At 38.7% G+C, this 144,179-nt stretch overlaps 7 protein-coding genes across 9 annotated transcripts; 6 read left to right on the forward strand and 1 right to left on the reverse strand.

Annotated features, from left to right (window-relative positions):
* Window positions 1–615: 615 nt before the first annotated feature.
* LOC306887684 (histone-lysine N-methyltransferase SETD2-like) lies at window positions 616–27,014 on the reverse strand. The gene is made up of 22 exons (XM_079445628.1): window positions 26,662–27,014; window positions 24,640–24,762; window positions 23,397–23,418; window positions 19,306–23,276; window positions 19,021–19,152; window positions 17,966–18,094; window positions 17,754–17,877; window positions 17,565–17,642; window positions 17,065–17,162; window positions 16,810–16,954; window positions 16,095–16,229; window positions 15,865–15,993; window positions 14,458–15,621; window positions 13,561–13,609; window positions 13,207–13,459; window positions 11,095–11,839; window positions 6,680–6,805; window positions 5,967–6,103; window positions 5,668–5,779; window positions 3,440–3,514; window positions 3,235–3,336; window positions 616–2,049 (listed from the first exon to the last, which is right to left on the reverse strand). The coding sequence occupies exons 2-22, from the start codon at window positions 24,666–24,668 to the stop codon at window positions 1,888–1,890; spliced, it is 7,917 nt and encodes a 2,638-aa protein (XP_079301754.1). The 5' UTR covers window positions 24,669–24,762; window positions 26,662–27,014; the 3' UTR covers window positions 616–1,887.
* Window positions 27,015–30,031: 3,017 nt separating this feature from the next.
* On the forward strand, window positions 30,032–34,640 carry LOC306887445 (RNA-binding protein 12B-like). The gene is made up of 2 exons (XM_079445167.1): window positions 30,032–30,222; window positions 31,922–34,640. The coding sequence occupies exon 2, from the start codon at window positions 31,944–31,946 to the stop codon at window positions 33,849–33,851; it is 1,908 nt and encodes a 635-aa protein (XP_079301293.1). The 5' UTR covers window positions 30,032–30,222; window positions 31,922–31,943; the 3' UTR covers window positions 33,852–34,640.
* On the forward strand, window positions 30,048–38,859 carry gra (granulito). Of its 2 annotated transcripts, none has more exons than XM_079445168.1 (8): window positions 30,048–30,222; window positions 35,491–35,607; window positions 36,689–36,765; window positions 36,892–36,932; window positions 37,064–37,139; window positions 37,286–37,395; window positions 37,532–37,596; window positions 37,728–38,859. In XM_079445168.1, exons 2-8 carry the CDS (start codon window positions 35,552–35,554, stop codon window positions 37,735–37,737), a joined length of 435 nt encoding a protein of 144 aa, XP_079301294.1. In that variant the 5' UTR covers window positions 30,048–30,222; window positions 35,491–35,551; the 3' UTR covers window positions 37,738–38,859. The 2 variants fall into 2 exon arrangements, with proteins under 2 accessions (XP_079301294.1, XP_079301295.1); XM_079445169.1 differs by lacking the exon at window positions 30,048–30,222 and adding an exon at window positions 34,653–34,709.
* Window positions 38,860–39,132: 273 nt separating this feature from the next.
* On the forward strand, window positions 39,133–43,973 carry upp1 (uridine phosphorylase 1). Its single transcript, XM_079445148.1, has 8 exons — window positions 39,133–40,369; window positions 40,522–40,572; window positions 40,949–41,060; window positions 41,151–41,309; window positions 42,044–42,158; window positions 42,324–42,533; window positions 42,645–42,791; window positions 43,038–43,973. Exons 2-8 carry the CDS (start codon window positions 40,535–40,537, stop codon window positions 43,184–43,186), a joined length of 930 nt encoding a protein of 309 aa, XP_079301274.1. The 5' UTR covers window positions 39,133–40,369; window positions 40,522–40,534; the 3' UTR covers window positions 43,187–43,973.
* A 3,520-nt stretch (window positions 43,974–47,493) lies between these two features.
* stmn2a (stathmin 2a) lies at window positions 47,494–54,157 on the forward strand. The gene is made up of 5 exons (XM_079445149.1): window positions 47,494–47,651; window positions 49,727–49,822; window positions 50,878–51,053; window positions 51,247–51,438; window positions 52,710–54,157. Exons 1-5 carry the CDS (start codon window positions 47,633–47,635, stop codon window positions 52,767–52,769), a joined length of 543 nt encoding a protein of 180 aa, XP_079301275.1. The 5' UTR covers window positions 47,494–47,632; the 3' UTR covers window positions 52,770–54,157.
* Window positions 54,158–56,545: 2,388 nt separating this feature from the next.
* LOC306887665 (fatty acid-binding protein, adipocyte-like) lies at window positions 56,546–58,332 on the forward strand. The gene is made up of 4 exons (XM_079445599.1): window positions 56,546–56,714; window positions 56,873–57,048; window positions 57,161–57,262; window positions 57,422–58,332. The coding sequence occupies exons 1-4, from the start codon at window positions 56,642–56,644 to the stop codon at window positions 57,473–57,475; spliced, it is 405 nt and encodes a 134-aa protein (XP_079301725.1). The 5' UTR covers window positions 56,546–56,641; the 3' UTR covers window positions 57,476–58,332.
* Window positions 58,333–60,548: 2,216 nt separating this feature from the next.
* ankib1b (ankyrin repeat and IBR domain containing 1b) lies at window positions 60,549–93,393 on the forward strand. 2 transcript variants are annotated; one of them, XM_079445215.1, is made up of 20 exons: window positions 60,549–60,716; window positions 64,720–64,984; window positions 66,319–66,619; window positions 67,582–67,764; window positions 67,956–68,073; window positions 70,451–70,659; window positions 73,030–73,118; window positions 73,227–73,371; window positions 74,530–74,696; window positions 75,568–75,656; window positions 75,780–75,910; window positions 76,935–77,069; window positions 77,203–77,289; window positions 77,585–77,651; window positions 77,898–78,043; window positions 78,132–78,310; window positions 79,371–79,422; window positions 86,639–86,750; window positions 90,153–90,196; window positions 90,289–93,393. In XM_079445215.1, exons 2-20 carry the CDS (start codon window positions 64,797–64,799, stop codon window positions 91,057–91,059), a joined length of 3,213 nt encoding a protein of 1,070 aa, XP_079301341.1. In that variant the 5' UTR covers window positions 60,549–60,716; window positions 64,720–64,796; the 3' UTR covers window positions 91,060–93,393. The 2 variants fall into 2 exon arrangements, with proteins under 2 accessions (XP_079301341.1, XP_079301342.1); XM_079445216.1 differs by having other exon boundaries at window positions 77,901–78,043.
* Window positions 93,394–144,179: the final 50,786 nt, after the last annotated feature.

The following is a 144,179-nucleotide window of genomic DNA, read 5'->3' on the forward strand; positions in this document are numbered from 1 at the left end:
TTTTTTGATCCACTTCAAATGTTGACTACTATATATAGTTCTTTTGAGCTTTTTATTCATCAGTACCACAGATCAGAATGAATTCTGAAGGATCACTGAAGTCTGGAGTAATGGCTGATGAAAATTCAGCTTTGCATGAGAGGAATAAATTATATTTTGAAGCAAAATAGAAAATAGAAAACTGTTGTTTTAAATTGTAATACTATTTCACAATATTACTATTTTTTATCAAATAAATGCAGTTGATGAGCCAAAGTAAAAAAAAAAATAAATAAATAAAAAAATAAAATAAAATCTTGCTGATACCAGCGGATACCAAACTTTTGAATAGCAGTATTTCCAATCAACAACCAATGGATAGAACTAAAATGTTACATCTTACATGTTTTTTTTTTTTTGTGCATCACAATTGCTACTGCATATTTATCACAACTTAATTTTTCATTTTAATCAGCTTTTTTTTTTTTACTGTTTTTACTTCCACAGACCCCCTTTGTGGACCCCAGTTTAAAGTTTAGGCTACTGTAGCACATTTACTCCCAGTCATCCAGGATTAAACACTGTATATTATGCCACACACAGGCATTAGGCAACAAGACAACCAAGACTTATTTTAAGAAAACAGTTTATTTTATCTTAAAATGTTTTTACACTCAGTATGACAATGTGCTTGCACAGTACTTACAGTGGAGTGGGGCGAGACTCCTATTTTTACATAAAAAAGATCCAAAGTCTTTCCACAGAGAAAGCAAAAGAAAAAGAAACAACACCCCCACCTTTAAAACCCAACCCAACATACGGAGCCGTGGGAGAGTACGGAATTCTGCTTGATGTAGGGACACCAAAATCACGCAGACGGGACGGAGGACTCGGATTTAGTCGTATCCTTCTAATCACGGTTAACCAGTCTGCCATAATTAGACATATTTACACAAGACATCGTGGACCCCCACAGTCATTTTACAAAGTCTCTTCTAATGGTCTCAAAAACTAACTCTCAATATATTCACATATAAAGCAATATAATACATGTTTGGATACAGATTTAATGCAGGTTAATAAGGTGGGGCGAGTTAATTAATGGCCAGAGCTTATGGGATGGTAAACCTGATCAATCCTTACGTGACGGCCACAAAACAAAGACGCTATAAACTGCCAGGAGGGCTTCACATTTGCCTTTGCCACATGAATAAAAAATGTCAATGTAAAAACAGTGTGAAAGACCTTGATAAAATATCATTGCTACATAACCTTCCACCCAGTCGAGAGGAGAAACAAGACCAGGGCAAATGGGGTTAGATCACACACCTGCACACTTCTATTTGAAAGTCTAAAATCCATAAAAACAATGCTGAGCTGGGCAACCCACGTTCTGTGGGTATTTTATCTGAGATATAATCCTTTGCGTCTGTCTTTCTCGACTACTATCAGTGAGGGATTGGACCTTTAGCAGAGCAGGCAAGCTAACAAAAGCCCTTGGTAACAACTACAGTAATGGAGTGGGGTGGCAAGGGAAAAGGATTTTAATGGTCCACTTATTCTCTCTCTCCCCCCCCATCCCCAATCTAGAACAGAGTTTAAGATGATCCTCTTCTCCCAAGTGATGAGGAGTGATGATCTTGGAAAGAGTCTGTGTAGCACCCTTGGTTTGCGTCCTCCACGCTTCTTTACCGCAGTTTATCTCGTCACAAAACCGTCCCCTGTGTGGGACCGCTCAGGCAACGGCCCCTCCCAGAGCAGCATTTAGGACATGGTTAGAAGGTCAGTGGAACAAAACAACAGGACTCGAGCTTGAGCTGCCCTGTTCTGACGCACCAAAACTGTTCAGACCAGAGGTGTTCGGTTGGAAAAAGCTGCAAGGAGGTTCCTGGGTTTGCTTCAGGCTAGTTAGTCCAGCTCTGTGTCTTCCTTGGGCCGGTACACAGCACCAAACTTCTGCATGTACTTCTTGATGTACTCCTTGGTCTTGTGTTTGACGTTCTCATTGCATTCAAGGTCTTCGGGGTTCTTGCAAGACTTCAGTTCCTTGTTCATCACCCCATGAGTCAGCTGTGGAGCGATAGTCAGACACACAAACCAAAGGTTTAGAGATGCAGCAATGACATCATAACGAAAGACTTCAGTAACCACACTGTATTTCAAAAACAAAGATTTCTCCAGTTTAAAGGGATAGAGATTAGTGTTATTTAATGAAAAATATGACAAAAAACGATAACTGTGACTGTATCAACATGCAGCATCGTTGACGATAAAAGATACAAAAATGTATAAAAAAAAAAAACAATACCAAAATCTTGTTTAATTTGTCAAAAAAAAAAAAAAAAAAATATTGCGGCCTGCTGTACACGCTGTGCTCTACTTTGCCAGCTTGTGTGTGGTTGCCAGATATCAAGAGTTCAAATCCCCAAATCAGAGCTTCTCTGTTAAAAGGATACATCTGCTTGCTGTTTTGATTAATTTTTGCAATCTGGCAACCATGTGCACACGCTCACTTTTCATTGCTGAAAAACCTACAATAATCTGAAAACACCGACAAACAAGTAAGATGACGTTTAGCGATCTTCATGTGAGATGTTCGGCTTAAATGAAAGTGTCATTCAGCCAGTTCTGTCATGAGATCTCGACTTGTTCGTTTGCGATTGTGGTTGCTGAATAAATGCACTTAAATAACCGCTGTTCTTTTAACAGAGAAACGTTATTGCAATTCGTAATTATTGGAAATACTATTAGGAATTTAACCGTTTAATATTTTTGAAATGTAAACATTAGTGCTGTCAAAAGATTAATCGTGATAAATCGAATCCAAAATAAAAGTTTTTGTTTACATGTGTGTACTGTGTATATTTATTATGTATATAGTCTTATGCTTAGTCTAAGCCCTGTCTGTGAAACCAAGCCTAAGACTAAAACAATATTAAAAATGGCTGACAAAATTAACACATACATATAATGCAAAGTGGATTAAACCAAGATCAATGGATTGAACCAAGACCATTTCACTTGAATGTACATCACAATACAGAAGAAAAGATCTGCCTCTGCTCCCGTTATATAGTTTTAAAAGACAAGGGGGAAAAAAACAAACAAACTGCGTGATCCAAAGCAGTCATGGTTGCATATGATTGCAGGCGCTTTAATGGCCTTATCTATATAGCTGAGCATTCAACAAGATTATATAAAACAATAACATAGAAATACTCTTTGTCCATTTTTAAAAAGCATACAACACGTTACCTTTCTAGCAAGATGTTTAAAGTCTTCTGTGTTACTGATACGGCCCAGATTGCAGTCTGGCTTGCGGTACGGATTAAGGCATTGCACAATAAACTGTGACATCTGAAAAGATAAGCAGGAGAAATTGAAAAGTTAGACAAATCGGACACACTTGAGCTACCGCTATAATTATTTGGTAAAAAACCCAAGAGAATCTAAAGCTCACCTCCTTGCGGAAGGCTTCTTTGCTTTTTTTGGCCAACTCACTGGACGTGTCTGCCTCGGCGGTCTTTGTAGAGAACTGTGCAAAGAGGTCAAACAAAAACAAAACTCATGAAATTATATACTGAGAATACTGACAGTTTATTTGACGTATTACACATGTAAGAGTATCTAATCTAGACATTGCTTAAATATTATTTTTCAAAACATACTTGGGAGTCTAAACTCTACAACGAATAACATTAAACACTGCAGCTCCCAGAGTCCCCTTATATAGCCGATATGACATGAATGAGACTTTGTTGAATCAATGCCAAGACTGTCAATACTCATCGTCAAAAGGTCCCAGAAAGAAACCCAAAGGCCAAACCAGTGCACATCAGAGGAAATGTAACATACTGACAACAGACAATAAAACCCTTAAAAATCTGTTAAAAGTTTAATAGTTAAGATATTTTGAAGTCTAAAACGAAAGGGCGATTGTTGAAAAGACAAAAGAGATTCTGCACCGTTCGACTTCCAAACGAGAAACCACATATAAATTAATACGGTTTCAACAGCTGGGCTTGATTAGCATCAAAGAGAGCCAGAGAAAACACCAGCTAAACCCTGAGAGAGAGAATGAGGCAGAGAAAGAAAGGTGGAGTGGGTGATGGGGGAGGGAGGACAGCAGTGAACGACAGATCAAGATGGTTATGACCTGTGAAATGACATGACTTTAAAACAATGTTTGTGACTTGCTCTTGACTTCATGTTTCAGTTTGGACTGGCCCAGTCAGACCTCTTATGTATTTGCATCATATGATGCGTCTTAAAAGCCGATGCCTTTTAAACACCAAGGCAAATTTAAAAAGTGTTTTCCTCCGAACTCCAAATAGCTTTTCTCTATGTGGATGAGCACCAGCTGTGAACCATTCCATCCTAGATGGCTGGAACAACATCTTCAATTGAGGGACAGTCTCAGGCCCTACATGTGTGTACCAAAGTGAACTCTAGAATAGGGATTGTTAAAATTACCAGTGCTTTGATACTTATTCAATATTAAATCAAATCAAAAACATAAAAATACCAGGTTTTCCACATTATTTGGTACTCAATATGGTACTAACACTGTCTGAAAGGCTGCTTCAAACGCTCACACGTGGGTATGTTCATATGCTGCAAAGGTCACTTGTGCCTCACGGTCATTTTGCTGCATGCAAGAATGATTAAATGCATGTCTTGGTCAAAATATCCGTCTTGGTAAGGTATTAATGTAAATACAGCTGGGTTTTGTAATAGGAAAGTAAACAGGAATGTGTCTATAACAGCATTATTGTCAAAAAAAAAAAAACTATCCCATCTATCCCCCTAAAAAACCACATTGCTTTTTTAAAAATCTAATTTATTCCTTTGTTTCTTACTACTGACTTTTTGTTTTCTTTATTTGCCTTTTTCATATGAATATAATATATATTTGAACTTAAGAAGAGCATTCATTCCACACATTAGTATTATTTAACATTGTGAACGTTAGGGGGGAAAAGGAGTGATATTTCATATCTTAAAAACATTCAGAAATCCTTTTGTGAGACCTTTTTTGTTACTGTACCTTTAAGATATTTATATTCAAATGATCTCTGTTCTTAAAGGTATAGTTCACCCAAAAATGAAAATTCTGTCATTAATTACCCTCAAGTCATTCCAAACTCTTAACACCTTCATTCATCTTCGGAACACAAATTAAGATATTTTTGATGAAATCCAAGAGATTTCTGACCCTGCACAGACAGCAACGCAACTACCACATTCAAGGCCCATAAAGGTAGTAAAGACATTGTTAAAATAGTCCATGTGACATAAGTGGTTCAACCTTTATTTTATGAAACTACGAGAATACTTTTTGCGCTAAGAAAACCAAAATAACGACTTTATTCTTACAGTCTTTGAATGACATGAGGGTGAGTAATTAATGACAGAATTTTTATTTTTGGGTGAACTACCCCTTTAACTTCTTTGCTTGTAAAATTAGTAACAAATGTCCCAAAATGTAATTGTGGGCAGGCATACTTAAGATGCTTAAGATGGTGCCAATTTCTGAATTACACGTTTTTTTCTTTGATTTTCATAAATGGGCTGGGTGGACCAGGGTTGAAGTGGTGTTTTATTTAAGAAGTACTTCTACAATACTTCAAAGTTAAGGTTGATGAAAATCCTATGATATTCCCCTAACCATAAGGAATTGTTTAATACCTTTGAAGGATTTTCATCATATGTGGGCGTCCCGAGGTCCATCTCAGCCTCGTGTTCTACACTGGCTTCCTCTGTAGTCCCATCCCAGCTGGGAGGATCCCACTGTGTTTGCCTGAAAGAGAAATTGCATTTCATCATGTACTCATAGTGAAGCCATTACAATAGGCCAAAGACAGACGTGGTCTGGCGGCAATGTCTTCATTAGATCAAGCTTAATTGATTAAAATAAGGTTTCATTCTGGCCCCCCCTTCTGTTTTAATGATATACAGATTGCTTGTTTAATAAGGACCATTCATACCTGGTGATGATGTGGTAGTAATAGATTCTGCCCTCTGGGTCTCGCGCCACTTTCCAACTGGGAGGCAGGACAATGGTTTTAGGTTTGGGAGGGGAAGGGGGCGGCAGATCAATGATGCTGTTGGGTACGATCATTTCCTGTGGTGAATCACAGTTCAGGAGAGGTTAGTCAGCATGTTAAGGGGTTACTGGAACCCTGTTGTCTATAAAATACTAATTGCAAGCAGTCTAGCAAGAACTTGATACTACAGTATAGGCCATGTGACCATATTAACTATGCCAATTAATAACGTATAGCTGCTGCATCAGATTTATGTGCATTACACTGAAAGTGCATCAAACCTGAAACAGTTTACAACCTTATTAAATTTAGTTTTTGTCTTTCTACTAGGTTTGTGCACAAGCAAAGGCCCAATCACACCGATGCACGATAAGTGTGGTTGTGTGTGCAGTAGTCATCTGCCACTTTAAATGCCTGCACTCTTTAAAGAAGGATCAATTCTGATTCTGATTGTTAAAAAAATTTAATAAAATCACCTGATAGTGATTCCAAAGTATGTATACACTATTTAACTATGAAATTACTTAAATGCTGGGATTTAGTATTTGAATTTTTCTTTATGAACAATTACTAAGCAGAAGGAATGCTTAACAAAAGATGGTGAGAGAGAGAGTAACAGTACCCTCATCTGGTGAAAGGCCTGACTTACATACCTGTTGAACTGTCTGAGATGTGACAATGGTGGTGACCGTGCCTCCCTGCTGCACAACCACACCCTGCTGATGACCCGTGTACACCTGCTGCCCATGCAGGTAACTGGCAGCTGGCTCAGTGTATGTCTGCACACAAATACAAGCGTAATGCTTAGCAGCCATTATTATACTACATCAGGAATGTTTCATGTGCTTTATCAGTATCAGTTTCGTCATACTTTTTTTTTCAGTTTTGTTTTAGTAAGTCACTCCTAAATTAATTTGATTCCACTGTTCTAACTCTAATTAATTCCATTAACATCTTTTTTTTTTTACTTCACATGATCACCAGCACACATCATAAAAACTAGTAAATGGTCACTTATATCATTAAGTAGTAATCCACTTTTTATGTTGTTATCCATTCTGTTTGTCATTAAAAAGTGTTACTTTTTTTCAGTGAAGCCAATGTTTTGAGAACTTTTAGGATATTACCCTGCCTGGTTTGTGGTTCTAAATCAGCATGTTTAAGGTCACAATGAAGCAGATGTAGCAACAGATCTTTTCTTCCGTTTTTAGATGCATATGTGAGTAAAGTAGTTTTTTTTTTTTTTTTTTTTTTTTTTTTTTTTTAAGTATGTAGGATGGGAACATAGTTTTATCCATCAGTTGTTGATTGGATTTTGAGATGTGGGCATTGCACTTGGAAATTAAGGCTGAATAAGAGTCTACTGTTAGAAAGGGGCAGGAATGACTAAATGATTGGAGAATCCCAGGCAAAAAGACACTGGAGAGAAATGTTAATTCACCAGAAGATCGGGTTTTTTTGGGGGGAAAAAAGGTCAGCATGTTTTTTTTTAAGAAACATGATTGAATGAATTTTTCACAGTAAGATCAACAACATGGATTTAGAAAACAGATGGACTTTTGCAGAACTAGTTTTTCCAACTGCCTTTTCTTTGGTGGAAACGCACTGTAATTCCAGATTGCACTGTGGTAGAAAATGTTTGAATTACAAATGGAAACACTGACTGGCTAACAATGATAAACTGATTATTTTCATATTATGGCTATTAACTGTTTAATGGCTTATATGTGACCCTGGACCACAAAACTAGTCAAGTCGCTGGGGTATATTTGTTGCAATAACCTGTAAGAGTTTCTGGGGGAAATTTTTACTAAATATGACCACATTATACTGTTGGGTGATTTCAATATTCATGTCTTTTGTGCTGCTAATGCTTTAGCCAAGGACTTTTTAAATCTTATGTCCTCATTGAATTTTGTACAATTGGTAAAAGGCCCCACTCATTGTCTTGGTCACATACTTGATTTGATATTGACCTATGGCTTATCTGTTGCTGACGTTGAGCTCTGTGATACTTCTTTTTCTGATCATATACTGGTGTTGTTTACTACTCTTCTTCCTTCATTACCTAGCATTGCATCAAATCAGGTATGTTGGTCTCGTATGTTGACTGCTCAATCAGGTACTGACTTCTCAAATATGTATCTGGAGGCTCATCAACCTTTTATTTTTGATCCTATCATTTCACATTTGAGTGTTGATGAACAGGTGAAGAATTTTAATAATAGGTGCTCAAATATTTTAGACCTTATTGCACCACGCAAGCGAATTAATTTAAAACGCAAGACTCAGCCATGGATAAATAGTGACATTCGGGAGCTCAGACAGCAATGTCGCCAATGCGAACATAAATGGAAGAAAGACAGGCTTCAAGTGTCCTATGAAATGCTGAAAGACTCTTTGTACAATTTTCAAAAGGGTGCGAAGGCTGCAAAGGCAAAATATTTATCAGAAAGGATTGCCAAAAACTCTCATTGCTCCAAAACACTTTTCTCAACAATTGATTCCATCTTAAACCCCTCAGTGCAGATTTTTCCAAAGATCTCACCTTTACTTTGTGAAAATTTTCTTACGCATGTTGTAGACAAAGTTAACAATGCTAAGGCTCGGTTAGCTATTATGGCAAATCCTGTTTTAGACCCCATTTTATCTGCTACTCAATGGAGTGAATTTGAATTGGTTACGATACATACATGCAGAGAAATCACTTTAAAATTAAAATCCACTTTTTCTTCCTTTGATATTATTCCATCACGATTTGTGAAACAAATTTGTTCTACTATTGGTTCAAATCTAATGACTATTATTAACAACTGCCTCAAGACAGGGACTGTACCTGAATGTTTTAAAGTAGCTTCTGTGACGCCAATTTGTAAGAAGCCCTCACTTGATACTGCAGATTATTCAAACTTTAGACCGATCTCTAATCTGCCGTTTGTATCTAAAATTAAAGAAAAAAAAAAAAAAAAAATTGTACTTATGTAATTGCAAAGCTATTTGAGTACTAACTGCATCTCCAATATTTTTCAGTCTGGTTTTTAAAAGCTTAGACAGCAGAGTCTGCCCTTTTGAAGGTTTTTAATGATGTTCTAACATCTACTGATTCTGGCAATACTATGGCCTTAGTTCTTTTAGATCTCAGTTCAGCGTTTGATTTTGTTGACCATGGTATTCTGCTATCTCGCTTGGAGCACTGCATTGGTATTAGAGGTACTGTACTTGATTGGTTTCGGTCCTTTTTATCTAATAGAAGATTATTAGTCAGTATTGGGTAATATTCCTCTTCGGTAGCACATTCTTCATGTGGTGTTCCTCAAGGATCAACTTTGGCGCCGTTATTATTCTCGCTGTACATGTTACCCATTGGTTCAATCTTTAGGAAATTTGATGAGTCATATCATTGCTATGCCGATGATACTCAGCTTTACATACCATTTAAGCGCAATGACAAGTCTGCTTTACACCAACTTACAGCCTGTCTCCAAGAATTGAAAGCATGGCTCACCAATAATTTTCTGCATTTGAATGACGATAAAACTCAAATTATTCTGTTTAGGCCTAATGAGAAAACCGATCTGAGCACTGTTGATCTAGGTTCACTCTCCCCGTATTATTCTTCTGAGGTCAAGGATCTGGGATTCATACTGGACAGCGACCTACAGCTGAATAAACTAATTAATTCTACTGTGAGTGCCAGCTTTTACCATCTGCGAAGATTAGCAAAAGTCAAAGCCTTCCTAAGTAGGAAGAGTTTTGAGATTATAATTCATGCTTTCATATCTTCGCGACTAGATTACTGTAACTCAATATATTATGGGCTGCCTGTTGCAGCTATTCATCGTTTAAAACTGGTTCAAAATGCGGCTGCTCGTTTGTCGCAGAAGTAATCACATCACACCTATCTTGTGTTCATTGCACTGGTTACCGGTTAGCTATCGTATTCAATTTAAAATTCTGCTATTTGTGTACAAAGCTCTGAACAAACTTGCTCCTTCATATCTCTCGGAGTTGATTGTTGTAAACAATCCAGCTAGATCCCTTAGGTCACAGACTAAGCAACTGCTTTTGATTCCTAGAACTAGATTGAAATGTAGGGGTGATAGAGCCTTCGCTGTTGCTGGCCCCAAGCTATGGAACAACTTGTCTTTGTCTATCAGAACAGCTTCTTCAGTGACGGAGTTTAAACATCTCTTAAAGACCTATCTTTTTTCACATGCTTTTAATATTTTGTGACTGTGTTTTTCTGATGATGTGTTTATCTATTGTGTAATTGGGTCACAATGTAACTGTGTACAGCACTTTGGTAAACTAAGGTTGTTTTAAAGTGCTTTATAAATAAATTTGAAATTGAATTGAAATAACCAAAAATACATTGTCTGGGTCAAAATGACTGATTTTTTTTATGCCAAAAAGCATTAGGATATTAAGTAAAGATCATGTTCCATGAAGATATTTAGTAAATTTCTTACCGTAAATATATAAAAGCTTCACTTTTGATTAGTAATATGCATGGCTAAGAACTTCATTTGGACAACTTTAAAGGCGATTTTCTCAATATTTAGATTTTTTTTTGCACCCTCAGATTCCAGATTTTCAAGTAGTTGTATCTCAGCCAAATATTGTTCCATCCTAACAAACAATACATCTATGGAAAGCTTATTTATTCAGCTTTCAGATGATGTATACATCTCAATTTAAAAAAATTTACGATTAAGACTGGTTTTGTGGTCCAGGGTCACATATTAACATTCTATGCTATTTTGCCGCCCCCCCACCCCCCAAAAAAACTAAAATCACTTTAAATGTTACGAATGAATTTATGCACCAAAATGTATGTATAAAAATGGATAGCCACTGTAATATTTGCTAAATATTACTTTTAACTGTAAATAGGGAAATTAACAAACAACTTATGTTACTTATGTTTTGTTATTTGTAAGCGTCTCATTTGCTATCGTTTTATGATTTACATATACCATTCTGCTCTCTACATATCTGCACTCAAAAACTTTCATCAGTTGACCACTATGTGAGAATGAGGAGTGAAAGGAAAGTATTGGTGTCCAACCTGTATGACAGGAGTGCTGGTTTGTGGGTAGCCTGCAGGAATGCTATAGATGGTCTGGCAGGGCTGGCCCTGATAGTAGATGGCAGTCTGAGGTTGTGCTGTGGTGGAGTACTGCTGGGTTGGCTGCGTCTGCACCGTGACCGCTTGCTGTGTGTTGGGGTCCCAGAGCGTGGTGTAACCCTGCTGACCCTGGACCTGTGGGCTGGCTGTTTGTGCAGGCACCGACAGGACGGCCACGTTCGGATCCTGTGCTGACACAGCAGGCTGGACAAACTGCTGAGTCTGTGTGCCAGAGGAAAGCTCCAGAGATGCAGGGATATGTGCCAAGCTGGAGGCAGGTCCAGCCTGTGTGGTGGTGGAAGAGGGTGAAGCTAGATTGAGATCTGATATGATAGGCTGAGTAGGTGTTTGTTCGAATGTACCAGGAGCTGGGGTGACACAAAGAGGCTCTACAGCAGGTGTGGGCAAAAGCACTTTTCCTGCATTGGGATTGGTGGGATCCACGTAGGTCTGAATAGGGTATCCAGGTGGATAGGCCAGGTAGTTTGGACTGGAGGTGTAGGCCAGTGGGTTAAATGCAAGAGTCTGTAATTGCTGCTGCTGCTGCTGTTGTTGTTGTTGCTGCTGTTTCTGTGCCTCCCGCTGAGCCACTTCCAGCTCAAAGAGCTTTCGTCGTTCCTCAGTAGACAGCTTGTTACGAGACTCTTTGGTGTGGAGTTTCTTCTTGCTGCTGGACTGCTCATAACTACAGAAAATAACGCAGGAAGATCTAGGTGTCAGTAACCGCACTTTGAACATGGAAATCTATGTGACCCGTGCTGGCAAAATGAGTTGGAATGCGCACAGGCTAATTTTGAGCTACAGACAAAAAAACTGTGAAATGTTGATTTTGGTCGAATTTCAGGTTCACACAAAAATGAGTTCATTAATTCCTCGTCTAACAATCCCAATGCTCCAAATAGTGATTAAACATCTAAAATGATCTTTATTTGTATGTTTTCTAAGAGGAGTACCTTTTTCTCTGCTCCCTTCTTGCGCTGCCGCTAACTGAATATGAATCGTGCACCTGAAGGCGCTTCCACTAACGAGTGGTCTCGATAAATACACATTTTGTATACACAGAATTACAGTATTTAAGTAGGTTATTCACACAAACATAATCAGTTATGTCTTAAATAAACATTTAGGGAACTGTTGGGGAAAAACATCTGCTGTGCAACATTATATTAGATCCCTGCAGTACAGGAAAACAGGTTTACCAAACAAGCCAGGCTTATTTCAGTTAGTCTGACTTATTTTGAACCAAATCAACTGATAATAAGTCAGACTAACTGAAATTAATATGGCTTATGTGGTAAACTTGTTTTATGAAACAGGCCCCAGGATTTACTATATAGCCCGTATGTCTCAATGTTAAACAATACAAGAAAAGATCACTGGTCTTGATTGCTTTCGTAGTTTTAATAATTTATAATGAACACACTGAAGTGATTTTTACATTTGATTATTTGTTTTTCTTATTTGAATGCTTTTGTTTAGATGTAAAATGAAAAAAAAAAAAGTAGTGCACTAGGCCTATTTGTTCAACAGCTTTTTCGCATCTGTTCTTATTTTTAATAACAAAGATAAATTAAAAACATGGCTATATTGTGATTATTAATATAGTAATTGATATTAAGAAAGGAAGGGGAGAAAACAATGTAAAGTGGTTCGGTGATTTTGCTTTGGAAACTAAAACTTGATTTTTCTCAGAACTGACTTTGCTGACTAAAAATAACTAAATTTTGAAAATTTGATCATTGTGACTCATTTTCGTCAGCACAGGTCACCTATGAATGAAAACTGGTTTGTGCTTTTCCAAACACTTTCTCTAGTTTTGAGCTCATATGATTAAACTTGTATGATTTTAGAACAACATGAGCGATTAAATAATTACAGAATTGTATGTATTCAAATTGTTGTGCTACGGGCAGCCCGAGTTCAAATCCTGGCTCGAGGACCTTTCCCGATCCCGCCCTCTCTCTCTCTCCCACTTCACTTCCAGTCTCCTCTACATTGTCCTATCACAAAGGCGGCAAAAATAAAATAAAAATATTGCATCTTAAATCTTACCGGTCATCATTTCTGCGGCCCCTCTCATAGGCTGAAGGAGGTAGAGGGGAGGTAGAGCCTCGTCGTCTTTTTCTATCTGCACTGCGAAGAGAAGATCTCTCTCCATCCCTCTCCCGGTCCCGCTCACGGTCCCAGTCTCTGTCCCGGTCTCGGTCTCGATCCCGATCGCGCTCCTTCTCTCTTTCTCGCTCTCTCTCTCGACTGCTCGAAGGTGTGCGAGGGGTCATCGGGGCTTCTCGATCACGACTGCGATCTATTAGAGGAAAACAAAGGATGGATTAGAGGTTATTACAAAAAAACGTATGAAGTGGTTCAAATTAAACTAGGTCGAAGTATGATGCGTTCTTGACATACCACTTGACTCTTTTTCAACCTGGCTCTTCTTTGGTATCCTGTAAACTTCCTGAGAGGGAAAAAAAACCCACCTTGTTTATTTGTGATCCAACATGATCAAGTACACAGTTGACTACACAATTATTTTTAAAAAGTGATAAACCGATCTAGTTAAGCCTAAAGTATACTCTGTTTTTATGTGTATGCTTAGCATTGAACACATAGACTTTCAAGTATACTCCATTTGATAAACTGTGCAAAAACAGGTGGTCGACATATGCATTAGAGAGTTTCAGTGTATGAGGTATTTCTATTCTGAAATTATGATGTTCAGAAAGATTGAAGTTATGTACGCATACCCTAACATACACAAAAACAAAGTTTTTTTGGGCTTAGCATAAACTCTAGATTAAACACGCTATCTCAAATGTGAGACTGGAACACAAAACCAGTCATAAGTAGCACAGGTATATTTGTAGCAATAGATTGTATGGGTCAAAATTATCGATCGTAAATATATCAAAACCTAATATTTGATTAGTAATATGCATGGCTAAGAAATTAATTTAGACAAATTTAAAGGTGATTTTCTCAGTATTTAGATTTTTTTGCACCCTCAAATTCCAGCTTTTCAAATAGTTGTATCTCAGCCAAATATTGTCAGATCCTAACAAACCATACAACAATGGAAAGCTTATTTATTCAGCTTTCAGAGATGATGTATAAATCTCAATTTCAAAAATATGACTTATGACTGGTTTTGTGGTCCATGGTCACAAATGATGGTCCCACTGTACTGTACTTGAAAATTAGAGCAATAATAAAAACACATGTATCTGGGAGAACCACAAAGTATCAGTACTTGGCCTCTAAAAATGGTATTGGTGCATCCCTACTTTTAACAAATCTTAGTCTTGCCTTTAAGTCTTTCCAACTGTCCAGCAGCCGGGTGGCCATGTCACTGATATCAGAAGCCCGAACTTGTGGCTCCTGACTGCGCTCGCTCTCGACATCAGAAACGCCTTCCTCCTCATCTTGGGAGGGCGTCCCCACTGCAGCGCCCTCTGCTGGAACAGCCACAATAGCCAGGGCTGATGCATCAGCAGAACCGGCAGCTAGGGCAGCCTCTGATGATGCGTTTTCAGTAGAAACAGCAGCAGATTCAGGTTGAGTGGTTTCCACAGAGGCAGATGGAGATTCTGTGGGTGAGGTCTCTACGGCAACAGCTGTAGAATCAGAGGATACGCTCTCCATTATAGTTTCCGACGGTTGCGTGGGTGTGATTTCTGCAGTGCTGCAACTTTCATTCCCTTCGGAGCTGCATTGTTCAGAAGATGCGTTTTCCACCTGTGTCTCAGTCATGGGAGTTTTCACTTCAGCAACTACATCATTACTTATGTCTGCTGCAGATGTGGTGTCCGTGATTGAAGGGCCATCTTCAACTGTTGCTGACTCCGTCTGGGACTCTGATGGCTCGTCGCTCTTGGTCTCCTCCACGATCTTCTCATCCTCCAGTTGTTCTTCAGGCTTAACGATGGGTTTTTCTTCAGGTTCTTGTGTTTCAAGTGTCTCTCCCTCACTGCTAGTGGCCTCTGGCGTTGAATGTGTGACTTCTTCGGTTTCTGGGGGCTCCTGTTTCAATTCGGGCTCAAGCTCAGCTTGACTCTCAGAAGGTGCTTCACTGTTTTCTACTTTTACCTCCCTTTCAATTGTGGCTTCCAACTGTGAAGACTCATCCTCCATTTCTTCCTCTTCCTCATCCTCCTCTTCTTTCCCATCTGAAGCTTTACTAACATCGGACATGGCACTGTCCAGACTGTTTTCACTGATGATCTTCAACCTACGGTAGACTGCTCGCTTGGGAGTGTCCCCATCCAGCTCAGAAGCTAGCTTGGCTGGTGGACCATCAGGGGTGTTGAGGGGCGTTTGGGCACGTGAGGTGCTCTCACTGGAGTAGCCGTCCTGTTCTGCTGGTTGGCTGAGTGGCCGGCTTTGAGCCCAGCGCTGGATAAACTGCAGCACTCTGCTCTCCTCCAGCATGTTCTTCGTTGAGATGGGAAGCACTGCCAGAGCCTTCATTATCTAAGAATTTTGCCAAAAAACCAAACCAAAAAAAAGTTTAGCTTAAGGAGACAGCACCCTAAATTGTAGCTAAAAACTACATACAGCCTTACCATAATTAAGCTACATTTACTAAAATATCAGACTACTATGAATTTCTGGATTTTGCTTGAGGAAAATGGCAGAAATAGCTAGCAGCCCACTAATTTGCTTGGGGATCTGCTCTTAAATTCCCCCCAAGATGTGAGTGTTTTGATCTCTTACCTCCAGCTGTAGTTTAATGTTGTTTACAGAGTTGCTCTTAGCCTCAGAAAGTTCAACCATAAATATCCACAGCAGCGAGAGGCCGTGGTGATCCAAAAACTGCTTCAGGCACAAGGGATTCTGGGTGTTCTGCAAAGACATGCAAAAAACTCAGTAAGACCAGTTGTCAGTCATTTTTAAATGACTAACGCAAAACTATGCTGTGCACTAAATCAAACACATATGTATACCTGAATGAGTTTAAGGCAGGTGAGTCGCTGCTCCATTGTCTCCACTCGCACCATAAGCCTGCAGAGTGAGATCACATCTTTCTCTCCGCACAAGCCTTCTCCATTCTCCTGCAGAGCCTCCAGCTCTTCATCCAACTGCAGAACAATTTCAACCAGTTAGACCGTAGCAGCAACACAGGGGAAATCTTTCTTTGATCTTGATCAATCTGTGACCATGGCAAGAGCTCACTTCCAATTTCAAGTCACTCAATTTTATTTATCAGGAGGATGTTTCTAAATTTTGTTTGCTTTTGAGTGCCAGTTCAAAAAAGCCATAAAAACCTCAAAATGCAATTAGCTTGAATGCATGCAGAATATATCAGCCATGTTATTTGTAGACTGAAACAAGCCCTGAAAGTCTCAGAGCAATTAACATGCAAGCAAGAACAAAGCTGACCCAATTCAGCCACAAGATCATTGCTTTGGTACTGCTGGTTTAAGATAACATTTTGCTACAACAGTTTGGAAATCTGGCAGGCCATGTGTTATTTGTGTCTAGCATTAACACACAAATGTTCGAGCGCAAATGTTGGCTAAATTTAATCACTGAAATATGATATCAGAGTCATGGCCTTGACATGTCAAACACTTCCCGTCACTGCATGGGTTTATTCTGCCTTTCTCTTGTCATTTCCAATAGCTGGATGCAACACAATAATTAAGTCCTCTTGCTCACCGTGGTAAGTGCACTGTCAGTGTCTTTCTTCCGTGAGCGGTCTCTCTGTTTCTTTCCACCTGCCGCTCGGACACTAACTCGAGTCTCTCCACCAATTAAACCTCGACAGCTAGGAGCTCCACAAAAACACTTCTGGGCCTCTTTACTGGTGGACAAAAGAAGCAAGATATGATATTATTATCATCAACATGTATGTGGAGTATCATTTTAAGAAAAACAAAACTATACATGAAAGGAAATGACTGGATCTTTTACCCGTATCTTTGGAACTGATAATCAAAAGTGAGTTCTGAACCAGTCGTCACAGCTTTGGTGGTGAAGAAGCCAACTCGGAGCTGGCCATTTACAGTCCACTGTAAAGGGTGTGATTAGAAATGCAAAACAAAGACTTTACATGGAAATCAAAGGCTCTGAGTTCCAGAAGCACCTATTCCTACACAGACAACAAATGTATAGAGATGTGGCTAAATAACCTTTTACTGCATAAATAGTTGACCTCAGTAATTGACTGTTTGGTTGTCAGACAGTTTGCCATTTTGACCCACTGTCCTTGATAGTATCACACTAACAATCACATTTACATTTTCTATCGATATCCTGCTTCTCATCCTTTCTGAAAAACATACTGGAACTGGAAGAACTATGCAGATATACAGTATAACAATCCAGATCTAGCTCTTATGATAATAAGGAGCAGCAGGATTTGTGTGGGGGTACAAAAATCTGAGACCACAATGAAAATCGAACGCACTTACTTTCTGAGTTTCACAATTGGGTTCACAGCTGTGATTCATGAAACGGGAACAGTTTCCTTTCAAAGTCGCATCAATAATCTGCAGACAAAAGAGAGACATAGGCTCATGTGTCTTTTTTAAACCTAACTTAATTCATGAAAGTCAGAAACGATTCAAATTCAGATTTTTGCACTAATTCCACAGACTCACCTCATTATTTTTCAAAGCCATGAAATAATAATGAATGTTCTTGTTTCGTGCATACTCCTTCACCCGTGACTTAAATTCCCGATGATCCAAAACTTCTCCACAGTACTCTAAAACAAAGGTGTTCCTGCAAAAAAAGAAAAAGGTAACTTAACATAAAAGACATAAAGAATATATCTAATCAGCACTTGTTAGCTGAAGCAAATAGTACTTACGGCTGTAGGTCTTTGGCTGCTCGTAAGCCCCAGCCTTTGCTCTCAGTCAAAATTACCTCAAAGTCTGCATGCTGCTTCATTTGAAAGCGCCTGTTGGAGCAGTATGCCCCATTTAAACACCGAGAAGAGCTTGAAAGAAAAGGAAAAAGATTATTTTTTTTGCTTTCAATGTTCTTACCGCAAATTACCGCAATCTGCCAGTAATATAAAATCAGCAAGTAACAAACATAGGGCTGCACAATTAATCGTATTCATGCGCATCTTGTCAGTAAAGTCGGTTCTGTAATCAGTAGTAAATCTCCATCACGTGCATTCAGATGGAGCAGCATTTACTACACCGAGCCGTAGTTCACTGACAAGCTACGCCAAAAAAATAAAATAAAGATATTCACTGAATTCATAATTGCGCCATTATGAAATCGAAGAAATCGTTAGCGATAATGACAGCTGTTTGTGTACATTCTCAGTGAACTACGGCTCTGTGTAGTAAATGCTGGTCCATCTGAAAGCATGTGAAAATACCACATTTAATAACATGTTTTTACTCCAAACTCACTCCATAACATCGTTCTGTGAAATAATGTGGCTTCTTACACAAAATAACGCACGCAACATATTTCACAGTATTCTAAACAGTGATTAAAGGCCATGTTGATTAGCATTGCATTATTACATACTTTATTATAATGAAAATTATAATACTAACTCCGATAAATCATATTGTCATAGTCCTGTGTTTATTACTCACGCTGAAACAATGAAAGCATTTAAATCTGTTTATTCGGCAATGCTATAAGGATTTCCTGGATTTCTTCTGAAGGATGTATTTGAAGATTCCACGCGAGAGCGAGCTCTGGCCTTCAGATGGAGATTTACTACTGATCACACAATTGTGCTACACTGACAAGATGCGCATGACAATCGCAGCTTTTGCCTATTCGCGATTGCGATTTATCATGCAGCCCTACATAAACATGATATATTAATTACAGTCTCCCACTACAGATACTCGCTACTATAAAGCAAATATTATGATGTAGTAGCAAGACATTTACCATTCAATCATCAGCAAGCGATTGAGGCAATCCTCCCCACAAGCCATCATTCCTCGGGCGCGCTCTTCCCTTGAGAGGATAGCACACTCACACTGCATACGCTTGATGTCTCGATGAGACTTACTCTTCTTGCTGTAAGGACAGAAAGCAGATTTTATGAGCTTTATGAAAGATCCAATTAAATGAACAAACAAACATTTAATTCAAACAGTGGAGCATGGCGCTGCCAATACCAGGAACATAAATTTAATTGCCAGGGATAAAAAGGGAAAAATATATACTTACCGTTCTGTCAGATATAGATTTTCTTCGATGAGGTCAAAGTAGGGTGGCATTTTTTTCTGCTTTGCCTTTTCCCTCCAAACAGCTGGATCCACAAAGTCTTTCAGACTGAGCAGTGGGCGTGCCACCTCTTGAATTTGGTGGAAAGATTCCTTACCATCTTTCACAACCCTTGAGCTCTCATCCAAACTCTCCCTTTTACTGCTCAGACCAGCCTCTGCCTCATTATCTGATTCAGATTCAAACTCTTGGCGTCTCTTCTTAGGTGGACCCCTTCCTCGATGAGGCTTTTGGTTGTCTTCTCTAGGGGCTTCCAAGATGTTCTGAATTTCTGTGGTGAAGCTGCAATTGCTGCTTATCTCATGGGCTTGAACAAATGGGGATGATCCTGAAAGATCAGCAGAAAGGATAGATCCTTGTTTGATCCCTACCACCCTGTCGTCATCGTGATCATTGGTCAAAGAGTCTGGATGGATCTGGTTAACGGAATCATGATACTGAAAAGGCACATGCGCGTTTACTGGTCTGTTGGTGTTAGAGATGGCAGGCTGAGTCCATGGACCCTGTCTGTGACCGCTATCAAACAGAGCAACTCCTGGTTGAGGCAGGTGTTCAGTGCCATGACTACTGTCCGGTTGCTGAAATGTGCTACTGGGCTGTTCTGACTGGTTAAAGTCCCAGGCTAAGCCATAGCCCTTCCCACTGTTGAAGTCGGTGGATTCCCTATAGTGCTGCTTTCCTCCTTTCCTTCCATTCCAGCTATCTGGTCTATCATGGTTTTGATGGTGATCCGATTCAGGTCGCAGAGTCTTTTCAAATTTCTGAAGTGATGCTTGGTTCATCTGGACACTATTTGGTCTTTCTTGGGCACTCCTGTTCTTGTCCACATGAGCACTGGTAGCCTCCAAATGGCTGGTGCTGTCAACCATGTTGCTCTGCGATTGGTAGGAGACACGTTTAATATCTGGATTTAGCATTGCAGCATGTGCACTGGCCTTAAAAAGTGCAGCTGATGATTCCTCGAGCTTTGACTGATTGTTAAAGCCATAAGCAAATTCCCTATTAATTCTTTCATGCGTATCAGTCTGTTGCTGTCCAGAAAACCCTGAGGACCCGGGAGACGATTCAGTCAAGTCATTTGTCTCAAGAGCAATGGTTGAATTTTTTGGCACAACCACCACAGAGTGCAACCGCTTTAAGGAAACACGCCCATCATCTGAATCTGAGTCCGAATCTTCACTATCACTGTCCTCACTGTGGCATTTGCCATCATGGTTTAAGGAATCGGGGTCTTGAGTTTCAGGCTTAGGTTTGTCTACATTGATTTTATCTTTACTGCCAGAACTGCAATTAAGGGGAAGATGACCAACAACAGGCGCACTTGTTGACTGAGTATCTTCAACAATCTGTTTTACAAGTTCACCATGAGTATGTTGGGTTTCAAGGTCAGACACACAAAAACTTACTTTCTGATGAGATTCAGCTGAGGTTGTGTCTCGTATTTGTTCTTCTACAGATTTTTTAGATGGTACTTCAGAGTCCTGTTTCTGTGTACAATATTCGTCAGGGGTAGTATCATTGTTCAACTCTATTCTTTTTACCAAAATTACCTTTTTCACATCTGGATTCACTATTTTCGTAGGGCTTTGATTTTCTGAAGTGGCCTGACCAACAATGTCCCATCTGGATTTTTTAGCACTTCCATCTTTTTTTAAAATCCCACTACTAGGTTGTTCAGGATTCACATAATGCTGCTCAGAATCTTTTTCACAGAGTTGAGCACTCTGTGTGATGTGCGACGGCCCATCTAATTTAGTGTTTAAATTCAAGCATCCTCCAGGTGGTAATTCTTTCACAGAAAGAGCGTCTGCCAGTGATCCTTCTGAATCCTGATCGGGAGTGTGGCCTACACAAAATGAGTCAGTCGGTCCTTCTGCCAGAGCTTTACTTTGGATTGGAATCTCATTTTTCATTCCAGATTCATCAGTGGAACTTCTAACTTCAAGACTTCTACTTATCGTGTAAGAGGGTTCCTTCAATCTTTCAGTTGTCTTGTGACTCTCACGAACATCTGTGCACTTTCCCAAACTAGTAAGATCTTGGTTTGGAGGTTGTTCCTCAGTTTGTTGATTTGTTTTCAACAAATTAACTTTGTGTGTAGCTTCATGCATCTGTTGAGAAATGCATTTAGATTTAGGCGGAGTAGAGTTGTCATCAATTTTGCTGCATTCCTTCTGAGGAGTAACTGGGCTGGGGGCTAACTGTGACTGCTTTGTGTTATTACTTGATCTGTCTTTTGATTGTCTCTCTGTTCCAGTAACATTATTTAAAGTCTTGTGATCCGCTGAATCTGTTTTTTTGGAAGATGAAGTCCCAGACACACATGACCTGTCTGATCCTTGTGACTGACGTTTCTTTCTGTGTTCCTCATCAGAGTCAGAGCAGTTTTTATGGACCTTTTTCTCAGATGTTCGGGATGAGGTAGCTGGGTTAGAATTTGAGGTTTTAGAATTAATCTCAGATTTTGAGTGGGCACTGGATTTCCTGTGAACTGCTTCTGCGTCAGGAGAGCTCTTTCTATTGGATTCAGAGTCACCAGCTTTTAAATGAGATCGCTCTGACTTTGAATGCTGGGTTCTTTTGTCTGTCTCGGATGATCGAGAACAATCTGTGGGTTTTGAGTCCCTGTGGGATCTGGAGTGAGTGGACGATTTTGAGTCTTTTTGCGAGCTAGAGTAAGTGGAGGATCGACTTGAGTCACTACCTCGAGTCCTTGTTCGCCGGTGGTCATCCTCTGAGTCAGAGCTATCACGAGACCTGCCATCGGTTCGTGAACGTGAGCTTCTCCTTTCACGATGGGGAGAACTTCTATGAAACCTCCTCTCGGAATCATGGTAATGTGACCTATCTGACCTTGACTGTTTCTCACTCCTGGATCTTTCAGACCTGGAATAGGAACTAGTTCGACAGCCTCGAGATCTAGACCGTGATCGACTTTTGGTCCTTCTTCTGTCTCTGTCAGAACGTGAAGATCTTGACGACGTGTGCCTGGAGTCGCGCTCAGATTTTGAACGACTTGACCCCTTTTCATCTTCTTTCCTATCATGCCTGGATTTTTCTGACTCCTCAGTTTTGGAATTAGATGATCTTTTTGCTTTGTTACTCGGACATTCAGATTTTATCTTATTTCTGCGGTCACTAGACTTCTGGCTAGATGATGTTCGGATTGAATCCCCATCAGATTCTGAACCTGGAAGTGTGCTATCTGATCGAGGTTGTGATTTTCTGTTTTCCTCATGCTCAGAAATAATGGAAGCATCCTTATCTCCCTTCCCAATATGGGAAGAAACAGGACCTTTAAGGCATGAGTCTAATTTCTCCTGAGGGTTTTCCTCTTTGAGAACTTTTTCAGAGGAACTATCAATGACAGAGTTCTTGTGAGACTGTTGCAATGAGGTTTCAGTTTCAACCTTGGCTGAAGATCTAATTTTGTCTGATTCAGATGAGACTACTGGCTCTGAAATCTCTGCTAAGGCGGTGCTGACAATGGAGTCATCCTCAACAACAGTAACGCTGAGAATCTGTTTCTTAAAATGCATCTTTTCAAGAACAGGTTTTGATTTGAGAGGGAGGGATACTGGGGCAGGTGCTGTCTGGGTCTCTCCAACTGCTGGAGTATCTGTATCCACATTCTTGGTTTCATCACTCTGTCCTGCTAGATCTGGAGTAGGTACAGATCCAGCTTGCAGTGCAGAAGAATGTTCACTTCCAGATTTCTCTGGACTTGGTGGGGCTAGAAATACATTTTGACGTGGTTTCTTTGTCTGTGCGAAGCTGAAGGAGACCTTTTGTCGACCCTGTTCCTCAAGGTTTACCTTCGCCTTGGTTCCTTTAGGCAGGAGATGGTTTGTCAATACGACCCTAGGTGCAAGGCCTTTGAATATGACTTGCTTCGGGAGGTTTTCAACCTTGATCTAGTGATATAAAAAATTAAAATAAAATTTGTATTTTATGTACATGTTCATAACATGTTTCATGTTGTTTATGTACATTTAACAAACAAAAATGGCTAAATATCTGAATTATACACCTACCGAACAATCTTTCACATCTTCCCTGTTGTCATAAAAGAATAGCAGAAAAGAAAAAAAGGAGAACATTAGTCCAGTCATTTTAAAATCTCATTACAAGGAAAATGAAAAGACCTGCTGTGAAAATAACACTACTCTTTTATCCAAAAGCCAAGGCCTAATAGTTAAAAAAAAGTATATGAAAACCAATGTAGCCCTAGTTTATAATCACTTCCTATTTTTGAAGTCACTTCATATAATAAACTGACATTTTCGACAACAAATAAGCAGATTGTTTTCTAGTTCTCATAAAACCTAAATGAAGCTACCGAGCAACAACTAGGTTACATGATCCTCTGAGACTCCTTTTCTCTATCTGACCTTCATAATGGAGTCACCCTACAATGATAGTAGTAGTAATGGGAGGGGATTCTCATGCCATTCATATCTGTCAGATAGGCAATATTTTAATCTACCATGACCCTATTTAATATTTTTTAATCATAGCACCATCAAGATTCAAGTATATAATAGAATTTTGATGTGTGACCCACTTTAGCCATTCTAATGCAACAATGATATCGCTAAAATGATATCCCAATTCCCTAATGACCCTCACTGGTAGCATAAAATAAACTCAAATAACAAGAATGTGAAATAACATTTCATGCAAAGGCTCAAATACTGAACACTGCATAAAACGTAAGTTTGTTAAAAACGCATTTGTCCAAGTTCAAGCAAGTCCAGCACATAAACATGAATAACAAAAGAACTGTCTATTGGTTGAAAACTTAGCCCACAATATTCAGGTCTGAATACAAAGTTTCCTCAAATACCAAAATGTATTGTGATAAAATGCTGTGGTATCTCAGTTTTGTTTTAAAATAACTTTAAGCTGCAGAGTGCAAGGTCAAATGCAAAAAGGTTTTAAATCTTTTAAGCCTACATTTCATATACTATATGTAAGCACTTGGTTATCTAAAATCCCTCAATAGTGCAAAACCAAATTTAGCCCAGGACTGGAGAACCAGGATTAGTATTCCAGAGAAGCATGGCTTAACATTCTTGCATACTGTCCGTTGACAAAGAGCTTCAAAGAAAAATTGGATATGGAATTCTGCAATTCAAGTTATGAAGAAGAACTACTGCAAAGACTGTGTTATAACAACAGCTAAAAGTGAAAGTTGTTTAAATTAACATTCTGCTGGCAGTTTAAGCAAATGCTATTGCACCATATTCCACTCAATAGCCACACTTGGGAGAGTACCTGAGCTCTTGATTCAACAGAGCATCCATTTTGAGGCAGAGCTGATGCTGAGCAGCTTGAAGGAAGCTGCAACACTGGGCCAAACCAACTCAGAGTAGTATGCTCTCTGATACGGTGTCACACCTATGGAGACGAGACAGCAAAACTGCATTCAGGCAATGTAGATTCCATGACACAAATATATTTGTCCACTTTATTTGTAATTATTTGTCTATAGATGAAGACTTCAGGTTTCTCATAGCTAAAAGGTAACAATTTTTGTTGTAACCTCACAGATACACCACTGGAACAGGGTTACATTCATTCTTATAAGAAGGTCCCTGTGTTTTTGCTGTCTAGGCCAGTGGTTCTCAACTTGTGGGTCACAAAAACAAGTCACAAGTTTGTTTTGATCTGGGGTGCATTTCCCAAAAACAACTATGGTTGCAAGTTCCATCATTACCAATAGAGTTCAATGGAACGAATGACCATAGTTAGCTAACAATGCTTTTGGGAAATTTTCTAAATGGATATTATTTTCATGCAACTAATTATATAATTTTCCATGATGGAGGCTATAATGGAAATAAGCTTATAAACATTTTAAAAGGGAAACTCTTCATTTTCCTGGTGACAGCAAAGCAAACTTTACAGTATTCCGCTGTACATTTATTTTATTTGTCACATACACAATTATACAGAGTATAACCAGCAGTGAAATGTAGGTTCATCTGTTGGTTGAATATTAATGACTAATAGAAATACAACATTTGGGCTAGTATTTGCCCCATGTTTCAGCCTGGTAAATTGTATATTTTATGCATTTACAAAATGATATTCAGCTCATATTCAGTTTACAATCATTTAGCATTTTACTGGGCTTATACAGTTAGAGGCAATATTCACTAATTTCAATGTTTTTATTATTATTTAAAATATTTTGTTAATACTACTACTAATAACCATAAGCCTTACATTTACAATGGAATGGTTATCTGTAACATTAGGCTTACAGCAACATACAGAAGTAAAGTGGAGGGAAGAGCACTTATCTGCCTCAGCAGGACAAACTGCCTTTTGTCTCAAATGCGAAAGGTAAACTGCGTGCCCTGGACACACAATATCAATAAGCACGCTTGGTGTTCTGACATAAATGGGTAAAATTGGATTATCTAGTCTATTATGTTCAATTGTAAAAGCTTGATCTTATAATAAAACAATGTTTAAGATCGATATGGTTTGGCAAAGTGAACGAATAAAATGCTTGAGCACTGCAGATGAGCTATCACGCGCATGTGGGTGACATTTGTTTGCACAACATAGCAATATTTTGTCTACAGTTGTCTCGGTTGTAATTGACGTGGATGACAATAACAACACAATGTCAAAATATCAGGTTCTCTAACGGTATGGCCTTCGGTTCGTCACCAGTAGCTCCAACACTGACTGCTTGGTTCATGATGGAAACGCGTAGATCTGACCCTGAACCGCGGGCAGCTAAAAAAATTTACCTCGTGGATTTAAGGCCTGCATGGAGGCCTCGCTGCATCGGTTTTCACTTGTGTTTCCAGAACATATAACACGTTATAAATTGACATTACAGTGTTGTCTAATAATATTTTAGATACACTGTGATTTTCTAACAACAAAGTATAGCACATTTTCTTTAAATGAACCATATTTCCATTTATTGATGGCTCCCTGCTTGTAGCTCGTTGGCTAACTGCAAAGTGAACTGTCGCTCTGGTCACCTCTTGAGACGTCTATGAGTGTTTGTTTTATCATATCCTAACCTATTTGTTGAGCTTAACTGGTTATCTACAATATCTTTTTCTCAAAAATATAATTTCACGATTTGACTTGTGATTTATGGTCTGAAACCATGAAAACGGGTCACTGTAAACGGTGGGTTAGCAAGTTAGCAGCAAAAGGACTAACTAGGTAGCTCAATGGCTAACTGGTTAAAATCTGTAGTGCATGTAGGTTCTCATTAGGCATGTTCTGTGTGCCAAAACAAACGCATAGCAACTGTAAAGTACTCACTTCTTATACTTCTCCAGTTCGGTTAAGCAATCCATCTTGTAGGACAATGATGGCAACCTCTTTTACTTGCTTTTTCCTAAACATCCAGCAGACGTCAAATCCACACGGGGCAACAAACTGCTCTCGAAAACACAATTTGCCTGGTGCTAGATAGCATACAGCTAGATCCCAATGCTTGCATTTAATGCTCTGTCCACGGCGATCAAATAAATAATACTCCTCTGTACTGTTTTGTCAGTACGAAGCAGGCTGTGGAAGGCACCATCCTTTTTGTTTCTCGGTGTAGTAGGGCAACCTCAGATGATCTGGTGGAGTCGATATGCGATGCACCGGTCGCGGCTCCTCCTCTCTCTGCGAGCCACAGCTCATGCCGTGAAGAAGGAGGTCGACATGCTCTACTGTCCAGAGGGACTGATGACGATCCGACCGTTTCGGGGTCTTTGTTATGCTACGAAATCTTCAAGAAGACGTGGAATTAAGCAGTTTAATTCCAACGGTAACGCACGACGGAGGCAGCTAAAGGCTATTTTGTAACGCATTTGGTCAGACAATATGGAAACCGGATGGGCCTTCAATGGTGTGGGATCCCCACCAAGAAATCAATTCAGCATCCGCATTAGGGGTTAAACTGGAAATGTGAAAGTCGGAAGAATTCGGAAAATGGGCAGTTTGTGTATGGCAAGCCGTTTTAACATTTATTCCTAACTTCTATACGTTTTAATGTTACAAGTAATCCAGTAGTGACTAGTATGTCTGTTAATTTCTCTATAAAATGTTCATGAGATATTTATTGCTTTTGCTACTAGTCACTTTCCCAATAATGACAGATGGCTATTCAGTTTTGATCATAAATAACAAACTGCACATTTTTGGCATTGAATTAAATGTTGCTGATACTTGTTCCACAATATTAACTATTATTTTTTAATTATGGCCTACTACTAGTACCTATCTCTTTGTAACTATTCCAGTAGTTTTGAAGATCTGTTTCATACTGATTAGTAGCAAAGGATTAAAGGAATATTAGTTTCTAATGAATACAGTGACAAATTGAACGGGTTCAGTTGCTATTGTATTACTTATTACTAGTAATTTAAAGATAAGCGCTTGTAACAAATACTAATAGCAATAAATTAAAAATACATACAAATTAATATACTAGTTAATTTTAAGAAATAATGTTAAACAGCTTGCGGTTTATGTGGAGATTGAAATGCATATCATGACCTGTTATAAGCTTTTCACTGAATATTATTATTAACAGACATTTTCCAATCTGTTGTATTCAGCAGTATCTTAATAAAAGCTAGATTTCATTTATATACTGATATGTGTGTAGTTTTATGAAAAGCCCTTTCAATGAATTTGGTATTAACCATTAAACCTGCATTGTTTTTCTTGCTCATATAAAGTATTTTAAAAGATATTTCACGTCAATAAATTGTTAAATGCTTTGCGTAGTAATGCCACAGTACCACTGAAATATAGGTAATTTTTAACTGAATGTCTAATTGCTTGATAGCAAATAGTCCGTGGTAGACAATGCAGTCAATTTGTTTAGTTACTAATCATATACTTGATGGCAGGTATTGTAACTAGAATAGCTAACAGACATCTCAAGCCACAGCTATGGTCATTGCCCTTTCTAATATAAACAAGTCTTAAGCAATTTAATGATCTGCACTTTGTCTCTTCTGTGGTCTATTCATTTCACAACATGGTTAACTTGCAACGGTGTGTGTTGAGAGCGAGCCTATAGAAAAAAACAATCAAACCAATGATTTACTTAGCAACTTTATTGGTAATTTCAGCTGAATTCGGGCTGTTAATAAGATTGAAAAATAAAAACAAAACACGTATAATCACGTTTGTTGTTTGGTGTTGATGCACAAGTACTTAAGCCTTGTTGATCAGGGTATGATGTGCCAGTTATTGCTCATCTTTATCTCACTGTTCAGTCGACAGGTCTTGGCTCTCGGCTTCATGAGGAAATTTGTGATGAGTTTCCAGTTGGAAACATCCTGACAGTTTCAGGTGGTGCCCCGTAGTGGACAGAGCCCTCTACAAAAAATATTAACACCCGCTAAGCACAGCTGCACCTCTTTCTTTACTCGAGACCCACATTTGATGAATTACTTGCAATTCTTTATATTTTCTCGCTTCCACAGGTCTGATGTTGTGTTGCTATCTTCAAATTGGCCTTTTCTGTCCAAACATGTTGTTTGTTTCGAGTTCACCGCGAGAACACTTCCAAATTCACCACAGGTCCCACCTAATGACAGACCTGTATGTTTGGATACAATTAGGGCATTTACTGTATTTTCTTTCTTCTTATGTATTTTATTTACACTTCTTTTTTCATGATTTTCAGAACTTTTATTTGTGGATATAGTACCTCAGTACTCTGCTCAGTAGAATTATTAGGCAGGGTTGGCAGCTAGCCATGGTAACCAGGACAAGTCCTTTATCAGGTCTAAATCCCCACAGAGGTTAAAATGAGGGCATCATTGTGTTCACTGAATCAGTAACCCTTTGTTGTATCTTGAATCTGCTCACAGGACCGTTCTGAAATCAGGTTGTTTGTAAATAGCTAGATAACGAGTTTCATTTGGTTGTTATTGCCCAAACCATGAAACAATTATCTAAGCAGGGCCGTAACATCATAGACATTGAGGGGGGCAAGTCCCCTGCAATAATTTGATATAGTCAAACTATAAGATTTTTTTCTATAAGAAATACAGGCCTATGATTGCTGTATTGTAAATTATTTCACAGTTAGCCTTATATTAAGTATTAAATGAACACTAGCAACATACCATTTGGGTCTTTCTGTTGTGTGGCCATCTTCAATTTGACATAATTTCACCTCTAATTTTACCTTTTCGGTGTGTGTATATATATATATATATATATATATATATATATATATATATATATGTGTGTGTGTGTGTGTGTGTGTTTGGCCTAAGTAGTTTGGCATAATGTTTCATTATTATTTCTTTTAAAAAATGTGAAGTAAATTTGTTTCAAAAATTATATCTACATTGAAAATCTTTTTTTTAATGATGTTGTAGCTTAACCAAGATGAACGAAGCCATTTTGTTATGCAAGAAAAACAAATTAGAAATATTTGTCAAGGTCATTACTTATCACTTATTTTGATCTTTTGACCAGTTTTGTTTAAGCGTTTTTACTTGGTTACACCACGTGACACATTTAGATCTATTAAATCATTAATAAAATTAAAATTAAATCAAAATACATCTATTTTAATTGTATACTTCATTCACAGTAAACGGCACGAGACTGGTTTGACACAGGCGTCCATTGTGTGTTTGGAGTAATTTGAGTTTCAGTGTTCAGCGCCTCCGGGTTTCCGTAGTTCTGCAGATGGCGGTGGATGAGATGCGGATGCGCTAGTTTCTTGAGAATCGTCCTGGCTTCAGATATCATAACAGCGAAATTGCTGCTTATACACTGAATCGGACAGACGACACCGCAGAGCGCCATTTACATTCTCATTCTTTTATATTTGGAAAGGATTTATCTCCTTTGTTTTGTGTAAGTTTGATCAATACTGTGCGCGTCACATTCTGGGCCTCTCAGGTTTATGTTAGCATTACTGATGCTACCGAAGACAGCTGCACTGTTTGTTTGCACTAATGTGTTCAGCTATTGCGGAGTTGGCGGTGGGTTTTAAGTCGAGGACTGTATGTTCATGGTGTATCAGCGTATAGTGTGCTGGTTAAAACTGCTGGGTTGTTGGTTTGACTAAAATTGGCGATGATTGTGAATGCTAACTTAGGCGTAGAAAGCAGATAGCTCGCGGTTCACCACAAATAGCAAGTACAGATGTGTATATGTCGAAAAGAGAGGTTCTACAGAGGTGTATATGTCGAAAACAAGTTTGTAGTAGTCGCCAGTGTTATGAATAAACCGCTTGAAATAAAAGTGAAATGTGCAGCACGGATTATGTTGTGACTCGATGAGAAAGCGGAAGACGTAGTTTCTGTGACTGTGGTGGAAATGATAGGTTAGTCGTGCATTGGTTACATACAAAATGCAGCAAAATTGGATGTTTCGTTGTAAAGTCAATGGAAAAGTCCTTCCCTTTTACTTCCTAAATGTTTTGCAACTGAAAATACGCCTCATTTAATGTTCCTAGTGGATGGGACAGGAGAAGTTTATAGAAAATAGTACATTAGGTGTGAGCTTTGTGTGTGTTTGCAGTGAAATGGAAAGTTTGCTCGAGGCTAAACTGCATTTCTGAGTCTCATTGTTTGCATTTAAAGCAGTGGTTCCCACCCTTTTTACTCCCAGGCCATATTGTCCAAGAAAATTTATTTCTTTTAGTACTTTGCTGTAATGACTTAACATTTTAATGAATCATTCATATTTAATCATGGTTAAGTATGATTCATTTTGTTTATTTTAGAAGTCCCAGTCTTGTTCCCTGCTCACCTTCCTGTATCTATCCTTCACTGTGCTACCTAAATAGGGCAAAAACTCATTAATTTAAATAACAATAGATCCTTTTGCAAAACTGAGTTTGCTGAGGCCCCCTTCTTGAGAACCACTGATTTAAAAGCATTTATAGTTCAGGGGGCGTATTACAGAACGCCCCCAGATGTTGCACTGAAGGGAGGTGGAATTGTGCGTTTGGTGTATTGAACTGTTGTTTTATTATTCGGTTTGATGGCTGTGTAGTTTTCTAAGTAGCTTTTGAGCTTCATGTTAAGGGCCTTGCTATTTTAAATACTTCATGAGCTGATGTACTCCATTGTCTGCTGTCGATAAGTTTCTATTGGAAACTGTGGATCTTACAAAACTATAATGAACAGAGTTTAAAAGTACAAAGTATTTTACAGTTAATGCGAAGCAATATGTGACTTTACGTAGTTTCTCTCTGATAGTGTGGTCAGCTGATAAGTTTTAGTTGTAATGGAGTTGATATCACTTGCACATTTGCATGCGGAAACTGAAAGAATGATGTTGAAGGTTGTAAAACTAGCCTTTCCTGTTACTCTGAATCTTGTGAAACAAAGTTGTTTTTCTGGATCCGAAGACGTTATTATTTTGCTGCTGGCTGTTATTGTTATCTCTTTTTTTTTTTTCTTGGCTGTGAGAAGTCCGTTTCACTTAACTTTGCAGTTTAACCTTGGTTTGAAAATGAAAGTTGGGATCTCTTTTGAATATTGTGATACGGAGGCAATAGTTGAGTCAGCGATAACGCTATTATATGTGCCCCTTTTGTCTGCAGGTCCTGTTGTGTGTGATCCATCATGGCTGTGGTCATCCGATTACAGGGACTCAGAATCACGGCTGGTTCTGAGGATATTCGCAATTTCTTCACTGGGCTCAGAATCCCTGATGGTGGGGTTCATATAGTTGGTGGGGAGCTTGAGGAAGCTTTCATAATATTTGCATCTGATGAAGATGCGAGACGAGCGATGACGCGCTCGGGGGGCTGCATTAAGGGCTCTCCCGTCACCTTGCTCCTGAGTAGCAAGTCAGAAATGCAGAGTGTTCTCGAGGAAAGCACTAGAAGGTCTGAGTCAAAAAGCAGGGGCATGTACAAAGAGGTTGTCAAAAGTGCTTCTGCAGAACGAGGTCCTCTGCCATTCAATAAGGACCAGAGAGCAGACATACGAAGGCCGGATCATCAAGAGATGAGGAACAGGCCATCTCTATCTTCATTCAGTGAGACGCGACACCAGAGAGAGGGGAACACGTCAGAGAGAGATGAGGTTTATCTGAAATTGACAGGGATGCCGTTCTCTGCGACAAAGGACAACGTCTATAGCTTTTTCGATGGGTTACAGATTGATGACATTATGTTTTTGAGAAACCCCCGAGGAATGCCCAATGGACAGAGTATTGTACGCTTTGCTACCAAACAGGATGCGGTCGAAGGTCTGAAGAGGGATCGTGAATACATGGGACCGCGGTATATCCAAGTAACAAGATGTTCCGAGAAGCAGTGGCTGGCAGAAGGAGGTCTCGTTAAACCGGACAGTCGGAAAAGAGCGTCCTTAGAGCGAGCGAGATCTCGATCTCCCCTTTCCTACAAGTCAAGATCACGATCGCCCTCTCATGAAGAATACTGCGTCATGTTTGAGAACTTGCCTTACGTGGTTGAAAAGAGAGATTTGAGGGTGTTACTTCATCCGGTTTCTTTAAAAGATGATCAGATTGTTATCTTTGCCCAAAAAAAGGATGATAGGACCAGATCAGCTGTTGTGGTGTTTAGAAGTCTCTCAGACTACTGTGCTGGCTTGGCTCATGATAAGGAAATGTTGATGAACAAGGTAGTGTACGTGTCACCTATCTCCAAGGAGAAAATGGTCACCTTGTTGGAATTGTCTGTTGGCTCGCGAGATGAGGGAAAAGGATCAAGTCGTTCAGCGGAAGCACCCCAGTCTCAACTAAACAATCCTGACTTGCAGTTGAAGTGTCTCTACGTGCGCAATCTCCCATTTGACGTTCGTAAGGTGGAGATCATGGACTTCTTTCATGGATTTCCACTCTCGGAGGATAGGGTTGTCTTGTTGCAGGACGAAAGAGGAGCTGGGCTTGGTGAGGCTTTGGTGATCTTCCAGTCTGAGAAGGAGGCCATGATGGCACAGTCCCTAAACGGACAGAGGTTTCTTGGATCCGAAGTCATGCTTAAGTGCATAACGATGGGCCAGATGCAGAAGTTTGGCATCAATGACCAGTTGATGGATAGCTCACAAGAAAGGAACTTCCAGAGAGCCGAAGTTTTCAACAATGGTCCTCATTTTTCGAACACCCAGATGCCCCGAGATGATTGTGAGATGGCGCCTAATTTGTGCCAGGGTTATGGAGGTCATGATCGCTTTGAGCCTAATTTTGGCCACAATGATGCATTTGGGCCGGGACCGGATGGTAATGGACGTCAGTGTTACGGATCACCTGACCAACAACTTGACGGTCCGAGTTGTCTTAAAATGGTCAATCTACCGTCTCACATAAGGATCGATGAGATTTATGACTACTTCTATGGATACAGAGTGATTCCAGGTTCTGCCTCCTTGCTGTATGATAGAAATGGAGCTCCCAAACGTTCAGCAACGGTAGCTTTCGAAACCCACAGAGAGGCGCTCACTGCTCTTCAAGAATTAAACGGACGACCAATTGGCACCAGGAAAATTCAGATTTTGTTTGTGTAGATATGTTTTTGGACTACAGTCTTGATGTTTTTCTTACTTTTATTTCCTTTTTAAAAGTTGTATGTGCTTTTTCACTGATTTAAAAATTGGAAGACTTTTTTGCTTGCTTTTCATAAATCTGCAGATGAAACACTGCATTAATTGAGATTCATATCTTATATCTTGACAGTTTGAAAATAGTGCATTTGTATGCATGTCAGTGACGGTATCTAGACTCCGTATTATTTGTGCTGTTGAAAGTTTTCCCCCAGAGCAATGAGTACAATTTGAGATTTCACTAAATGTCAACGATATATTTTGTTTTCAGATAAATTCAGATCTAAAAGAATCTTCTTAACATTGTTAAATTGTAAATTTCTTTCTACAACCAGATAATTTGTCAGTTCATGTTTAATGCTATTAAAGGCATCAGCTTGTTCCTCTGATTTCTTTCTGACAGGTTCACAATCGGTTTCTTGTGTGTGTGTTTGTGTGTGTGTGTATATATATATAATTGCATACTTATATGTTGCATATTTTGATGTAGATTTTATAAATTATGTAGTTGAAGCTTATTCCATATTGACAACCAGCATGCATGCAATGTAGATAGTTTATCAGGATTCAGGTCTTTTTTCTTTTTGCCTAACAGACTGTTCTGCAATGTGTTCAGCTCATTGTCGTGGGATCATTTTCCTGGTGATTCAAACCACAGTATTTAACAGCAGTCAAATACACTCATGCCAACAGCGCCTTTTAATAATCACGTGTAGAAACCACTAGAGGTCACTGCAGTTCAATGGATCAAGTAAAAAAAAAAATACTGCCGTCATGTCATGGTAAAAGTGTGGGCCTGACTTAAAAAAGGACCGGGAGAAGGTAATACGAATTCTGGATATGGTTAGTATTGTAATAATGTAGAAGTAACTGGGGGGCACACCATGCTTTGCGAAGAGCAAAAAAAATGTATGTAATACTCCACATCAAAGAAAATGGTTATACCTCCGAGAGTGCCTAAAAGGGATCAATTGTAGGTGTTAATCTGGGTGAGGTCATGGGTCAGAATGGTCAGTGCAAAGGTTTTGTGTAGTAGAGTAAACCCAAAGCAAAGGTTTGGGTAAGAAGTTGTACACAGCAGTTTAGAAAGAGGCAACAATAAGCCTTAGTTAATCAAAACTTGTTAGTTTTGTTCAGCAGGTTGGTAGTCGAAGCCTAGGGCTTAGATAAATAAATTTAGTGCCTTTGTTATGAACAACATACAATTCTTATCAGATTTCACAAGATGAAGAATCATTCAGTAAAGCACCTAACTTCAGGAGAGTTTAACTACCAGTAACCTACCCATAAAGAACATTTCAGTGTTTGAATGCTTACATTTATCTAATGACCAAATCATAACTGAAAACCTTTCCCCGATGAACCTTTAATATATGAAGCACGAGGAAACGTCTATTTTCGATACTCTCCCCCCCCACAGTAAGATAGAGTCAACCCATCGGTGGATACAGAGTATTTTAAATGTTGGTTGGCTGTTGGAGAGCTGGCCTTTTTTAAGAGAGAGAGAGAAAAGAATTACAAATAAACTTCCCCCCTCAAGAACTAGCTAACAATGAAAGATGTGGTTAATTACATTTTAAATATGCTTTTGTGTGTATGTGAGGCTGTGTGAGTTCATCCGCAGTAATAATGAACGCACAGAGAGAGTCACGAGCTCAGGCGGAATGACGGACACAGACGGCTCAGGGACTGCGGCTGGACGCTTTGTCAGTGAGAACTTGTAAGTTGCCAGTGTATTAAAATGCCGGTTATTTTGGACTACTTGTGTTGTGAGTTATTTTTTTGTCTGTCGTGAAGATGTTATGTAGTAAGAACAACATTATCAAGGGAAAAGTTCGCAGTCGTCGTGGTTAGCAGCTAGCACCGTTGATGCCGATTGAGTCAGATGATAAAGTTCACGCCACCTTTATTTCCAGTATTTTACACGTATTTAAAACTGGTATGTGCCGTTATTTGTTTTTGCAGTTCAACAGGACGTGTTTGGTTTTCACAAAGCACATTTACCCGACTCATTCGTCGTGTGAAATATTAAAACTGAACCGAGATTTATGGTGTGGATGTGTGTTAGGAAAGCTGCCAATATCCCTCATCTATCATCATATATTTTCCAGGTTTTTTCCTCTTATATTTCTGAATATAAAAATAACAGTTCTGAGTGCATCCCCTGCCTTAGATCTACCTCAGTTATAATGCATTGTACAGTTTATATGTTTGACGTTAGTGTAAAACAGGATAATATTGTACACCATCCAGTTCAACTGTGATAAGAGGTCCAGAAACACCTGTTGCTGAGCTATAAACAACCAATATTTACTTAAACTGAAATATGGCCTCTTGAAAAAATGATGTTAATGTAATCCACCAATGCATGTTGTCAAAATGACTAATGTTAACAGATATACCTGACTTCATAATGGCATGGATAGGATATCATGGTGTTCTGATATTAGCCCGCAACCTAGTTTATGTGCTTATTTATTTTTTTATTTTTTTCACTTTTACTCAGAATTGAGCTGTAAATGGCAGGGGAGGGAACGCTGGCTTCTGAATGCTCAAGCAAATATTCTAAATTTTATTACCAATTTTATGGCTTTTAGACATGGACTGACTTACTTAATTAGGAAAAAAAATGTGTCTGATTCTATAGTGGTTCCATATAGAGCCAGATATTTCCCCATTTCTTGCCAACAAAAAAAAAATTAAATAGGTGAAGATGTAAAAAAAAAAAAAAAACACATGCATTTATTACCTTATGAAGCCTGTCCACAAAATAATATGCTGAAATATTTGTCCTTAAACAGAAAAATGGATGTGTCAAAGAGGATCATCAGAAATCTGGAACCAGCAAGACCACTGCGCCGTCTGAACATAAATCAAGGTATAAAACATGAATGTTCACACTGGTTTTGATCTTTAAAAATGCTAATTAATATATTTCAGTTGATGCCAGTTTGATTGTTTTTCTATGTGTGTTTGTGTGTTTCTTTGGATATCTCAATTCTAGTGCCTCAAAGCTATGCTGAAATTAAGCCGGTAGAAAAGCCAGTAAGACCAATTTTAATATTTTCATGCTTTAGAATTTAATTGCAGATGCTGGCCTCTTTTACTTGTCGTTTTCCTCTGAGTGTCTTTTTTGTCCAGTAACTGTTTTTTTTTTTTTTTTTTACTGTGAACAGGACAACATTATTAAAGTGGAGCATTTCTATGAAATCCTGCATCTTCAAAGCACCAGCACCCAACCAAAGAAGAAAGGCAAGTGTCTGGTTCAGTATAAATTTCCTAAAAGTATCAGGGAGATAATTATACCTGGAATTTGAAGAAAAACAATTCACTGATAATATAAAGTAGATATAATAATACTTTTCGTTGTTTGTGATAATAATGCTGTTTTGTTGTAGCCGAAAGAATTTGCTACACTCGGGACTTCCTCGTCAAGTTGGCAAGTTGTCCAGTGGCTAAGAAGAAACCTGAGTTTTTACCAAAACATCCAATTGTTTTGGAGAATGGAGTGAGTTATCCACAGATTTGATTGGATTTTTTTGAAGCACTTTGAGAATTTTCTATAGGTGGAGGTTTCTATAGGTGTGTGATAATGAACATGCTTTGCAGAACTTTTCCAATTTTCATCTTTTCATCCAATCTAGAGAACAAATGATGTGCCTGAATACTTCATCGACAACTACAACAACAACAACAACAATGAGGACTTGTAAGTGTATTCATCAAACTAATATCACAACCAGTGCAAGAGCCTGAGTTGACATTATTATTTTATGTTACATATTAATGTATTTACTAATGGATGACTAACAGTTTATCCATTTATACTTCTTTTCATAGGGCTGCCTAATGTGGGGAATATCTTTTTTTTTTTTTTTTTTTTTTCTTTTTTATAATTGCCCTCAAACTGCACTGCATGGGGACCAAGTGGAAAGGATCACAAGTTAAATTGATAACTTTTATGGTTATGAAGGGTACAAAAACATTTCATTTTAAGCTTTTCAGTGAGAACAGAAGTTATGTAAAGACAGACATTAATGCAGCTAAGAAATTCTAAAAACGTCTAACAGGCGGTGCAATGCTTGTTCCTAACCAGTCCACAGTACAGAGAGTTAATTGATATTGACAGCACTGATGCCTTGATCCTTGCAAAAGATTCCACGTCCTAATTTGTAATGGTAAACTCATTCTCCTTTCTTGACCATACACTTTAGTTTTTACCTTCTAAAACATTTGTAATGTTAAACTCAGGCTTTTGATCCTTGCCTAATGTAGGTTGGTGCTCTAAAACAGTTCTGGATTCATGGTCTGTGGTGTTAAAATTAGTTTTTTGTGGATATTTGGTCTTGAAGTGTTAAAGATTGAAGTGCACCTTAAATTATAAACTGACTTCTGGCAAGTTCATATGCCTGAGTTACACTTACACTACTAGAGAGTCAGATTGGAAATGTTTCACTTTGCTTGACTGTATTAAGACTGGACTTTATAGAGAGAAAGAGACTGGTAAGAAAAACACTAATTTGACCATTATTGAGCCTGTGGATGGGTAATAATAAGCTTCTTCTTTTTTTAAAGTAAAGTAAGCTATTTTCAGTCGCAAGAATCACACTTGACAATAGATTTCTTTGTTTATATGCACATGTCTTAAATTTATTTAATTCATTGCTGTGAAGTGGTTTGGAGCACCAAATAAGTGTTTGTTACAGTACTGTAGCCTTTTCAGTATTATAATATTATCTTATTAAAGGTTATTATTATTTTTTTTTTTAAATAACGGACCACTCTGGATCTTATGCAAGGATTTTTATATATATATATTTTTTTTTTAATTTCCCCTGATTTGCACATCTGGGCAGAGGCAATATTTTCTTTTGTATCACACTGTAATTTGTCAACTCATTGTCTCAACTTGAAATTGGATTCATTCCACTAAATACACTCATTAAAGAAATATTTCTTTTACATGCTGCTTAATTGATTTATGGATTTTTTTTTTTTTTACATGTGTATATTTGAGCTAAATGCATACAGGTTATTTTATACTGAAGAAAAAAAAATATCCAGCACCTGTTTATGTGTTGCTGAACTGCTTTAGTGTGAACGCAGAAGGAAAATGACCGGTATGAGCACGTACGAGTTCAGAACGCGCTGACGCAAGACTCTACTCCGGGCCAATCATAACCTTCTGACACAGATGACGCATTCACTCCACACTTTCCCATGTATCCGCCCATGTCCGTCACATAGACCTCTGCATTTGTGTGACATAACTGTTTTTTTTTTTTTTTCAACTGTTCACATTTACTTAAGAAAACACCTGGATACTCGCCAGGACGGCCATTTTTGCGTAATTTTGTGTGTATCTGGGCACTTAAGTACAACAAACAAACTACGTAAAATAATAACTCAATATGACCCTCGCTATAGGCGGCTTTGGATGTGACTATGAGCGCGCATCCTTGAAACAGCCTCTGGAGCGCGCGAGTACCGATTGGCTTTAAAAGACGTGCAAATTATACACTTTTGTGACGATGCAACAATGACCCGATTAAGCAAGTTACAATTTTGCCAACTGTCCCGAAATGCGAGCGAAAGTCTTGGATCGGTGTGCAGCAGCTGCTGATAAGAAGCCGCTTTGAGAGTGAAAGAGAGAAGCTGAATCACGCACGCTGTTCTCAAATGACTGATTTAATCTGCTAGTTTGTGTGGATTTATTTACTCATATAATCTACTTGCTATCTTGAATAAATGTTTGCAGGAATTTCCCTCATTATAAACTTGAAAGCTGCGGGGACGAGTAAAACTATCACACAATCCCCCACGAAATTCTGGACATGATTAATTATAATTCTATTACAGAGATTTGTGAAATAAAATTTCATAATTTCGTAACAAAAAAATGAAACCATCAACAAAAAGACTGACCGCATATACCCTCCGTGTTTACAAATACTTATTTTTCCATGTTTACAATACTTTTTTTTTTAATGTTTACAATACTTTTTTTTTCATGTTTACAAATACAAGCGCAGCCATTGGAGGTTAATGATGTCACACAATTTACCAGAATGGTGGTTTTCCGGAAAAAAGACGGAATGTAGTTGCCTGTGTAAACAGCGCATTTTTTAATTTACCGGTAAAGTCGTTCCGATAATTTTACGGCAATTTACTGGCATTACTGTGTGAAAGGGGCTAATGTCAAACAGTAGTCCGTTTTTGAGTCAGTGGCGCTCTCACACCAGTATCCTGCAGACACGAGGCCCCGCCCCTATCCTGATCCTTGCTATGAGGGATTTCTCAACTGTCCAATCCGTTGCTGCTGCTAGCCCATCCTGCCGCAGGAGGCGGGACTTGACGGGATGCTAGTGTAGTGAGATACCGTCACGTACACCAGCGGCAACTGACCGAAACCCACGGTATTTTATCAAGTGACCTTGCCGGCGGACAGTGCATCAAGAGGCGTTAAAAACATCCACCTCACGGTAACGAACATTGAGTTTTGTCAAGAGACTCTATTCTTTAACGTATACCGTTATTGTTAGGCAAAGTTGTTTATTTAGCATAGGTTTAGTTGTTAAACAAGAGGGTTTTTTTTACGTTGAAAAGTGACGGTGTGTTGATGTGTCCATCTCAGGAAAAACCTGAAAATGCCGCTGGGTGAAGAGAAGAACGGAGCTTGCGAAAGGTAACTACGAATGAAACAATCTTGTCTTTAATATGTGCGTGGACTTTCAGCCCTTCCGTTTCACATGTCATTCAATCATTTATGTAAGAGTTTTATATTTGTTACTCAAGCACCAGAGAAATGGCATTCATTCGCTGGACACCGATGTTATTCCATAAGGAACAGTTTCATGTAGTTCTATGAGAAGCGATACAAAACGGAAATCATGTTCCTCTCAGCGCCCTTCTCACGACCCCCGAGTTACATAGTCCTGACTGTTATTACGTTATATTGTGTGGTTAAAGTGTTACTTTAAACAGTTCTCCTAACAGTAGGAACAGTAACCAGCAGCTGTCCTGTGTTATATTACTGCTCAACTTATATTTTCCCTGCATAGGTCCATATATGTGAACAATCCTCATTTAGACTCCATGACAGATGACATCCTTTACCATTTTAACCTGGGCACATCCACTCACGACTTACCAGCCATGTTTGGAGACGTCAAAGTAAACTTAATTACTTTTCCATACTAAAATCATACTCCTTTAGAATGATCCAGGTCTGTCTAACTCACTTGGTTGTATGTTTTTTCTCAGTTTGTGTGTGTAGGAGGAAGTCCCTGGAGGATTAAGTCTTTCACTGAATACATTGCCAAAGAACTGGGGCTATCAGAGCCTAATGCCGAATACCCAAATATATGTGCAGGAACCGATCGCTATGCCATGTACAAAATTGGACCTGTGCTGTCTGTCAGCGTGAGTGAACTCAAACTCATTCACACGTACACTTCCATTCAAATATTTGGGGTCAGTAAGTTTTTTTTTTTTTTTTTTTTCCCATAAGAAATGAATATTGTTATACAGCAAGGATGCATTATATTGATTAAAGGTGACAATAAAGGTCCTTATAATATTACAAAAGATGTCTAATTCAAATAAACACTTTTTTATTCATCAAAGTATGCTAAACAAATCTATCATGCTCTAATATTTGTTTACATGTGCGCTACGTAATCTGTATGTTAGAATAGCTTTTTAAGCACATTTTTTATAAATACTCAGAGATGTAAATAAACATGCACGTTTTTTTTTCTGTTCAGATTATGTTGGGTCAATTCAGATTAAATTTCATTCAGAACAAGCTCAGTCAGATTAATTAAAGCATGAAGATTTTTAGTCCAGTAAAGCCATCAATCGATTATAAACATTATTGGGGGTGCATGTAAACATACTGGAGTAATAACTGCTGAGAATTCAGCTTTTCCATCACAGGAGTTAGTTACATTTTAAAATATATTCAAGTAGAAGACCGTTTACTGTTTTACCTGTATTTCTGATTGAATGAATTTTACTGACCTCAAACTTTTGAGTAGCGTTTTTGTGTATCAGTGGCTGTCAAACACTTTTAATTACAGAGCCTTTGTATTTTTAAATGCATCATTGCAAGTAAAGTTTGTCTGAATGTTGACATTGGATTTTCCTTGTTCTAGCATGGCATGGGCATCCCATCTATCTCTATAATGTTACATGAGCTTATCAAGCTCCTGTATCATGCCCGCTGCACTGATGTCACCGTAGTGCGCATTGGAACATCAGGTGGAATAGGTACACTGCTCTCACCATTGAACTACTTAATCAAAAGGGTGTTTCCATGATTTCAAAATCAGCCCCAACCTCACCCTGATGTTGTAAACCATGGGTTTTGTGAATCATTTCCTGACTATTTGTTTTCTGACTGAACTGTTTTTTTTTCTGTCTGTCTTTTGTCAGGATTAAAGCCAGGGACTGTGGTGGTTACCAAACAGTCAGTGGATTCTGTGTTCCAGCCTCGTCTTGAGCAGATCATCCTGGGTAAACCAGTGGTCAGGAGCACAGAACTGGATGGGGAACTCGCAGAGGAGCTGCTTCAGTGTGGCAAAGACCTCGCAGAGTTTGAGACTGTCATTGGTAACACAATGTGCACCCTTGACTTCTATGAAGGTATACATATTTTCAAATTTTATTAACTTTTATTTTCAAATTTTAAACTGCAAAGTCAGATTTTTTGCATGGTTGGGGTTTGCTGCATTTGAATGCTCTGTCTTGATAAAGGTCAAGCTCGGCTGGATGGGGCCTTCTGCTCATACAACGAAGAAGATAAACAGAGCTATCTTGCCGAAGCATATGCCGCTGGAGTTCGTAACATTGAAATGGAGTCATCGGTGTTTGCGGCCATGTGCAAACTGAGTAATCTTCGAGGTTTGTCATTTTAATACACCATTTCTTTAAGTTAATGAGTAATACTTGGGCAAGATTGTCATATTTCATTGGTTGTTTCAGTTAATACTGAAAAGCTTTTATGCATTGGAAATGGGTGCTAGAGGTTTATGATCTTTTATTGCAGTTTGTTTCATCTGAGTGATTTTTACCTCTTGTCACACATTAAACCTCCTGATGGGTTAAGTTTATGTGATAATATTGAAGACTTTTTTCCTGTTTCTTCAGCGGCGGTTGTATGTGTAGCACTGCTGGACAGACTGAAAGGAGACCAGCTGACCAGCTCTCATGACGTGCTGAATAACTACCAGCAGAGACCTCAGGTCTTGGTTGGACATTACATCAAAAAGCAGCTGAACGCCTCTAAGAAAAGCTAGTTAGTTTGAAAGCTCTTCGATAAAACTTTGAGAACAGTCCCAGGTGAAGGGAAGTTTTGAACAGGACAATGATTTGTTGAATATACTGTATGGCAAAGCAGCTCTTATAAGTTTATCAAATGTGACCAAGATAACAGAAATACCTTTGATTTTTTTCTACTGTTTAATACTGCATTTAATACAAACTCATTCCTTGAATGTAATACCTTAATTTCCTTGTTTTAAATTGGTAACAAGCACATTATGTTCTAGACGATTTGATTTGTCTTAAATAGCAGATATTTATTATTGTTTTAAAAGGCACTGTATTAAAACGACTCCTGATGAAGTAGTTGTGTAAAAGGGAAAGATGTTATAAAAAAAGAGAGAGAACTAAGCGGTTTTAGCACTAGTCACGTTAAAAGGGTCTAGAGAGCATTTTCTAAAAAATTTGTGTTACAAACAATTTGTTTGTAAAGTTTGTAATGTTCACAAATGTCTTAAAATTAAATTAATTATTACATAATATTTATCCTTAAGTTTAAAACGTTTAACATGGAAAGTATTATTTTATTCCTGTAACTGAATGTTTTGTTATACAACATTCTGAAAAATAAAACACAAAGATATCATTTAATTAATGAAAGTTGTATGAAGTCTAATTTCAGTCTTAAATAAATGCAAACAATACTGTTTAAAAAGTGTTTACAATGTGTCAACATTAGTTGTTAAAGTAAAGTCTATTAAGAACATTAGAATATTAAAATAAGCAGATGTTATAAAGAATATTAAAGGAATAATTTACCCCAAAATGGGAAATTTAATGAAATTTACTGAACCTCATGCCATCCAAGATGGAGATGAGTTTGTTTCTTCATCTGATAATTTGGATAAATTTAACATTACATCATTTGCTCACCAATGGATCCTCTTGTCTAGAGTGAATGGGTTTTGTTAGAATGAGAATACAAACAACTGATAAAAACATCACAATAATCCACAAGTAATGTAAGTTATACACAAGTGTAATAAACAAATCAATTATTAAGACATTTTTAACCTCAAACTGTTGCTTTCGGCTAAAATATGAGTCCTCTATCAATAGTATTGCTTTCTCCAGAAAAAAGTTGTCTTGTCTGAATCAGGAGAGAAATATGCACAGGATCAAGCACCGTTTACAAGTGGTGAGAAAAACGAAAAACAGTGAAACGCCTTAATGATTTGTTTCTTACAAACACAATGCTTTTCATTTCACAAGACGTTTAGTGATGGACTGGAGTCGTGTGGATTACTTGTGCTTTATTGTGATGTTTTTTGCGCTCTCAATCTGACGGCACCCATTCACTCCAGAGGATCCATTAGTGGTGCAATGCTAGATTTCTCCAAATCTTTTCACATTAAGAAACAAACTCATCTTGAAGGTGAGTGCATTTTCAATTTCTTTAATAGAAACTTATGGCTGAGTGCAGTTTTTAAATGAAGGGTTTTTTTATGAAGGGAAAACAAAATACAAACCCTCATGGCCCTGTGTGAAAAAGTGTTTGCCCCCCCGTTAAAACATAACTATGGTTTATCACACCTGAGTTCAGTTTCTCTAGCCACACCCAGGCCTGATTACTGCCACACCTGTTCGCAATCAAGAAACCACTTAAATAGGACCTGTCTGACAAAGTGAAGTAGACCAAAAGATCCTCAAAAGCTACACATCATGTTGAGATCCAAAGAAATTCAAGAACAAATGAGAAAGAAAGTAATTGCGATCTATCAGTCTGGAAAAGGTTATAAAGCCATTTCTAAAGCTTTGGGATTCCAGCGAACCACAGTGAGAGCCATTATCCACAAATGGAGAAAACATGGAACAGTGGTGAACCTTCCCAGGAGTGGCCGGCCGACCAAAATTACCCCAAGAGCACAGCGACGACTCATCCAAGAGGTCACAAAAGACCCCACAACAACATCTAAAGAACTGCAGGCCTCACTTGCCTCAGTTAAGGTCAGTGTTCATGACTCCACCATAAGAAAGAGACTGGGCAAAAATGGCCTGCATGGCAGAGTTCCAAGACGAAAACCGCTGCTGAGTAAAAAGAACATAAAGGCTCGTCTCAGTGATGATGACGATGATCCCCAAGACTTTTGGGAAAATACTCTGTGGACTGACGAGACAAACGTTGGAACTTTTTGGAAGGTGTGTGTCCCATTACATCTGGCATAAAAGTAACACAGCATTTCAGAAAAAGAACATCATACCAACAGTAAAATGTGGTAGTGTGATGGTCGGGGGCTGTTTTGCTGCTTCAGGACCTGGAAGACTTGCTATGATAAATGGAACCATGAATTCAGCTGTCTACCAAAAAATCCTGAAGGACAATGTCCGGCCATCTGTTCGTGACCTCAAGCTGAAGCGAACTTGGGTTCTGCAGCACGACAATGATCCAAAACACACCAGCAAATCCACCTCTGAATGGCTGAAGAAAAACAAAATGAAGACTTTGGAGTGGCCTAGTCAAAGTCCTGACCTGAATCCTATTGAGATGCTGTGGCATGACCTTAAAAAGGCGGTTCATGCTCAAACTCTCCAATGTGGCTGAATTACAACAATTCTGCCAAGATGAGTGGTCCAAAATTCCTCCGCAGCACTGTAACGGACTCATTGCAAGTTATTGCAAACACTTGTTGTTGCTGCTAAGGGTGGCCCAACCAGTTATTAGGTTTAGGGGGCAAGCACTTTTTTACACAGGGCCATGTGGGTTTGGATTTTGTTTTCCCTTCATAATAAAAAAATTTCATTCAAAAACTGCATGTTGTGTTATCTTTGATTAATATTTAAATTTGTTTGATGATCTGAAACATTAAAGTGTGTCAAACATGCAAAAAAAAAAAAATCAGGAAAGGGGCCAACACTTTTTCACACCATTGTAGATATAAACTGCTTACACATATCTCTCTTAAACCAACATTTGGTCCCGAAGTGGCTTGTCCATACAGTCTAACAACCTAATAAAAATAAATTGATGGTAGCAATTGACTTACATAGTATTTTTTCCGTACTATGTAAGTCAATGGCTACCATCAACTGTTCAGCTACCAACATATAATTTTTTTTGCTTAACAGAAGAAAGAAACTCATACTGGAACAACTTGATGGTGAGTAAATGATGACAGAATTTTAATTTTGGCAGCGGCTAAGTGCAATAGTGCAACTAAGTGCAAATAGCATATTTTTTTAGCGATGGATGCTATTTACACCAAGTGAAAATAGCAGTATTTTTTAACGATGTGCTATTAACACTAAGTGCAAATAGCTATAGATTATATTTATACTATGTTAAAATAGCAATATTGTCTGCTATTTATACTACGTATTACAAATAGTGGCAATTATCTGCACCTCAGTATTGTAATGCATTATAAAACAGTAAGCAATAATAAGGTATTGAGTGTAAATTATAGTTTTAATTCAAATTATAAAATGGATGCCACCTTATTGGGATAATAAAGCCCTCCTTAACTCTACCCGATACTTTAATTTTCAACTTTTTTATTATTTCCTTCATTGTTATTGAAAATAAATGCCTTTCTGATGAGATTTGAAAAGGGAGAAAAAAAGTTGGGCAAAAGGCGGACTCGAACTCGAGTCGATCGCATCAAGAAAGCATGTGCCTTACCATCTACATTACACAACTGAAACTTGATGTTGAATTCAAGTCTTTTTTTAGTGTTGACTAACTCAATCACACATTAGTTAGTGGAGTTAGTGTAAATAGCCTTTGCCAATAAGACAGGCTATTTGCACTTAGTGTAAATGTACACTCAGTTAAATTTTTGGGTGAATTATCCCTTTAAATCTGCACCGTTACACATTCTGGCATGGTGTTTTTAATAACAAATTGTTTATTTAATGTTTTATTTAGGAAATTACAAACTGACACATCATAATTGCAAGCAATTGCAACAGGGTTGTAAAAATTGCAACTAATTAGCATATTAAACAGATCATGTACGTGTAGTTTGACCTGCAGGACCTCTCTCGAGCATTTTCAGAAAATCAAGAACATAATTTCTCTGCTCATTTGTTGGAATTAGAAAATAAAAATAAGAATAATTTGAGCGTCTATTTTGTACCATATTCGTAGGAAATTCCAGGTATTGTTAATAAATCAGTGCAAACATACATGCCTTAAGTATTTAAATCCGCCTACGACACTTGCAGGCCAGATTTTTCCTTCCTTTTCTCCACACGTCAGTGAAGTGAAGTGCTGCCGGTGGCCAATCTGCTGTTGCGCGGACTGGATCATAGTCTGCTGTTGCGCGGACTGGATCATAAGTCAGCCGCTCCCATTCCTCACATCCCTCCGCGCTCCTCATTGTGCTCTGCTGACTCAGTGCCTTAAGCATCATCCGCTCTCAACGCCACTGGCACAAACCACGACCGTTGTGGAAGTTAATACGGATTCAAGAAGGGACACCATGGCCAAAACAGCTATCGGTAGGTGCTGCGCATTTTTGCACTTGTCATCTTAATCCATTGTTGCATTTGTAAACGTGTTAATGGAGACCGAGTCTGTCTGTGCAAAGCGTTACACCATGTCATTGTCAAGATGCGTATGTATGATGCTTACAGAATGCATACAATGCTATATTAATATGTTTCATTTATTATTACTAGCCTATTTGTGCGTACAGTAGGCGTTAGACTATGATCTGCGTAATTGGAGGCACTGCGATGGTAGATTTTGCGGATTTTCCTATTAATAGAGTTTATAGCCTAAACGAAGTGAGTGTCATTCGTATTATGAATTAGAATAAATATTATACGAAAAAATCTCAGTAGTGACATGTAGATGTATGATGATTGGCGATGGCGCACCTGCTTCTGCCTCCTCGCATCATAATGCAGAAAGACCGCACCCAAGAAACACAGCCCAGACAATCCAGCCATAAAAAACCTCCTCATGGAGCATTTCCCTCAAAAACTCATATTTAACCAGCGATTCTTGCTTTATATGTAATTATTAGACAATTAGAGCAGCTTTTTGTTGAGGATGTCATTGTCCTTGTTTTATAGACACGAAATTTGAGTGCTGGCATCATGGATACCAAACTGACAGATTATTATTCACATTTTATTTTTGATTAACCTTTTTATGCATTCAGAAACCAACTAATAAGGCTCATGTGAGATACAACACACAGGCCCTAGCTCATTCATCACGTGCATAGTACTGTTTTAATAAAATAACATCAATTGTGCTTTGAATCATTTAAAATAGATTAAGAATATCATTTCTGATCTATTCTGGTTTCCCCCCCATAGTGATACCCACCTTTATTTTGTTGTGGAGTCATTTCATGACCAGATGGCATGGGTGGATTTCACTGTTAGTTTTGAGTAGCCTGCAAAATTACTGAAGCTGTAAAGTCATTTTTCCGAATCTATCGTGGGCTTGTTCTGTCATGATTTATTGATGAGTGTAAGACTCCCGAGCTGTGGGCCTGGTTGTTGATATTGATAAGAAAGTTGCAGGAGGCCAAACGGACGCAGACTGGGAGACCGGCCAGCCCTGCAGCAGTGGGATGCTGCACATGGTGGCCTTTGCAGCACCGGACGCACAAGTATTGACACTGTGTGGACACCAGTAGGTGACTCTGGCAACAAAAAGGTTCCTGTGTGTGATTTGAACATTGGAAGTATGGGATTTGTCTCATTTTAGCATATAACTAATTGATTCATACTCGCATCATTTTTTTAAAATTTAGTTACACTTGCTTAGTGTGTCCTAGTCTGTATGGTGTCTGACGGTAATTCTTTAGCTAATGGGCTGTTAGATGTGCTTGTAATCTGTAAAACGCTACAGAGGGCAGGAAATGGGAAGTGTCATTAGTGTGCCTCCTGCATTTTTCATGAGTCTGCAAGCTCCATTTGTTTAAATGTAGAAAAGTCTCTCCATAGACTCTATTTGTGCCTGTTTTTATGCTAATATGAGTTTTCCAGGGATTTGCCTAGCTGTATTCCAGCTGATTTATTGTGTTATGCATTTCATTTGTTATCCTCTGAGGAAAAAAAATGCACTGTAAAAAATTTTTTTCAAAGTTGGAAGTAAAAGATTTGGAGTATGTTTTGCAAGAAAATAGCATTTCAGTCTTTCAGCTTTAAAATTCCATGTGTGTGAAATTTAATAGCAAGTTCTGAGTAATAATTGTTTCAAACTAAATTCTACTTTTTTCAGTGTATAGGGATAGTGTTGGGAAATTCCCCATATTTTAATCTCGTGCACTTAATTCCTGCTGATATTCAACTATTTAAATCCATTTTTTTCCATAGCCTTTCAAAAATGAGCTAATGTTGCTAAAGTAGCAGAGTTGATCAGTCACTCAGTTGAAGCATCAGAGAGACATGAAGAGTATAAACTGAAGTGGCGGGTATGTTATAGGCCCCAGTTGAATCCTCTGAAGAGCTGTAGAGACCAGGCAATATGCTGTGGCCTGTAAACTTCAGCACATTTGTGCTAGAGTAGTGGATGCATGTACGACTAACAAGGGGCCAATTATGTGTTGTTTCAGCATACAAGGAGAAGATGAAGGAGCTGTCCATGCTCTCGCTCATTTGCTCCTGCTTCAGCCCACAGACACGCAACAACCTTGTCTGTGAGTTTGAAGGTAAGTGAGAGAAAAAAATCTGTTTGGTTTGAAGCAGTAGAAAACTATATATAAAACAGAGGGGCTGTAACTGATATTTTATCTAATTAATATAATGTTACACATAATAAATTAAATTAATATAACATTTTTATATAACAAATATAAATAAATAGGGCTTAAACAAAAGAACATTTGAAATGTTGATTATTTCTTGTTTCAGAATTTTTTTTATTGATTATGCTCTTAAATTTATGAAAAGGTTGATTCTTTAAAACATGAATTATTTTTGGAAGCCCATATCTGCTACATAAGAAAACAAATTCATGCTTTAATAACTCATAATTATGACAAAAAGTCAAAACTGAATTAAAAAAATGATATTATGACATAAAATGTCAAATAGTGAAATAATAATTAATAATTAAAGTCAAAATGATAACATACTAAGTCATAATTATGAGATAAAGTTGCTATTATGAGTCTAAATTATGAAATGAAAAGTCATAATAATGACATAAAAATAGACTTTTCTGATTCCATGTCATAATTATAACTTAATATGTCATAATTTTGACAATTTATGTCAATTTCAACGTTTTTTGACAATAAATGGGCAAAAAAAATAAATAAATTAAATGTTGATAATTTCCTGCAGAATCTTGATTAATTATGCTGTTACATTTTATGAAAACATTATTAGAAACATGATGGAAGCCCAATTTTTGCCACACACAAGAAAAAAAAACATGATCTGGTAAACTATAATTATGACATAAAGTGTCAAATATTAAACCAAAATTTAAAATTGAGATAAAATCTATAATTAAATAAAATTCTAAATTAAGTCAGTAAGATTATGCGAGCAAGTTGAAATAACGACAGTCATAATAATGGCATAAGAAGTCATATAATTATGGCATGTCATCAGTATGTCATTATTTATACCTTTTTCTCATAATTATGACTTAGTATCCAATTTTGTATCTAATAACTATGATTTTTTTATGTCATAATTATCCCATATAAAGCATTTTATTAAGCAAGGTCATTTGACATTGGTTGCTGTCTTGTAGATATGGAAGTAAAGCCAATAAACAAAAGGGCCTCAGGCCAGGCCTTCGAGGTGATTCTGAAACCACCCTCACCGGTGTCAGACGGGGCCCACAGCATCACCTCTCCTCCAAAGAAGAGGGATATGTCACTGGAGGATATCCAGAAGAAGCTGGAGGCTGCTGAGAACCGCAGGAGGGTCAGTGGGACTGAATGCATCAAAGCTTAATAGCTGTAACTATACAGCTTACAATTTTATTACCACAGACAAATGTACATGAATCAATAAATACTGGTCAACCACATTAGAATCCATTTAACCTTGAGGAACTATATGCCCTTCCATGCCCATATGTTTGGATGCTCATACATATCATGACTTTCCTCAACAGTCTCAGGAAGCTCAGGTGCTCAAAGCTCTGGCTGAGAAACGTGAGCACGAGAGGGATGTGCTTCTCAAAGCCATGGAGGAAAACAGCAACTTCAGCAAGATGGCAGAGGAAAAGCTCATTCTGAAGATGGAGCAGATCAAGGAAAACCGTGAGGCCCAACTGGCAGCCATGATGGAACGTCTGCATGAGAAGGTGAACAAAACACTTTTTTATAATATTTATATACAAAAACAATTGAAACAAGCATCGAGTAAAAATTGTTTAAATATGATATAATTTTCATTTATTAGATCATTTTATATGTATTGCAAATATTACATTTTTCATTATTTATAAAATGTAATTATTATTTAATATTTATTTTTTCATTAAAATCTTTAGAAACATTATTGCATATATTAGAGCTGTCAAGCAATTGCAATTTTTGGTCTCACTTTATATTAAGTGGCCTTAACTACTATGTACTTACATAAAAAAGTACAATGCACTTACTGTGTTCATATTGTATTGTGAATGGATGGGTCAACAGGTATTTTTAAAATAAATGTACAATCTAAAAACATGAAATGTAAACAAAACGTGCATTGTACCAAATTATTAATTGAAATGTAAGTACATAGTAGTTAAGGCCACCTAATATAAAGTGGGACCCAATTATTTATTTATTTTCATCCAATTACATGATGTGCCAGTTAATTAATGTAAGTCAATCGATAAAAGCGTTAAGTAAATATGACAAAAATAGCTTTAGAAATAAATACAGTACTTTGATTCGGCATTGAAAAAATAATAATAAATATTAATGGTTTTCGTTTTTTAATTGTGAAACGAATGTTAATTGATACTCTAAATATGAAACTGAAACTGCCAGTAGGTGGCGACAAGTCGCTGTCTTAATGTGTTCGAACAGCTGATTCATTTGGGAACAAAGCATGTGACCGTCTCTGAATCGAGTGATTCATTCAAAAATGTGGATTCATTAAGTAATGAAACGCCTGGGTAGGTAGTAATTATTTTAAAATATGTGACCCTGGACCACAAAACCAGTCAATTTTTCGAAATTGAGATTTAAGCTTTCCTTGAATGTATGGTTTGTTAGGATAGGACAATAATTGTCTGAGATGCATCTACTTGAAAATCTGGAATCTGAGGGTGCAAAAAAAAAAAATCTAAATATTGAGAAAATCGCCTTTAAAGTTGTCCAAATGAAGTCCTTAGCAATGCATATTACTAATCAACAATGATTTATTTACAGTAGGAAATTTACAAAATATCTTCATGGAACATGAGCTTTACTTAATATCCTAATGATTTTTTTGGCATAAAAGAAAAATCAATCATTTTGACCCATGCATTGTATTTTTGCCTATTGCTACAAATATACCCCAGTGACTGAAGCCAGTCTCAAATGAATAATCAGAATTCTGATGCATGTGATACTATGTTTGTTTTGACCCTGTCAGGAGCGACATGCTGCAATTGTCCGCAGGAACAAGGAGCTGAGGGAAGAACTAGTAGCGTGAAGTTATCCTCCTCCTCCTCCTCATACCCTTCATCAGCCAACCCGTCATCCTATCCTGCTCACACACACACACACACACACTCACACACACACACAACCTCTGGTAAACACCAGTGAGAACAACTAGTATCACACTCGTATACTGTTTGAACAGTCTTGCTTGATTTCATAGAGTAATGAGAAGACACAAGTATTATTTTGTAAATAATTTTTTTTTTATCTCTCTCTTTCTCTCTATCTATCTTTCTGTCTATCAGATTGAATGATAACAAATCAAATGTATCAAATCTCCACGATACATTATGTTGATTCTTTCATTATTATTTGTCGATTTCTCAGTTGTTTTGGTTGAGGCACGTCTGGTTTGATCATGTGAAAGGTTTTTGATGTTGTGAGTAAGCTGCCTGCTTACGTTTGCAGTGTTAAATGATGTGAAGTTTGCTGTAATTGTGAAGAATGCAAAAAGCTTCAGTGCTCGGGCCCCAGATTTCCATTTTAAAACGCAAACCTACCCAGACTCATGAATATATAGTGCACTTACGTTTATATACAGCATGATCAAGACATTTTCCTGAACAAATAGCTTGAAATAGGAGTACTGAGACAAATAAAAACATGTTAATAGTGTTTCATTTGTAAGCAAAATGTATTTTTAGTTTCTTTGCTTATTATCTTACATAAAATGAAATATCACTCTCCTGAAATGCTACGCACATCTGCATGACGACCTCTGCAAACGTACTCTTTTGTTGGCTGACGTTTGGAAACACTGCACCCTTTCTGGATCCTTTGGACTAGAGTCTAGACAGCTTGATATAGCCTGCGTTATATTACAAAAGAAAAGGAAAAAAACCTGTTGCTCCCTATGAGCGAGGTTTTCTTTTCGTTGACCTGCCCCATTCCTCGACATCGATTCAGGCCTTCGACACTCAAGGCTGGTGTTTGTCATCTGTCTCTAGCAGGAGTAGACATCTTCATTAGTGCAGCGGTGTAATTAAGGGAGTCGTATATCTCTGAATGTTCTGGCATCTGTCTGGCTTGATAAAATAGGTAACATCTTTACCAGCTGAATGTATCCTCATATACTCCCAACTACAGCCTTTGACGTGTGACTTTTCTATTTGGTTGATTTTCGTGCGATGGGAGTGAGTGTGTGTGCGTGTGTGTCCATGTTAGGTTGACCTAGCATTTGTGTCCTTTCTCTCTGAAAGTGAAGTGATGGGGAATATGCACTGAATGATTATGATTATTTATTTGGATTTGTTTTTCAAATCACTGTCTCCTCTATAAATATGCTTGAAGTGTCTTCGGCTGCCAAAATTGTCTTTTCGCCCCCTCTCATTTCTGTGTGTGCAAACTTTGGTGAAAATAAAGGTTTGGGGTTCTGTGAAAATGGTATGCTGTGTTGTTTGCTTTTTATGAAGCTTCTGTTAATGTCGTTACAACGCTTCACCAGCAGATGCCAGTCAAACTATTATAACACATGGGCTAAGCTTATTAACATAATATGCATACACACACACACACACACACAAGTTTCAACAAACTGTGCTTGCTATTAAAAGTTAAGACTATTCATATATATTACTTACAGATGGTGTAAAGCAAATAAATGAATTCCAAATCACCCACTCAAATCTCCTCTTTCCAATTCACTTCTCAGCAAATAGAGAAAAGAATAAATTAATACCATAAAACAAAGTTATAAAAAACAGAGAGCCATATTGTGCTATTATATGTATATTTTTTAAACATTAAAACATGTTTTCATTTAATTAGATTTAATTTGTTCATTAATATAAAATATATATATCAAATATTTTATCTTTACCTTTAGCTCCTTGCACCTAGTGGTATTTTAACCATTATTTGGTTTTCATAGCTTTAAATTACACATTTGATTAGAATGAATGTTACAGTATATTTTGATGACTTATTATTACTTTAATGGAATATAATATAAAGATAGATCGATGTATATCTGATTTGTATTGTCTTGTGTGATAGGTTAGTCTATTATAATTTCTATCCCAAATCATTCTGGCAAATAATCTTTTTCTTTTCTTATTTTATATATTTATTTTTATTGAATAATAATAATTATTTTTAATTATGCATCATTTTAGTGGGGAAAATAAATAAATAAATAACCTTTTGATAGGAATGTGCTCTTTTTTTCTGTCAGACTGTCCAACTGCACCAGCTGTCTCAGCAGCTTCCAGCCCGTGGGAAAATATGTGGTAGGCAGTAATTATTCAGCTCTGCTAGTGCAGCAGAACAAGCAATACAATAATCCGCCTCTGCAAGAAGCCTCTTATTGCTCTACATTTTCTTCTATTTCCCCTCTCTACAGATTCTTTAAACTAATTATTGTTCATTTCAGTGCAAATCACTCAAAGACCTTTGTGCAATATTGTAGGCCTACTCAATTATGGTTTCATTCTGTATTTCCGGTCGCAGCAGTTTACCACATAATTATATATATATATATATATTAGTGCTGTCCTGATTAATCTCATCCAAAATAAAAGTTTTTGTTTACTTAGTATATAACTCCACTTTAGGACATCCTAAAGTCTCTGTACTTTTTTCAAGGGAATAAATTAACTTGTCACACAGACATAAGCACTAGCAAGGACTATTTACAATACAAAAGACAGCCACGTTTGCTTGTAATGAATTATTAAATGGAGTCATCTGCTAGGTCGGAGACTGGACAACAGTGTTTACATGACTAATTAAGGGAAAGCAATGTCTGTGTTTAATGAATTAATTATTGCCACTGAGCTCCATGCCAATGCACCTGTGCTCCAAACATAACAAGTCATGTTTAGGTTCACCATGAAAGGCAAATAAAAATGAGATCTTTAATGAAAATACAACACAGTCATGACACCATACTCTAATCAAAAGTGGAGTATGGATTTTAATCACTTCAGCTGTCTTTATATAATCACTAGACTTGCATTGTTGTCTTTAAATTAATCAGCATTATCAAAATATAATAATATTACCTTAAATAAGATTCAGAAGGAGTTTGAATTCCAATTTGAAGGTATATTTATATGAAGACTATTTAAATAAATATTTATGGATACTGAAATGACAGAATCTCAGCATTTGCATTACAGCTGGCTGGGAGAGGTTGTACTTTAGATGTTGAGAAGACAAATACTAATTCAGTTACTCCTACAAAAGCACAGAAAAGATCTAGTGAATTAAACTCTTTAATCAGTAGATATTCCGTGTATTGTAGATTTGCATTACTATTAATCATCAGCAGCAGATGGCGCCGTTTCTTTTCTGCACTAAACTTGGATTGTGAGAAGGAAAAAGCATAATACATACATTCAACAGTCCAACTACTGTGGGTTTGTTGTGCTTAAATAAATGCTAGCAATATATGGACTGATTAAGTGCAGGTTCAAACAATAAATTAATTATTAATACCCGTCAAGAACAAGGATTCAGTTATGCATTTGAAGTGTCTGTCATTTCAAAACTACTTCCTACTTCAACAAAACTCTACTCTTGTTTAAAGATGTCAAGTTAAACCTATTGTTATTATTATTTGCACAATCAGCAATTTAGTATATTTATCAATAACTTGATTTTATGTGATTTGACTTTTTACCTAATCTAATATTCAAATATCGATCTATCAAACCCTCGCCTTTCAAAAGCTTTTAACCAATCAAATTCTCAAATATCACAGCAGCTTTACTGATTGGTCAGTGAGCACTCTTTAAATCTCCCTCTGTTCTGGTCTGAGCCTTTGCAACACTTTATATACACATTGAACCAAACAATCTTGAGTTGTAATTCTCCAGTTATTTCTTTGTTTTTAATTCAGTATTGAACATAGAAATAACAATGGCTGAGCAGTTCGTTGGTAAATGGAAAATGACTTCAAGTGACAATTTTGATGAATACATGAAGGCTGTAGGTAAGATTCATTCATTCATACGTACCTATGTTTTATTATGTACTGCTTATATCAGGAGGCAGCTTTTTGTCCGGCTGTATTAGTTCAACTGTTCATGCCATTTTCTGTATTACAAGCAAAAGCTGTATGTCAGGCAAACTTTTTGTATTTGTACACAGGTGCTGGTTTTGCTTCTAGGCAAATGGCTAACCTAGCAAAACCCAGTCTGTCGATTGCTGTGGATGAGCAGGAGTTCATCTCTATGAAAGCTGTCACTACCTTCAAGACACTGGAAATCAAATTCAAATTAGATGAAGAATTTGATGAGACGACAGCAGATGACAGGAAAGTCAGGGTAAGGATGATATTAAATATATAGACTTTTCTATTATAAAAAGTGTATGTGTGTGGAAAGTAGTTTATTATGTTTGTGCATAATTGTGTCCCTTTATTTTCATTTTCTTCAGACTATTATGAGCCTTGAAGATGGCAAACTTATTCAAAAGCAGACATGGGAGGGGAAAACCACAATAATTGAAAGAGAGATTCAAGACTCCAAAATGATAGCGGTATGTGTACAAGCCATCTGCATAATGTTAAGATAAATTCATTTAACCTTTTATTTTATTTTATTACAAAAACATCAGCTTCCAAACATTGCATCCATTGTTTAGCATGCTGCTAATCTCGCTCTGTCTTTGTCTCTATTCCTCCATTGATCTCTTCAGAAATGTATCATGGATGACGTGGTCGCTATCAGGACATATGAGAAAGATGCGTGATGAAAGATGCACAAACTCTGGACTTTAAGACCGATTAAAGACCTTATTCGATTTTAATATGGTTGAATTTAACTGATTTGATGTGGAATGTGAATTGCTTGGTTGCATTTTTTTTTTGCTTTAAAAACATATAAAAAAATACAAAGAGAAATGTCTTTACTCATTTGACTGATGATTTATTGGATATAAACAATTTTTGTTCCTATATAAGAATATGTTACCAAAGAGCTGAGGAATTGGAAAATAATGACATGAAATTACTAGTTGAGTAACACTATTACATAACACAGTATAACATAATTATAATTAGATAATACTATAGCAGACACTTTCATTTGTATTTGGACCCATACTAATCACTAAGCTTACAAGAAAGAACTAGAATGAGTTCCAATGCAAATTTAGAGGTCAATGCAGGTTTCTCATTCAAAGGCAACCAACGCAACATTGCAGCTCTAGAATAAATATCATATATAATTTCCATTAAACTGCAATTGCCTGCAGAACACCCCACACTGTTTCCCATGCAAACTGATTTCCATTCATCTGTGATATAAAATTGAAACCTCCAATGGCTGCCACGGCAAGATGCTTGACATCCAATGGTAACCGGAAAAAGACATGATCCGAGCAGCATTCATCAGCAGCTCCTGGTGCCCGGTGAACATGTGATGTGTTAATCCTCAGCAGTCTCATAACCTCAATACCCCCAGGATTAGCACTACTTTAGCAGCTGGAGTGGCTGACCATGCGCTCCTTGCAAACTTCTGCTTCTAAAATATACATTCTTCTTTTGTGATCCTAATCTTACTGAGTCTTATAATGCAATTTATATTAAAGCATGTGGTGTGAAAGAGGATTTTGATTTATTAGTAAGGATTAATATGCATTCAGCAGGACCGAAAATATAATTTGACAGCAAAACAGGTGCTTTTAATTAGCTTTCCGGGAACCAATGTTATATTATTATTATTACATTGCATAAAATAATCTGATACATCAAATGATTCAAGCTTTATAGGGTCACGATATTGTTTTTTTAATATTATTGAATAATAATAATAATAATTAATTTGCATAAATTCCAAAAATGGTGTATTTCTGTACAGCTTCAGTGTTATATCAAATAATGCAAGCTTAATAGAGTCATGGTATTGTATAAATATTGCATATATATTTAATATTATAATTTAATAATAATAATTACTCATTATTATTATTGTTATAATTGCTTTGTATAAATTCCAAAAATGCTGTATTTCTGTACGGCTTCAGTCAGCGTTATATCAAATGATGCAAGCATTATAGGGTCATGAGACAGATTTAAGTCTGAGAAAGTGAAGCCTTGAATGTTCTCTGTGGCATTTTCTCTCAATGGTCCATTGTTTCCTAGACTTTACTTGTAAAGGACACCATTTAAAGAATGTCCTTAAATTTTTCCATGAGCTTACAATGTGAAGGAATTTGATAATTTGCACTCCCCACTGAAGTTGGGAGGACACTATTTGATTTCAATTAGTCTATAGGTTTCAAGATGTTAAAACTTAGCTGTCAGTGGAAAAGATGTAAATAGTTTCCCATTAAAACAATAATATAAACTTCTTAAAACTGAAACAGGGCTCATAGATATAAGTGCTCGATTGATATAATACCAACAACTTATGCTTAATGTTTCAGAAGTAAATGTTTGCTGTTTTACTGCATTGCCAATGTGAATCTGTGACACTAGGTAATGCATATCTGATGTGTACACAGTGAACTTCATAATTTGACATTGAAATGAAAGTTCAAAATTTCTCTAATTAAATTGCTGTTTTGCTCCTTCAGCGTGAAGTATGGAGTCACTTAAGGTAATAATAAAGAAACGATAGGCTACATAGTAGTAGGAATTTATAATGCCGTGAGTTCTCAAAATCAAACAATATTACTGCATTTGATGCATTTTTTATTTATTTAAAACGTGATGTATGAGGAATAGATTTTTTCTTACAACACTGCCATCTGGTGTTTAATTTAAGCATGATCAGATTTTAAATATAATCTCTTTTGCATTAAGTTTAAAATTTAATTTAGTTACGCAAATTATGTAGAATATGCACACAGTTAAAGTATTTTATTTCGAAACAGATCTATTATTCTATGAAGTGTTTAACGTTAATGTTTTATCTCTATTGAATTGCATCATATTCATTTGGTTTTAAGGGCAAGAGCATTCTGCTGATGCTATACTTTACATTTGGGGTGAAGATGAGATGAAAGATATCTAAATAACATTTAAGACTTGATGCAACACTGATATTTATTAAAAATAGTTCCTAAAGGATTAAAGTTGAAATGGCTTTTAAACCATTAACTTTTATGTAACCTAACTTTTAATCATTTTTATGGCACCGACATGAAAGGAGGCCCTTTAAAGCAAATCTCTATTACCATTTCCCATTCATTGCTAAGGGAACAATAAAATAAACTTTTGCAGTTTTTATTTTTTAAAATGGTAGCCTAAGTAAATTCAAAGTGAGTTTGTTTCTTAATTACCAGCATATTGCAAGTTGTTTACCAAACACATTTAATATTTGCCTATATCGATTTTAACTCTTCCAACGTGATTAATTAATTTAATAAAATAACATTTTATACAAGCCAAACGTTAAGTATGTCCAGTGGAAGTCATTAATTGACATTTATTTATCTAATTTACTATTGAATTACTTTTTTAATATGCAAAGCATATTAAAAGATTATTTTCTTTTAGAGACACGGTAACCGTTTCCGCCACAATAGTATAGTTATGAAAGTTATTGTCTTTTCATTAAAACTATGCTAACTTAGCATATCTCATGTAATGCAATCAATTATTTTAGCAACTGATGTCATTAAAAAAAAAATCGAATAAACCGTGAACTTGGAACATATTTCACTTTTTAGTAACACGAGTGTCTGTATGGAAAAGTGCCTAAAGTTGCGAAAAGTCATATTTAAAATAAGAGCACCTTTCCTTTAACTACGTTTTTCAGCGCTCGGTGTCTAACGGGAGCGCAACTGATGGGGCTTTTATTTTGAAATCCTGAACTTCAGAGAAGGCTACGGCGTTATTGAGGAAGGCTTCACGGCGGACGAGGACTGTTCACAACAAAGGCGAGAGGCAGATTTCTATTTAGAGTCAACACAGTTTCATCAGATAAGCGCTAAATTATTCAGGGTCAGAAAGAGGAAAAACGACCGCTATCGTCGTGCTAATTGGGTAAGTAGGTTATGTAAATTATGTCGTGCTTCATCGGAGAAAAGAGTTGTTTGGAACGACATGCAGTTTTATTAATACGCTTATATCTCATAACAACAAATCGATTGGTTGACAGCGATGCAATGGCATTTGTTTGTTATAGATATGCATATAAACACGCTGTATCTCTCTATCTGATGTAACATCTGGATAATGTCAAGTTGCCAAGCTAACTGAGTTATCACGACTGATCTGAGCATAAACGAAAAGCGGAGAGTATTGATTTTATAATTACAAGTAACAGATGCCCCATAAGGAATGCATGGAAAATAAAACCATCCAGCAAACAGTGGCCAGCTACTCCGCTGAAAACACGCCCCGGTGACTATTTTTGTCAACGTAAATAATAATGTTTTGCAACAGTCCAGTGGCTATTTTCTCGTGATTTGAGTGTGTAATCTATGTAATGTGTATGTAAATAGCAGACTATGTAAACACATCGCCCAGCCCCTTCTAGGAAATCGACGTTTGGCTATAAACAGCACAAAGAATCTGGAGCAGCACACACACAACAGCTGACTTCCTGCATGCTGAGCATTTCACTCGCCAACTGGAGAAATTAAACGTTAACGTATCCTAATACCCTTGCAAAAGTTACCATGGTAACCATAGTTTCCGCGCCAAAATGCCATAGTTACTACAGCTATGTATGCTTCGAACTGTGACAGAAGTGTTTTGTGATCTCTCTTTTGCGCTTTTTATGATTTATTTAAAAAAATCACACATAGAGAAAGACTTTTGAGAATTTTTATTCAAATAGTCTACATAAGGTGAAGGCCTAACATAACTTGGGCTTCTAGAAAAAGCTGTTTTATTTGACATGGAGAGGGTCGCCCACTTGTGGGTGCTGCCATGCTTGCATCACGTGACTAACCTTATGCAGTTGCCAGAGATGGCAATAATAATTAAAAGCTTATTTTGCACACAAAAATGATTGAAATTGAATCCAAAAATGTACAACTATATGAAATTTCACATCTCACACTACACATATTCAGCTGGTACTAAGCAACTAATAAACAAAAACTTAGTGTGTGCGCTTTTTTTTTGTGGGGGATTTTGAAATTATTGTGGTTTTATGTAATACTAACTCTCAGACTCATAACATAACTCTCATTTTATGGTGGGAACTATGGTTACCATGGCAATATATTTTTGTAAGGTTAGACATGCCAAGTGTATTACAATGCTCTGCAGATCTGGGCAACTTTGATATAAAAAGAATAGAATGAGGTGTGTGTTTTAATCTATAATAACTGACTGGCTTTCAGGTTTCTAAATGTTTAATTATTGAATTAAACATATTTTTGTACATTTTGCCAATGAGAAGCTTAAAGAGATAAGAAAATCTTTCAATCATTTAGCCACCCCCCATGCCATTTCAAAACTGCATTACTTTCTTTCCTCTGTGGAACATAAAAAAATATATTTTGGGAAATGTCTCAGTGTTTTAAAAAAAATGCATTATAGAGGGGGGGACAGGATTGGGAAAGGGCCGTGCGTGAGCCGGGACTCAAACTCGGGTCACCCAAAGCGCAATGGACCTCAGTGTTAGTTCTTTATTTAAAATTTTTTTGGTCCATAAAATAGAAGAGTCATTCTGTGTCAAATCGACCAAATTTCAGAATCTGCCCCAGCTCAAATTTTTGATTTTGTCAATATATTTTCTGAAGAAAGATAAACATGTATAGCGATAAAAGCCAAAATATTAAATGTCATCTATGTATATTTACTGAGTAATCCACTATTTTGTGGGGGTGGTGGGGAGGTCAAAATGACAATTTTAGCAATCTTTGTTGCATTATATGCCAGTGGTGACTGTTCAGAATTGAGAAAAAACTATTTTCAGTGTGTATCAGCCGTGTGCAAAGTGACCACATTCGGTTTTCAACATCGAAAATGGGTAAAATTCCACAAATTCAACATTGAGTCACATTGGGCTTTGTCTCTGGGATTGAACCACAGGGCCTTAAAAACGGAGATTACAAAAGAAAAGTTTATTAAAAACTTTATTCTAAGAACTTTACTAAGTTTATTAAGAGAGATTTTTAATACTTCCTGATTTACAGGCACTCAAACTTTGGAAAAAGAATATTTATGGCACTCGGATAGGTATGTTCTGTGTAATTGTTTTGATAGAGGGAAACAAGCTATGATTCTAGATTCAACATTATTTCATCTTCAGACGTTCCCCTTTAAATACAATAAGTATCAGCTGCATACAAAGTGGAAAAAAAAATGGGTAAGAATTAACAATCTAGGCATAGAGCCGCATTGAGATCCCCATATCTCTGGGACTGAACTATATAGGGCCTTGGAAATGAAGATTCAAAAAGAAAAGTTTATTAGGAACCACAATCTAAAAGGACATTAAGATAACTTTCATACTTCTTGAGTTATACATACACAACTTTGGAAAAATAATATTTATGGCACTCGGACAGGCATTTTCACCGCAATTATTTTGATACAGGGAAACAAGATACATTTCTAGTTTCAAAATGATTTGTTCTTCAGACATTCCTCTTTAAAAGATAAATGTATAAGCTGAATGCAAAGTGACCCACATTTGGTTTTTGACGATTGACTGTGTGTACAATTTAACAATTGAGATTCCAATATCGCTGGAGTGAAAACATTTAGAGCTTTAATTGAAGATGCCAAAAGGAAAATTTGTTAAGACCCAAAATCTAAAAGGGCATTAAGATATCTAAAACTTCTTCTTGAGTTACAGGCATGCAAACTTTGGAGAAAAAAAAAACCAAGTGCTTTTTCCCATTTTTTTAAACAGTAACCAGTTGCATGTAATGCAACAAAGATTGCTAAAGTCAATAGATTTTACTAATGGACCTACCGGTCTAAAAATAATAATGATGCTGCCATCTTTATATAGTCATTATTAACCCCCTGCAATCTGGCTCCAAATCTCCGGAGAGAGTTGTAATTTTGAACCCCCCACGTATTTCACAGAAGAAAGAAAGTCAAACAGGTTTGAAAAAACATCAAGATGAGTAAATTGTGACAGAATTGTCATTTTTGCATGCACCATTCCTTTAACATTTTGACACCCCTCTTTAAAATATAGTTCACACTTATCATTCTATATAAGCCAATGCAAGACCACCCAAAAGAGGTTAAGCATGAAACTAGGCCAGACGAGTTGTGTTATACCCATGAGGTTGTCTGTCTGTGATGAAATTGAGTCAGTGTTTGTAAAAGTCCCTATTTATTTTTTCTGCTGTTGGGATACTATAGTCACAAAGTCAGTGTAAATATGAATACAGTTGGCACCTCAGGTGTCCACGTTGACAGATGGCATTTGCGGGGGCATAACTTTTGCCCTGCTGAATCCTGCACCTCGACAGAACCTGCTCGCGGTAGGTTGACAGCAGTTGGCGAAGGGAGCCGGAAGCCCCTAGTGTTCCTGGAGGAAGTCTGTTTCGTTCCTCGCAAGCTCCTGTGGAGAATGAGTCAGTGTGTTGAGACAATTAGCCGTCTGCTTCTGATCCAAGGCCTGTTTTCATTTTTCCTTCTGGAAGGTTGACAAGGATTGGCGTAGATGCGCTGGTTTTAGATCAGCTTTTAGAAGCGGCTATGCTCTTGTAGGTCTTCTAAAGGGCACACATGTGAAGTGGGACATGTTTAGCATCTGCTTCTGTCAGGCCTCTCATGTGGTTAAACATGTGATTTTGTTTTTGTAAGTGCTGTTTGGTTATGGTGGGGAGTCAGTTTGCTTCTAATAAGCACTTCAGGCCTGTTCCTCAGATTGTTACTGCACATGGCTGTAAAGGTTATACATTTATCACAACTTCAAATAGGATTTATTTTCCTTTGGCTTGTTTTTTGCCTATTAACATGCCTCGTAGTGGAGTTGGAGATTTTTCCGATGTTTACTATATGATGTAGCTGACTCCTATCTGATGAAGTACAGTGGACACATTCTTTGCTTTATTCTTGTTTCCAGGAAGCGCACCATGTCGGCTATCTGTGGACCCACAGGCTGAAGAGGTCTGATCATTCTGGAGAGCTGGGAAGCGAGAGATGGGGAACACGGCCACCAAGTTCCGCAAAGCACTGATCAGTGGAGATGAGGTTCTGGCCTATCAGCTCTACGAGGGCAACCCTCAGTTCAAAGAGTCTCTGGACCCCAACACCTCGTATGGGGAACCGTACCAACACAACACCCCGCTCCATTATGCTGCCAGACATGCTATGACGCGCATACTCAGGTAACACATGGCTTGTCCAGTAATATTTAACATTTTGGTATTCTACTTAGTTTTTATTTAAGCTTTCATAACCAAGAGGCTTTCTGATTTCCAGATGTTTAATGATTGCCTTTATGTTTGGTTTCTTATTTTCATGCAAATTTTCATTAAAAAATAAAATGTATTTCATAGTTTTTATTTATCTGTAGCTGTGATTAATGGGTTAATAACACTGTTTTGTTGTCATATGTCAATTTATTAAAATACATTAAAAATGCAAGTAACAGCTTGAATAAACCTTCAATGATGAGAATATTTTCAATTTCTGAATTAAAATTATTTTTGATATTTTTGGGTGTAGACTAAAAACCATATCGGGTAATTGAATATTATTTCTTATAAAAATATTCTGCTTCACTGCTTATTATAATGTTAATGTAAATTTAGGAATTGTTAAAAACATTTGTCCGCCAAATCATGGGCTCCAACCAACATGAAGAAATGCAAAAGAAAACATTAAACAAGAAATTATACCATAATGATGGCCTGAAGACCGTTGTGACTCTGTCAATAAGTGTTTTGAAATATCTTAAAATACATTTTTATGACAATGTTAGTTAAATGTGATGTGGGGCAGCTACCTGAAGATGTATTGATATTTATGAATTTAGAATTCATACTTTTTTTCCTAGGGTAAATATATTTAAAAACATTTTTTAAATAATGACTGTGACTCACATTAAATAATTTTTTTACTTGATGGTTAAAGTGATAGTCAAAAATGAAAATTCTGTCATTAATTACTCACCCTCATGTTGTTCCAAACCAGTAAGATCTTCGTTCATCTTCAGAACACAAATAAAGATATTTTTGATGAAATCTGAGAGCTTTCTGACCCTGCATAGACAGCAATTTGTGTTCTGAAGATGAACAAAGGTCTTACGGGTTTTTGGAACGACACGAGGGTGGGTAATTAATGACAGAATTTGCATTTTTGGGTGAACTATCCCTTTAATACCTCATGACATTTTTAGAGTCATTAAACGGTAACCTTTTTTGGAAATCTTCTTTATATTTTCAAAGCCAGATTAAACCAACCTGAATACAGAGAGGAGATTTTGAAGAATATGGTTTTAAGCAAAATTATTCCATTTCCTTTTTGCAGACACTTTGCAATAAGTTTTTGGAAATTCATATGGTCTTGGGGTAGGGTAAAAATAATCATTGGCACAATTTTATTGTCAGAATTTCATTATCAACACATCCCTAAAATCTGGTTTCTTAAAGCAAAACCAACTGAGAACCAATGCCTGCTAACTTTTTTATATATCATCCACCATGCCATAATTTCACAGGTCCTTCCTCTTCAGCAAGGATGGGAACCCCAACAAACGTAACATGCACAATGAGACCACACTGCATGTGTTATGCATGGGGCCAAATATCTTGCTATCCGAAGGGGCGCTGCAGCCGCGACTAGCCCGTCCCTATGAAGATGAACGCAGACGGGCTGAGTGCCTCCAGATTATTCTAAAGTGGACCGGCGCCAAACTGGACCGTGGTGAATATGAGAGTGCTGACGTCAGTGCCACCGATAACAAGAAAAACACACCACTACACTACGCTGCTGCCTCAGGGATGAAGATGTGTGTGGAGGTACTTATGGCACAATTATATAACAGTGTCGATACATGCACAGAGACACAGTTGTTGTGTCCAAAATCATTCTGATTCACTCTTTGACTACACATTCACCTGACTACACCAGAATAGGTGCAACACTAGCAATCTCTCTGTAATGGCAAATTGTGGAGACATTTTAATTGTTCATGTTTCTATCATACTGCACACCCCTATCTCCAGTCATTTGGTTACCTTTTTGACCACCTGGGTAGTTGGTACGAGGTGATTTGAAATTGAGATCCCTGATCTGGAACATTCGGGAATCTTTGTTTTGACAATAGAAAAGATTAAAAAGTTTTTATTCTAAAAAGTGCTTATTGGGTGAAACTTTATAATAAGGGTCAATAAGGTTAACATTAGTTAATACATTATACATGCATGCCTTGAACAGCATGATTTTCTTTTAAGTATTTTATAGGTAATGTTAATTAATAAATTACTATTGTTCATGCTCGTAACAGGTGAACTAATGTTAACAAATCTTTACATCTTAAAGTTAAAATGTATTCAGGTATATACAAATTAAAAAGGCAATTTACATTAAAATTAGATGAATAAATGCTGTAAAGTTTTTATTAACATTTTATTATTTTCATTTTGTTTGTTGCATTAACTGATCTGAGAACTGAGAACTTTATTGTAAAATGTAACTGATTTATGTTTTGAAACTTCCTGGAATTGATCTTCAGTACTTTACCTGAACTCAAACACACAAAAAACTTTGACTTGACAACTCTTCCACATCTACATTTCACAAAAAATGTGGCAAATATTGCTATTTGTGTATAATAACGTATGTTCCAAAAGGTACCGTATGCTATCTTAGTTCAGTGAAACCTTATCTCAAAAGAGGAAAATTTGGTTCCTTGTGTCATGACCTTGTTAATCTGTTGAGCTTTCCTCTGTATATTAACAGTATTTCCCTCTTTCTGCAGTTTCTGGTGAAGCGTGGTGCAGACCTGTTTGCAGAGAATGAAAATAAGGAGACCCCATGTGACTGTGCAGAAAGGCAGCACCATAAGGAGCTTGCGCTCAGTCTGGAGTCTCAGATGGTCTTCTCCACTGACCCCCATGCAGAGGATATTGAGGCAGAGTATGCAGGCTTGGACCGCAGGGAGGTGAGCTCTCCAAATAAACTCTGGAATTTCTTGTGACATTAACATTTGCCTCAAGCCCTGGTGTCCAGATGTGTCAGATTTTAATCTGCATTTTTTAGACCAATAAATATAGACGAGTTTGATGCAAATGTCTGAATACTGATTTGGCTATGATTCAATGTTTAACACGTAACCGTGTTAATGTGTTTCAGTTTTATGAAGGTTTGCGAGTGCAGGACCTCAGGAGACTAAAGGACATGTTGATAGTGGAGACGGCAGATATGTTGCAAGCTCCTCTCTTCACTGCAGAGGCTCTTCTTCGAGCTCATGGTACGATTGTGTCAAACACTCATAGACATGTTCACTGCTGTTGGCTGGCTCAAATTTAATTTTTGTAAAATTTGTTGAGAGTTGGTAGCTGAAAACTCGGTTTGGTTTGGTTTGCTGTTAACACTTTAGTATAGTGACCAATTTTAATTAACTAGTTGCTTATTAGCATGCCGATTATTAACATATTGGCTGTTTATTAGTAGTTATAAAGCACATATTCTACATCCCTAATCCTGCCCAATACCTAAACTTATCAACTACCTTACTAACTATTAATAAGCAACAAATTAGGAGTTTGAGGCAAACGTCTTTTGAAAGACTAAAGTGTGACCGGTTTGCTTGTTCTGGTTTGGTTTTGTTTGGTTTATTCTGTTTATTTGACAGCCAGTGACCATCATGCATTTGTATTTTATGGAAAAGAGCAGCTTTGACTATTTGATTACACTTTAGAATAGGGAACACTATTTACTATTAACAAGTTGATTATTAGCATGCATATTGCTAGCATATTGTCTGTTTATTAGTACTTAAAAAAGCACATATTAATGCCTTATTCTGCATGACCATAGTCTAGATCCCTTAACCTGGCCCCATGCCTAAACTTAACTACTACAACAACTACCTTACTTACTATTAATTGGCTTCAAATTAGGAGATTTACTCATGGAAAACCTTAGTTAATGGTGAATATGTTCCCTTATCTAAAGTATTATGACATTTTTATAATAATTCCTTTTTTAGAGCCTTACACATGAAATGTGGGGGAAAAAAACTCTCTATGTTGTGGCCCCAGTTGAATTAAATTAAAATGAAAGACCAAAATATATTTTTGTCATGATTTAACTAAAACAATGGAATGAATTATTAAAACATGACCACAAATTCATTTGTGGGAACATATTTTTAATTTGTCTCTTTTTTTTTTTTCTCCACAAGAAAAAAAAAGTCATTTGATTGACAAACGACTTGAGCCCAGGTAAATCATGACACAGATTTAAGTTTAAAGCAAATCATCTGTGGAAGGTGTGAATTGATTGGACTGACTTACTTTCACTGTTAAGGACACTTTTTGTATGTAGAATCATCAAACATATTTTTCTTGCTTCATAATTTGGTTTGAACGGATACAGTGCTTCTGACTATTATGGATATCATGCTTCTGACTATTATTTAGCAAACAAACATGCAAGGGGCAGGACATTTGTAGAACTTTGTGTGGGATGGCCATTTGAATTTGTGTAAATTTGTGACCATATATTCTGTGCAGGCCTACTTATTAGGTTCATTCTGACGCAATCCTTCCAGTTCCTAACTCATGAAGAATATAGCTTCATGTGCATTTACAACAGCTTTAGGAAACCAGGTATGGTATTGTCCTTGGAGAGAGCTGAAAAGCATCCCTGCTCACAAAGCAGACCTAGATGTTTCCTTCCCCTTAATTTTACAAGAGCACTCATGTTTAGAGCTGCCAAACTCTCTGGCACAAGACTTATAATTGGATCAGTGCTTTCTTTAATAATCTTCAATTATGTGAGCAGCCTGTCTAGCAGGCCTTGTTCCAGATGACTAGAGCCCATGGGAGAAAAGGGCAGAGCTCTGATTCATGTGCGTTGCTATTATTGCCACGGCCTCCCTGGAGACTGCCAGCCGAGGCTCAAATATGCAGTTTCACCTTTTAATCTTAAACCCAAATTCACACTCTTGACTCCTGAAACTATGATGGTAGAGCACAAACGATTTGGCTAGCAGGTGTAATGCTTTTTGAGGATTTTCATTTGGGAAAAATTCGTCTCTTTCTTTGGAGGCAAGTTTTATTTGTTTATGTGCTTTGCCTGGGACTTTAGACTGTGTTATCTGGCCTTAAGCATCTGGAATCTGTCTCCAGGATTTCCTCTGGGAAGTGCCATTTCTAGTCTTTTCTTACCCCAGCACACTTCATTGATGTTGACCGATAAGTTCATTCAAAGATATCAAAGTATATGTCCTTTTTATATGTCGCCACCATCCAATGCAGCCTAAAAAAGAAGTGAATGTCTTTACACCTCTTAAGTATTGAATGACTTAACATGCATTTTAATGGTTACTCATTATTGCTAAAAGCATACTTCACTTCCTTTTTTTTCCTCCCTTGTGGGAGTATACCAGCCATGACTGGCAGGTTTCATATCAAGACAATCAAGTGCTCTCATATCCTATGGGAAAACAACCTACTGAACATCTGGGTAGGTTTTTCCACCCAGGAAAACAGCCTTGTTGAAACTCTTGAATCAGCTGCAAATTCTACTGAAATTAGCATCAGTGTGACTCCTCCTGTAGGTTTTTTTTTTTTTTTTTGTCTCTCCATGCGTAGTGACCCACGTTTCCCTTTGAAATTTAGACTGGGACAGAGAGAAACTCCTGGAAGCTTGGATGTCTAATGCTGAAAACTGTTGTCAGCGCTCAGGCGTTCAGATGCCAACTCCCCCGCCCAGAGGCTACAACACCTGGGACACCCTGCCCTCCCCCCGTACGCCTCGCACCACTCGCTCATCCATCACCTCCCCGGACGAGATCAGCCTGACCCCTGCTGATGATGATCGCTCCTTGGTGAGGGATCAGATTTGGTCCTCTATCAGTGATTGTACAGCCTCTTCTCTGTGCAGAGTGATATACAATAGTTAGTCTTGATGTAATAATATTGAATGCTTATGTTATAAATTTGGGTGGTGTAGCCATGGGGTTTGATCTGGGCTACTGATAGGTTGTAGGTTCAAATCTCATAAACGGAATCAGTCAATTACAACCATTGTGCCCCTGAAAATGCATTTACCTCTACTACTACCTCTTAATAAGTATTGTATGAAGGATACCAAACATGCATTTTTCTGTTCAAAATCTTGTTGCACAGTGCATATCTATAAATCCATAAAGTTGAACTTTAACCTACAGATAATCCTAAATATTTTTGCATATGAAAATGTTGCTCTAACAACATTTTCTCCATATTTTGCATTTGCTAAAAGTTTTTTTTCTTAAAACAAAAACAAAAACAAGGGCTTGAATAATATAAAAGTAGCATATATTAGAAAACGACCAAAACCAAAAATATTTTTAAAAGAGTTGGGTTAAACAGTTTGTTTGGGCCATACTCATAGTAAAATATAGTTGCATGTACAATAACCCTGAAAAAAGTAAATTTCTTAATTTCCTTTACTTGCTACTTTACTTCACAGATTCTCTATCCTCAAAATGAATCCAAACACACAGGAAAATACTATAGTCAAATCGCAATAATTCTATTTTTTTTTTTTTTTATAAAAAAATTAGGCTGCTGAGTTCCAATGATTAAATTCAGTCATACAAATATCTGAAATCACTTTATAAATTCAGATCCAAGTATCATTAGTTTTATTGCTGCATTTAGGTCCTGAATTTCAGTGTGGGATTGCGCATATATCGCATAGTTCACATAGTTATACTCATTCCCGCAGATTTCAATTTTTTAATATAAGGAAAATTCCTGCATACCTTTATTCAACGTAGGTTAGATGAGTAAATACATATACACAAACTGTCAGATTAAATGAGTAATTTGAAAACCACGTGAGTGATTCAGCTATACAGCGTCTTGTCTCTTTCACTCTCTCGAAGTTGCTTCACATCGGCGCATCTCGTCTGCACTTCAAGATCTGCTACACACTGCGATACAAAACTTTCACTCGTGTTTTGGGACAGCTGACAGAACTGACACTTGCCTAATTGCCATTGTTGCATTGTTACAAAGATGTATCATTTGCATCTTTTAAAATCTTTTTAAAAGGCGATTTTCTGTGTGCTCAGTCACATCCAAAGTGTGCGCATATAAAGCCGCTTCGCAAGTATCATATGAGTTATTTCGCTTTGTTGTGCTTAAGCAACCAGATACACACAAAATGACATCAAAATGGCAATCTTGACGAATATCCTCGTAAACAGTCGCTTTAGTCTTAAGTGAATTTAAACCGTTTATGTAAATGCAGAAAGTAAATGCATGAGTATCTAGATTGGATCCGTGCATTGTGTCGTGTGACAGCAGCCTAGTAAAGCTGTGCTGTCTGTCATTAATGTTAATCAAACAACATAAGACAGAAAATCACTGAATAAGTCTTGACTGAATAACTTTTGTAACTTTAATCTGTTTTTAATATACGGTTTATTCAATTATTGTACCTGAATACTGTAGCTGCTGTTAGATAAGAACCTAAATTCAGGTGTTGGGTTTAACTGAAAATATTAGTTAAATAAATTACAATATTCAGTGATGTGATATGTTCTCTGTGTGGAGTAACGTCTGGCGAAGTTGCAGCTTGCTCTTATTATTAAAACAAATAGAATGCAAACAAGTAGCATTAATAGTCATTTTAGTTAACACATGCTTATGATAAATTTGAATGCGTATTTATTCTTATTGTAAAATAATGGAACATTAGGTCATGAATATTGTCTCAAAAGTCATGGAAATATATTGGTAAAAATGTGTATGAACCCTGAGTGCTAAAATGACAGATTAGTTCAAAAGTAAGTTGATTTGGACAAAACCAACATATCACACAGTATTGACTATAATTTCCTAGAGATAATTTCCTATTTCCAAGAGATTGTAAAGCGAGCTTGGTTCAGGAGCGATTAGTCTTAGTATGTCGTAACACAATCGGTTGTTTCATGTATCAATAAAAGACCCTGTAGTCTAAAATCAGGTGCATGGTCACCACTTTCACAATAAAGCCACAGTCTATGCTAGAAACAAACTTGATAATCATTGAATAGGCATGAGGAGTTTGGCTAAATGTCTTGGATGGTGTCGATTGTCATTGTCATTTTATCAAACATTTATTATTCTAATGCTTTTTATACTGCTTCATATATAGAATGTATTTTATAGCTAGGTATATTATGTAGATATTTTCTCACAAATGTTGTTTTGTTCTCCACTGTCAGTGCGGCATTTGTATGTGTGCAGCCTCCATGTTTGAGGAGCCTGTTGATATTCCATGTGGTCATGAGTTCTGCAGAGGATGCTGGGAAAGGTGAGGGTGTTTTCTTTGGAGACTTTGATTCAGTGCTTTAGTCACATTACAATCACCGTCAGTTCTCACTGCTGCTGTAACAATCATTTTTACTTTGCCCTTTGGCAGTTTTCTGAATATGAAGATTCAGGAGGGGGAGGCCCACAATATCTTCTGCCCAGCCTATGACTGCTTCCAGCTGGTTCCTGTTGAGGTCATTGAGAGCATTGTGTCCAGAGAGATGGACAAACGCTATCTGCAGTTTGACATCAAGGTATAATTACATGATTAGATGCACATTAGTCTTAATTATGTTCGTAGATACTGTTGTAATTGTATTATTTAGTGATATTGTGAGTTAAACAGGACGATAGATCAAGCAATTCAGCAGTCAGTCAATATTAGGCCCCAGTTTTGATTCTAACCCTGTGATTCTGTGTTCATAGGTGGTTTTCCAATCACACAGATCAGTCCTCTCAGTGGAGTTTATGTGTTTAGTGTTATTGTGAAGTCAGTCCAGAATGGTGGAGCATTGAAATGGGAGCTGAGAGGGTTGAAGTAACTGTAACAATGGCAGCTCTCATCTGAGAATGTCTGAGAATGATACTTCTCACGTTGTGGAGTCCCAAGCCTTTCAGTATGTTGCCATGGTGATGTTGAATCTTCCACAAGGGCGTCTTGAGTTCTGTTGTAGCCATTTTTAGGGTCAGAGTGTACTAACGGACTTCTGGTAAAAATTAACTTCGATCCCAGTATCATAACAAGACTCAGCGAATTAGATGAACCGGAAAGGACAAAATATTTTTAGTTTAGGTTTGTTTAATCGACAAAGTTTTATGGCAATTTCTCAAACTTTTACATGACATAAATTTTGGATCAAATAAATGCAGTCTTGGTGGATATAAGGGGACATATTTCAAAAACACACACAAAAAAAATGTATTAACCCCAAACTATTGAACAATAGATTAGTATAATATAACAATGTAAGTTTATATATTTTTAATGTTAATAAGCCGCTAGTTATCTTTTTATTCTATATTAAGTTACCCCCTTTTTGTATCTCTTGCTAGTTTGTTGTTCTTATAACCAATGATTCTGTTTTCTTGCTTTAATTTATTATTTTAAAATTAGCACTAAAGTTCTTCAAGGCTATTTTTACTCGAGCCAGAAACCATTAAGTAAAGAATTCACTATACTATTCTAATTTTTGTTATTAAGAAAAAAGAGGACATGAGATAAAAGTTGCATGTCGCCATCTAAAATTGTCAAACATGCAGTTTAGTAATTTTACATCAGAATCAGAGAATTGCAGAGAGCCACATATTAAAAGAATAAGGCAGTGTTTTGCATATCAAATGCACCCTCACTTGCTTTCTCCTCTATTTTTTCCTCCGTCCTCCTCTTTACTCTTTTTCTTGTTCTTCCTCAGGCATTTGTGGAGAATAATCCTGCCATCCGGTGGTGCCCACGGGCTGGCTGTGATAGAGCGGTGCGATTGGCCGGACAGGGGCCAGGTGCCAGCACCTCTGACCAGCTCAGTTTTCCTTGCCTCCAGGCCCCTGCGGTGGACTGTGGCAAGGGCCATCTTTTTTGTTGGTCAGTGCCAGTCACTGATACAAATCTCTCAAGCCATTATACCATTTGTAATTCTGAACGAAATCTGCAGTTCACTGCATGATTTAATGTGATTTAAAGGGCAGATATTAATAGCATTGAATAATATCAATTGTATTTCTAAAGGACTCATATCCTGCACTTATTTATTTTAGCAGTGCAAATTATGTTAAAGAGACATTGTCGAAAAGATCACACGTGTTACATATAAATAAATGAAGGAAGAATTTGTGTTTGTATGTATGTTCTGCTCACAGTGGTCTCTGGTGATGCAGCTGGCCGAATTTCTCTTTCCCACAGCTCTGGTCCTTATGTCCCCAACACATAAACACATAGACATATACACACACCCACACAGTGGGCTTGTATCTCATCACTGCCTGTGCCAGATCTGAGCATTACATTTGAGTCAAAACACCCTCCCCTCTCTCACACACATTTAATCTGTCTTGAGTAAATATGGACTGAATCTAATATGTAAGAAGCTGCCATTTAAAAGGTGTCTGTGGTCAACAGTCTGCCAGCATTGTTTTATTCTCAGCTGGTAGGTCACCATTCTGTCCTAATTGAGTAGTAGATATCAGGGAAAATACAATGCTAAATGTTAAACCAGAACATCTCAAACTCCTGAACCTGGCGGGTACAAAGAACTGATCGAAAAATTTGTTACATTACACCATGTTAATATGTTAGCATAATTTAATCTTTCATTCATGTTTGACACACATGCATATCCCCACAAGCCATTCCACCACCAACAACTAAAATGCATGGAATAGAAATAAAATGTTCACTAGAAATGGAATTTCCTTCATGCTTAGGCCTGACGTCACACTGGTGTTTCTCCCCACAGGGAGTGCCAAGGAGAGGCCCATGAACCATGTGACTGCCAAACTTGGAAGATGTGGCTCCAGAAAGTCACTGATATGAAACCAGAAGAATGTGAGCTTGTTTTGCTGTACTTCTCAGTGACTACTAAGATAAATATCCTAAAGTAATGTTCCTACCTGTCCAAAAATGGTTTTGGACCTCAAGCAACTTTATTTCTGTCTTTTTCCATTTCAGTGGCAGGTGTAAGTGAGGCATATGAAGATGCTGCCAACTGCCTGTGGTTACTCACCAACTCCAAATCCTGTGCCAACTGCAAATCTCCCATTCAGAAGAATGAGGGCTGTAACCACATGCAGTGTGCCAAGGTTATTTGTGTTATAATAGATTTATGTATATACCAGGCTAAGAATGGGGCAGAGTCGTGGAGTTTTTCAGAGTTGTAGAATGCAGCGTTGAAGAGAGTTGGTGTGAACAAAGGGTCAAACATGATACCAAGGATATTTAAAAGGGATTGACAAGCTTTAAAATCGATACACAAATATGAGTTTCGGCCCACTTTTAAATTTCCTTTGTATGTGTTAAGTTTAAGAAAAATCCCAGTGCCACTGACTGAAATGAGTAGGAGGGTGTGTATCAGAACAGGTGGTAAAATCTCAGCAAAGCAGTGATAACTGAGACCATGATGGCTGGTGATTATGACAAATACAATTTTGCAGATTATGAAAGCAAAGGGGCCAAGAACAGAACCCTGGGGGACTCCCTGAGTGTGAGAGTTGTGTTTCTCAAAAGAAATGAAATATTATCTTCCAGTAAAAGGTAAACCAAGAGGGAATTGTACCAATATGGCTGTGAGGTCAATCAGGACTGTCAAAACTGGAATTTTGGATGAAAACCTGATTTGAAGGGTCTGTGAGGATTATTAGAGAGTATTGAGTTTAAGCTGTGCTGCTTGTCGTTATGGCTTTTTAATGTAGGACATTCATAATTGAATGTTATTAAGATTACAATTTGTTTCCAAAGTTCTGCCACTGCAACAGTGGATTGATGTTAAATCATTTTAAAAATAATTGATGAGAAAATCTTGATAAATCTCTTTAATTAAAGAACAAGAAATGTGTTTGCCTTAGGAAGGAATGCATTACTGTTAATTCAGTCTTGGTAATCCCGCAACAAGGTTACTAAAAAGGGAAAGACATTGCCAATACTAGCACTCCAAAAATAAAAAGTGAGAGATTGTTTCCTAGCACTTAATTCTTGCTGTCAGAATCCCACAACTCCCAGTGTGCTGCCTGCTAGATTGCTATATGTTTTTGCTAGTGACATAATAAAAGTAGACCAATGGTTTGTTTTAATGTAGATGTTGTTAATCAAGAATGTATGTGTGTACAGTGCAAGTATGATTTCTGTTGGATCTGTCTGGAAGAGTGGAAAAAACACAGTTCCTCTACAGGAGGTTACTACCGCTGCACACGCTATGAGGTCATTCAGCAAGTGGAGGAGCAGTCTAAAGGGATGACCGTTGAGGTACATATTCTTACATATATGCTCATGCTGTTTTGTCTATAAGAGTTGATATAGAGTTTTTAATAATGAGGAAAGAAAGGATCTCACAACTGAGTATGGTTGAGCCTGAGCTTGTCTGTTTTGTATTTTGCAGGCTGAGAATAAACACAAGAACTTCCAGGAATTGGATCGCTTCATGCACTATTACACACGGTTTAAGAATCATGAGCACAGCTACCAGGTAAAAAAAAAAAAGTCTACAAAGATCTGCCTGATTTGACATAGTTTCAAATAGTCGTTGACTAAATGCCATGAATTCTGGTTCACAATATAGCTTAGTCTGGCCAAAAACCACCTTGACTAGAAGAAATCATCTGGATACAATTTAAACCAAATAACCACCCACAGTTTTTGTTTTTTTACCTGCCGTTTATGCATCATATGGTCAGTAATCAGACATTTGGCAGTCTGTGGACTGACATTAGTTGTGACATGATGACTCAAATGGCCTTTATCTGTATTATCTTTTCCTACAGCTGGAAGAACGCCTGCTTAAGACGGCCAAAGACAAGATGGAACAGCTTAGCAAAGTTCTGAGTGGAAGTAATATGCAAAACCTCAAGCATATAATCAATATTAATAAATTATTTCTAAGCTATGTTAATGCACGGTCAACCTTATATCAGTCTATAAAATTTACAGTATGGAAGTACTCTATAGAGAATTAAACTTGCTTTTCCATTCACACAGATTCCTTCTATATTTAGTAGTATATCAAGTTTAATACTTGGTGTTGTAGACTTTTTTTAAATTAGATTTTAACTCCTACATTGTATTGCTGTGTTGCAGGAGAAGGCGGCCCTCCAGATACTACTTTTATTGAAGATGCGGTGCATGAACTACTTAAGACTCGTCGTATTCTCAAGTGCTCTTACCCTTATGGGTTCTTTTTGGAGCCCAAAAGCACAAAAAAGGAAATATTTGAACTTATGCAGGTTAGTAACACACATGGTAGTTATGGGAAATGCTTACCGTGGATGTTCTGAGTTAGCGACAACTTAATACTCTTATTCCTCTTGTTAGACTGACTTGGAAATGGTGACTGAAGATCTAGCACAGAAAGTCAACCGGCCTTACCTCCGCACGCCTCGTCATAAGATAATCCGCGCTGCTTGCCTGGTGCAGCAAAAGAGGCAGGAGTTTCTGGCCTCCGTGGCAAGAGGTGTGGCACCCAATGATTCGCCCGAAGCCCCTCGTCGCAGGTAAGAGCCTCTTCCTAAATTACAGACTGCTTAAAAATAGATGAAAAGGCAAAATAGAAACCTTGAAAAATATAATTTAAAAATAGATTTTTTTGTGTTATGATTGTCATAGAAAATGTAAACTTTTATTAAAAACAGTATAAAAAAAACATATGAAACCAGTTTTGAACTATATTTTTCAAAGACATAGAAAACACATTTCTATGAAGTTGAAGGGATAGTTCACCCAAAAATGAAAATTCTGTAATTACTCACCCTCATGTCATTCAAAACCTGCGAGACCTTCGTTCATCTTCGGAACACAAATTAGGATATTACTGAAATCCGAGAACTTTCTGATCCTCTATAGACAGCAACGGAACTGAGACGTTCAAGGCCCAGAAAGGTAGGACAGTGTCACACCACTGATGTCACATAGACATCGTTAAAATAGTCCATGTCACATCAGTGGTTCAACCGTAATGTTATGAAGCTACGAGAATACTTTTTGTGTGCGCAAAGAAAATAAAAATAATTAATTTATTTAACAATGTCTTCTCTTCCGTGTCAGTCTCTGCCGCACATTCACGAGAGTACTATAACGCATGCATGTGCATTCCTTTGATTGAAAACAAGGTGCAGCACATCCAGGTTCTACGTCAGAATGTTGGCTCGTTGGCTCTTTATAACATTATGGTTGAACCACTGATGTGACATGGACTATTTTAACAATGTCCTTACTACCTTTCTGGGCCTTGAACGTTTCAGTTGCGTCGCTGTCTATGGAGGGTAAGAAAGCTCTTGGATTTCATTAAAAATACAATAATTTGTGTTCTGAAAATATACGAAGGTCTTACGGGTTTGGAACGACATAAGGGTGAGTAATTGACAGAATTTTCATTTTTGGGTGAACTATCCCTTTAAGGTAAATAGGGTCAATAGGGTTTTGATTTACTACTATATTTTAACAATAGTTTTGTATTTCCTAAAAATGAATTTTCATTTGTAACACAACTGCACCTCTGCAGTCTAACAGTGTATAGGATCACATGGAACCAACTTTTTTTGTTTGCGTTTGCAGTTTTGCTGGTGGAACATGGGACTGGGAGTACTTGGGTTTCGCTTCTCCTGAGGTAACTCTTTTGTTTGGTTTGTTTTGAGACTTTGGAAATAGCTTGCGTCTTTGTTAAATCTACTTAGCTGGTGTATGGTGCCTGAAGTTTTGGCAGTGCATATCGGCCTATAGAACAAGATGTAGTCCTGTTGCAGCAGTTGTGAATGTGTAAAGACCTGTAATGTTAAACAGTGTGCCGCTATTTTGTTCTAATCTAAAGATCCAGAGGAATCATGCTTTTCTCGGGGGAATTGATCCGAGAGAGCACTGTCAGTATACAGGAAGCCATCCGCAGGTATTAAAGAATCCTCATTAGATCTCATCTCAGGAACGGCTAAACAAACAGTGGAATGGCTCCTATCATGTACACTCCATCACTAATGTCATTGTCCACTTTTTTTTGGTTGCATGTTTTAGTTTTTCTGTTCATACTCTATTGCAGCTGTTCATATATTTTAAATGATTGCTGTGCACTCCAGATTAAGAATTCTGATGTCGTTTTAACTTCATCTGGAAAGCGGGATCTTTTTCTTTTCTGTTAATGTATCCCGACATGGTCTTCTAAAAGATGCCTTTGGTGTTGTAACTTCAAAAGGCGGTTCCCTTCCAGGAACTCGAGCTGCGTCGAACGCTACGGGGAACGCCCTCAGCGTGACCGCGCTCTGAACCAGAGTGTAAAATGTCCAATGAAAGGGCGAGACGTCATAGGCGGTGACGTCACTGACCGGAAAGCATATAAGCACGTGCGGTGGAGCCGGCGTTTGCTTTTTGTCATTCAGCAACCGCTTCTCTGTCTGTGTGTATTGTCTTTGCATGTTGTGAGTCTTATTTAGTGTTGTTTGTCCTGCACAATCACTTAAGTAGGCTCCAGCAATATGTGCAAGCACTGGGGCGATAGCAGATCGCATTCTGGGCTGTGTGTTCCTCCCTACACAACATTATATCACTGCTTGGGATGCACGCAGTCTGTGTGTGGTCTGCTTCAGAGCAGAGCGCGCAGATTCAGCTCTCGAGGGAGCTGACTGCCCGTTTGTGAGCTTTTTCATTTCTTACGCCTGCTCTCTGAAGGCTCTCTTTGAAAAAGAAAAAGAGAGGAGTAGTTTCACTAGCCTTGAATGAAGACGGGCGAGCCCGTGTCTTCTTCCTTTCCTAGACCTGTCTTCCTCCGAGGAGGTGGACGCGTCAATGAAACAGTGCTTGCACAAGCATATTATGAATGAGAACGGCGCGCAGTCAGCTCTAAAAAAAAAAAAAAAAAAAGGGGGCTGGTTGTGTTTCTCTCCGCTGTACATCTCACATTCCCGCCGCTGCTGAGGCACGGCGGCGAGTGTGAGTGCGGGGATCGCAGCGCGCGTTGCCGAGGCGACGCGTGCGTTATTCTCATTCATATCAGAGCGATGCCCCGGGTGGAACAGACGCTCGCGAGCTATCTGTCCCCTTGCGTGGCGTTGTCTCTGAAGGCTCGCGGCTGCAGGTCAGGCTGGTGCGTGTCTGCACACCGAAAAAAAAAAAAAGAGAGAGTGTTGCAGGCGCACCAAGCTGACGTACCTGCTTAGAGAGCTGGATGAGGGATTGGGCTCAACTTGATTGAATTATAAATTGGTCTCTGAGCTCCCTAGAAACGCTGTCTGTGGTCGACCCTATCTGACATGAAGGAGAAGATAGGGTTTTCCTCATGGACGCCCCGCTTGCGCCTTCTGGCCTGTTCGGCGACTACGTCAATTACGTCGTCGACAGGTACCAGGAGGCTCGTAGACAAGCGGCGGCGTTTCAGCGGTTTCTCCCTCGCCTTTCTCCAGCTCAGGGGGCTGCTAGGCGGGAGCAGCCCTCGCCGCGTGCCAGCCCCTCTTTAGAGAGGCGCAAAACAGAGCGTGGCTACTCACACCCCACCGAGGTGGGGCCGTGGCAGCTAACGCTCTGGGTCGGGGACCTCTAAGGCTAAGCCGGATCTGCGGACCGTTCTTAAGTCTAAGGGGGTTCTCGGCCAAGAAGCCTACGGGCGTGGGAGATCAGTCTGCCAACCCTGCCAGAGTTCCAGGGCGCAGCTGGCTCCAGCGAGCAATGTTCTCAGTTCTTCCGCCCCGAAGTGTAGCGGAGCTGGGAAGCTCGCCACCCCTGCGGGGGTCCCTAGAGCTCCTGGTTCGGCCGTCTCCTGCCGGTCCTCCGCTTCAGGGCACCGAGCCAGCAGCTCTAGGCACGCCAGAGGCCAGTCTCGAGAGACTGGTTCCCTTAGGAGACCATCAGGCAGCGTGGGAACTACTGCCGATGTGTCTCTTTGGGTCCTGCCTTGCAGGGTCTGGTTCTTCAGCTTGGTCTTCCTAGGAATGACGCGGGTCTGAGGACCGTCATTCATTAGGGGGCTGAGGCTGAGGCAGTCCTGGTGCTGTGCCTAGGACTTACGAGGGCAGACCCCTCTGGGGCAGATCGGGTGTCCGTCTCCCCCAGTGCCCTCGGGAGAGCAGTCTGCCAACCCTGCCAGAGTTCCAGGGCGCAGCTGGCTCCAGCGAGCGGTGTTCTCAGTTTCTTCCGCCCCGAAGTGTAGCGGAGCTGAGAAGCTCGCCACCCCTGCGGGGGTCCCTAGAGCTCCTGGTTCGGCCGTCCCCTGCCGGTCCTCCGCTTCAGGGCACCGTGCCAGCAGCTCTGGGTACATCAGAGGCCAGTCTCGAGAGACTGGTTCCCTTAGTAGACCATTTAGGCAGCGTGGAAACTACTGCCAATTGGATCTCATTGGGTCCTGCGTACTGTAGAGAAAGGCCTTTTGTATTCAGTTCGGCGCTCCGCCACCGCCTTTCAATGGGGTGATTCCCACGTGCGTGGTCCCCCAGCAGGCTCTGATCATGGAACAGGAAGTAGACACTCTCTTGGGGAAGGAGGCCATCGAGGTGGTCCCTCCTCACGGAAGAGAGTCCGGGTTCTACAGCCGGTACTTCATTGTTCCAAGGAAGGATGGTAGATCTGCGTCAGTTGAACCGCTCAGTCATGTCACTGAAGTTCAGGGTGCTTACACTCATCAGTCGTGTCTCAGACCAAGTCCGAGGACTGGTTTGTCACGATGGATCTAAGGACGCATATTTCACGTCTCCATCCTTCCCTCTCACGGGAAGTCCCTCAGGTTTGCTTTTAGGGGCAAAGCTTACCGATATTGGGTTCTTCTCGTTGGCCCTGCACTCGTACCCCGCATTTTACATCAACGATTGGTTGATTCTGGCTCGATCAGAGCAGGTGGCGACTCGGCATCGAGATGTCGATCTCGCGCACATGAAGGGGTTGAGACTGAACGTCAAGAAAGTGTGATTTTCTCCAGTAACGAGAACCACTTATCTAGGCGTGGTGTGGGGATTCGACCACGATGCAGGCACGTATGTCTCCTGCTCGGAGCGAGTCGATCCTCACCTCAGTCAAGAGAGTGAAAGAGGGCCAGTCACTCACTGTCAGGCAGTTTCAGAAACTGCTGGGGCTCATGGCAGCTGCGTCCAACGTGATTACTTTTGGCCTGCTGTACATGAGACCCCTACAGGGGTGGCTCAAGACCAATGGGTTCTCCCCGAGGGGAAACCCGCTTCGCATGATCAAGGTCACGCGGCGATGCCTACGTGCCTTAGACATGTGGAGGCAAGCTTGGTTCTTGTCTCAGGGCCCGGTGCTGGGAGCCTCTTGTCGCCGCGTAATGCTAGTGACGGACGCATCCCTCACCGGTTGGGGAGCGGTCATGAGTGGCCACCCTGCCCGCGGTCCGTGGAGCGGTCGCCATCTAACATGGCATATCAATTGTTTGGAAATGTTGGCCGTGTTTCGTGCACTCAAGCACTTTCTCCCGGACCTAAGAGATCACCATGTGTTGGTGCGCACCGACAGCACAGCGGTGGTCTCTTACATCAACCACCAGGGAGGTCTGCGTTCGCGCCCCTTGTACAAGCTGGCGCACCAGATCCTTGTGTGGTCCCAGGGCAAACTTCGCTCGCTCAGAGCCATCGATATCCCTGGGTATCTCAATGTGGGAGCAGACATCCTGTCGAGGCAGGGGCTGAGGCCCGGGGAATGGATGCTTCACCCCGAGGTGGTGAAGCAGATATGGAGGTTTTTGGCTGTGCGACTCGAGAGTCAGCGCTATGCCCCTCTAGTTCCTCCAGCTCCTTTGGACTGGACGCTTGGTACAGACCTGGCCGAGGCTTCGTCTGTACGGTTTTTCCCCGATCGCTCTGCTCCCGGGAGTTCTGGATGGCAACAGGGATCTGGTGAACAGGTTGGAGACGGGTTCGCCCTATCTCCTCCTGCATTCCCCAGATCTAGCGCTCTCGTTCGTGGAAGCCCGCGTGTGCGGTTCTTCCCCCTCTGAGTGAGTGCTCGCTGTTGCAGCGCACGTTGCCGAGGCGACGCGCGCATTACGTGTGGAAGTTCTGGCCTCTGAGGGGGCGCAGCTCATAGCTTCCGGTCTCTCAACCGAGGTTGCTGAGACCATCTTCCAATCCAGAGCTCCCTCTACAAGGAAACTGTATGCCCTGAAGTGAAAATATTTCACTTCTTGGTGCGGAGACCGCCACCTTGACCCAGTTAACTGCCCGTTTGGTACAGTGCTGCAGGTCCTGCAGGCCCGTTTCTCCGCAGGGGTAACTCACTCCACCCTGAAGGTTTACGTGGCGGCTTTATCGGCCTACCACGCCCTTCTCGGTGGCCTTACAGTGGGTCGACACCCCCTGGTTACAGGTTTCCTCCACGGTGCGCTGAGGCTGAGGCCTCCTGTACGACGTGTCCCTACGGGGACCTTGCTGTGGTCTCTTAAGAGAGTGGGGATTTGTAGGCCTTTCATGGCCCCTTCTTATCTCGTCTTTGCCCCTGGTCTGGCCAAAGCGTTTTTCTACCCTCGAGCGGGTTATTTCCTAGATCCCCTCTTCTATACCACGGCCTGTCGTGCTGCAGGCCCTCAGTCCTCCTCCCTTTCGGGAGCCTGACCAGCGAAAGCATAACTGTGTGTGTCCAGTGCGAGCACTGGACGCATACGTCCACAGAGCTGCCCTGTGGAGAAGGACGGACCAATTGCTAGTTTGCTTCGGTCCTCCTAAGCGGGGTCTGCCTGCTTCTAGGCAGACCCTTAGCAGGTGGATTGTGGATACTATTTCCTTGGCCTATGAATCTTCAGGCATCCCTTCGCCTCTGGGGCTTAAGGCCCATTCAACTAGGAGTATGGCGGCCTCCAAGGCCTTTCTGGCAGGGGTTTCTATGCAGGATATCTGCAATGCTGCGGGTTGGTCCACGCCCCTCACCTTTGTTCGGTTCTATCACCTTGATCGTATGGCCACTCCCGGCTCTTCTTCTCGCCCTCGCTGTGCTCCCAGTGATACACACAGGGCAGGTATTTGGAAGTCTGGTGGCGTTGGCATCTCGTTCCCCGTAGCGTTCGACGCAGCTCGAGTTCCTGGAAGGGAACGTCTCGGGTTACGTATGTAACCCTGGTTCCCTGAAGGGAACGAGACGCTGCGTCTCTAGGCCATACTTCCTGTATCCCTGCGAGCGGTTGCTTCATTCCTGGAAGCAAACGCCGGCTCCACCGCACGTGCTTATATGCTTTCCGGTCAGTGACGTCACCGCCTATGACGTCTCGCCCTTTCATTGGACATTTTACACTCTGGTTCAGAGCGCGGTCACGCTGAGGGCGTTCCCCGTAGCGTTCGACGCAGCGTCTCGTTCCCTTCAGGGAACCAGGGTTACATACGTAACCCGAGACGTTTCCTGCTTTTTGCTTTGACTGTTCCATGAAAGGTCATGAAATATGTGTTTTTGCAGACGTTCCAAGGTGAACCAGGCTACCACTTCAGTCTGTATTGCTAGTTGCTGCTCTTCTTTTCAAATCATGTATGCAGGCTATGGCACAGTTTCATTTTGCTCTGGATTTATGGCTTGTAGAAAGAGGAATAATAGTGATGCACTTTATTCTACTTTTTATTATTGATGCTTGAGCGGTACCTCTCAGGAATGTTTTTCTTAAATGTACATTTTCTTTGAGTTTGCTGCCGTTCTTGCATGCTTACTGCATGCAGTTTCAGTTTGGTTCAATTTAAGACTTTTTTTATTTTTGGGAGTTTGTCGACCTTTGGTGAAAAATAAAGTTGGAAGAAGTGCAGAATAGATATGAATGGTAATTAAATCTTAAATAGATCATACTGACACACAGAGCTGGGTAGATTACTTAAAAATTGTAATTTTGAATAATTATACTTTATTCAAAAATAATTATGTAATTAAAAGAATAATTTTGTACCACATTGATATTTAGATGCAAAGAAAAAGAAAATATATTTAATTTGTTGTTGACAACATGAAGTGGGTTAAACATTACATTACATCTATAGAAATTAATATTTTATTATTTAGCAAGGATGCTTTAAATTGATCACAAGCGATGGTAAAGACATTTATAATGTTACAAAAGATTTCTATTTCAGATAAATGCTGTTCTTCTGAACTTTCTATTCATCAAAGAAACCTGAAAAATTCTACTCGGGTGTTTTCCAAATAATAATAATAATAATAAATGTTTCTGAGCATCAAATCAGAATATTCGAATAATTTCTGAAGGATCATGTAACCGGAGTAAAATTCAGCTTAAAATCAGAGAAATAAATTACATTTTAAAATCTATTCAAACAGAAAACAGTTATTTTAAATAGTAAACATAGTTCAAAATTTGATTGCCTTTGCTGTACTTTGGATCAAATAAATGCAGGCGTGATGAGCAGAAGAGACTTAGAAAAACATTGAAAATCTTACTGTTCAAAAACTTTTGACTGGCAGTGTAGTATGAATGAGATTGGAGCTTTAAAGTTTTAAGGACATAAAACACCAATAAAATATCATATTATTATATTACATTATATTATACATGCTATTATCTACATCTTCTGAAGCCATATTGTAGATTTGTGAGATTTTTATACAATATTAAAAATGATCCTTAAGGGTTTTAAATAACAAGGGGAGTAATAATGCCATAATTTTCATTTTTGTTTTGAACTATTCCTTTAAAAAGGCTTTTTGACTTTACTCAAAGCGTCTGTCTAATATTCTGACATGACGATGCCAACAGCCCTGAACTTTGATGCTGCTGCACAGCAGAATTCCTGTAGAGAGGTGTAGGGTTCCTCTGAGATTCTGACTTTTATTCACAGGGTCCAGTGGGAATGTTGATACTCCTCTTAAAGCAGCTTTGAAATGGTGTTGTGTGCGGTTTTGTGTTGTAGGCATATGCTGAGTTCCAGTACAGGCGCAGACACAGGCAGCGGAGGAGAGGAGACATGGCCAGCCTCCGCAGCAACACACCTGACCCTGATGACCTGGGCCACAGCACATTAGGTATGTTTTGTGAATGTGTTTTCATTTTGGTGCCCATATTTGCTGCTACATACATGTATGCATTGTGGTGCTCCGTAGTTGAAGCAGCTGCAGGTAAAATTTCAGGATGTTTTTGCTGTCCCCTGCACACTGGAGTCAGCAGAAATTGTACCATAAACCCATTTATCACCACTTTCTTTTGCAGTATGGACTTTTTTTGAGGAATATAAATGAATGGTGTGAATTTCTTGCTCATTGTTTAAGAAAGGATGTCTGTCATGTTCTGCATATGATGATCACATGGCACACTAACAACTCTTTGTAAGTCTGTAAATCTGACTGAATACAAATCCAAAACACTTCTTTTGTCTTTGAGTAGGCTGAAGTGTACTACCAAATGTACTGACAAGCATTAATGAAAACTAAAATATACTTTAATGTATTTTCTATTGAAACGTGTTATAAGTATGTGTTTAAGTAGAACTGTAGTTACACATTTTTACTGATGAAGTTGCCATTTAGTACATTTTAAATATATTAACTTTGGTCACACTTTATTTTAAGGTCCAATTCTCACTATTAACAAACCATTAACTATGACTTTTGCCTCAAAGTCCACTAATTAATAGTTATTAAGGTAATTGTTAAGTTTAGGTATTGGGTAGGATTCAGTCGGCATCCTTCCGTCTTCAGGAGACGATGGTGTGGCTTCCAGTTTGATGAAATTCCATCTATCTGCACCTTCGCGAGTGGCTATAAAGCCCAATTCTTGAATGGCAATCTCTGCTGCATTTTCTGCAGGTGAACGATGATGATGCCAGCTGAGGCTGCAGTTGCTTTTCCTTCCTCTTGGCTCTCTTTGCGGCAAGGTTTTTATTCCTGGTTTCCTTGCTGTACGCCCTTGTCTGACAGCGAAATGCCAGGCGGAGCGATCCTCTGCACTGTTCTCCCACCGATTTTGATATCAGACGACAACTTGTATTTCTTACAGATATCTTTTGTAGCGCAGTCATGGACGTCCAATTTGTCGTGAGCCCTCTGCCAGTTCGCCATACAATAGGTCCCTGAGAATGCAGCCAGGGCCCATTCTTCTGATGTGGCCGAGCCAACGAAGGCGCTTCTCATTAAGTATGGCAGACATGCTTCTCATGCCAGCGCATTCCAGAACCTCTGTGTTAGGTATTTTGTCCTGTCACTGGATGAGTAGAATACGCCGCAGGCACCTCAGATGAAGGCTGTTCAGTTTCTTCTCATGCTTCGCGTGAGTGGTCCATGTCTCACTACTATAGAGGAATGTGCTAAGTGCGCAGGCCTTGTAGATGCGCAGCTCGGTTTTCACTGTGATGTTGGTGTTGTTCCAGACCCTCTGGTTCAGTCTGGTCATGACCACTGCTACCTTGGCGATCCTGCCGTTTATCTCCACATCGATGGAAAGAGAGCTGGAGATGGTAGACTTGAGGGAGGTGAAGTTCTCAACAACTTCCAGGTTGTACCCATCAATGGCGATGGTTGGAGGGGAGTCTTTTTCCTGGGCCATGACGTTGGTAGTCAGGCTGATAGTCAGGCCAAACTCCTTGCAGGCATAGGAGAAGCGAATTACAAGCTGCTGCAAGCCATCTTCGGTATGGGATGTCAAGGCATAGAGCATCTCACAGATGAGTACCTCTGTGTTAGCTCTTAGATGAGTGAAGTTGAATAGCTTGCCGTAGCCCTGATGTGGCTATAAACTCCCTCGCTGCAGTGCTTAAAGGCATACTGGAGGAGCATGGAGAAGAAGATGCTGAAGAGCATCAGCGTGAGGACACATCCTTGTTTGACTCCGCTGTTGATGAGGAAGAACTCCGATGTTGCGCCATTGAAACAAACCATGTTGCGCATGTTATCATGAATGTTATCAGAATATGTGCTTTATTAGTACAAACAAACAGCCAACATGTTAATAATCGGCTTGTTAATTAGCAACTGGATAATAGTAAGAATTAGTCCCTGTACTAAAGTGTTACCTTAACTTTAAATGTAAAATAACACTGTAAAATTATAATCAAGTGATTTCAAATATAAAACATTTCATTCGACATTAGTGCAAGTGTGTAAGTACATTTAAATGTTATTTTATTTAATTAATGTTATAATAACTGCAGTGCAGTTTTTAAAATATACTTTTAAGATTTGAAGGACACTATAAGTGTGCATTCAGTACAGGTAAATGCACATCTTTTTTCATAAAAAAGTAAGTACATTTACGTGTTTGTTTGACAAGTTTGATTTCATTGTTCTTAAAATGACATGTAAACGCTTTAATTTGACTGGCAGCACTTCCCCTGGAGGGAAAAATATATATTTTGCAAATTCATTCTCTGCCAGCAGGAGGCGCTTTTGAAGTAGCAGAAATAGAGGTTTCCCTGGTATCGGCTGCACTCAAAGCAGCTCTCCGCTCACAAACGCTGCTTTATCAGGCATTACATGCAAGATTAAATTAAAATGACATCGAAAATGGTCTGAAGACAGTCGGTTTGCTTCAGAGATGCAGTGATATAAAAACATCCATGCCGCGTTTTGATTTTGAAATGTGCTTTGCTCATGTTTATTCAACAAAGTCAAAGCCTTTTGGAAAATCTGGTGGTCAGTTTTGATACTGTGGTGGGCTGCCACAAATAAATCAATGTATGGGAAACACTGAGTCTGATTTCTGTGAAATCAGACTAATGAACCTAGATAATGCTATTGTAGCTCAGGTTTGTCCATCATGTATACACAATAATCAGCCTACAGTTGACCTCAGTCATATGCACTTGCTCCGAAATACAACTGTGGTGCACAATGAGTATTTAATCCTTCAAAATTTGATTACATCAAATATTTGCCATGTATATTTGGATAGACAGATGCAGATTGGAGCTCTTTGCAGTAAGGTCTAATTTAACTAACATGATTTAGCAATGAGCAATATATTTCTACAGCATTTGTTAACCTTTGCTAACATTACTTAATAAAAAAAATTATATTCATGTTCGTTCCCATGCATTAATTAACGTTAACAGATAACTTTTGATTTTAAAAGTGTGTTAATATTAAGATTAACTTAAAATTAATAAATGCTGTTCATTGTTATTTCATGTTAACTAATGTATTTAAGAAATGATAACAAATGAAACCTTATTGTAAAGTATTACCGAGCTCGACTACACAAAAACCCATATAAAGATACTCAAGGTCATGCTGCCGATGTATGGCTTAAGGAAATACTCAGTGTGGTAACTGAGAAATCATGGCTTGCAGTGGGTTGCAAATCCTTGTGTTTTTCGCACCATCGCTGTTGATATCAGTGATTTTGTAGTGAGTAGATATTCCTTGCTATAAAAAAGCAAAACTGCACAAGTAATCCAACTAAACAAAAGATTTTCCATTTCTCTTTTCTTACAGATGCACTAGAAATTGGTGGTGGTCAGAGACCTGGTTTGCCCATGGTGAGTTGAGACCCTTTTAACAGAGTTGCTGTGGTGGAACGTCACAAATCCTCATCTGGGAGTATAACCGAGTCTGGTCTTTTTCCCTTCAGCCTCACAGTTTTCTAGACGAGGATGATCCGAATATCCTGTTGGCCATCCAGCTTTCTCTGCAGGAGTCTGGGCTGACTGCAGGCGGTGCTGGCGTTGATGCTCAAGAGATCCTCGCAAACGAAGCATCTCTTGGGGCCATCGGAACATCCCTGCCCACACGGCTGGACCCGGTGCTGTGTGGGATAGACGTACCCCGTACTGCCCTTAGCAGCTCCGAGCTGTTAGAGGTGGGTGACAGCCTAAAGAAGCTCGGTAATATCAGTGGCCAGAATGTCCCTCTGCGTTATGACAATCTCAACAATCCTTCCTGTGAGTCCGCTGAGGGCCCCTTCCAAGCTCCTTCAGGACGTACAGAAACCTCTGATTTCAATTCAGACAACGCCGACCTTCTAGGCAACATCATGGCTTGGTTTCACGACATGAATCCGCAGAATATCAGTTTGGTTCCTTTGGCTGGTGATTTCGGTGTTCAGTCGGCGAGAATGACAACAGAGCCGACCGAGTGCACCGTTCCACAGTGGAAACAGGGAGGCGATAGAGAGGCAGAGCACGAGTTCAACTCCGCTATCGAGCGTGAGCCCGTCAGGCCGACACAGTTAGACCTGGTAGGTCTCGATGTGTGTCCGGTGCCTCCTGCTTCGTCTGTCGAGTTGGGCGAAACGCCGAGCGGTTTGAACCCGTGTCACTCCGACACCCCAAAATGTGACTCAGACCCCGACCAGCCTAGCAGTAGCTCCTCTGAATGGGAGGGTCAAGTGCATCTTGTATGAAATACTGACTACACTTACTAGCTAAGGCACTTTTTTGATGAAGTAGCTGAACCCGAGGAACAAGATTAATCATGACGAGAAGCTTTGTATTGTCAGATATGTAGAAATCGAAACCGTTTTTGAGTACTCGCTTAGTACTTGTTCAGGACTTTGTGCTTCTGAGGCATGTGCTGTTTGCTCACTAAAAAACTCGTTCCGATATTGGAGTGTTAAACACTTTTAAAAAGAGTCAACAAGTGAACCAGAAAGAGCTATGAAGGTGCGACAGGAAGTGCGGTAGTCTGAAAAATCTACTGTATAGAACAGGATGGTATTCAGCGCGAGTTCGTCTGAGTAAAAAGGATGTTAAAGATACTGTAGGTGCCAAAAAACACTGGCTAGCACACGCCGAGTGGACGGTGTGTTTATCGTGCCTGCTGCTGAGGGCCTAGCCACCCTATCGAGTACACTATCCTTCCTTTAAACTAGACCTGTAGTATTAGAGAAGTACACAAAAGTATCACGCTCAGAAGAGCTGGGCTGATAATCACAGAAACTAAAACAACAGTAATTCTAGTTGCAGTCGAGTTTTCTTTTTCTGGTCAAACGTAATTACTGTAATCCGTCACCGGCTAGTTAGTACGGAAAGTACCGGCGAGTTTAAACTCTGTTCAGGAGCGTCTCGCCGGATCTGGAAAACGTTTTGTCTTTGCAACTTATCACAGTGCCTTTTCTGTGAAACTTCTCTTTATTTAGTGTGGGAAGATCCAATACACATCGTACTTGTACTTTCAGGTGGCGGTTAAGCAAACTGAGCTCAATGTTTTTTAAAAGACATTTTTATACATGTTCGGTTGTCCTTTAGCATGCCTCTGGCCCCTTCTCCTGGATTGTTTTTAAAGCAGTTATTTAAATTAACTCGGACACATTTACGGATTAAATTCATCTATATTTAATGAGATACTATTCATTGTGTGTTAATATGTGATATCCACATGGCCACATGTAAAAATCTAATTCTCAAATTTAAAAATGAAAAAATCCGTAGATGTTTTCCTGGTGCATCTCAAATAGAAATTTACGATTTTTATTTTTTTTTTTCCCCAAAAATGTATTACCACATTTTCTCCTCAGAATATCTAAGATCCCTAGATCTTTCGGTAGAGGAAAAGTCATTTCATTGTGTTGGCCAAAAGCAGTTTTAACTTCAGATTTACATTTCTACATATGGTGGAACTCACCCACAATTAAGATTTTTTTACGATTCATTTAACTAGTATTTCTCTACAATAAATTATGGAAATAAATTTTCTATTTATTTCAAATTGAATGTCCTTAAAAATGAATGAAGATGAAGGTAAAGTTGGTGATGACGAAATAAATTAATGAACGCCAATATATATTTTTATGTATATATCAAACTGTAATAACACAGTGCCACTTTTCAATATTTGCTTATTACTTAAAACTTGTCTGCTGAAATAATTGTTCAAAGCCATTTAAACAAATTAACAGAATGTTTTTGATTTGCTTCGATTTTCATTGCGAACATCTGCCCAACTTGAAACCGCTAAATCGCAGCAGCACTAAGTTTTAAGCACTTCAGAAAATTTGCACAAAATTTGCTCACATTTCAGCTATGGAATAACACGCTTTAGCTCATAGGTTTGCCATTATATTGGCGATTTTGAGTGAGCAGGCGCCTGATATTTTACTGTGGGCTTGATGTCATATGTGTGTTGATTCTGACGTAATGTTCGAATGCAGTATTGCACTGCATAAACTGAAAATGAAGGCAAACCTGTGTGTTAAGTGGTATTTTGGTATCATTCCATTCGTCAAAGTTTGGGGGAGTGCACACATGAATTTTTTTCTGTATGTACAGTTTGTATGTGTGATCAGAATGGGTTAAGCTCACTAAATCGCAGTATTTCTTCAGACTAATGTATATCGCCAAAGGTGGAGGTGGAGCTAATGTCTGTTTAAATGAAGCATATGGTAGATCTGTCCAAACATGACAAAAAGAAAAAAAAAAAGTGAATGACAGACGTTGTCTTGTATGTGACAGTATGCTGTGCATTAAGTAATTAAAATAAAAATAGATCATGTTTTCTTGACAAAAGACCGTTTAGTGTCGAGGCTATTGTTTGGGGGATCGGGTGGGCACATTTTGTAACCCATTACAGATTTTATATTGTTAAACACCTAATCCTTGAAATGGTATTTGCACTTTCATAATCTTTACTTGATACATTCCCAATTTATATGGAAAATACAAATGTGTGATGTTTGGCCAATGAATTGGACCGATTTGAGTGTGAATCTTAATAAAGTTGCTAAGACAAGTTCAGTTGTAAAAGTGGTAGTATTCTTTGAACATAACATACAGTGAAAGCCCAGGTGCAATAATGTATAATAAAAACTATTTAAAGGCAAGGTGAGGCTACAAGTAAGATTAATTGAGATTCAAGTGGAAATGTATTACAGTGCCTTCTTGTCTTGAGCATTAGCACCTCTAGTGGGTGCAAACAGAATGACACTTTCAGGCAAAACATGTTTAATCTCTGCTTTCTTTGACTGCAAGTTCTCATAAAGTGAATCTAGTAAAACAGCAGTTTTATGTAAAGGAATTTTATATTATTAATATAATATTTGAAGTTGGTTTATTTACTACTTTTATATCAGGCATATTATAAAAAAATGCATAAATTATGTCTCTATTTATTGACTTGCCTAGGGGTCAAAAGTTTGGGGAATGCCAGGTCACAAGCACAGTGGCTTTGCTGAATAAAATGTCAGATGGGAGGAAATTTCTATATTTGCAAGCTGCGATTTGAATTAGGGCCAGTTTTATGAGGGAGGCTGTGTCCTCTTGTGATCTGAATGTGCGATTTAAGACCAAGAGGAATTTACTTTCCATTACTCACTGGCAATACTACAGTATCTCAAAAACATTTGGATCCGTAAGCCACATTTAAACATGCATTGAAAGAATTATCACTAAAGATATTTTGGATAATGCGGGAATAAACCAAGCATTGTTTTTTTTTTTTAGAAAGAAAGAAAGAAAGAAGCATGCACAATGTTCACGCAAAGTTTGTTAGATTTTAAATGATCAAACAATATTTGTGATGTGTTAAACCACTGCTGAGAAATAAATTTAGATGTCCACTAAAATAATCAACATTTAAAACTTGACAACACTTAAAAGACTGACAACAGTTAGAACTAATAAAATGGCTCAGAAAAGTGAAATTATTTCTGAGAAAAGGTCTAAAATGTGTTATATGTCATACAATAACATTCTGACATAGTTCTAAGAGTAACTTACAGTGGGGAAAAAAATTATTTGATCCCCTGCTGGTTTTGTATGTTTGCCCACTGACAAAGAAATGATCAGTCTATAATTTTAATGGTAGGTTTATTTGAACAGTGAGAGACAGAATAGCAACAACAAAAAAAATCCAGAAAAACGTATTTCAAAAAAGTTATAAATTCATTTGCATTTTGAGTCAAATAAGTATTTGATCCCCTATCAATCAGCAAGATTTCTGGCTCCCGGGTGTCTTTTATACAGGTAAGGAGCTGAGATTCCCTTTAAGATTCCCCCTGTGTAAAACAACCTGTCCTCAGAAGCAATCAATCAATCAGATTCCAAACTGCTGTCCAAGGATGTCAGGGACAAGACCTACACAAGGCTGGAATGGGCTAAAAGACCATCGCCAAGCAGCTTGGTGAGAAGGTGACAACAGTTGGTGCGATTATTCGCAATTTGAAGAAACACAAAATAACTGTCAATCTCTGGGGCTCCATGCAAGATCTCACCTCGTGGAGTTTCAACGATCATGAGAACTGTGAGGAATCAGCCCAGAACTACACGGGAGGATCTTGTCAATGATCTCAAGGCAGCTGGGACCATAGTCACCAAGAAAACAGTTGGTAACACACTGAAAATGGGTCATGGATGGGTATTCCAGCATGACAATGATCCAAAACACACGGCCAAGGCATCAAAGGAGTGGCTCAAGAAGAAGCACATTATGGTCCTGGAGTGGCCTAGCCAGTCTCCAGACCTTAATCCCATAGAAAATCTGTGGAGGGAGCTGAAGGTTTGATTTGTCAAACGTCAGCCTCAAAACCTTAATGACTTGGAGAGTATCTGCACAGAGGAGTGGGACAAAATCCCTCCTGAGATGTGTGCAAGCCTTGTGGCCAACTACAAGAAACATCTGACCTCTGTGATTGCCAACAAGGGATTTGCCACCAAGTACTAAGTCATGTTTTGCGAAGGGGTCAAATACTTATTTCGCTCATTAAAATGCAAATCAATTTACAACTTTTTTGAAATGCGTTTTTATGGATTTTTTTGTTGTTGTTCTGTCTGTCACTGTTCAAATAAACATACCATTAAAATCATAGACTGATCATTTCTTTGTCAGTGGGCAAACGTACAAAATCAACAGGGGATCAAATAATTTTTTCACCACTGTAGGTGTCCAAAAACTTGGACTTTTTGTTGTTTTATTTTAGCCTATAATTAATAACCATGTTCCATTTACACACTAAGTTTTATTAAATATGTGATAAAATGCATTATTGGCTTGTGATCTAAGCTTTCATTGCTAGGAGTTGGTCTTCAACATCTTCCAAATGAACTGTTCCCATTTCTGCAATTTCTGCTTAGTAGATGATTTATTATCAAATGTACTTTTGAATTTATTACAAATTATTCATAAAATTAGATACAACATGTTTTTGTTTTGTGAAACGATGAAAAGTGACAGATGAAAGTACTTTCAAGCACTATAATAGATGTCATGCACCAGCGGTCCAGTAGAGAGTAGTAAGTTCCCAGAGAATGAGGGGAGGTTTTGCCTCTTTTCTTTGAATCGCTCTGGCACGAGGGCGTCTGTGTTACTGGCAAGCATTGTTGGCACTCTCCATCCCAGACTCATGGAAGAAATTCAAGACATCATTTAGAGGAGGAGGAGGAACTCAAAGTTTTCTCAAGAGGCCGTTAAAACATGTCAGCAGAACATCCTGCATTTGATTCCCACAGTCAAAACGAATTCAAGGTAAATCATGTAGTTTTGAAAGGCACATGAAATTGCTGCTATTGTATTTCTGTATTTATGGAGATGCATCCCTCATGTTTGCATGGGGCTATTTATAACTGTGTATGATTACAAAATAGTTTGACAGTCCTTTGTTTTGTTCTCTGCTGTAGCACAAAGACTTTTCACTGGCTCAGCTGGGGTTGATTCCAAGGGAAGGATTTTGTGCACTTAAGGAATTCTAGAAACAATAATTCTCCCATGAAAATCGCTTTGATTCTAGAACTGGGCTGAACCGTTGTCATTCATGCAACACTCATCCATCAATCCATTTTTTCATTAAATGTTTTGCGTTTGAAATCATTTATTTGTTTACTTTCTAGTATTATTTCTCTATATGATTCAAGAACATAGACTCTATATGATTCAAGAACATCTTTAAACTTCAAAGAGCTGCAGTGAACTGAGAAGTGTAGTGCTTGACCCTTACTAAGTGATCCATTCGTAATCGAGAATGAAGTTTTCCAGACCGTCTGAATGGTCAATGAGAGATATGTCTAAGTGGTCAACCCGGAGTCATCCTTATGACGTTTAAACAGATAACCCAGACAAGGCACCTGGAGGATGTTATCTTAAGGATTATCCAAACTTTACTGGCTGTGAGGCATCATTTGGTAATTACACAACAAAAGCAGCCAGATAAATGAATAAAGGATGAATAAGAATGAATAATTGTCTGAGCGAAATCCCAAAGAGCTTATCTGGTTTATGATTACACATCCTTTGAGACTAATGTTGAGTAGGACTAAATATTCCATATTGTGTGTCAGGATAGATAAAGTTATGGCAAGTTTCCGTTACAATCTGCCATTTGTTTTTGGGTTAGGGTTATTTTATTTAGCTTTGTGTGATACCATTGAGTACTTAAGGCTGTAGCTAGCATACTTCTCTATTTCAGCTTTTCCATGATTTCTTTCATGGTATGGAAGTCCGTTTCTGCCACTGAATAAAAAAAAAAAAAGCCATTGCAGCTTTTATCTCACAATTCTGACTTTTTTCCTTGCAATTGCGAGTTATAAAAAAAGTCAGTGAATTTTTTATTCAGTGGTGAAAGCAGGCTTCCATATCATTAAGTTTGAAGCTTTAAGGTTTGAAAAGCATTCAAAAACACTATAAAAATGGTCCATGTGACTAGGCCTTCTGAAGACATCTGATAGCAGTACTTTGTAGATTACTTACAAATTGTACTACATTGCTGACTACAAATTACGTGACAAAAATTGTACTCTGTAACGTAATCCATAGCATTACATATTTAAGGTAATATAATTAGACTACTTTTTGATTACTTTTGAACCATGACTATGCAAAGGCATTTCTTAATTATTAGCTCATTACCTTAAAATCTCAGGTAAATTTATAGGTGAAAGGTTTGGCTGACAACAATTTGGGTACCCTGCATTACATATAAATATACGAAATAATGTGAATTTGTGCAGTTTAATGTGTTTGAAAGATAAAAGCCCCCCAAAGGCATAGTAATGATTAAATAACCATTTAATTAATTAATTAATGAATGATAAATAAAAATGAATGTGTTTATCAGTAGTATTACAATGCAAAGAAAACACTTCTTAAAATTGAGATGAAAGTTTCGAACAACACGACAGTGGTGTTTTCGTTTTTGTGTGAACTATACTTTTCAGACGTAATGGATTAGAAACTTAATAAATAAATAATATAATGGCTTTTGTTGTGTGTCCCTTTAGGCAGTCATTTCCATAGATTTTGCAAATGGAGCCATGACTATACTGCTTCCAGCCTCTGGTGAAATTCAGTCTCCATAGAGGATAGAAATATCCACAGAGACAGGGTTCAGAATGTCAGTGAAATCAGCCTCAACAACTGCCAGGGAACAGGTGGTTTACATCGCAGGTATGAGGTCTCAGTAGTTGCTCTTTTGGAGTTGTAGAAAAAATGACAAGGAGGACAAATCTAGGCTGAAACATTGTGATAAATGCATTGCACATTTCTTTCAAAAGTCCATTGATATCCAGGGACTTTGTTTTCTTCAAAGACAGTACCGACGCCATTAAGGCCAGTGACTAAATGTTTGTATAATTAATCACAGCTCTGAGAACAAGACTTGTGTTATCATAAATAAAACGATTTATGCAATGCATTTAAAAAAAGCAGATTTGTTAATGAGAAACATAATGAGGAGCATAATTCTTGCTCCATTTCTATCGTAATCACCAAGTTATCAGACTTCTGCAATCATTACACCCACTTGTTGTCTGGAGCAGAATGGATGATTTATGGACATTCCTTTGAATGCCATTTTGGTTACCTGACTCTTAAATTTCACAGGGTAGCCAAAATAAGTGGCACAGTTGGTGGGAAGAAAAAGCAAGTGTTGTAGACACCGACTGAGAGGCCCACAGGTAATGCCAGGCCCCTGGAGATGGAGCCCAAGATGGTGTCCTGAATCATGGTTAGTGTTGGATTACTGGTCATAGTGACAACACGATTACCACACAATGGATGTGCCTGGGCAGAGAAACTCAATATCTAATACCTGCCAGGCTTTGTTACATTGAAAAACCTGCAAAGCACACACAAATTCATATGGGCCAGATTCATCCACTGAGGAAAACAGAACCCAGCTAAAGTAAAACTCTAAACATGCTTTTTCAAAAGTATAGATAGTGGATCTATTTCTGAATGTTATGTTATTACACATTCATAAGAAATGCGTAATAACAGTAACACTTTATTTCAAGGACCAATTCTCACTTTTGTTAACTAGTGTGCGTATTACTAACATATTTGTTGAATTTATTGAGAAAAAAGTAATGATTTATTTAATCATTACTATGCCTTTGGGGGGCTTTTATCTTTCAAACACATTAAACTGCTGTTGTAGTTAATAGTGAATAAGTGTTCCCTATTCTAAAGTGTTACCCTATATATATATATATTACAACAAAATATACTGTATACACCGCTGTCCAAAAAGTTAGGGAGATTTTGAGAAGATTTTAACAGATTTTTACAAAATGCATGCCAAGGGTGCATTTATTTGATCAAAAATACAGTAAAAACAGTAATATTGTCAACTATTATTGCAATGTAAAATAACCATTTTAACATAGATTTTTAACTTTCAGCACCTATGTCATATGCTCCTTAAGAAATCATTTTAAATATGCTATATCTGGTGCTCAAGAAACTATTATTATTATTATTATTATTATTATTGAGAATAGTTGTGCTGCTTAAAAAAGTTGCATACACCATGACAGCATTTATTTTAAACAGGAAACATTTGTAAATGGTTTTGCTGTCATTTTTTGAAATCAATTTAATGCATTCTTGGTGAATAAAAGTACTAATTAAAAAAAATATATATATATTTTAGGAAGTGAAAGAAGATTTGGCATCAAAAAGTTTAAAAACCAGTGAATGTATCAACAGAGAACACATGAATGACCAAATGAATAGTTGTTTGGAGAGCTTTGACCTTTTGAAGCAATATCACTGTAAAGACATCTGAAATGACTGATGTCTATAGCGTCTATAGCTGAAAGCCTACAATGCTTTTCAAAGGGCGATGTGTAATAACTGATTTATGTCTCCTGGACTCCTGTGAAGGTACCAGGAGATCATTCTCTGCAGGGAAAAACTAAATCCTGTGTGTAAACTACCTGGGTCATACCTTCTGCTCTCTAACACCAGCCATATGGGGAAATGGCAAGAACATGTGGTTTTGATAGGGACGCAGTGTTAGTCCTGCTCCATGCGTTCTCAGAGCAGTTACCACAGAGCAGGACTGTTACATGGGCAAAACCAGCCCGATCTCACAGCGACCACATGCAGAGAGGACTGAAAAATCAACACACATGTTTGGAGTAATATGAAGGAGATCTCCATGTATTAAGTTGAGGCCCAATGCTTCTGTGACTCACTGAGAATTTAGTTTCATGGTGGAAGCGCTGTTGATCTGATCATGGGGTTCCATCACTGAAAGCTTGATAATTTGATGGAGGAGAACTAAATTGACAGATGTTTAAAATTTGTTGGAACTACTTAAGGTTTCTGCTTTCCCTTCCAAAGTATAGTACACATTTACCACATTGATGCACCAGTCTGGCTCCAGGTTTTAATGGAATAAATGAAAGGTCGGTTATCATTTACTCACCCACATATAATTCCAAACCTGTATGATTTTCTATTTTTTGAAAGATATTTTGAAAAATGTTTGAAAAAATGCTACAAATGTTGTCTCTGGGGAAATACTTGGTTACTGCCCAGCTTTTGTAAAAAAAAAAAAAAAATTCTGAGAGAGTTTTTATACGTTGCTTACTATAGTAATAACAGTACATTATGCACAATTACAAACAACCAAACTCTAATCTTAATCCCAACCCCTATGTACGTTGTTTAAATGATATTACTCAGTACTTGTACATAATTGTATAATTGCACTGTAACAAGGACACCTTAAAATAAAGTGTAACCAAATGTTGTGTTTGTGTGTGGATGCAATGAAATTGAATGTGCTCCATAATATCTTCTTTTGTGTTTCTGTAGAAAGAAAATCGTACATTTAACTAAAATTCAAATAGTTAATTATTAATTGAAACACACATACACATTTAATCATAAACAAAAACAACATGCAATTCTTAAAAATGCATTAAGCACTCAATAGAAAACAAAAAGGTTCTATCTACAATATGGAACTCTAACTTTGTTCTGTTGGGGAGCCAATCAGCACTTCGAATGCAGACAAAAGGACCAATCAGGATCAGCTTTCTTTGTCATGTTACAGACTGCTGCATGACAGCAGGAAAGATTAAATCAAGTATTAGAATGGGAATAGGCGGGTGTTTTTGTTCAACAGTCCAAAAGTAGTCAAATAAAGCGCGCACATCCATAAATGTGAAATATTTTGAATAGGAAATATTTTTTTATTAAATATAGTCTGTGAAATTTCTTTCAAGGTTTATTAAACTTTGTGAAACAACCTTGCTGAAGCACTGTCTGTTTTCTTGCAGTTTTTACAGTCTTACAATGTCTTAAATTCTACAATATTATGCCGTAAAGGTCAAATAGTCAACTATTTAATTGATGGGGTCTTAATTACAACAATAAACATTAGCATGTTACTTCACACATACTGAAAAAAAGAAAAAGGCTTTTTACCTCTCCCACTTTCTGTGGAATAAAGTCCTAGTCAGATGTATTACAGTAGCTGCTTTCTGTCTAAACCAAATGCAACTTAAACTAATGGTTCCTGCAATAATGTGTTTAATTACCCACCATATTCCTATCTAAAATTAATATCTGCACTGGACAAAATATTTATCACTTTGTTAGAATTCTTAAAGCTTAAAATATGAAACAAATGTCATAGAAACCATTGAATTTAACTTTCTCATACATGTTGACACAGTTACAACACTGATTTTATGTTTTAAAACCAATTATAAATTCTTGAAAATTATTACTTCAGTTAGTGTTTTGCCAGATTAATTCCAAGCGAAAAGTGTTTTTGTTTTCTTTTATAAATTAGAAGGTTCTATCTGCATTTGACCTGTTCCAAAAATCCCTGTTTACAAATTTAAGATGATTTTGACATAATACATCTAGATTATATTTAGGGTCTCCGTCATTTATGAAAGAGACTTGTTCCCCATATAATTTTTGACATATTGAATGCAAAAACTTTGAAGCTCAATATCTCAAAACCGCTCAGAATGCATATATAATTCCAAGGTAGCGATTTTTGTAATTTTGTGCAAGTGTAGGTTGTATTAATATGTTTATGTTGAGTGTATACCTGTTTAATCCCATATGTATGTGATGTGTTTGAATGAGTTCCTTGATAGGAAAGCACCTCAGTACTGTTCAGCTTCAGCTTGCACAGCTCAAGCAGATCAATCCCCAACATTACTGACTGACTGAATTATTTCAGACAATCCAATTTTTTTTTGTCTTCAAAAAACTTTGTTAGTACGTTAATATCTTAAGATATTATTTTCCATGGTGGATGACTGGGTGTGTGTGCACGTTGTTTAGCTGGGGAAGAGATGACAGCAAGATGCACTGTGGGAAGAAGGCAGGCTGATGGAGGCAGTGTTATGCTCTGGACAATTTTCAAAATGTGGTACATTTCTTCATCGTGTTCACTGATGGCAGTGGCCTCTCTCAGCAAGATATTGCATCCTGCCACACTGCAAAACTTAAGGAATGCTTTAAGGAACATGACAAATAATTCTCCTTGATCTACAAGTTCCCCAGATCTCAAACTGATTGAGCAAATCCGATCCATGTCTAATTCTGTGACTTTCTCACAGCTGCAGCACCTGACGTCGTGGTCATCATCTCATTCAGGCCAACAGCAGCTTCCAGTTTCCGTTAAGCGATTCAATGAGTTTCTCTAGAGAGGGAGCTCTGCACACACTTGCTGAATAAATGAATTCAAATTGGCTCTTCTGTCCTATCTTCGAGCTTCGGTCAGCTGTCAGCTTTCAGAGACACTCCACATGGATTATGAGATGGGCGAATCTTGGGACACAGGAAGCATTTTGCACAGGTCAGGCTGAGAAAAAAAAAATCTCTCAATAACTATAAACTGCCCAATGACAGCTGGACTTAAACCCTGAGAATACAAAAGTCTTGTTCTTTGTGACTAAATGTGGACATAACGTGCTTTATATGGAGTTTAACAAAAGTGTTGTTATAAGACTGTTATAAAAGTATTATTACAGTGTTTTATGTATGTGTTTATGTATTACAGTGTTTTAATACATATTACAGTGTATTATGTAATTGATGCATTTATCCAAAAAGACCATCCAAGGGAGGAATATTTGAAGCAGTTTTTCATCAGAGCAAAAAATAATCACTGTACTGTAATGGATCATTAATGTGATTCATTACAAGTCTGTGAAACTGATGTGGGAAACAAATCAGACTGAACTATGAGTGATTCCACAGGCATCCTTTTTTTATCTTTTGGAAAAAAAAATCATTTTCACCCAGAAGAGTGTTAGCTAAAAGATTGTTCAATAACTTGTTCACAGATGTTGATTTCAGAATAGACCATATTTCATATTTATGTGTCCGATGAGACAAAGTTGAACGTCCGATAGCAGATTGTTCAGTATGGCCTGTGAGAACATCTTTTTACTCATGCTGAGACTAAAATAGTTCTCTGGCCTTTGTTGTACACCACAACAAATAACTTTAATTCATTGAAGTCTTTGTGTGCAGGTTTAGTGAGGTTTCTCATGTTCAGGCTTCTGTGGCTAAAGTGGAAATATTGACACCTTAGTAAATGTTTGGAAGTGAGAAAGAAGATGCTTAGAAAAGATCGGGAATAAAAAGAGAATACATCAGTTTTGTATTTTAAATATTAATTGCATATAAGCTAAAAGATAAAGGTCTTATGTGTCATAATTTCTGTTTAATAGCTTTAATAGAGATGAAAGTACTGAAGTACTAGCAGTTAGGAATCACTGATGTAGGTCCTTCCTAATGTTAACAAAGCCCCATGGTGTCAGAAACCACTGTCTTTCCCTTTGTCTTTTTATGACACTTTTTTATGTGTAAATCTGTGTGGTTGTAAATGTGTGGTTCAACAAAGGACAGACAGGAAACATTCTTATTATTTTGTTTTGTCCTGGTGATCAAAGCAGCTGGAGAACCATTTGGTAAGAACAAATAAAACTGCTCAGCTGCTGCTCTTCCATGTCTTCAACAAAACCTCACTGTTTGTATGGGAATCAAGTCAAGCATTGAGCAGTCGTTGTCATTTGTTCTATTCGTTATGAGCTATAACCATGCATTGTAATCAATATACTCTAAACATCCAATATTTAATTTCTTTGATCTCAAATAGTAAACCATAAATGTGAAAAAATGAACAAACAGTAATTGTTGTCATGTAACAGATGGAGACTGGAATGGAAGACTATGTCCACATTCATTGAAACCTTATTAAATACTGCTGGAATAGCATTTCAAAAACGTATTTTGCAAAATGTTTATAGTTAATAAGCAGAGGATGCACTGTTTGAGTGTGATGGCAGACACAGATAGTAAAGATTCAACCGCTTCTAAAGACTTTTTTTCTTTTTATTTTTTTTAGCAGCAGCTGTCCTACAGGAAGAATACAAAAATTAACAACAAACCTAAAAGGATTAATAAACATTTTTATATTTTAAAAGTTGTTTATATGTACAAGGCTTAAACTTTAATTTGTCAATGTTAATAATGTCTATCCAAACGTAAATAAAAATTTGAGTGCTAAAACAACAATTCACATAATGAGATTATGTGCAATGATGTAAAAGATAAATAATTAACCCAAAAAATAAATAAATACTGTTAACTGTATCATACTAAATAGCCAAACTTTGTCCAAAATAATGTATTTGAATAAAAAAAAAACTTTTGATTGAAAAACTTTGGTCAAAATAATGTATTTTAATTATTTTCATTTGCTGGCTTTTCTAAAGAAATACATGCATATAAAATTGACATATATAATTCTTCTCCTTTTTTACATTTTTAATCAACTAAAAGGTCTAAACTGTATTTTTAAAGCATTATGAACTTTCACTTATATGTAGTGTAATGGCAGGTCCAGAGAGTGATGGTAAACTGACATTGAATTATGCCTGACAGAACAATGGGGCCTTGACAAAAACTTTCCTTCGAAAGTCGGCTCTCATGTAGAGTTTTAAAGTGCTTGATTGCCCATCTGTAACTTTCTTATGGCATCTGTTTTCTTTTTATTTCTTCCTTGAGCGGTTGAGAAGTGACCTCCCCTGTGGTGCTTGGCTGTCATCTTCTCCTTCACGGGATGGATGAGCACTCCCTCTTTGTTTCTTTTCCATCAGGGAGAGATGATCAGAGACAGGAGTGATGAAATCCAGGAAATTTGAAAGGAAACAGGCAGTGGGAATGTTGTATTTTATGACCAAGCATTGGTGAGTTTTGCACATTAGCAATCGTCTTACGCCTCCTCAATCACATTTATCTTTATAATGACACTTACAATTCACCTAACCAACTGTAGCCACCTGATTCATGCTTCGTCATGCATCTGATTGCTAAACAGAAGGAGACAACCACACATCTCTCACACCCCTAACTCATAACTAATTCAGATTTGGACAGGGCAATGAGTATTGTGGAAACACTGATAAGAGGGTTGAACTGGAGGTTAAACTTGCGGTTGACCTAATTTCTGAATAACTGTGCAACCTCAGACGTGCTTTATTTCCGAGACAAATTTTGGGTGGTCTCAGACTAAACGACGAGAAAGCAGAAAATTTGCAGTGTCAATGGTCATCTATTATTGCTGTTTTATTGTCAGACTGTATGATTTCAAACCCTCTGAAGAACTAAAAATTAGACAAGGAAAGTTGGAATAGAGTTTGAGTACTTCAGCAGTTTGAAGGGACATTTAATTTTTGCAGGTCATATAAGCTTTTTGTAGGTTATACTTATGCATGCCTTGCTATGTGGTTGCTAGTTGACAGCTAATGTGTTAGATGTTTCTAAAGTGTTCTAAATGCTGTTGTTAAGGTGTTAATAGATGAGAAACAGACAGATAGACAGACAGAAAAAAGAGAAACAGAGAGAAAGACTAGACAGACATGCAGGCAGATAAGAAACAAATAAATAAACAGGCAGGCAGAGAGACACATAAATAGACTATTAACAGACAGACAGACAGACAGATATACAGACAGAGATGAGAAACATTCAGACAGGTAGGTAGGCAGGCGGGCAGACAGACAAGAAACAGGCCACCAGTTTGATAGACAAATGAGAAACAAATAGACAGACAGGCAGACAGATAAATAGACAAGAAGTGAACAGTCAGACAGACAGGTAGGCAGGCAGACAGACAGATGAGAAACAGATAGACAGACGAGAAACAAATAGACAGGCAGACAGATGGATAAATAGACAAGAAGCGGACAGTCAGACAGACAAGAAAAATATATATAGGCAGACAGATGAGAGACAGACAAACAGAGAGATAGATAAATAGAAACTAGAAACAAACAGACAAGAAACAGATAGATTGACAGACAGAGAGGCAGGCAGGCAGGCAGACAGACGAGAAAAAGATAGACCGACAAAGAAAGAAGAAAAACAGATAGAAAGAATAGACAGACAAGCAGACAGATAAGAAACAAATAGACAAACAGGCAGGCAGAGAGACATATATATAGACTATTACCAGACAGACAGGCAGAGACAAGAAACATTCAGACAGAAAGGTAGGTAGGCAGGCGCCAGGCGGGCAGACAGACAAGTAACAGGCCACCAGCTTGACAGACAGACAAACGAGAAACAGATACACAGACAGACAGACAGACAGACAGACAGGCAGACAGATGAGAAACAGGCAGGCATACAGACAAGAAACTGACAGACAGGTAGACAAACAAGAAACAGGTAGACAGACAGGCAGGCAGACAGATGGATAAATAGACAAGAAGCGGAGGGTCAGACAGACAAGAAAAATATATATAGGCAGACATACGAGAACAGACAGCCAGCCAGACAGATAAATAGACAAGAAGCAAACAGACAAGAAACAGATAAATTGGCAGACAGACAGGTAGGCAGGCAGACAGACGAGAAACAAATAGACAGACAGGCAGACAAATAAATAGACAAGAAGTGAACAGTCAGACAGACAAGAAACAGACAGACAGACAGACAGACAGACAGACAGGCAGACAGCTGAGAAACAGACAGGTAGACAGACAAGAAACTGACAGACAGGCAGACAGATAGACAAGAAGTGGACAGTCAGAAAAGAAACAGATATATAGGCAGACAGACTGATAGGCAGGCAGACAGATGAGAAACAGACAGGCATACAGACAAGAAACTGACAGACAGGCAGACAAACAAGAAACAGATAGACAGACAGGCAGACAGATGAGAAATAAATAGACAGGCAGACAGATGGATAAATAGACAAGAAGCGGAGGGTCAGACAGACAAGAAAGATATATATAAGCAGACAGATGAGAAACAGACAGCCAGCTAGACAGATAAATAGACAAGAAGCAAAAAGACAAGAAACAGATAAATTGGCAGACAGACAGGTAGGCAGGCAGACAGACGAGAAACAGATACAGACAAGAAACAAATACACAGACAGACAGATGGATAAATAGACAAGAAGTGGACGGTCAGACAGACAAGAAACAGATATATAGGCAGACAGATGAGAGACAGAGAGATAAATAAATATACAAGAAAAAAGATAGACTGGCAGACAGACAGGTAGGCAGGCAGACAGACAGACGAGAAACAGAAAGACAGACAGGTGGGTCCCACTTTATATTAGGTGGCCTTAACTACTGTGTACTTACATTGAAATTAATCATTTGATACAATGCACTTATTGTGTACATACATGTTTTTACATTGTACTTATATTTTTAAAAATACCTATTTGTAATTACATCTGTAATTAATTTCTGTAGTTACATTTATAATTACACTGTTGACCCATCCCTCACACCTTAACCCACCCTTAAACCTACACATACCACCAAACCTGTCCTTAACCTTACCCGTATCCCACCTCAATAGCAGCAAAAGTGTTTTAAAATACAATATGACCACAATAAGTACATTGTACTTATTTTCTGATGTAAGTACATAGTAGTTAAGGCCACCTAATATAAAGTGTGACCGACAGGTGAAAAACAAATAGACTGACAGATAGATAGATAGATAGATAGATAGATAGATAGATAGATGATAGATAGATAGTTAAGAACCAGATGTATGTGTGTGAGAGAGTGTGTGTATAAAATGGACATTGTTTTATTCATACTAAAAAGGTATTATTGTTAGTTAAAAACAGAAAAGATTGGAGCAACAACAGTAGTGTGACACGGGGCAGCACCAGAGCCACTACATCAGTCAGAGCAGCTGAAATGTGAACCCCACTTCAGACCTCCACGCCTGGCAGAGGTAGTCAATAAAAATCTGTTTCGTGCTTCATAAAAGCAGCACAGGAACGTAATGTGAGAATGGAAAACTGAAGCCCGTCGGGTTTAAAGAGGGAGAGCGTGAAGAACTCTGTTACACAGCGAGTCAGATGCCACATCGACACAATGGTAAAATCTCAGTGTTCATGATCTGGCTGATAGGCTTTCACACCTGCACTTACACCTCTCAGCCACCGGTGGCTGCTCTTGCTCAACGAGCCGAACGTGGCTGTGCGCCTCAGACTTTCACTCGTGAGACTTTCCTTAATTCTTATTTCATTCACCTTCTTGTGACTGCTGAGTAAATTGGCAGGCCTCATACAATTAAGTGGGGAAGTGACTATTAGTCTCAAGCATATTTCAACTAGTGGCACTAATGAAATGTAACATTAGCCCTTCGACCTTTAACATGCTTAAACTGCTACATGTGTGACCCAATCCCTTAATACTTTTACATGTTGTGATTCTCAAAATGAAAAGGTAATCTGATACGTCTTGCTTTAGAATGAAAATATACATATGGATTTTGATTCCAATTAATTCCCAGAAGCCACTTTGTGGTTTTTCCATATGGAGGAACATCTGCATGATATAGAGCAAAATAACCTCTGGATTATTTCCAGCTTCAACAAACTGACAAATACAAGAACATTTACCATTTAGATAAAGTGACTATGATGGAATGAGAGGTGTTGTAAACATTTAATTATAACATCTCTGGTTATTTTATGAAGACTAAGGGGTCCAAAACAAAAACTGCAGCTGTGGAAAGGTAATGTACACCATGAACTCCAAATGAGGAGAGAATAAATATAACATATTTAATGAAGTTTGACAGGATTTTCCGAGCAATGTGGCACTTAGACATATTTCTTTAACCATTGAATTTTACAGCCAAATACAGCCGTCTTCTCATTAACAAGTTTGGATATTTCAGCTGTACCCATTACTAACAGGTGCATAGAATCAGGTGTACAGCCATACTCACTCAAGAGTATGCTCTCCATTTACTTTCATTCACATGCATGCAGATGTGGGATAAACACAAGCTCAGAGATGTTTTGACTTCCTCTGTATACCAAAGATCAACCTTGTATGTTTTGAATGCAAATTTGCATTGCATAAAGATATGAGCAATAGAGGATAAATGTTTTGGGACCTCTTGGCTGTGTTAGAAAGAACACATTAACGTAAAGGACACTTTTCATCCAAAAATGAAAATTTGCTGAAAATTCACTCACCTTCAAGCCATCCAAAAGGTAGATGTGTTTGTTTTTTCATTAGAACAGATTTGGAGAAATTTACATTAATTTTTAAATCACTTGCTCACATGGATCCTATGCAGTGAATGGGTGCCATCAGAATGAGAGTCCAAACAGCTGATAAAAACATCCACAAGTAGCCTAATATAGTGGTTCCCAACCACGTTCCTGGAGGCCCCCCAACACTGCACATTTTGCATCTCTCCTTTGTCTGACACACCCATTTCAGGTCTTGGGGTCTCTACTAATGAGCTGATGATCAGAATTAGGTGTGTTTGTTTAAGGAGATATGGAATACATGCAGTGTTGGGCGGCCTCCAGGATCGTGGTTGGGAACCACTGGCCTAATACTCTATATTTCCTCACCATTTCACTACTGGTTATATTCTGTATAATTGTGTATGTGACAAATAAAAAATCTTGAAATCTTGAATATAGACCATCATTTAGCGTGAAGCAGAAAGCTGTGTTTGAAAGAAACAAATCCATTATTAATGCTTTTTAGCTTCAAAAGTTATTTCTGTCTAAAATACAAGCCCTCTATCAATATTTCAGTCTCATCTGAATCAGTAGAGAAATATGCACAGAACAAGTACTGTTTACATGCAAAAACAGTCCAAAAGAGTTGTCAGTGAAATTTGATGTGAGAGGACAACAGGGGGTGGACTTTATTGACTGGAGGAAGTATTTGTTATAGATTATAGATTATGGATTGGTATTTTGGCCAGAAGTGATGGTTCAAAGTTAAAATGCCTTAATGAAGTATTTGTTTCTTACAAACATGCAAAACATGCAGTTTTTCACTTTACAAGATGCTATTTTATTGACTGGAGACATTTGGATTATTGTGATGCTTTTATCAGCTTTTAAGAACTGACGGCACCCATTCACTGCAGAGGATACTTGGTAGCAATGGATGAAATGCTAAGTTTTTCCAAATCTCTTCCGATAAAGAAACAAACTCATCTACATCTCGGATGGCCTAATGGTGAGTAAATTTTCATAAAATTTTCATTTTCGTGTGAACTTTTCCTTCAAAGTGAATAAGAACAAATAATTTTGAAGTTTTGTTAAGTTGTTCTTATGGTTAATGCTATACGTTATGATGTAATGAGCTGATTCTGCATAAACAACATACTGGCTAGTAGTATACATAGTAGTAAATTATCCTCTTGCTGATCCATATTTTAAAAGCTAATATGTAACGGACGACTGGGGAGGTATGTGTCTGTATTCATATGGGAACTGAAATGTCAGATTTTGAATCATAGCATATGCACATGCACTTTCTGTGTGCTAAATGTGGCTTCCATGCTCTCCTCAACAATCTGTTCATCCACTTGGATCATGTTGCGTTCCAATCCAATTATGCAACCGATGCAGCTTAATTTGTCACTTGAATTATTTCAGCAGCACTATCACAAGTAGAGCTATGTCCCGCTGCAAGGAAGCGCGGTGGGGAACAATTTAATGGAACACAGCACTGCCGCTGCTCTCCACTGTTACACTGATCCTCACACTTCACTGCATTATAAAGAATGTTTTGATCTAATAGGATGTTCAAATCCAAACAGGAAGAAAATTCATTTTCAAAGAAAAGTGATTAGCTGAATTTTAGAGGAACATTCGTGTACAGTATATTATTTTATTTTTTTAAATTGTCATAAATATATATGTAAATATAACTGACTGTTTTTTTTTTTTGCTCTGCTATAAATTACAGAAGTTTAGAACAAGTCATTTTTGCACTGGGAAGGCATTATGTTTTCATAGTACAACAAGGTCTTTTATGATTTGATCTCTTTAAAAACATTGGATTGTAAATCCAACACAGATCCAACACAGTTCTTTTTCCTCCAGTGAGTATAAAATTGAGGCGTCAGTCTTGTAGTTTTCCCAGCATCCCAGCTACATATGAGAGCCCCAGTTGTAGTCCCAGTACGTCAACCCCACCTTCCACTACAGAGAAATCCAACTCAATAAACAGAGCTTGGGTTAGCGGGACTCATGAACTTGGTCCTGTAAAATGACATGGCGGCCATGGAAAGTGTTCAGTTTTAACTTTGCACAGTGATAACAGTCTGGACTAATAAAGGGATCAGGATCCAGTTGAAATACTACATGACAAGGCAGCAGTGAAGGCAAAGGCCCCCATCAGGACAAGGATAAAACCTTAGAGACCAAACTTATACAAAACTGCTAAGCAAATTCTTTTAAGAAGTAAAAAAAAAAGTGGATAAGGCATTTGCCAAACACATGTATACAGTGCCTTGCGAATGTATTCATATTCATACCCCTTAATTTTTTTCATGTTTTGTTATGTTGCTGCCTTATGCTAAACTGCTTTAAATGACTTTTTTCCCCCACATCAATCTACACTCCATACACCATATTATATTGACAAAGCAAAAACAGAATTGTCACAACTTCATAAATTTATTAAAAATAAAAAACTCAAATAAGTACATTGCATAAGTATAAATAAATATATATAAATATATAAATATATAAACGAAATATTTAGCTGAAGCACCTTAACAGCCTCAAGTCTTTTTTGTTTGATGCGCCAAGCTTTACTCCTCAACATTTGGCAATTGTCTGCCATTTGTCTCCTCACCTCTTCACCTCTCAAGCTCTTTCAGGTTGGATGGGGGCAGACGCACATTTTCAGGTTTCTCCAGACATATTTGATTGGGTTCAAGTCCAGGCTGTGGCTGGGCCACTCAAAGACATTCACAGCGTTGTGTATAAGCCACTCTTGATGTGCTTAGGGTCACTGTCCTGTTGGAAGGTAAACCTTCTGCCCAGTCTGAGGTTCTAAATGCTCTGGACTGGGTTTTCATTAAGGCTATCTCAATATTTTGGTGCACTGAGCTTTTCTTCTACTCTGATGAGTCCCTCAGTCCCTGCAGCTGAATAACGGCTCCACAGCATGAGGCTGCTACCAGCACACTTTACTTTGGAATGGTACTCTGCAGGAGATGAGCAGAGCTGGTTCCCTTCAAACATGATGCTTAAAAACACGTGATAAAAACATTGACCATTAGTATTGGCACTTTCCTCTGGTGATTTTCTGATAAATATTGCAAAATAGGGAGAAGGGAACACTAAGTTAAATAACAAAAATCCTTCAGTTCATTCGCATTTATGAAGGGATGATGTTGTTTTCCAGTGGTTTGGTGGAGCCCGAGATAATTTTTTTTTTGTGAAAGAAACAACTTTTCTAAGAATCCTAGTTTCATATGGCGATTCAGGATCTTAAAAAATCTTTCTAATATAAGAATTCTCAAGAGGGTAGGATTTATACTGTAAATAAAGTATTCTCTCCAGCTCACATTTGGAAAGAATATCAATTATTTGGTTGCATCATCATTTTAATAATTGTCATACAAGATAAAAGCAAATGTTTTTCAAACCATTTCCACACTATTTAAGATGAATGACTACAGAAGACTGTCCCATATAATTGTCAGTCCTGTGTCTTGTTTCCCCCTCCTCTCGTGCCCATATTTGGCCTTCCTGTTCCTGTCCTCATTTGTCATCATTAGTTGATTAGTCCCTAGCCCTGTGTTTAATTGCCCCGCACCTGTTTCCGTTCTTCCCTGTTCATTTCCCAGTGTTCTTTAGCCCTGTGTCTCCCTGTCTCCCATGTCCTGTATTGTTCGTCCATCCCCCAAGCTCCACGTTCCGTGTGGTTGGAATTTCAATAAAACTCTGTTTGGAAATCTCCGTGTCTCCTCGTTCCTTGCTCCAGTACAGCGTGACAGAATACAGGACCCTAAACAGTAAGCGGCACTTCTCCACCCCCGTTTTGATTTTCCGGTTTTGAATAGTTTTTTTGTTTGCCCCTGCTTTTTCCCACCCTCCACGGCGATGGAGTTCGCCGCTCGCCTCCGCACCCTTGTACTCCAGAGGAATTGCCTCTGGTGCAGTACGCCGAGGAGATCTGCGGGCTCGCCAGGAGTTCGGAGATTCCTGACGCGGTGATTCTCCATCTGTTCCGGCTCGGGGCCGGTTTCCACTGCCCCATCGATCTCCCAGACACTGCTGGTTTGACCTGGAGAGAAGGGATATACCGGTGTCTGGGAGACATCCGGGCCCAAGCCGGAGCCAGCCCGTCCTCGTCCGCAACTCCCCCGAGCCCGCTGCCGCTCGCGCTTCCAGAGCGCCCCCGCGAACCCGCGCTTCAAAAGCGCCCCCGCGAATCCACGCTTCACGAGCGCCCTCCTGTGCCTGTTCCTCGCAGGTGCACTCCTGCATCTCCGCTGGTCCCGTCCAGCTCTCCTGCGTCTCCGCTGGTCCCGTCCAGCTCTCCTGCGTCTCCGCTGGGGCCGTCCAGCTCTCCTACGTCTCCGCTGGTCCCGTCCAGCTCTCCTACGTCTCCGCTGGGGCCGTCCAGCTCTCTTGCGTCTCCGCTGGGGCCATCCAGCTCTCCTGCGTCTCCGCTGGTCCCATCCAGCTCAGCTCCTCAAGAGCGCCCCCAAGTGTCTGCGTTTCCAGAGCGCCCCCAAGTGTCTGCGCTTCCAGAGCGCCCCCCCGTGCCCCATGCCGGCTCCCAGCACGTGCCCTCCCGTGCCGGCTCCCCGCACGTGCCCTCCAATGCCGGCTCCCTGCACGTGCCCTCCTGCGTCTCCGCTGGTTCCGTCCAGCTCCACGCTGCAAGAGCGCCCGACAGAGTCCGCACTGCAAGAGCGCCCGACAGAGTCTGCTCCTCAGGGGCTCCCAGGGGGGAGCTTACCCAAGAAAATTTTGGGGTGGGGAAATAGGGTCACGGCCTGTGTGGCCGGGCCAAGGGCCAAGGCCACAGAACCCCTCGGGCGGCCCGAAAGAGTAAGGCCGTGGCCTCCCGAGTCCCCTGACCCGCCATGGCCTCCCGAGTCCCCTGACCCGCCATGGCCTCCCGTGTCTCCCGTCCCGCCATGGCTCCCCATAGCCCTGCCCCCTAATCCCTGGAGGCCTCCAGAGCGCCCACCCTCCCTCCCCATTGGATGGTGTATGGCGTATGGCGTGAGGACACGCCTTCCGGAGGGGGGGCGTAATGTCAGTCCTGTGTCTTGTTTCCCCCTCCTCTCGTGCCCATATTTGGCCTTCCTGTTCCTGTCCTCATTTGTCATCATTAGTTGATTAGTCTCTAGACTTGTGTTTAATTGCCCCGCACCTATTTCCGTTCTTCCCTGTTGATTTCCCAGTGTTCTTCAGCCCTGTGTCTCCCTGTCTCACATGTCCTGTATTGTTCGTCCATCCCCCAAGCGCCACGTTCCGTATGGTTGGAATTTCAATAAAACTCTGTTTGGAAATCTCTGTGTCTCCTCGCTCCTTGCTCCAGTACAGCGTGACAATAAACTCACTTCCCCAAAATGACTAAAATTATCTTCATTTTATTATAGTATACAGTCATGTAAACTACTTCAGTAGGAATTACACAGCTGTACTCACAAAAAATCAGGTTCAAATGTAAAAAGAGACTCAAGATGGCGCCGCTGAGTTCAGACGCCGTCCAGGTCGCTCCGCTAAGATTGTGTTTTTACTTACTTTTTTACTTATTTTTATTTTCTCTTTTTACACATTTCACGTCAGCACTGATCACCTATAACAAAGAAACACTTTTGGACATTGGAAACCGCTACACTAACCTGTTCCAGGACACTTTAGCCACAAATCCAGAGTGGCCACTGGAGATTCTTCGGAACGCAGAGATGAACAATAACCCCCCGAGGCGAAGGATGAAGAAACGCCGCGGGAAACGAGCTGGAATTCGAGATAGACTCCGTAAAAGGGCTCACGGTCCTCCTCTTCTGAGCATTCTGCTCGCAAATGTCCAATCCTTGGAGAACAAGATGGACGATCTTAGAGCCAGGATTAGTTTCCAACGGGACATTAGGGACTGCAACATCCTTTGTTTGTCCGAAACATGGCTTTCGTCCATGGTCCCGGACACTGCTGTTATGCCAAGTGATAACTTCTCTGTTTTTCGGACGGACAGAACAGCAGAGTCCGGGAAATCCAGGGGTGGAGGAGTGTGTTTCATGATTAACAAGAAATGGTGTGATCCCAAAAATATCTCCATTCTGTCGCGTTCCTGCTCGCCTCATCTGGAACATCTTTCCATTATTTGCCGCCCATTTTATCTGCCCCGGGAGTTTTCATCGATCATTGTTACTGCTGTGTACATTCCACCACAGACGGACACCGGCTTGGCATTGTCTAAACTTCACGATGTGCTCAGCGGCTACATTAACAAACATCCTGACGCTGCCTTTATCATCGCGGGAGACTTAAACAAAGCCAACCTCAAGAAGGTCATGCCAAACTTTCATCAACATGTGTCCTGTCCAACTAGAGGACCAAATACACTGGATCATTGCTACACTCAGTTCAAGAATGCCTACAAAGCCCGCTCACTACCGGCTTTTGGCAAATCGGACCATGCTGCCATTTTCCTCACACCGGAATATAAACAAAGGCTCATTCAGGATCCTCCAGTGCAGAGAGTAGTGACGCGCTGGTCCTCCCACTCAGAGGCTATGCTGCAGGCGGCTCTTGATGACGTCGACTGGGACATGTTCCGGGCTAGTTCTTCTGACGTCAGCGAGTACACGGATGTAGCATTAAGCTTTGTAAACACGCTAACCGAGCAAGCTACAGAAACAATAACTATAAGGACATTCTCCAATCAGAAACCGTGGGTGGACAGAAAAATCTGTGCCACGGTTAACATGTGCACTGCCGCTTACAATGAGGCTCTTCTGACCGGGAATATGAACGAGTACAAAGCATCGTGCCATGCTCTCCGACGTGCAGTAAGAGCCGCTAAACACAGATACAGAGAGAGAATTGAGTCTCATTTCCAGCTCAATGACTCTCGACGGATGTGGCAGGGACTGAGGACCATCTGTGCCTTCGGAAACAAATCCTCCGCAGAGGTGAGAGCAGATCCGTTGCTGGCCGACGAGTTAAACACCTTCTACGGCCGCTTCGAATGCAACGGCGGCGGCGCGCATCTGCCGTCCAGCTCGACAGGAAGCCGCAGGCAGAGCAGCGATGATCCTGTAATCACCGCGTCAGAGAATGAGGTTTGGAGGGCGCTAAAGAAAGTGAACGTCAGGAAAGCAGCCAGACCTGATGGGATAACCGGCCGTGTTCTGAGGTCCTGCGCCGATCAGTTCGCTGGTTTGTTCACTTCTATCTTTAATGAGTCCCTTGCTACCTCCGTGGTTCCCACCTCATTCAAAAAATCCATCATTATCCCTGTGCCAAAGAACAATAAACCCTCTTGCTTGAACGACTATCGCCCAGTTGCCCTCACATCTATAGTCATGAAGGTTTTTGAGAGACTTGTAAAGAGCCACATCTGCTCTTCCATACCTGATACTTTGGACCCTCTTCAGTTTGCCTATCGCCCAAACAGATCTACGGATGATGCCATCTCTCACGTCCTCCACTCTTCCCTTACACACTTGGACAGCAACAATGGGAATTATGTAAGGCTGCTATTCATTGACTATAGCTCAGCTTTCAACACTATAGTCCCCATCAAGCTGGCTTCTAAACTCACAGACCTCAGCCTAAACTCCTCACTCTGTGACTGGATTCAAGACTTCCTCACCGGCAGACCTCAAGTGGTGAAAATTGGCCAGTTCACCTCAAACTCCATCACTCTGAACATAGGAGCCCCACATGGCTGTGTCCTGAGTCCCCTGCTCTACTCTCTTATATTTATATTTTTTATCTTTTATTTTATTTTATTCTTTAATTTTTTTCTACTTTTCTTTTCCTTAATATTTGTATTCTATATAATTGCACTGTCCTTGGAGCGGACCTGACCTACATTTCACTGCCGGTTATACTCTGTATAATTGTGTATGTGACAAATAAAAATCTTGAATCTTGATCTTGAAAAATGTAAAATAAATAAGACAAGGTGAAAATAAAACTGTCAGGGTTCTGTCACTTCGGTCTAGTTTATTCATGGTTTTGTGACAGAGCTCTGACACTCCCCGCTTGTCTTGTTTTCTGGTGAGCTCTCGGCTTCGAGTGTGCTCGAGCCGCGCGCTCTTTCGTCTGCGTGCTCTGTTCCATGTTGGGGCGTGGTGTTTGGATCCCGGCACTCCTGTCTTGTTCAGACTCAGTTCTGGTTTCGTGTCGGGGTTCGGACACTCACACTCCAGGTTTGTTCTTGCTGTGGGAGCGTGCGATTTCGAGTTCGCTCGGGCCGTGCGCTCCTCTGTCCTCTGTGTGTGTGTGTGTGTTTTGTTCGGCACACGGTTTGGTTTCGGCCGCATGCTTTTTCTTGTTTTGTTTTACTCTGTGTTGCACGCAGCTTGTGTTTTTTCACTGGCTGCGTGCTTTCATGTTTGTTTGTTTTTTGTGAGCACATGGCTTATGAGTCTCCTCATTAGCTGCGTGTTCGCATCCTGTTTTACACATGGCTAGTGATTTTGTTTTGCTGGCAATGTGCTTGTGTTTTTGTTTTGTGTGAGCACATGGCTTGTCTTGTTTGGTTCTATGTGCCATGTGCTCTCATGTCAATTGTCTTGACCCCACCCACCTTGTTTCCTGATTATTGGTTAATTTGCCCCACCTGTGTTTACTCGTTACACTCCTCATTTGCTCCCTTTATAATCTCCTTGTGTTTGCAGTCCTGTGCCGGTTCGTCGTCGAATGTTCCCCTGTCGTGTGCTGATCCTGCCTTGTTCTGCCTTCCCAGACTGTTTTCCCCTAAGGGGTAGTTTTTGTTTGTTTATTTTATTTTATAATTAATAAAGCCCTATTGTCCTCCTGCATTTGAGTCCTTGCTCTATCAATTCCCCTACACTTGACAGAACGAACCAGCCAATTATGAGGACTCAGCGGAGGAAGGGCTCGCGCCGTCCACCACCCTCCACTCTCTCCAGCCCCCTCTACCAACACATCCTCCAGTTCAAGGCCCTGAGCTCCCTCCGTCAGAAGGGCACCGATGTCAGGAGGTTTGCCCTGGAGCTCAGTGGCGCTGCAGAGGGGTTGGGGTTTAATGATCCGGCACTCAATGATCTTTTCAACTGTGCCCTTGATGAGCCCCTCAACTGGTGGAGGATGAGGGGCCTGGACCACCTGATGTATGGGGAATTAGTGGAGTTCCTGGCACGTTCCCCGGCTAGGGAGGATGGTGTGCCTCAGGTGGTGGCCGACGAAGCTGCAGCTCCCCCAGTGGCAGCCGACGGAGCTGTAGCGCCCCCAGCGGCGGCTGATGAAGCTGCGGAGCCCCCAGCATCGACCGACGGAGCTGCAGCGCCCTCAGTGGTGGCTGACGATGCTGCAGTGCCCCACTCTCAGAGACGGAGGAGGAGGAACAGGAGGAAGGCTTCTTCCACCCTTCAAGGCCTGGAGGCCATTCCAGAGCCCTCTGCTGGCCAGGAGGCCATCTCTGAGCCACCCGAGCTGCTTGCCTTGCCGGCTCCAGCCGAGCTGCTTGCCCTGCCTGCGCCACCCGAGCTGCCTGCCCTGATGCCGGTTCCACCCAAGCTCCTTGCCCTGCCGGCGCCGCCCCCCAAGCTCCTTGCCCTGCCGGTGCCACCTAAGCTTCTGGCCCTGCAGGCTCCGTTCAAGCTCCTGGCCCTGCCGGCTCCACTCAAGCTCCTTGCCCTGCCGGCGCCGCCTAAGCTTCTGGCCCTGCAGGCTCCGCTCAAGCTCCTTGCCCTGCCAGCTCCGCCGAAGCTCCTTGCCCTGCCGGCTCTGCCCAAGCTCAAGCTCCTTGCCCTGCTGGTGCCGCCTAAGCTCCTTGCTCTGACGGCTCCACCCTTGCTTCCTGTCCTGCTGGGGCCACCCTTGCTGCCTGCCAAGCTGCTGGTCCCGATCTGGCCTCCTGCCGGGGTTCCAGAGGCGCAGGAGCCCGACTGGTCCGTCCCTCCTGCTCCACCCTGGCCCTCAGCCAGGTCTCCTGAACTGCCTGAGCCTTCCTGGCTCACCCCTCCCGTCCCACCCTGGACCATCCTAAAAACGACCTGGGCTTATTTACTGGCACTGGCTTGGCTTCCCTCCCTCCCACCCTTCCTTGTCTCTGTGTTGACCGCTGTCTGTCTTGTGTTCTCAGGTTTGTGCTAGTCTTGTCTTTTGTCATGTTCTTGTCTTTTTTTTGGTGTCCTCATTAGGGACACCAGGTGGTGTCCCTTTGGGGAGAGGGTAGTGTCAGGGTTCTGTCACGTCGGTCTAGTTTATTCATGGTTTTGTGACAGAGCTCTGACACTCCCCTCTTGTCTTGTTTTCTGGTGAGCGTGGGGCTTCGAGTGTGCTCGAGCCGCACACTCTTTCGTCTGCGTGCTCTGTTCCATGTTGGGGCGTGGTGTTTGGATCCCGGCACTCCTGACTTGTTCAGACTCAGTTCTGGTTTCGTGTCAGGGTTCGGACACTCACACTCCAGGTTTGTTCTTGCTGTGGGAGCGTGCGATTTCGAGTTCGCTCAGGCCATGCGCTCCTCTGTCCTTTGTGTGTGTGTTTTGTTCGGCACGCGGTTAAGTTTCGGCCTTTTCTTTCGGCCTTTGCTTTTTCTCGTTTTGTTTTACTCAGTGTTGCACGCAGCTTGTGTTTTTTCACTGGCTGCGTGTTTTCATGTTTGTTTGTTTTTTGTGAGCATGTGGCTTATGAGTCTCCTCATTAGCTGCGTGTTCGCGTCCTGTTTTGCACATGGCTAGTGATTTTGTTTTGCTGGCCATGTGCTTGTGTTTTTGTTTTGTGTGAGCACATGGCTTGTCTTGTTTGGTTCTGTGTGCCATGTGCTCTCATGTCAATTGTCTTGACCCCACCCACCTTGTTTCCTGATTATTGGTTAATTTGCCCAACCTGTGTTTACTCGTTACCCTACTCATTTGCTCCCTTTATAATCTGTGTTTGCAGGTAGTTTTTGTTTGTTTATTTTATAATTAATAAAACCCTATTGTCCTCCTGCATTTGAGTCCTCGCTCTATCCCTTCCCCTACACCTGACAAAAACAAGACAAATAAAAAGCAAGATAAAAGAAAACAAAATGAAACGATAAAAAAGATCACAAAACAAACGAAAAGAATGATCTAGATAAAAGAAAACAAGACAAAATAAACAAAAAAGACAAAAAAACAAAGCAAAACAAAACTATAAAACAACAGAAAAAACAAAGCGGTTTCTAAATATGTTAATCATTTCAAGTAACTATAAAATGAACCGTCAAGTGTCCATCCTAATTAGTGCATGAATTCCTATTTTTTGTAATAGGATACTAATTTCTACATAATAAAGACCTTCATACCACCCCTTTATCTCTAGGCCTTGTGTTAGTAAGATTAATGATCTCTTTAGTCACCTGTGTGTAGTGGCTTTAGTTCAAAATAACAATCACTGTACCACAAATCCAACACTTAGTGGTAATGATGATAACATCACTCTCCCCTCTCCATGTAGATCACTTAATCTCCCCTTTAGGGAGAAGCAAGCAGCAAAACTGAACGAATTACATTGATTGATTTTGTGGCAGTAAAAGCACCAGTAAGGTCTCTGGCAGATCTCATTAAGTGACAAGGAAGTCCAGCCCTGAGCGAGAACTTTGAATCCCGGGCCAAGAGCGAAAGGGTGCAGAGCGTAACTTAGCAATAAAGTCAACATGGCAATTACGGTTCTATTACAATGCACTCGTCTGGCTTCACGTCCTCCATGTGTTCCAGAGGAACACACCCGACTCCTCGACGTCACGGAGAGCAGTTCTACTCCTGGTCACGCTCACAGGAGGATTTGAAGATCAAGCTCAATCAGCCTGTGGGTGATCAAGCTCAATCAGCCTGTGGGTGGTGTTTCTAATTTGACTGCAAGTTCCAAGGCAACAAACATCTTAAAAAAAAAATCCAGACTTATGGACAAATTGACCTAAAAAACCTTGCCCCTAATCAACAACAAAGGTCTGCTCTCAAAGATCGCCATCTCCCCTTGTGCAAGCCGTGTGACTGCTGTTCAGAGATCGTGATGTTAATAGGATAACATGACCCAAAATCAATCCCAGCTCTGTGTGAAAGGGAGTGACAGCAGGGGATGTTCCTTCCAGTAAACAGTCAAAGTGCGCCAAACATCATCTGGGGTTTAATTGGCTTTAAGGTGGGCAACAGGGCAGTGAGTACATGCCAGCATTTAACCCCAGCCTGTGAGATTTGTTAAATCCCTCAAACCGGTTTGAGGAGGGGCGTCTGATTCATCTCCAGACTGTTGCCTCTGAGCCTGTCAAACTCAGCCAAGTGTAAAGAAACTGTAATAAAGAGTCACACATGATTTTCCTTTTTTCCTCCAAGGCAGATCTGCTGGGCTGTTTTGGCTGTTTGAGTTCACTTCCAGTCAGTCAAGCTGGTGCTAAGATGCTGAATATGACTAACAACTACGGTACTGATTGGGAAATTGCGTATGTATGGTTTGTGTGGATTGGCTAATGATGATTTTTAGCATTTTCCCATGTAGTATTCACTGTACACATTTTAGAATAATTGTCACAGTTTAAAATAGTCATCAGAATATCAAATAAGTGGATGTATGTTCAAATTTTAGTTGGGGAAGTCGTGGCCTAATGGTTAGAGAGTCGGACTTGTAATCGAAAGGTTGCGGATTCGAGTCCCCGGCCGGCAGGGATTGTAGGTGGGGGGAGTGAATGTACAGCGCTCTCTCCACCCTCAATACCACGACTGAGGTGCCCTTGAGCAAGGCACCGAGCCCCCAACTGCTCCCCGGGCGCTGCAGCATGGCTGCCCACTGCTCCGGGTGTGTGTTCACGGTGTGTGTGTGTGTGTGTGTGTGTGTGTGTGCATTTGTTCACTACTCACTGCTGTGTGTGTGCACTTGGATGGGTTAAACGCAGAGCACCAATTTCGAGTATGGGTCACCATACTTGACAATACGTCACGACTTTACTTTACTTTTTACTTTATGTGTCACAGATTGGCCAGGCTCAGTCACCAGTCAATCACATCGCACTCCCTCACCTGAATTCTAATCACCCGTACCTGCACGTCATCATTGGCAATCATCACTCACTCCTCAAATACATACACCTCACAACACTCCAGTGTCCGGTTTCGTTCCTATGAAGAGGACTACCATTGCAATCTAATCTCTATGCCTGATACTTACCGTTAGTGTTGTTTTTGGCGGCCCATTTTAGTCTAGTCTTTGTGTGAAGCTGTCATTTTAGTTTTTATTAGTTTTAGTCACGTTCATACTCTTTTTAGTCTAGTCAGGTTTCAGTCAACTAAAAGTCTGAGCATTTTAGTCTTATTTTAGTCAGAATTATCCATGACTATTTTCGTCTAGTTTTAGTCGACGAAAATTGATGACATTTAGTCTGAAAATTGCATTTTAGTCTCTTTTTAGTAATTCTATTTAACCCAGTCAATATAGTATAAGTACCTAGTAGCAGTGGCATACCGTGGGGTTTTAGTTGGGGCCTACAGTAAGCAACTGTAAACTACATGTACACATCTCTGTTACAGCTAACGCAGCTATATGCATATAGTGCATATATTATGCCGCACACAGGCTCTCAACAAACAATGACGGCTGATCAACTATTTTAATAGTAGGCTAGACTGGGGTGGGTTAAATGCAGAGTAAATTTCCCTACATGGTCAGTAAAAGTAATCCGCCAATACACAGGTTACATTCATGTCACTCTAAAATGACGACGCACCAAAAGCAGCAAAACTGTACAAAAGCTGGACATCCACACACCACACCACAGTATTATCAACACACCACATACACCTCCATAACAATGTGCATGAAACAATACTCATCAAATAATAAAGTACTCACCTGTCACTTGTAAATAAAGTCCATGGGTCTGTCATTCCATGCCCCTTTACTCGGATTTAAAAGTAAACACAGCCAACAACATAACTTGTGCTCGGTGCTAGCTGTTAGCCACTCATAGCACTCATAGTTGCAATCTTTGAAATGGCGCATAAAATCTTTGCTGGCCTTTGTTAGCGAATTCAGTTTGGGTGTAGGTCTTCCTTTCTCAGTTATTTTCTTTTGTCTGCAAAAGAGTGCCTTGAGAAAGGTGATTTTAGTAGATCGCCAACAAGATCTGGTGTAGCACCGGGCACGTAGCTGGACCCAGAGGGCGGGCTGTCATTGAAAGTCAAAATTTGATCGGCTGATGATTCTGTCACTAATTCTTGTAACAAATCAGATGTGACGTCTTTCAACAAAAGGGTAGCACTGTAGTGTTGGCCTCTTATCTTTTTTATGTAGGATATTCCAGTTCAACCTCAACTAAACTATTCATAGGCAATTTAGTGGACATTACACAAATGAAAATGATACCTAAATAATTAATAAAAACATTTTTCACACAATTTTATTTTTTATAGGTCCAGCAGAGAAGGCCCTGCTTCCCCTGACGGCCCACCACTGCGCTAGTAGTATAGACAAAACCAAAATTTTCTTTTAGCCAAACCCATTTCAAACAAGGTTATCTTATTATATTATTGTTAGACTTAAGAATACATCCATGCCAGACAAGGAAGATGCTCTGATTTGAATTTACAACATTTATTTTACCAACCAAACATGTTAACATGTTTGCTGTCGTCTTCTAAATAATGGCGCGAGTGGGACTTGAGGAAGTGACGTCACTTGCGTCTGCGCAGTGCGACCTGATGCAGCACCTGAAGTGAGACACAGGAAACAGAAATACTGCAAAATAATAATAATAACGCAACTAAACGAGACGAAATAACGTTATAACATTTCGTTTCGGTTTCGTCTTGTTTTGGTCAACGAAAATTAAGAGACATTTTAGCATAGTTTTTATTTTGTAAAACACATTTAGTCTCGTTTTTATTCGTCAACAATATTGCATTATATATTTAATTATAGTCATTGTCACATGACCAGCATTTACGTTGCGTCTCGTCTCGTGATAAAGGTTCGTTGACGATGATATTTAGTCATAATTTTCGTTGACGAAAGCAACACTACTTACCGTCTTGTCTACTTACCTGCTGTTTCATCCCAAGTCTGTCTTCCAGCGATCCCAAGTCTGTCAACTCCCGAGTCTCGTCCTGGTCCACTGTATTGGTAAGGTGTGTGGTCAACTCCTGTTCCGTGTCTTCTGTCGAGAAAGGGAATTCCAAGTTAACATTCCTCCTGAACTCCGAAGTATCCAAGAATCATCGCTTACCTGTTTCACTCCATATACTCAACGTCTGTCATTAAATACCTGTTTACATGACGTCACGCAGTCTGAGTCCTTCTTCTGTAACAGTATGGAAATTAAATTAGATAACTCAGTTTTTTTTTTTTTTTTCAAAAATCATGTTTTTTATTGTTATCATGTTTTTGTGTTAGTTAGCTGTATTTTTTAACCTAATCAAAATAACCCAACTGCAGTTTGACTGAGATTAGTAATATATACTGTATATATATATTGTATATATATATACATATAATTACATGCAAGTAACCCTAAACCGAACCGTAATCCTAACCCTAAACATATAGTAAGTGCATGTATTAATTAATATTGCTTAGTACTTAAATATATAATTACACTGTAACAAGGACACCTTAAAACAAAGTGTAACCCAAACTTTGGAAGTTTGCTGAGGCCCCTGGTTGAGGACCACATTCTTCAAAGCTGCCAACTTTTGCCTACATTCATTGATCCTAGTGGTGAAATTACTCATTTTAATTGATACCAGTCGTGTAAATGCAGACACCAGACCCTTGTGGAATATAGTTACCCCAATCCCATCATGTACTGATAAAATTGTGCTTTTCTCAATAATGTATGCTTCCGTCATACCTCCTCTGAAGTATATCAAAGCCTGGGAAGTTCAGTTCATGTATATACTAGAATTGAGTTTCAACATATTTTTGTCAATCTTTGTTGGTAAAAGATGACAAGCCACTACTGCCTGAGAGGCGTGAACATGACAACCTTTTTCACTGGGAGCATGTGTTACAAGGCTTGGTCTGGGTTTTGGCACATAGACTTGGACTGAAGCCCATCTAAAAAGCCACACAGATGCAGTTTGCAGTATAATTTTCATGTACGTCTACGAAATATATAATTTATACAAAATTAAAGCATGACAGATGATGAATAATCTGACTGTAAGTCTGGGAAGCCTCGAAATTCGACAGAATTTCTAAAGTAATATTTTTATGTGACATTATTATGGTCGCTAGAACAGTAGGCAGTAAAGAACGAAAAGCAAATAATAATTAAAGATTGTTTAAAAAAGAAATAAAAAATATAATAAAAGTTGTTCCCAACATCAAATTTAAAATAATCAAAATAATTATTCAATTATTCAATATAATAATATAATATATTATATTACATAATAATAATACAATTATATTTTTTATTATTTATTAAAAGTGAGATACACACACCCAAACACACACACACACACATATAATTTTATTTTATTTTTACTTTATTTTATTTTATTTTATTTTTAATTTTTAAAAAATATTTATAAAACATTATTTTAAATATCATTACGCATACATAAAGAATCAGGCATGTTAATCTCTAAATGTCTTAATCCTTTGGTTTCATTTCTGTGCTGTCATAACACAACATAAAGAGTATCAATCATAATTTTAGGCTGCATCAGTGGGACACACTTTCAACATAGTGTTGATCTAATAATACGAACCCCCCAGAATCACTCAAAGAATGAGAATAGGGTTTCATGTGATCTTCAGAACACTGTAGGCCTGTTTTACTATTGCTAAATGTGGTGATCTATGCATGTAATAACATGCACAATCACCCACCAAGGAGCAACCGCGTACTGTAAACATACACTGTGTCAGAGCAGGCTTTATTGGCATTTAATGTGAGCTGGGTCCAATCCAGAGCCTGCGGGGTTTCTGTGAGAATGAGAGCTCCCTGTTGCACAAATATAGTGCATTAATATTCAGGCTCAAACGCTGGGGCTGAATCACAGAGGAAATGATGGTTACTTAAGTGGTCAGTGTTGTAAAGTAATTGTCCAGCAACCTTAAACCTTGTAATTTTCATGCACAGCTATACGGTGTGGCCAACACAACTATGGGGGGGATTCAGTATAAACTTCAGCTCTGCACACAGTTCATAATGGCAATAGAAGAGTCTGTATTTCATTATGCAATTAAATGTTGCGACATCGGTGTAGAAACGGCTGGTTTTTGAAGGTACAGTACTAGTTTGCTGGTTTGTGAGAAGGTCATTGTGACATTATGTGCGATTCATAGAGAAAGCAAGTTATTATATTCCAAATGAAAAAAAAAGCCACTGGGCAATTGCATATTAAGAGGATGTTCGTCAAATTAATGTGGATTACTTAATCAGGAGTTGTGTTTCGCTGATTGTATTTGGGCTAATCTAGTTTGGTTTTGATGGTGGAATAGGGCCTTTGTTCACTAGATGAGATACTGTACAAGATAAAAAAACTGTTCGAACTCTAACACTGGGGTGTCCAAACTCGGTCCTGGAGGGCCGGTGTCCTGCAGAGTTTAGCTCCAACTTGCCTCATGGACGTTTCTAGTATGCCCAGTAAGAGCTTGATTAGCTGCTTCAGGTGTGTTTAATTAGGGTTGGAGCTAAACTCTGCAGGACACCAGCCCTCCAGGACCGAGTTTGGACAGCCCTGCTCTAACATATGTTTATGAATTGCAGCTGAACTTTGGTAGCTTTGATATTTTTATGATAACTTCTTTACTGTTCCACAGGGAAAAAAGGAGTGTTGCGTGATATGAGCGTGGGTAATTGATGACAGAATTGTCAGTTTAAACCAAGTGATCTGCATACGTGATGGGACTTAATTCAGACATGTTTTTCTTTTTACTTTTTAACAAACAGCATTTAAGCATTTAAATTCCTTTTAAAGGGATAGTTCACCCAAAAATGTCAAATTCAGTTATCATTTACTCAACTTCCACTTGTTCCAAACCTTGCTGAACACAAAAGAAGATTTTAAGGAATGCTGGTAACCAAACAGTTGACAGTAGCTATGACTTCCATAGTATTTTCTTTCCATACTGTGGAAACCAGTGGCTGTTGTCAACTGTTTGTTTACCAGCATACCTTAAAATATCTTATTTGGTGTTCAACAGAAGAAAGAAACTCATACAGATTTGGAACAATTTGAGGGTGAGTAAATGATGACAGAATTGTCATTTTTGGATGCAGCTCTTTAAACCCAAAACTTAAAGGGATAGCTCCCGCAAAAATGAATATTACCCATGCCCCCCCCCCCCCACCCTCAAGCCATCCTAGGTTTCTTCTTTCAGACAAATACAAATACAATCTGAGTAATATTAAAAAAATGGCTCTTTCAAGCTTTATAATGACAGTGATTGGTAGTAAGATTTTGAAGCCCAAAAAAGTGCATCCATCCATGATAAAAAGTGCTCCACACAGCTCCGGGGGGTTAATAATGGCCTTCTGAAGCAAAGCGATGTGACTGTGTAAGAAAAATATCAATATTTAAAACATATTATAAATCGTAATCTTTATAAACTTTTTTCTTTGCAAAGGAAAACCAGCCTCCTCTTGTCTTATATTGAAATCCTCAGACATTTTTCTTTACAAATCCTTGTTTTGTACTTCTAATTCGAGACCGGTGTTTTGTTTTTCTCTCTCCTCCGCACATTTGCATATGTCACTTCTCACTTTGACAGTTAGCAGAAGCTAGAGATTGCTTTTATAAAGTTTTAAATATGGATATTTTGTCTTAAGCCGGGCTCACACTGTGCGATTTTTAATAGTCTTTTGCGATTGTTGCTTGTCACACTGTACGAACATGATCCCCATGTCAGACTGTAGGATCTCAGTTGTCTTAATGTCAGACTGTACGACAGCCAAGACGCGATAAAAACGGACGCACTCAAGAAGACTTGTCCGGAGTTTTACGTCATCAATACGTGACCCGCGTTCTCTCGCTATAATGGTAGCTAGCAAACAACAGCAACGTGTAGCGTTAGTTTTATTAATTACATGCCTTGATGTTAAAAAACCCCCCGAAAAAGACGACGTGTGTGGAGCAAGTCATGGCTGGGCAAAAGAGGGCTTTATGGACTTCCAGTTCTACAGAGCGAACTTGAGGTAATTTTGTTATTCGAGTTTAAACATCATGCCCCTTAATAAATAAACTTTAAGTAAACTTTACTTTGTACATATATTGTTTTTACAAATAATGAATGGTTTGAAGTTGTCGCGCTAATTGCGTCATCAAGTTCAGTGCTCCTATTGGTTCTTGGTTTGACGGTCGTCGTAGGAGATGTCACACTGCAGGAAAGTGTCGGAGGAAAAAATTGATCGCAACGGCCATTAATCGGCTGTCGGTGAACATGTCAAACCAGCGATCTAGACAACCGATTTTAGCCTAGGATTATAGGAATCTTTTAGGATTTTAGGATTTTCAAAATTTGTCTCAGACGACCAAATCGTGGCCAAAATCGCACAGTGTGAGCCGGGCTTTACACAAACTTCTAAATCTTGGCCACCATTCACTGTCATTATAAAGTTTGGAAGAGCCAGGATATTTTTTAATTTAACTCCGATTGTATTTGTCTGAAAGAAGAAAGTCATATACACCTAGGATAGCTTGAGAGTGAGTAAATCATGGGGTAATTTTCATTTTTCATCTCTTTAACTATCTAAGATACCAATAATTTATTTTGTAAATGGTTAAAAAAAATAACTATTAAAAATATTTTTTTTAAAAGATGAAAAAAAAAATGAAAAAATTACAGTAAAATAAGTTGAAGCACTAACATTTCTAAAACTGAAATGAAAAAATAAAGCTAATCGAATTACTAAAAATACAATTAAAATGACAGCTGAAATATAAAAATAAAAGCTAAAAGCTAAAATATTAATAGTATAAAAATAATACAAAAGGTAACACTAGCTCTGAGCTTGAATAGGTACAGTATGTGGTTGTTCACTCACACTAATTTCTGTGGTCATTCCTTTATAAATGCTTTAATCATTATATTATGTGCTGTCACTTTAACTGGAATAGACCAAAACAATGAACATGTGCAGCTATTGAGTGGGGCGGCAAATCTCTTTCTGACTCTAATATACACATTATGGCTATTTACCCTGATTTGTTGAAAGCACTTTTAGTCATTACACAAAATGCGTTCATAATTTATTGGAGGTTTTGCAATGTTTTGATGTTTTTATAAATCAAACAACATAATGAAATTATACAAGCTATGTTTAAGTACATAATTTGAATTTCAGTTCTGCCACATGACAAGACTGTGTGACCGTGTTGCTTTGAGACACAACACACATGTTTATAACAGCTTAGACACACTTCTGCCACCTGGGTCAGCAGACTCCTCCTTCCCAGCTGAATTTCTCAGGCATCGAGCTCTTCCGTGGCTCCGTTCCTTCAAACACTCTGATAATTTCAGGTCTCTGGGGAGTACATTGAGTGGCAAGACAGATGTGTTTACAATGGCCATTTCATTCTGCTCCAAAGACAGTCTGGGGTGGGTGGCTTTTTGGGAAAGACCGGCTGTTATGGAATGCACCAAAATCTGGTGAGTTCTCCCATGTGAATGAAACAGGATGTTAATAGTTTTACCAAACTATGAAGAACCAAACCACATGACAGTTTCATGGACAAGATTTTAAAATGACTCCACATTCTTAGAAAATATCATACGGTACAAATATGTCGCATTAAAGGGATAGTTCACCCCAAAATGAACATTTTCATGATTTACTCACCTTCAAGTTGTTCCAAAGTTGTTAAATCTGCGGAACACATAAGAAGATATTTTGAAGAATGTGGCCAACCAAACAGTTTCTGGTCCCCATTGATTCCAGTTCATTTTTCCCCCATGGAAGTCAGCAGAGACCAGTAATTGTTTGGTTGGCCACATTCTTCAAAATATCTTCTTGTATTCTCAATATAAGAAAGAAACTCATACAGTTTGCAAACAACTTGAGGGTGACAGAAATGTAGATGTACATGATGTACAGAATGATGTAAATAAATGATGTGCAGTAAATGATGACAGAATGTTAATTCACAATTTTCAACTATCCATTTAACTTAAATTAAACAGTGTACAGATTAAGTCAAAAATGAAAATTCTGTCATCATTTATTCACCATCATGTCATTCCAAACTTGTATGACTTAATTTCTTTTGTAAGAAAGAAAAGACAAATTTTGCAAAATAACACAAAATTGTGTTGTTCTTTTTTACAACAATCAACACAGTTACAAAGCTTTCAAGTTCAAAATGGTTGTTGGGTGCATACGAGAAGTAGCTATGTCTGAATCATTTGATCCAGTTCGGAAGTCTGTCTGAATGATTTATTCACAAATTGGACTGATCCGGTTCTCATTTCAGTTCACTGACTTACTAAAGAGAAATATCAGTAAATAATGACTTAAATTTCAATCTATTTTTAATTAAAAGCTATCATTCAACTTTAGAAGACTGAAATACATTGCACAAGTTATATGGACTACTTTTATGATACTTTTATTTTGCTTTTTCGAAGCTTCTATATTAAAAAATGCACACTCTAAGCATATCTCGAAAGAAAATTATAGCATTTTGTACCACAAAAGAGCACTAATATTGCATTGTTAGACTGTTACAAGCAGTCCAGCATGCAGAGTTCAGATTTCTGTGTGTCCTCCTCCAGAATGAGCTCAGATCTCCTGGCAGCTTTACGGGTCTCTCTGACTCAGAGCCAGTCTGCGCTGCTGCTCTCATTAACCCAACCCTCTGTGACTTTGTTTCTACTTCTTTGTTTCTCTCCCTTTCTCTTATTTTTTTTCTCTTGTGCATTTCTCAAGCTATTCTCTCACACATCCCTTTATTTCCCAATTTTATAGGAAAATTTAAATTCTGTCGTAATGTTGTCCTAAACCCATGTATTGTCATTTTATCTATGCGGAGATTGTCACACAAAAGGGTTCTTTTCCAACAGTTCCTAAAAATGTTTATTTGAGAGCAGAAAAACAGAAGATTTTGAGCGGTTAATGACTTTTGCAATCAAATGACATCAAAAAATCACATGCTGTAGACTACTTTAATGGTCTGTTCACAGCAAAACAAATTTTCAGCAGGAAAATACATTTTTCACATGAAGTATTATTTTTGCATCTGATTTTTCAGTTCAGACCAAGGCAAAAACAATTGCGAAATTGACAGTTGCGAAAATGGCAGACTAAATGAACATTCAAAACCACTCTCTGACAGAATGTGGCGCTCATAGAAAAGCAGAAAAATAATGGTTCACAAGGGTATCTTAAGCAAAGAAAGGAAGCCAAACAGTATTTACATATTTTCAAACAGCTGGTCAGATTTTTGTATTCCTTATTGTGTTTATCAAACAGAACCAAACACAAAGTACACAGACATGAGAGCTGGTTCATATACTGTGCCTTAGAGTACTGCTCCAATAACAGTTTTGTACCTTTTCTTTCTGAGAGTGTATGGAATAGTTATTAGAAACCCTTTCCGAAAAAAAATAATATTTGTCCATCTAAACAGAAGCACTAACAACCATCCATTTATCTTCTTTCAGCATTCATGTTAGTGTAAACTTGCCCTTCCAGTGTTTGTTGTAGCTTGAAAGATGTGGTAACTGAATTATTGTTGTAAGGAAAATAGCAAAATATAACAACATACAAATTTGGAATGATGTAAAGGTGAGTGAATAATAGGATTTTAATTTCTGGAGTTATTTAACACATCATGCCCCTATGTGATTTCATACAACAGCCTTCTCTCAAGTAAATGGAAAGTAGGATAGTGGAAATCCCCTTTTGTTTAAATGGCTTCTAAAATGCCTCATTGCAGATAAGGCCTGCTTCATTTTGACCGCAGCCGTCATTAAAAAAAAAAACATTTTCGCATGAGTATATGCATATCATTCTCAGAGGAGAGCGGAACTGATTTCCCCAAAAGAGTGAGAGAGCTGATCCAGATGTTGAGCAATATAAATATATAGGCGGTGAAGATGGATTGCATTTGCAGATCTAAGACATCAGTTGCTTCTGTGACAGGATAAAGAGAAACAAGATAGCAACAGATAGCTCTCTACAAGATCTTCCGAAGTCAAAATTAAACACATCCATACATGGGGCTGTCAGGAAACCGACAAGACTCCCGTAGGATGTGTCGACGGTGTGACCTCCTCAGAAGTCACATAAGAAACTTGTGTATTGGACTGACGGGGATATCTGTGACGTCCCATCACACCTTTGCCTTGTTGAGCTAAGCTGAAAATGGAAGGTAAAAAAAAACTCACAGGTGCTGTTCATCCACAAACCCCTCCAAAGTACACACATGTCAGCATGCTGGAACCAAAAAGCCCTTAGGGTTTAAATTCACTTTACACCATGAACTGTTTTTATTATAAAATACAGGGCTTAAAGCAGAGCTGGGCATCAGATCCTGCAAATCCTCCAACCTGCTACTTATTTAAGCATGAGCTCAATTATATATGCTTGTTGCTCAAACTAAGCTTCCCAGAAAGTGCATACTCAGAACTGAGTCAGTATGTAAAGTGGTCAGGTTTACATTAGTTGGGTATATCATTACTTTGGCCTGTAATAAAGAGTGTAGGATCTGAGTAATAACTCACGTGGACAAGAGGGACATGATCAGTCCAAAACGATCCTGAGCCAGGTCCTATGGTAGGACACTTCCAGAATATTAAGAATTGGGATTATTTCCAATGTGAAATGATGTACAAGGTCCAAAGTCAACACTGTTTCGCTTTACGTCAACTGGGAGATCTGTGTATTTATGAAAGTGGGCTTATAGAACCGGTGCTGCCTTCTTTTTCTCGAGTCCTTATGGAGTTGAGTCTGGGTTTGAGAAAATCTTGCTTCGGAACTGTAATATACAGAAAGGCGTCAGCTTCAAGCCTCTTGTCAGACAGCTGCATTTAGCTCTTAAAAACCTCCTTCATTTGCACCATGCAGAGACAAATTGTCTTTGATATTCTGGTTATAATTTACACAGGTTAACGTGGATGCCTCTTACAATGGAGTATTGTTTGAGAAGCAGTTGGGGGTTTCAATAAGGAGGGAAAATTGTGCTTGCGCAGGATATCTCAAAGAGCCAAATCTACCAGTTGACAGATTTTCATTCATTATATTCTTGAAGGCTCTCTGATAGGGTTCTTCATGAGTGGAGAATGAGAGAGACCACACATGATTCCTCATTGAGGTCATGAGGTTGTTGTCTATTTTTTTGAGTAAAGACATACAATGGATCATATAAATGGATTAATGATGCTTCTCTCGTATGAAACACAAGTGCACTTAATTGTATTGAATGTGTACTTTGCAATAATATCAAAATAAATAAAAAAATACTTAAAAGTATGTTTGAAATCATGATGCTTTGCTGAATCTTTTATCATGCTTTAAAGAAGTACTAATTTGATGTGTTGATAAACCTACTAATAAACCTACACATTTAACTTAAATTACATTTAAAGTAATTGCAACTTCATCATTATAAATGTGTAATTACAAAATATTTAAATACATGACATACAAGTTTTAATAGAAATTACACTCTAAAGAATGTTGGGTTAAATACAACCCAGTGCTGGGTGAAATATGGATAAACCCAACGGTTGGGTTGTTTTGACTCAGCGGTCGGGTTACTGCCCAAAAGGTTGGGTTAAACAGTTAACCCAACTGTTGATAGAAAACAACCCAATCGCTGGGTTTGTCCATATTTTACCCAGTGCTGGGTTATATTTAACCCTGTATTTTTTAGACTGTGTATATTTTGTCAGTTGATTTGACAAAACCATATCCAAAACAATAGAAGTAATTATAAAAGGTCCTACTTAAGTGGATCAAAAAAGCGCTAATTAGTTCCGCTAAATACATTTCATATAAATTTAAAGTGCAGTACATTTTCATTTAATTGTAAATAACATGTTATTAAGTTTCTGAAAGCATACTTTCAGTTCGCACTTGAGAATACTCTTTCAAAGTATATTATTTACATACAAGGGCAAATTTGCTGAATTACTTTCCTTTTTTTAACTGCTAATGTTATTCATTCATTAAATGTATGTGAGAGTGCATTTAGAATGAAATTCTAACATTTGCTGCTGCTGTGGATGCTTTTATTAAATTCTGCATTGAAAACTGTTATGAATTATCCAATAATCTGATAGAAATATAAATCAGTCAAGTTTAGCTGCAAAACATAAAATAAAAACTGAAAGAATGAATTTATTTTTGAATATATGTGAACCTGGCCTGTCAGGATCTGCAGCTTTGATTTGCCAAGTACCAGGTGATCTTGCTACCGATAATATGTTCAAACTATGTATTTTATTCATAATGGTCTTCAACTAATTTGCAAATGTCACTGGAATGATCATATGGTCAGGCCTTTCAACTTTGACTGACCTCACATATAAAAGGTTTTCTTTTTAGAAGACACGAACTCTACAAAATCTTTAATCATGGCCTGCACTGTAAAATAGAGAATGTTTGAGGAATAAATCTCTTTACTGTAAGATATCTTAATATAGAATATGAAAGGCTTGTAAAACCCTTACTTTGGTGCTAGTTGGATTCTGTCAGAAAGGAGCTGTTTTTACAGATGAATCAGGGCGGTTAGGGAGCACCCTCTACCAAGTTTTCTTCACAACAGTGCAGTGTTCATCGTATTTGTTGTTACTGGCAAGAACAACATGTTCTGTCATTGCTGTTGGGGTGAATGGGTGGAGCATCCAAATTATTATATGTAGGCCACTACTAAGTGTATGTCACTACAGTCCTGTCACAGTATCTTATAAGTAAGCTGTAAAAGATAGACAGAGACAGTTTGTTACGTGTCAGTTTCTGTTCAGTTCTGTGTTTACCTTATTTGGTAGTTCCTGTCCTGGTTTTGTATTAGTAATCATTGTTCAGTTCTGTCACCTGTTTAGTATTAATTATCTCGTTTTCTCGTGTGTTCCGGTTCCTTTATAAGTCCTCTGTTTCTCTTTAGTCCTTGTCCAGTCACCCTAACGCTACCTTAGTTGGAAAGAGAAGATTCTTTGTTTGATGAAGTATATCATTGTTTTCAGTTCGTGTCTCTATTAAAAGAACCTTTCAGTTACTCCTGGCTTCCTGCATTTCCTTTAAGGAGAGAACCGTTACACAGTTGGCTTGACTTCCTCATTATAGACATGGGGTGGAGATTTTCTCCCACAGCCAAGTTACAGCTGGCAACACTTAATGTATTATGTATTTCTGACATCAAATTTTCTAATGAAAGAACTGTGATCTTCATGTGCTTTCATGTGTGGTATATTTTCACGTTGCCAATTTTGGTTAAATATTTAGAGTATGCTGTTTGTAACTAGGATAGCTAATGACAGTAATTGTTCATTTCTGATTCATCAACAAACCACTCGGTCAATCATTTGAATGAATCATTCAAAAAGACTCACAAACCCATTTAATTAAAGTTTTTATGGCCATTCGCAATTGAAATGCACACACATTTAAACAAAACTGGAATCAAAAAAATTCAAAAGCTTGTAAATCAGGAAATAATGTCAGAATTTCTAATCTGAAAAATAATAATTACATGCAGCACCTACTCTGCAGCTTTATCCACGTTTGCATTTCCTTAGTGTAAGTATTCTCTGTACATCCTTCAGAAATTCTGTTATTTTAGTAGGAACAAATTTTAATAAAAATAAATAAAATAAACAGCCTGATGGAAAAACTGAATCAGTCTACAAAGTAATCTAATTCTTTACTGAAATATACTCAGATAATCTTTCAGTCATATCTGCACTGAAAATAGGATGCTATTAATATGAAACAACTTGATTGAGTCACAAACATTTTTGTGTTTTTGGTTAGAGGAAGGTACATTTTATTAGATGATTTGCACAGTTAATGATTCCCAGCCCTGGGTTGCAGCAAACAGGGTCCACCATCTAAGCGTCTGGTAAGACCCACATGGAGGAGTCCTGGGAAAGGTGGAAAAACTGACGAATGGTTGTCCCTTCTTTGGCCTTTTCCATCTCCATCACAATATGACCCCCTGTCTTTGCTGTACTGCTGCAGATAGAAACCACATTGCTTCACTTAGGGCAATAAGGGTGCCAGCAATGTTGGGGACGCATGCTGGTAGACTTTACAAGGAGTCACAGGTGTTCCCAAAAGTTCCCTTTATGTCTTTGTCTCATTAATGGTAAATCAGTACAGAGGACTACCCTTCACATGGGCACCATTTCTCCAATGTCTTGTCCGAAGCTAAACCAATAACTGCCAAAGGATAGAGTCAGACTAAGCGAAGATTAATATTCACATGTGTTGTTATTTAGCTTTGTTGGCTTTTGCGAGCCACTTATCTTCCACAGCTTGGGATCTTTTGACAAGCAGTCAAGGCTCATATGAAAATGTACCAGCTGATTTTCTGTATCTGTCAGAGTACTTGTTAAGCCCGGTACACACCAAGCCGACGAACCAGTGGCGACGAAAGCTGACTGCGGGTCCGCTCACGTCGGCAGCGTCTGGCTCCAAAGTTGCCCTGACACACCAAGCCAACACTCGACACCCGACGGCCAAGTAGCATGTCCATTCTGCAACTTTCTCACGCACTGGTTCACCAGCTGAACAGCCAATCAGAATGATCAGATGGCCCGTCTGACCGACAAGCTCCAACGCCCATTCAACATGTCGAATCGGCCAAAAAAAAACCCAGACGAGGACCAACTTCAGCCGACGGCACGGAACACACTAGTCGGCCAACGAACAAAAACTGCCCGACGGCCGACTGTCGGCTTGGTGTGTACCGGGCTTTACAGTCTACTAATTCTCCAAAAAAGAACAATGGGAGAGTGGAGAACTGGATATGAGTGTTTTTCATTGATTTTTCATTTTGGTGTTTTTCATTTTTCATATATATTGGATTTTTCATTTTCATTTTGATATTTCGGTTTGAATTCAATTCTGCTTCCTTTTGCCATGAAATAAATCCCCTGCTAATTCTGTAAATCATACAGGGCACTATTTCACATTGATTCAAGCTGGTAACCTTTTGAACAATACAATAAAGGAACTAGCTCATAAGAGTCATTTGTTCATGAATCAGAATTCACAGGCTATGCTGTATATTTTTCATTTATTTAAAAGAACCAGCTCATAAGAGTTTTTTTTTTGTGTCATGAATCAGACATAAATGGCTGCCCACTGCTCCGGGTGTGTGTGTGTTCACTGCTGTGTGTGTGCACGTTGGATGGGTTAAATGCAGAGCAAAAATTCCAAGTATGGGTCACCATACTTGGCCACACACCACTTCCCTTTCCTTTTTTTAATAGACATAGAGCAATCAGTATGCATCACAATATAGCAAGAAGAGCTTGCAAAGAAAACTGGCATATATCTTTGTCCTCGTTTACATAAATATATTGGAGCTTCTCACCCCACAGTGTATAGCCTGGCAAAGGCTACTCCTTTATACAGGAAATTAGCCAACCTTATCTCCGTCTCACACAGAGATCCCCAGGGGTAACTGTACGTCGTTCGCTACATAATCCTAACAAACGCAAGTGTGGATAAAGAAGGAGATAAGGTTCAAAGATTTCTTTAAACATGAAATAAATTTGTGGGTTAGGATGTCTGGTAAAGTCAGAATAGATTAATTATGGGCCATAACCTTCCCCAACCTTCTGTCCACCTTAGACACTGAGGAACTGACATATAGTCATATTTCTGTATGAAAATAAAAAGCCCAGCTACTTTATAAGTACAGTGTCTACTGCACCTATGTATGCGTACCTTCATCTTGTGGTTCAGTTTGGATGGCTGTCAGGGTTGTACAGTAGCATGTGTTCTCCATTGTAGTAGGCTTCAAAGCTTTGCCATTAGTTTTATACTCGTTCTGCAGCTTGTTTCCTCCTGACCTCCTAATCTGCTGTTTTAGTTCTGAGAGGTCACAAAGTTGATGTCATTACTGAATATTTTTCTCATACCCAAAGCACTAAATATTTAAATGATATTAAAGTATGAATACAATTACAATTGACTTCACTTATGTTAAACGTCCCATCTAGATTTAATTTACAAATAAATTATTTCTCTATTATTTACAAAGAAAGCTCTAAAAACTCCCACAGAATAGAATGACAGTTACAGGGTCATATGAAATAACGACATTAAACTATAATTAAACACATGCATTCATATTTACTTGACACATTTGTGTAATTTTCATGTTTTGGCAATATTGAAGGGTTTTGGTTCTGCATATGCCTTATATAAAGCAGTAGTGCAGGACTAATTCTTGATGTCACATGACCAGTCCATGTGCTGTATAATCTGCTTGAAAGCAGGCACCATTAATTTGATGTCAAACGATGCCAAATAACAGGGAGAGTCTGCACAATAATACCACCAATCAGAACTAATTACTCACTTTTGAAAGCCACAATCAAACCTTTACAATAATGAGTGTTCACTGGTGCAGAGTAAGCCTTTTAATAAGAGGGTCGATGTCTATTTTCCTTTAGTACATCTCATTGCTTTGGAACAGTTTATTACAGTAAAACCTTAGTTAATACAAGTATGATATTTGTCCTGAATGTTATGTAACATCATAAAAGTGGACACATTAATTTTCAGACTCTTTCAGTGAAGGAATTCATGCTGATATTTCAGCAACAAAAGTTTTTGACCTATGAGTTTACTTTTTTTTGGTGTATTTCACATTTGTTTGACTGTATAAATGCTATAATAGGCTGTTTATTGGCACACACTACATAACTGTAGTGTGACAACACGCCATTATTGTCACTGTAGGCTTTCATATGTGATGTGTTATGTTTATTGATTAACCAAATTATATTTAAATGAAATTATGGTTTGGTATATACATGAATGAGCTAACATATGGCGAGATGTTGGTTTTAGTGAGCTCACACAGGTCCCACAGGTCACTTTAACCTGAGAAGTGTGCATAAGGTTTTACGCCATAGAAACCCGGCTGAAAATAGAGAGTTGGGGTCAACCAGGAGGCTGTGAATCCATTATTTACTGACAGCGATGCTTTTGAAGAACACTACAAATGTCTTGGAAGAGGAAAACTGGAGTAGAGATATGGTGCTTCCCTGGAACAGAGCATGAGAAAGCAGAATGATCAGGAGACACATTAAAAGCATGGAAACTTTTCATAGTTGTATTGAGTGAAGGGCAGAATTAACCATTTCATGAGTCTTAGTATTACCAACTTTTTACATGTTTAAGTTTTTATGTTCTTGTGTTGATTCTTAGTTTTTTTTTACTTAGACTGCATTTTACCGTGCTTCGTAAGACTATTAGGACCTGAGTTTTTTGAAGCCATAGTGTGTAAATAATTAATAATTACACTAATGATTTTAATTATTCATTTTCAAACAGAGTTTCTACACAAGTCTTTCATTGGTTGAGCAAACACACAGGCCTTCTCCCAAAATCACTATGTTGGTTAAGCCAGTGTTGCTTGTCAGGTTATTCAAACAAACAGAACAATGTTTTGATAGCACCATGATTTCTTTTTTTAAGGAATTCAACTTACAAATGGTTTACAAATGGATGTCTCTGTCACTTTATGTTTGAATGAGTACACACTTTGAATAAGTACATACTTGTACAGCTGTAGCAGAGGAACTGCAGCCATATGAGATTTATGAGCCAAAGTTTATACAGTCACATGTATCATGTACACTGTTTAACCCATTGCAAAAACGTGCCTGTGGTATTACATTGCTTATTGCACGTTTTAAACGTCTGGTTAAAACAATGTCTGTATTGCGGCAGTTTGGAAATAAAATGTCTGGTGAGTGGTTTTGAAAGGTTAATGCTGTATAGAATTTTAAAATAACGTAGCGCATACACTAAAACCTATTTTGGACCTAACCTAACAAAAGCAACCATGAGATAAAAATGCATTTTATTGAGTGACATGACGTGCTTCTTTGGCCTCGTACCTCCACATCACAGTTGCAATACTGTACCAGGTGAGCTACCGAGCAAGTTTACTACATTAGAAAAGTTATACATATAAAGCTAGTTACGTGATTCAAAGTCAAAATACGTAAGCTTACAAATCATGCACTATGGTAAAGGTGTTTTGAGGTCAAAACATAGTATTTTGCAAGGAACCACATGGAAATAAGTTTTTATTAATCGATAATCTGCACCGTAATAATTTGTGTGAAAAGGTTGTTGGTGATTTACTGCCACTATAGTGTTCATTTTAGCTGGAAACTACAGTGGCTTGTATGTATGCTGTATATATGTTTTTGGAGGTTTGTGAAAATGTAGATAGATGCACGTTTTCCAAGGAACCTTTGCCGACCTATTGTATCACTGCACCATTGGGAGGAAACAGATTCACTTCACTACTTTTTCCAATGTTAAAAGAAAGTAAAACAACAGAAAACAATAAACTCATGCTTAACCTATGATTAAACCAATGATTACACTGTATACATGTCTCTCTAGAATTAGACATTCAAAACTGCTCGATGAGTTGAACATGTATGATATAATGAGTGTAAATTTGAAACTTGAGTACCTGAACTTGACCACTGTAACACATGCATGAGGCCTTTGCTTTGCTGTAGTGACTGGATGCACAATGGAGGAGAAAAACCTAATTGCTCAAATTACACATGCAATCAAGCTTCTTACAACCATAGGGATTTGAAATAGTCAAATGGTCTTAATCAGCACCAGTGACGTATTAGACTACAGAGATTTTGTGTTCAGATGCTCTTTATTGACTTATTTTGCCTCTGAAAGTGACCTATGTATTTAGTCAAACTCTTGTGAGAATATAAAATGGGTTGTTTTGAATTGCAACTGTTTTTTTAGAGGAAAAGATGGCTCCCTTATGAATAGAGTATTGTTATTTTTTCAGTGCAATCAAAATGACATATGTGCTAATTCATTTAGGTCCATTTTAACAGATTAAAATGATATGAGAAATTGAAATGATAAGAGAAATAAGAAATTAGACAATATCTAAAAGAAAAACTAGAAAGCTTCAAACAGTCAAAGGTATTTTTAAGAGTGAGAGTGAAATATTCTTAGTCTGTAATATGTAAGAACAGACTGGACAATGATAGACCAGAGCAGCGCTGCATGAAATGCTTCCTCTAACCATGAAAAGTCTGTAGTCCCTCTGAGATTATACAATGTCTTTGCAGTTCAGCTTTTCATTTAGCAGATACTTTGCAATGGCTGCAGACAGAGTTTTACAGGACTGACTATGTGTTGAAGCTTATAGAAAGACAGGTTACAGAAAGTCCTGTATTACTAAGAGGGTTATAAAAGGTCATAGGCTTCCCTCCAGAAAAAGATGCTGCAACAGAGGTAGTAAATCTAACCCATAAACAGGACACCACCCACCACATAATTATAAACAGGGCTTCTATGAACTTTAAACTAGTTAAGCACATTTCAGTGTTCTCAGTAATTCAATAATTATCTTGTTTGACGTGTGTCAGTTTGCTTGAACAATGTTGTATGTTGAATCACATCTTTTTAAAAGCTTATGAGATGTGAGGTCAATGCGAACATTGCCAAAATATATTCCAGATAACAATGTGTCCAATTTGACTTCCTTTAACGATTTGGAGGCCTTTGAACCAGAACCACAAGTTCCTATAAGACAGGTGTATATTTTACAAACCCTCAACCATGCGTCATTTATTGGGCAATAAGAGAAAGTGGAACAAGTTTTCCTTTTCTCTAGGTTTTTGAAAGTTTTACATAAATAAATACTTCCTTTAAAGTCCAGGAAGCGGTACTTGTTCTCAATAGGATGTAACTAAATAAGAAACAGTGACTTTCCAAGGTAGTGGGGAAAGGAATTGTAATTGTAAGTTTTAAAACAAACTTGGTCTTGTGGTCTTGGTTGTGGTCTTGGTTAGCCATTATTGCTGGCTGTGGAGAAGAAATACAATTACAGAAGTTTGGACAGTTGCAAAGTTTTTCTTCGAAACCCATATTGTCTCATAAAGGTTCTTGACAAGAAATGACAAAGATAATAAAACATAAACTGTATAAAGGGAATCAAACACACAATTAAAGTAAATGTGATAAAAATATAACAATGAAACAATTGTTCAATAAAGTAAAATTAAAAAACTCTTCCTCCACAAAAATACCCCAAAATATCTTAATCGACTCCACATCCACAAATAGCACACTTTCCACCAAATGCCCTGTTCTGTTCCATCTCGCCAAAACAAGGACAGATAATTGGGTGTAGTTCATTAAGGCGGTGTGAAAGTGAATGCATTAATAGCTGAGACACTATCTTGCTTTGCTTTGCTATCTGTGTGAGCAGCCGTTCCTGTCGCCCACTCCAGCAGATAACTGTCATGGGAACCTGACCGTACGTCTCCTGCAGGATGGCTCTGTGCCCTTCAGTCACTGATAACAGCAGCTTTGAGCTGCACAGTTGATTGGAAAAATACACCTATGGTTCTGTTAAACCCAATACAATCACTGTAAAATGGTGATTGTTTTTTTTTTTGGACTATAATTTGTCATAGAAAATTGCTTACAGTGTTCAAGTTACATCTACACTACGGTTCACTGTCAGAAAAAAATATACAAAAATTTTACTTTTAGAGGTACAATAGCTTTCAGTACCCTCAAATGGACATCTTTTTTCTCAAAATGTTCAAAAGTTTGGGGTCAGTAAGATTTTTTTTTTTAATGTTTTTGAATGAAGTCTCTTAAGGCTCCATTTATTTGCTAAAAAACCCAGTACTGTAATATTACAATTTAAAATACTATTTTGTTATTTTATTTTGTTACAGTATTTAATTAATGGACTTTATTCCTGTGATGTCAAAAGCTGGATGTTCAGCATCATTTCTCCAGTCTTCAGTGTCACACGATCCTTCAGAAATCATTCTAATATGCTGATTTGGTTCTCAAGAAACATTTCCTATTATTATCAGTGTTGAAAAGAGTGACACTGCTTCATATTTTCAGTAGAAACTGACCTATTTCAGAACTATCTGATGAACAGAAAGTTCAAAGCAACAGCATTTATTTTAAATAAAAAACTTTTATTAATTATTAAAAAAAACATTATAAATATCTTAAATATATCAGTGCATCCTTGCAGAATAAAATAATTCATTTATTAATTTTTTTTTTAAAATCATATCAGCTCCAAACGTTTGAACTGTAGTGTATCAAATTTGATTATATTTAACTAATTATATTTAACTATAATATGTTATTGTAAAATTATACATTTCATACTTTGGATAAAAGCGATTAAATGTAAATGTAATGTAAATTGTACTTTGTTTTCTGCGTGGTTTAAGCATGTTTTTATAATGTATTATGTATTTTGGCTTTTAATATTGTTTGTAGCTAACTTGTTTCTCTTGGATTTGTTGCTTTCATATAACCTGTGGCTAACACTTGTTCCTCTCTCCTTTTATGAATCCCTGTCAGATAAGCCGTAGCCGCTGAAGCCGTAATTTAAAAAATGCACCACAAAACCACCTAGGAACGTGCCAAGACAGAATTTACACAAATCAGGATGCACAATTTCTCAGTTTACTAGAACAACAATTAAGTATTGATCCAAATCAAATCAAATCAAATCACTTTTATTGTCACATCACCACAGCACGTGTGCCTTCGTGAGTGAAATTCTTGAGAGCGTGCTCCAGACACTGCAAAAACAATTTACATATAGACATTACCATACATACGTACAGACTTATACAGATGACAATGTGTAATATACACATACATATAC

Source organism: Barbus barbus (genome assembly GCF_936440315.1).
Source record: "Barbus barbus genome assembly, chromosome: 21".
Classification (NCBI taxonomy): domain Eukaryota; kingdom Metazoa; phylum Chordata; class Actinopteri; order Cypriniformes; family Cyprinidae; genus Barbus; species Barbus barbus.

Excerpts from the sequence above, each read along its gene's own strand:
- LOC306887684 (XM_079445628.1), bottom strand. The coding sequence starts at position 24,668 with ATGGATGCTCTGTTGAATCAAGAGCTCAG. Across the intron at positions 16,955-17,064 it reads TATCAGTTCCAAAGATACGG|TAAAGAGGCCCAGAAGTGTT; the intron begins GTAAAAGATCCA and ends TTTGTCCACCAG. Across the intron at positions 11,840-13,206 it reads GGCCGCAGAAATGATGACCG|TTATGAGCAGTCCAGCAGCA; the intron begins GTAAGATTTAAG and ends TATTTTCTGTAG.
- LOC306887445 (XM_079445167.1), top strand. The coding sequence starts at position 31,944 with ATGGCTGTGGTCATCCGATTACAGGGACTCAGAATCACGGCTGGTTCT.
- gra (XM_079445168.1), top strand. The coding sequence starts at position 35,552 with ATGACGGACACAGACGGCTCAGGGACTGCGGCTGGACGCTTTGTCAGT. Across the intron at positions 36,766-36,891 it reads CCGTCTGAACATAAATCAAG|TGCCTCAAAGCTATGCTGAA; the intron begins GTATAAAACATG and ends TCTCAATTCTAG. Across the intron at positions 36,933-37,063 it reads TTAAGCCGGTAGAAAAGCCA|GACAACATTATTAAAGTGGA; the intron begins GTAAGACCAATT and ends TACTGTGAACAG.
- upp1 (XM_079445148.1), top strand. The coding sequence starts at position 40,535 with ATGCCGCTGGGTGAAGAGAAGAACGGAGCTTGCGAAAG. Across the intron at positions 41,310-42,043 it reads GACCTGTGCTGTCTGTCAGC|CATGGCATGGGCATCCCATC; the intron begins GTGAGTGAACTC and ends TCCTTGTTCTAG. Across the intron at positions 42,792-43,037 it reads CAAACTGAGTAATCTTCGAG|CGGCGGTTGTATGTGTAGCA; the intron begins GTTTGTCATTTT and ends CTGTTTCTTCAG.
- stmn2a (XM_079445149.1), top strand. Across the intron at positions 49,823-50,877 it reads CCTTGTCTGTGAGTTTGAAG|ATATGGAAGTAAAGCCAATA; the intron begins GTAAGTGAGAGA and ends GCTGTCTTGTAG. Across the intron at positions 51,439-52,709 it reads TGGAACGTCTGCATGAGAAG|GAGCGACATGCTGCAATTGT; the intron begins GTGAACAAAACA and ends TGACCCTGTCAG.
- LOC306887665 (XM_079445599.1), top strand. The coding sequence starts at position 56,642 with ATGGCTGAGCAGTTCGTTGGTAAATGGAAAATGACTTCAAGTGACAAT. Across the intron at positions 57,049-57,160 it reads CAGATGACAGGAAAGTCAGG|ACTATTATGAGCCTTGAAGA; the intron begins GTAAGGATGATA and ends CATTTTCTTCAG. Across the intron at positions 57,263-57,421 it reads AAGACTCCAAAATGATAGCG|AAATGTATCATGGATGACGT; the intron begins GTATGTGTACAA and ends TGATCTCTTCAG.
- ankib1b (XM_079445215.1), top strand. The coding sequence starts at position 64,797 with ATGGGGAACACGGCCACCAAGTTCCGCAAAGCACTGATCAGTGGAGAT. Across the intron at positions 66,620-67,581 it reads GGATGAAGATGTGTGTGGAG|TTTCTGGTGAAGCGTGGTGC; the intron begins GTACTTATGGCA and ends CTCTTTCTGCAG. Across the intron at positions 77,652-77,897 it reads TAGCAAAGTTCTGAGTGGAA|GAGAAGGCGGCCCTCCAGAT; the intron begins GTAATATGCAAA and ends GCTGTGTTGCAG.